Raw genomic sequence first — 132,439 nt, forward strand, 5'->3', positions numbered from 1 at the left:
TCTATGTAAATATATATTTAATGGCAATAAAGAACTTTCTTTATAAAGAGAATACTTCTTGTTATGACTTATCACATTGTTAGTGAACCTTTTCGGCACTGAGTGACGGAAACTGAAAGAACAGTTGCCTGGCACGCATGCACGTGCCAGGAAGATAATCTTCCGGGTTTCCAGCGCACACATGTGCACTGGCCATCTGGTCTTCCGGTTTCTGGCGCTTCAACCAGAGGTGGGTTTCAGCAGGTTCTGACCAGTTCTGGAGAACCGGTAGCAGACGTTTTGAGTAGTTTAGAGAACCAGTAGTAAAAATTCTGACTGGCCCCGCCCCCATCCATTCTCTGCCTCCCAAGTCCCAGCTGATCGGGAGGAAATGGGGATTTTGCAGTAACCTTCCCCTGGAGTGGGGTAGGAATGGAGATTTTACAGTATCCTTTGCCTGCCACTCTCACAAAGCCACGCCCACGAAGCCATGCCTCGCCAACCAAGCCATGCCCACAGAACCGGTAGTAAAAAAATTTGAAACCTACCACTGGCTTCAACACGTGTGAAGACCAGCTGGCTGGTGCGCTGGAACCTGGAAGAGCAACAGGTAATGGCTCGCGTGCCCAGAGAGTTGGCTCTGCATGCCACTTCCGGCACACATGCCATAGGTTCGCCATCACGAGCTTATCAGATGAAAAAGTGTGTGACACTACTGCTTCCTAGTCTTCTGGTAGAATACAGTATCAACCACACAGCAGTATCATTAATTTGAAGAGCAAGGTTATATTTTCCCCAATGCCATCCTAACTGAGACCCATTGTTATAGGAGGAAAGTATTTTTCCCAGTTTTATGAAAACTTCAGCAGGAGTATTCAGGTATGTTTGCACTGGTTTAAAAGATTAGCAAACTCTTCCACTGTGCAAGAACTGCCAGTATCCGGACAGCAACAATAGTACTTCAGTCTGAAGACTGGGACAAACTGTATCTCCTGAGTCAAAGTATGGGAGTTTGATGATACAGAGCTACATTAAGACCCTTGTAGATTCTCAGTCTATTTATCTTCATAAATTCTCACTGCTGTAATAATCCAAAACGTTAGGATTATAAAGGTATTTCCTGCACTTATATTTTCAATGAGTTACAGTGAGTGTTATTTTGTTGAAGTGTGCATGATGTTACAAAATTAAATTGCAATAAGTATACATGTGATGAAGCAATAGGTATATCTTAAATGTATTTAACTTGGACGGTGTACAAATTTTGATTTCCCTGTCATATTTTCAGGTGTTTTTTTTTAAACCTTGAAATACATTAATAAATTCCAAACATTCCATAAGCCCTAGGCCAGTGTTTCTCAACCTTGGCAACTTTAAGATGTGTGGATTTCAAGTCCCAGAATTCCCCAGCTAACATGCTGCCAAGGTTGAGAAACACAGCCCTGGGCACTATTAATAATATGAGCATACCACAGTAATATATTCGTATCCGCTGTTTTGATAAAAGTGTACAAGATAACTGAGGTTTATGATTGGATTGAATTGTACTGAAACCTGAAAACATATTAATCAAATGTGTGCTTTAAGGGTTAGCTGCAAGGTAATTCATATTATCTTATTAAGTCATGGTATGTTTAATCATAATTTACTGAAACAGTCACAAGTGGCTGGTTCGCATAATACGCTAAATGCCCAGCAAACCAATAATATGTAGTATGTATGTATGTATGTATGTATGTATGTATGTATGTATGTATAAAATCTCATCATGTGTAAACCTAGCTGTTACCAGATATCTTATATTTTTCTAGGACATATGGTTTGTTTAGGCTCATCATGATGTATGAACCTAGCCAATATGATTGCATTAACTACTCAACTGTGTCTTATTCATAAAATCAGGATGAAACAAAGCATGGTTTACAATCATATATAAATCTGTCCCACAGGCTCCAGCCAGAACTCTGATAACTGCCTTCTGGATGGCAGCTTTGGAGCTATCATTAAAGACACCGCCATCTAGAACACTTTATATTAATCTATCCTGGAAGTGATTAGGCAGGCCAGTTTCTCCAGAAATGGGCACAGCCGAAACGGAGACAGCATTCATGTCCCATGAAGTCAATTACTGAATTAACATGTTTTCTGAGCTTGCAAACACAGCATATGAAACCATCAACTAACCAAATATGCTAGTCTTGTACAACATACAAGATGAAAAGCAGTGACTTGGTTAAGTATATAGCATGACTACAGATACAAAGCTGTAGAAGGCAATAGTGGATTGTTTAGCAATAAGCTTCAGGCTGTAAAGTTGCTGCTTTAAGGATGAATGGAAATTCCCTCGCAGGGGGTGTAACTCTATTCTAAATTTTCAGAATACCCAACTCACTATAGCTCCATTTTCAATCAATTATTTCTTGGTTCAACTTGGCCTTACTGTGCAATATACTGCATGTACTGAGCCACCATCCTTCCCCAATACTACTGTTTGGGTAATAGGCAAAGTCATTTATTTGACTTGATCAACCACACATTGAGTAATAAAGGAAGGAAGAGTTCAACAAGAACAGCTCATGAAAATATTATGCTTTAAATATAATCGTCTTAAGGATTTGAGGAGGGAGGGAAAAAATCAAAGAACACCCCAAAAGTGGACTTCTCCAGCAACTCGATGGAACAGTGAATGTGTGTTTGTGGATATTTTAAAGAAATATTTTAATGTTATATATCGGTGACTTTGGAAACAAGTGTATCCAGAAAAGCAGAAATAAGTAAATAAATAAGTCAATTGCAACACATTGCTCACTTCAGTTGATCTTGGAATACAAGTTGGGTTAGATCAGGTTAATGTTTTCATAAGAGATTATCAAACAACTGCAAGGCTATAGGTTATACTAAGAAGTTGAAAAATAATCTGGGAAGAAATTTATAGCTAACTTTTCAATCCTGTTCGCGCAAACACTACACTGGTACAGCCATGTAATCACCAGAAGTCATGCTTGACACAAAGAAATCTTTGCCTTTCAGTGGTATATACAACCTCATCGTATATCGTTATAAAAAATTCCTAGCCACGTTGATAACAAAGTTTCTTATTTATCCATTTTACCTTCCTGCAGTAACTTATCACATCCTCACTAACTGGTAGCTCTGAAGAATAAGTCGGGCAGTATGAAATATCAATCTTACATTCATCCATTTAAATAAAGGCAGTTCTGAAACTGTAGGTCCAGAGAGATGTGTGTGAGCACACAAGCATGCACACATACAAACACACTCCTAGCAAAATAACAGAATAACAGAGTTGAAAGAGCTCTTGGAGGTCTCCTAGTCCAGGGGTCAGCAACCTGCAGCTCCAGAGCCACATGCGGCTCTTTGAGCCCTCTACTGTGGCTCCCTGTCAGGTGATCCCACCATTGGCAGGCCCCGCCCCGCCCCTCGCCCTCCCATCCCCGTTACCCCTCGCCTGGTATGAGAAGGTAAGGGCGATGGCGGGGGATGGAGAAGCGGCCAGGGCAGAGACAGAGAGATACAGAGAGAGGGGGAGGGAGGGAGGGAGGAGAGAGAGAGAGATGTCAAAAGGATTGTGTGGTTCCCGGTGTTTTTTAAACAACTGGTTCTCTGCCCTAATGACCGTCTGGGTAGGCATGGTTGGGGGGGGGGGTGTCATGTGACTTGTGGAAGTGAGTGACATCGAGTTGGCCATGCCCACCCAGGTTTTGTGGCTCCTGGTGTTTTTTTTTCTGTGGGAAACGGGTCCAAATGGCTCTTTGAGTATTTAAGGTTGCAGACCCCTGTCCTAGTCCAACCTTCCCTCCCCCACCCACCCACCCTCAGGCCGGAGACCCTGTCTATGTGCTATGTTAAATTACAGCTCCTTAAATCAGGATGGAGCATTGTAACTCCACAGATATTGCTCAACTACAACACCTACGCTCCCTACTCCTTGGCCATATTGGATGGGACTCCTGGGAGCTGTTAGTTCAGCAGCATCTGGGAACCCACCGACAGCTGTCCCGCGCTACTGCGAATTTAGGATCGCACCGACTACAACGGCACTCTAACTGCTTCAGGTAAACAAAACGCACGCGGGGAATAAAGGCGTCCCTTCCTGATCCCTATTTGGCACTGCAAGAAGAGGGGCGATGAACCTGCAACGTACAGGATCAAACCTTGTAGTCACTTACTCGCTGTGTTAGATGTATTGGGGGGGGGGGAAGCTGTCAACCAACATCTAATAAACCAACTTTTTTTTTTTTCCTGATAAACCGAGGCGGGGGGGGGAGCTGAAAATGCCATCCTTCAATCTATTCCTGGAAGGAAAATATTCCCCACCTCAGCTTCTTAAAGAAGGACGCCCTCATTCGGAAAGAGAGGGGGGAGGAGGGGAAAGGGAAAGATGAAAGATCACGAGTTTCTGAATTTCCCTCGGCTGGACTTTTTGAAAGCCATTCCGTCTTCGCCGAACTTCAGTCTCTGTCGGCTCGGGATTGGTCAATCGGAGCTGAAGCTCCACCCACCCTCTTTCCAAATCCCTCTCCCGTGTCCGTCGCTTGACTCGGCTCCTTTATGTCCGCGGTGAAGGGACGGCGACGAGGAAAAGAAGAAGAAAAAAAGGCGGGGAGGGGGGGGACAGAGGCTACGATTGAGGGACTTTTAACGTCACTGGCATTAAGAGCCCCTCCGCTGGCTGCGGTGCTAAAAGAGAGTTTTCAGAACTCCTGTTTTCTCTCCGGCAAGTTTTCTTTCGGTGGGGGAAAGGAAAAAAAAAAGACTTAAGAAAACTCAGAAAGGCGACAATCTGTGTGGTTTCCTCTCCACCCCCTCCGGGACAGGTAAATTCTAAAGATTAGAATTTAAAGTTTTTATACACTCGGCAAGTCGTGGGTGAATTTTAGTACGTCGTGCGGAGGAGTGTGGGAAAGGGAGAGGAGGAGGGAAAAGAAATTATGGGGTAGGGCTGGAAAGGTTGAAGAAGACATTGAAAGAGATGAAGGTAATGATGGTGATGGAGATGGGACAAGGAAATTAAGGGGAAAAGGCAAACGGTCCCATACATACATACATACATACATACATACATACATACATACATAATGCCTTCACCATTTTGGCTTGGGAATTATAGGAGACGTAATTCACCCCATCTGGATGGGGTGTTTGGAGCCCTGAGGAATTGTAAGAAATGGAATGCAGAAAGAGAAGGAGAGGAAGGGTAGGAGAATGAGGAAAAAAGAAAAGGTAGTAAAATGGAGAAATGGTTTGAGTCCAAGACAGATGTACCATGTGGAACAGCCAGGAAAAAAAAAAGAGTAACTGCTAAAGTAGAAATTGTGGTGGGTGGGTGTGTGTGGGTGGGTGGGATTGGTGGGATTTTATATCATACGCTTGAAGGAATAGGACTCCTTAACTTTTTCAAGCATAAAACAGAATTTCTTTTTAACTGTGGAGTGTGATCATGTGAATAGAACTAAGTACAGTAGTACTTTAAGATGCCAGACTCAAACATGAGCCTGTCTGGAAAAAAAGAGTATTCTATGTGATCCATACACACACACACACACACACACACACACACACCAGAAACCTCTCATGTTTCTGCTGTGGCTTATGAGTCTAATTTCTTAGGCCTGGAAGCAACTAGAGATCTTCCAGATGTTGGTAGTTCCATTTCTAGACAGCATTTTAATTTAGTGTCTAACTAAATAGCTTATGTTTTAATTGCTGACTTGCTAGGGAAAATTAGCAAGAAAGCAATCCTTCCAGCAAATATTTTGGATTTCAACTCAAAACTGGAATAAAGCAGGATTAGTTCCTTTTTCGGACAATCCAGAGTTAGCTCTTTCCACTTTTTATATTCCTACCTTTAGGGGTGGCTTGGATTACAGATATCCCAATCAAAGAGCCATCTGGATCTTTTCCTTCCATTTTTGTTCATTTGTTTGCTAGAACTCTTTTTTCAAAGTAATGTTTCTGGTTGAGCCTTTGAACTTGTAAACTGAAATGCATTCTGGTGCTAACAGGCTGTTCATGTTTTGTGTAACTATGACCGTCTGGATAACAGACAGGAATTTCCTAAAATAAAAGAAGATGTTGATCATGTTTTCTAATTTCACTCCCAATTGTTTTACGGTTCTTATATCAAGGCAAGACAGGAATAAAACAAACCTGTTGTTCAAGAATGCCTTTTAACTTGGAGAAATTAAAATAACTTTGCCCAATTCATCACCCTCCATATATGTTATGTTTTTTCCCCTTCATCTGTGGCTGGGTTAAGTAGGCATGGTGAAGATCATTGTCTGTTATATCTGGGGGTGGGGATTTGAATTGGACAAGGTCAGTTTGGACACTTGCAAAAGCAATAAAAGAGATGTAAAACGAAAGTGCTATTTAGAGTCACATTTGAAAGTAAACAGCATTAGATTAAGTAGTGAAGTAAACAATCTTATGAGAAGAAAGGGAAGGAAGGAAGGGGAGGGAAGAAAGGAAGGAAGGAAGGAAGGAAGGAAGGAAGGAAGGAAGGAAGGAAGGAAGGAAGGAAGGACCCCAAGGTAATTCTGAAATCAGGCAGCACTTAAATCAAATTAATTAATTAAATTAAAAGATGGATGGAGAGACAGACAGACAGACAGACAGACAGACAGATGCCAATGCAGCCATTGTTTATCTGTAGTTGTACATAAACTTTCCTTAAACAAAAGAATAACTAGATGTTGGGTTCCTGATAAATTCAAAGGAATGGGAAGAACCTTTGTTGATTATGTTGCTCCAGGGGAGCCGAGTTCGGGAGAGTCCCTGCAGTAGCAACTTAGGCTGGTTGGCAGGAAAAACAAGGAAAGGAGGAGCAAAACCAAAGATGGATGATAAGGAGGCATGTAAAGCTGTGGCTTTTGGAAGAAGCCAACGTTCTTTAGCAAGAGCAGGCTGAGGTGGCTGCTGGCAACAGGGCAGCAAATCCAAAAGAAAGCAACACTTTTGAGTTTCTGAAAGTTGTGTTGGTTAAATAAGAGTTTGTGTCGAGAAACAGAAAATAATCTTCTGCTTGGCCTGTCACAGCTTTCGAGCAGATTCCACCTACAAGTACTTTCCTCTGCTCTTTTGTTTCCTTCTTCTCCACCCCTATCTCCTATCAGTATTTTCATGATGATATTAGCGAGATCTGCTAGGCTTCAGTGAAAGGAGGGTGATGGAGGGTAACTGAGATGAGATAGAGAAAAGTCACAATTGCCATGAATTGTTTAGAGAAGGACAAAAACAAACAAACACCACCATAGCTTTTCCTACTAGCATGGGCAAATTTTAATCTCCCTTCTAGGAAAGAAAATGGATAGTTTTGGGTACTTTTCAGTAAAATACAAGTCTGATACTGTTCAGCAGGATCCAACTAGAACAGATTTTCGTGATCCATGTAATAGATTGGTTATCTAGTATACCATTGTAGAGGTTCATATATTTAGCCTTGTTGTTTCCCTTATACTCATCAGAAGAAAGGAGGACCTGTGACATCATTACTGACAAGGGACACAAGGGATGCTACCTACATCTCTCTCTTTGTGTGACATGTCCTGCAAAAATGTGCTATTTGATTGGGTGTAGGGAACCACCATGGACATAACTTGGAGAAGGCATCCAAAAACACCTTTAGAACAACAACAGGTACAGAAACATGTGTTATGCCCAAGAGGTGGGAGAGTTATTAGAAAAAGATTCACATTGGCATCCCTCTGACTTCCTGCAGTATAAGAGAGAGGGTAGTCCCAAAGATGCTATTTCAAGAGGCAACTGGACTTTCTGGTTTTTCTTTGAAGACATTTAGTTTCTTCAGCTCTGAGCTGAAGAAGCTTCTTGGATGAGAAGTGAAATATCTTCAAAGAAAAACCAGAAAATCCAGTTGCCTCTTGAAAAAGCACCTTTGGGACAACCATGACCTGGATGACTGAGAATCTCCATAGACAAGAGGGAGGGTAGGGAAAACACAGGCATCTATACTTCTATTAGTATAGATTATCTCAATAAAGTATAGTTCTAGCTTTCCTGGAAGTCAGTTCCTGTTCTGTTCTACCTCATAGGGATGACATTGGGTCACAGAGCCCCCATCCCCAAATATGCATGGGGATGAAATCCAGCAAGATGTCCCAATTACTCCTATCGCTTATAATATGTATGCAATCCTTTTATTATGTTTTGATATGCATGTTTCCTCCTGGGGAGGAAAGCTATGGCAAGGTTAGACAGCATATAAAAAGCAGAGACATCACCCTGCCAACAAAAATGTGTATAGTCAAGGCTATGGTTTTCCCAGTTGCAATGTATGGCTGTGAAAGTTGGACCATAAGGAAGGCTGAACGCCAAAGAATTGAGACCTTTGAACTATGGTGCTGGAGAAGACTCCTGCGAGTCCCTTGGATTGCAAGGCAATCAAACCAGTCAGTCCTGGAGGAGATCAACCCTGACTGCTCTTTGGAAAGCCAGATCCTGAAGATGAAACTCAAATACTTTGGCCACTTAATGAGAAGGAAGGACTCACTGGAGAAGAGCCTAATGCTGGGAACAATTGAGGGCAAAAAAAGAAGGGGACAGCAGAGAACGAGGTGGCTGGTTGGAGTCACTGAAGCAGTCGGCGTGAGCTTAAATGGTCTCCGGGGGATGGTAGAGGACAGGAAGGCCTGGAGGAAGGTTGTCCATGGGGTCGTGATAACAACAAATGCCTGTTTCCATCAGCAGAGGGGACCATTACTTTCTTTCCTTTCTGTGTATAGGCTAAGATTACAGGCTGCTAAAACACTGAACTGCTTCTTTGCAACCCAATCACATTCCTCTTAAAAAGCAGTTAGTATGTGCCATAAATTCCAACTGAAGTTACTCAGTTTTTTTTAAAAAATTTGCCAGTTTCTAAACCTAGTAGATAAGACTAACCCTGAATGAACAAATAGAGAGGGGGAAAAAAGGGAAAAACACACAGAGCTGGGACACCACTTAGTGATTCAGTAGCTATTCCTGCTCTGCCTTTCTGGCCTTTCCAAGGTGAGCCACAACATAGAAAACAAAGGAGACATTTGAAGAGATTTCTGGATATAGTTAAGTCAGCACAATGGGGGAGAGAACATTTTCCACTGAGAAAAGTGTATAAAGAAGCATTTCATTAAGCCAGTACATTAATAATGTGCAAATGCTAGTAATATTTCAAATATCTGGCACTTTAAAATGTTGGATATTGAGCAAAAACAGATGCATGTGGGTTCAAGTACATGCCAGTCAGTGTGTAGTATTGTATAGACTTTGGTTCACCAAAGCAGTATCTATGCAGGATTGTTTCCATGTTCAAAGAGTTAGTTTGTAAAATAGCTTTCCTATCTGATGCTCTCCAGATGTGACATTATAATTCCAATATTCCAGCAACCAATTACACTTATGGAAACGCTGAACATAAGTCACAAAGTCCTAACTGCTTGAAAGGATTGGATCAACTATAAGCACATCTGGCCATGGCATCTTCATTATTGAAATCAGGAACAGGAAAGAAGACGTTTGCTTTCCTCAACCAGATGTCCTTGGATGTATTTAACTACAACTTTTGTAATATTTGGCTGATAATGGCAAATAGCATGATGGTGACTGTACCATTGAGGGGAATGGCAGGTGGCAGTGCTGGGTTCCGAAGTTAATCACGGTCAGATGTGGTTTGTACTGGAAGGGAAGACAACTAGGAAATCTCAGGATTTTTTGGGAAGACTGAGGATTTTTAAAATATTATTTCATTATTTATTTATTTAGTGAATTTATTTGCTACCCATCTCTTAATGAAATGACTCTGGGAGGCTTCCAGCATTAAACCATTAAAATCCTGACAAATATCTCTAAAATAATAAAAATAGAAATCCCAATCAAGATAAAATTGTAGTTAAAAGATGGAGAGGGAGGCAGAGGTGGGTTTCAGCAGGTTCTGACCAGTTCTGGAGAACAGGTAAATACCTCTGACTGGCCCCGCCCCCATCTGTTCTCTGCCTCCCGAGTCCCAGCTGATCGGGAGGAAATGGGGATTTTGCAATAACCTTCCCCTGGAGTGTGGAGGGAATGGAGATTTTGCAGTTTCCTTCCCCTGCCACGCCCACCAAGCCACGCCCACAGAACCGGTAGTAAAAAAATTTGAAACCCACCACTGGAGGGAGGGAACAGGATGCTCAGTGGGGTGGGGGGATTTGCCTCTTAATTCAACAACCACTGTTCCTCCGTTTGGGCCCAAAGCCATCTGGCAGAGCCAGGACTTCAGGCTCTTACAGAAGGTCAGATGGGTGGGAGCCAATCTCATCTTAGGTTCTAGGATGTTCCAAAGGGCAGGAACCACGGCAGAGAAGGCTCTTTTCCTGGACCCCACCAGCTGGAATTCCTTGACTGAAGGGGCTCACAGCATGCCTCCTCTGCTGGTGTGAATAGTGAGTTCCACTGAGGTGAGATAATTTCTCAAATAACCTGGATTCACACTATGCAGGCTTTTTAAAGGTAATATCCATCACCTTGAATTGTAGCCAGAAGCAGACCAGCAGCCAGTGCAGCTCGCACTGTGGTGTAACATGGGTCATCCTAGGGACCCCAAGAATTGCCCACACCGCCATACTCTGCACCAGTTGAAAATATGCACTGGGAGAGTATCCTGGGAGAAAAAACAAGAACAAACTGTTCGGTAAGAAAACGGCATGGGTTGGATATGTCTGTGAGTCATCAAACGTTGACTTTGACTTGATGGTATCTTAGCTATTTTACTTTGCCCCAGAACCCCATGTTAGGAAAGGATCCTCTTAAGTCACATATAGCTAGGATAGAGATCTGAGGTTCTGCAGAAAAAGAGTTGGGAAATTCTTGCAAGATGATGCATCCCCAGCCAATCATTTGCCTCTGACCTGGAGGGTACAGACATAGAGATATAGTATATTGCAGCAAATTCTGCCATCAGGCTCTATTTCAAGCTAACAATAATTCCAGCCAACATTACAGAGGAGGCAAAGAAGAAAGTCATTTCACCTATTAATATGTAATCTCTCTAGAATTGTTTGATCAACTGCACTGTGTGTTAAATACAAATATAAACGTTGCAGACAGAGATGCAAACCATCCCTGCCACCTGGTGGAGGACTCTAGAAGGAATCTGCTCAATGTACCATGTAGCTTTTCTCTACCTAACCTTGTGCGTTGTACTTCCATCACAGATTGTTACTAGGCAGTGTCCACTTTCAAATTCATTGTTTTAAAATAGTTTGAGAACTTCAACTATGACTTTGTCTCTTTTATCTTCTCTAGGATGCTGTGTGGCAACAATCCAGGCTCGGGACATGAGATGTGAGACTCCCACTGTGGCCCGTTACTTGCTGCCCCCATGGTTTTGCTGGTTCTTACAAAAGAAATTGAGAAATTGAGAAAGAGAGATGGTGGAAGACGAATCAGCTCGATAATATTGATTTTCCAGCTTTGCACACATTGAGTCAGACAAGTGCAAACACTGTTTTAATGACCATTGCTGTTCAAAAAGAGAAACCAGGATGCTTACCCAAACCTTCAAGAAACAAATCAGATAAGTAGGTACATGAAAACTCTGAAAGGTCACTATCAAATTGGACTGGGGAGAACAGTGCAAATTAGGCACATTGTCCTGGAAGAAACCCAGAAGTTCCACAATAGACCTATTTTTTTATTCTTTGTTAAATAGTCTAGAAGGAAGAAGAACAGCGAAAGAAAACATAAACAATGGGGGGTGCAGGTGTGTGACCATCCTTAAGTTACATCCGTATACTTCCAGTATACATCAACTGTATACCTCCGTATACATCAACCTTTTCTGAAGGACACATTGAATTTCTGGGTCGGGTTTTTGTCAACTGGCTAGGAAATGAGTCTTGGAAAGCTACCCGTGATTGGCTGGGTATCTGGCTCACACAGCAAACGTCGATTCAAAACAGAATTGACCTCGGACATGATCAGCCCACCACTGGGGGACTTTCGTCACACCATGCATGTGGGACGTGGTGGTGATGTCTTTGGAGACACTTCTTTCCTTAGGAACCATGGTGGAGAGGAAGTCAAACCCCACAATTTCTTTGCTCGGACATTGTGGCACGTGAGGAGGAGCCCGCTAAGGAACCGGGGAAGCCGAAACAGGGATCAGGGCTCATCTGCACCTCCCGCCATCTCACCCATCATCAAGAATGCTGTGTCACTGCCTCAGCTCAATCAGAGCCACTATGACAGCGATGATCTTGGTATAGCATTTGCCTTCAAGAAACCCCCAACAAGCTTCTCTGACTATGGTAGGTGGCTTCTAAGGTAACTCATTTGAGACAAATGGGTTATCTTGTTTTAGATATTAATTCTTTCTGTGCTTTGGTTTATTTAGATCAATGTTTCTCGACTTCGACAACTTTAAGATGGATGGACTTCAATTCCCAGAATCCCCTTGCCAGCATGGTTGGCTAGAGAATTCTGGAAGTTGAAGTCCACCCATCTTAAAGTTTCCAAGGTTGAGGTACACTGATTTAGATACATGACAAAAACATTTCATAAGCACACTCAAATAGACATTTCAATAATATTTTTAGAAGTCTATACTTTTTGGATTGACAAGTGCCATACTGCAGTATGTGTTTAAGGGAAGTCTATCACACATTATCTTACATTACAATTTCTACGATTCTCTGCTGCAGTAATTTTCTTTTCTTGGTCTCCCATTCTTTTCTTGAAAACAGATCTGCAATATGTGATTACCAAATCATTATTTTGAATAACATACTGGCTCTTAAGTCGTAGCATTGTCTTAGTACATATTCAAATGATATCTTTGAAGAGTTTCTCAGAGGCTTTGCAACAAGAAGTTCCTATAAGTATATAAGTCTTTTTTTTTTTTAAGTATAAAATAAAAGACTGAAAATGGAGGGTTTCTAGCAGGAAATCACAATGTGGCTCATAGCTTTCAGATGTCCTTTTTTTGGCCTTTCAGCCAAGTGCCAGCAGGCATCTGAGAGTGCTTTAAAGTTTCATCAAATTTTTTTGTCCAATGGTTCTTCTGCTACATATTTTCAAGTCTCCACCAATTTTATAAGTCATATGTTTCCAGAATGCACTTGGTATTTTCCTGGAATGATAACGATAAGACCAGAAATAGCTACATGTATTTTCTGGTTTACCCAACAATCCATAGACAGCAGGAGATTAGAAATGGGAAGTGTGGTTATAAATGGAAAGGAAAGGGAAGAGGTGGGGTCATCTCAAATTGCAACTATGCGTGAGATTGGTGAGTACAACCAAAATGAAGCAAGTATGTTGTGAAGAGTCTAGAAACTGCAAAAATAATATTGTTAGAGCAATCTTAACTTTTGCTGCAGAATAAACACTAGTACAGATGGTCTCACATGCCAATTATTTCTTAATGCTTAATATGTCTTCAGTATCCTTGTTTATCTATTTGCTAATAACTTTTATTTTTATCTATTACTATATTGTTTATTCTAAATCAAAATCTTACCATCTGCAGTTGAGTAAACTACATCGGTGGTACATAAGCAAAATAAACTTTGGAAGAGTTAACTTGATAAAAAAATAGAACAGAAATAATTTGGAGCAATAAGATCTACCTGGAGGGAGGGGGCTATAAGTTGATAACATAACCTTAAATTTTAAAAATGAACAGAATATAAAAATATATTGCTAAGCTCTAAATAACCAGCAACTAAGAATTTTGCATATGTTGTAGCAATCAGAATAAATTGATATGTTCAACATGACATGAGAAATGCCTACCTGTGTATACAAATTCTACATCAGGAAGTCAGAATCCCTAGAAAAGACGGGCCTTCCAACTGTCATATAGAAATACATGGCTACAACCAGCCTATGTACTATATAAGTCAGACATTTCTCTGTGTGTAGGCCACGTCAACTTATGGTGAATATAAACAGAAGGATAGGACAAAAACAGAAGATGTGATCTCTCCACTTATAAAAACGCACATCACATACCTCCTGATTATAGCTTTTTAGACTTGTCTGCAACTGCATATAGACATCAATGTTGCAAAGGGGTTGATGGATAAGTGTGGGTTGCAGAAGGTTGCAGACCGGCTGATGCGCATATTTCCCAAATCTCAACTATATGTTGTGTTGAGATGTGCATTCTGCAGGCTGATTGACTGATCCAACTTCCTGTTGGCTTTGTTATTTGAGCGTCCTCTAGCTAGAACATTCAAATTCACAGAAGTATAAATGCAACAGCTATGCAACTATCTCCGGACAGACAGACATGTATGTTCCCCAACATGCAGCGACACTGACATCTACTCCAGGCTAATGGCTCTAATGCTGTAAATGTATCTGATTAGCATCATCTCAAATGAGATGCTTTATTCCACTGATTTCACCTGAACCACATTGGAATCCTTTACAGCTGAAATTGGTGTAACAATAAAATACTTTGAATCAATAAATAGATCATGACTTTGACATTGTGCTTACAGAAGTCGGACATTTCATTACTGTAAACACAGAATTAACTCTGGGTCTATGCTAATACATGCAATGACGTGTATCTATTTGGAGAGTTGATAAAATATGTCAAAAGAAGAGTTATATAGAGCAGTGGGGAAAAATCATCATCAAAGGTATTTTTTGGTACACTTGTTTTGGAAGTTAAATCTTAATGAGCAAATGCAAAGAGACATGCATCAGTGGAAACATATCTAGGATCAGGTTATAAATCTGTGCTGTTTTGCGAGGTTTGAGTAGATATATATGTAAGATGTTGGAAAGATTAGTGCTGGAAACATGGCCCGTGTCCAGCAAGGGAATCTGTATTCAGTACAGAATGCCAAGCAAGCAGCTGATAGGAAAAAGAAGAATCTGTATGTAAAGGAAGGAATTTATGAAACAGGAATATTTGGATCACGAGAGGAAACCAGAATGAAGTAGAACAGATCTCCTCCGGTGTCAGATGCTAAACCTGAATGTTGCTCAGATGTTTCCAGACAATCTTCTGTGCACCCACCTAATCAACATAGGAAGAAGTCTAGTCCAATTCTGATCTCAACTCAAAACAGTGGAACACATTCAGGTTTTACGCTGTTTAATTGGCGGTTGCTTTCTTTACCTCCTGTGGTGTCTGCATCTGCAGTAGAAAACTGCAGCATTTGCACTGAGGTGGGACCAGGAGAGTCACTCTGAGCAACTGCAGCTGTACAGTTATCTTTACCCACATTGCCAGTCTAGCCTTGTCGTTCTTTCCCCGGCTTTCTTCAAAAGAGACACGAGACAATGCTGCCCTCTGTTGTACATGATGAATTGTGCAGTTGTTGCAATAATCACATTCCGCTTTCCAGCTTTTTACATTTTATCATCCCTCCTGTAAATTCCAGCTTCAAGAGCAAAGTGCAGAAAAGATAAGGTTAACCAATCATTTAAAGAGAAAACTAGTTCCCCATTCTTTCTGCTTTTATCCATTCGATCTTCAGAGTGTAATCAGACCTGCAGTTCCATTGCTCCCAATGTATTTGCTCCCTAAATAAGCATGACCAATATTTCATTGCCCAAGCCAGCTGGCTCTGATGCATAATTCATACTGCTGTTAGAATTACATGTTTAGCAGCAGGCAGGAGAATATTCACAGAAGATCTTGACTAAGGCAGTGCCTATGTACCTAAGGCATCTTTATTCCAAAGATGAGAATGATTGAAATGTGCCTTGGAAAATTAAGTAATCATACTGAACTATCGTAAGATCATTTATTATGCTTTTTAAATAAAAAGGCAGGGTGTAATATTTTAAAATAAAATAAAGAGTCGATGTGATGGAATGTGTATCTGGAGAAGAGTTTTGGCAGCACAGGGCTTTCCTCGGGAGGAGGCAGTAAATTCCATCAGAGGCCCAAATTAAGAGACTGCATAGTCCTGAGCTGGATGGGGAGGGAGGGAGAGGTTCAGGGTAGCCACACCCTAGAATCTCTCAGGATATATCTAGCAGGTTATAGCTTTAGTTTGGCAAGATTCTGTCCATTAAGTATAAGCAAATAAAGAATTGAATTTGATTGGATTTCGGTGTTTGGCTCTGGGTTTGGACTTGACAGTCGACTAGATCTGTCTTTATCAACAATCTCTTTTCTCCACAGAGGCCACCCCAGAGTTTTATAGGATGTTGATAGACTTCCTTGGTTCCTCCTGGCACATGTTTCTCTGGCAACTGATATTCAAAACATAATGCTTCCCACAATATAAATAATACACAGCCTTGAAGGCACCAGGTTTGGAAAGACTGCTCTATGAAGATAATCTAGCACTATTTATATTTAATGGAAGATCTGTCACCTTATCCATTTCATTCTTTCTGCCAATATATGACATACAGTAATTCTGATTAAGGATAGGAGGATAAATGAGCCAGAATGTCACAAAATAGTCTACTTTGCATCTTTTAGATACGAGAATTCCCATTGTTCAGGAATCATAATCAGAACTCGCACAGCAGGTTGAACAGGGTTAAAATTAAAATGAATAATAAATCATAGTTTCTGGTTCAATATGTTATGATATTCTGCCAATGGGTTAGCACTTTGTAATATCAGGCGCAGGGACATTCCAGAGGGAGGGGCAGCAAATGACATCATGTATGTGTTCATATCAACCCACAACGGCCATAACTTACAAACTGATGTTAAATGGCATATAACAGAACTATTTTTGAGATGATGTTAATATGCCTGATTATGGACCCCATGGGTTTATATATTTTTAAGAATATGTTCTGTCTTCAGTTTTAGTCTAGAAATAGAATACATATATCCCATGTGGAAATAGACACAAGACGTATGTCATAAAATGGGAAAACAGACCCAGAAATGTAATATAACACTCTAATTCTGAACCTGTTTCTACATATTTCCTTTACTGGCTCTGGGAGCCCACTGTTGAAAGATGGCTACTAGGTTAACTCAGGGATGAAAAATTTGCTCTTGGCACCAAGCACAGTTCATTAGAAACAGCTCACAATCCCCTGAGCTGTGACTAATTTGCATATTTTAGCTGTATGCTATTAACACAAATGTGCATGAGGTGGCAAATGTGAATCAATGTTAGTCTGACATGGTGCACTCACTCCACAATAGTCTTATCCTGAAATGGTAATCTCTTGCAGAGAAGCGTTGACTAAGCACTAAGAGGAAGAAATAACTCACCTCTCTACCTTGCTCTCTCATCTCCTCCCCCTCCACCCAAAAAAACCTCCACATTTGTGGGCTTAAAGAAAAAAAGAACCATTTTGAAATCTGATCCTAGAAATCCCAGGTACAGTCAAATATATATGATTGGTTTTCATTTCCTTGATTATTTTGTTTTGCCTTTAATCCATTTGCTGTCACATTGTCAACCTTTTGTCCAGAAATTTGCAACATGAAAGCTGCAGTTATGAATAGGGTACATGTAGAACCTCTAGTTTCCCTAGAATTGGGAAATAACCCCGACCTGTCCTCATATTTCACATTCCACAAATATAGAATTGTCACCTTCTGCTATAACAGTTAATGCAGAGAAGTAGTTTTCTATTTTTTTCTTCTTCTTCTCATTATTGATTTCTTGGCCTTTCAGGATTAGAATCTGGATTCTGCACCATTCCACGTGTTCCCCGATCTGAGAAGCCTCCCGAGAGCTGCCATCCTGCTGAGTCGGCATTGCAGCGTTCAGATTCCTTGCTGTCTTTCCGCCTGGACCTTGGCCCCTCTCTCATGAGCGAACTTCTTCATGTCATCAGCTTCTCAGGAAGCAACAGCTCTGACTGCAAGGAAAAGAAAGAATGCGAAGAGAGTAAACCCCCAAGCAGCAGCGAGCCTCACCCTTCCCTTCACATCAAGAGCAACTGGTCAGAGGATTCACTACCTGGGAAGTCAGAATCTCATCATGGTAATGGTGAAGAAAGCCAAAACGTATCAAGCCTTTTGGATTACTCCAAGCTTAGATCACCCTTGGGACATTTGGCCTATGCCAATGGAGATTCTCATTCTATAGAGATGTCTGAGGAAGGATCTCCCTGTTTGAGAAGCCGGAGTTCTAGTTCTGAACTGGAGGCAGTGCCAGAAGAGACCTATTGGCAAAAAGGGTACCACAAGGACTGTAATATGGAAGCAAGAGAATTCAACCATGCTGCCCGTGTCTTAGCATGCCATTATGGGGCAGGAAGCACCTACTGCAGTCCATCTCCCCAAGAAGATCCAAGGAGACAAGCCTCATGGGAAAGCCCAATTACCAACTCATGGCACTTGAAAGTAGGTGCACCTGAGCAACAGGAATATTCTACCAGGTGGCGACAAAGAGGAGAAAATGAGGAGGAGGAAGAGGAGGAGGAAGAAGAAGAGGAGGAGGACCACAACAAGTCTGACAGTGATGAAGAAACCATTGTTAGAGAGGGACACAGTGATTCCTTTGAATACGTTGATGAAGAGGATGATGATGAAGTTAAGGTTTGAACGGACATGTATATGTTCTCTTGTGGGCTCTTAGGAGATATCAGAGCAAAATGAAACAATGTAAAGCTATCTGGCATTCTGGATAGGTGCAGATTAACAAGGTTAGCTTTCTTTCCAGATGACTACTGTATGTCAGTGCTTCCTAAACTGGTGTTTTCGGGCACCAGTTTGAATTCCCATAGAGTAATAAATTCTATCACACATACAGAGTGCCAGGCTAGGAAAGGCAGATGGAGGACAGAACTCATTTCGCTACCTTGGTCTCTCTCCTCCTCCCTGTTTTGTGGGTTTACAAAAAGAAATAGAAAAAAGGAAGAATTTAGAGCAAACAAAAAAGTATTAGTTGCTGTTTTGTGGCAGCTGACAGTTAGAGATGTTTATGACTTCACAAGCTCCTTCCTTCCCACTGGCTGATAGATTTCATCATGACAGATTATACCATTATTTTTCCATTCCCTAGAAATAAAAACATTTATACTTAAGAATAGAGACCACTGAGACCTTTCATATATCTATCAAATAACCTGATTTTTCCTGATTTTTCTATCAGGAAAAATGCCACTTAAAAAAGAACAGTCTAGAAAAGGGAAGAGAAACCGTACCTCCATTGGGACAATATTCTCCTAACAGCCTTGTGCTGAAAATAAAGATCAACTCAACTGTTTTTCCAATCCAAGATACTGGAACACCAGCGAGGCAGGATGGTTCCTCTCCTCTTTTTACAAGAAACACTAAATTTGGATTGGATCTGAAATCAGTTCCTCAGCACACTGTCCATTTTTCCTGCACCAGAACTCTGATCGAGATGGGATTATTTGTTGTTTATTATACACCCTCAGAAGGAAATGTAATCCAAGTCTTCCAACTGATATCATTCCAGGGAATCTGTATGTTAAGCTTGTTGTTTTTTTTATATACTTCCAGAGAGTGCACAGAATTCAATTTATGTTAAGGATCTAGTTTACTGACATGAAGGGCTGAAATATAACTTTCCATCCTGTATCTCCTAATTCAGGCATTGGCAATGCAAAAACCTAAGAAACAATTTGTTTCTAGCCCTTACAGCTTTGCATAGCTACTGCAGCAGCTTATCCACAGTGCTTGTTCAGGAAGAAAAGGAAAATTATTTCTCAAGGTAAAATCAGATTCTGAAACAGGGCTGCTTTTCATGCTTCCATGTTCCAAGAGGACAGTTTACACGTTGTCTTTGGAAGCCTTCCAGGTATAGCCCCTGGATTTGCTGCTAGTGCCATATACAAGGCTGTTGCTTAGCTGAGAAAGAGGCCGAGTACAGCACAATCCCTGCCATGATTCCATTTTACAATTATGATATATAGCGTGGCTTAAACAGGGAGGACAGCATGCATAAAGTCACCCTTGTGCAATTCCCTTTTCATTTAAACCTCATGTGTTTGCCGCCCTGCACAACTGCATACTCTTGGAAGCAACTCTTCTCCATACCAGGGAAAGACGTTCAATGAAGTCTAAAAATGCAGCCTTGCATGTCTTTGGCCACGTACTCTACCAACATACTTCTGCCCACTGGTAGAAATAATTTTCATTGGTTAGGCAATACTCCCCCTTCCCCCTTTGTCTCAAAGACCATTCAGACAACCATAAATTATATACCCTCCTTAAGAGAAGCAGTATCTTTGAAAGTATCCTTGAGGGGAAGATCAGACTGCTTAATCTGAAAGTATCTCGGTATGTACTTTATTCTCACAGCAACAGTTGACCACCCCCAAAAGGAGAAAAAAATGGGTAAAAAATTTCTCTCTGGCTAATTATAGCAATGACCATTTTTTGCACAGAGATTTTTGGAAGCATTGCTAGTTGAGATAAGTCAGTCTGAATCATGTCTTTGTGCTCATGTTGGCTGGGAAAGAAGGGTTGTCTTGTCCTAGACATGGAAGAACATGAGAATTAGGCTCCTCACTCCCCCTTCCCCTACATATTTTCAGAAGATACTCATACATTGCCCTCTTCCAGCTCCCACCCATCTGCCTGCATTTTTCCCTGACCAAATCACTCTCTCAAGGAACTATTCTGCTGAGAAACCAAAGGGGAAGAAGTGGATGTCATACATCAAACTCTTCAGCGGATTAGCAGCTATGAAAAAGAAATGTTGCCAAAGGATCTAACATGCGTGACAGTTTTAACATTCCTCCTTCCCTCAAAAAGGTTCCCTGAAGTTGTTCGTTTGGGTTGGTTTTAGCTAAGCAAACCAAAGCAATCATAGTAAATGGAGATTCAAACCTCCATGATAATTGATAATTAAGATAAGGTGATAATTAAGATTTTTTTTCCTTCTTTACCAATGTCTGTATTACCGGTAGGGTATCTTTTTGCAGCCAAAGACTGTAGCTACTTGGGGATAATTGAGGGGGCACATAGACAAGGGTAAAGAAATAATTAGTGGGATCCAAACCCCCAAAAAGATATATACATTTATTCTGTCTCTGACACTCATTGCCAGTTTTTGGTTTACTTGCTAACACCTTTCCCACTGTCTTCCAAGTAACAGGCCATAGATAAAGGAATATCTCTGTTAACCAGAGGTTTGAACAAAACCCTTACATCAAGCGTGTCAAACGTGCATCGTCACGGCAGTGTCACATGACATATTGGGACTTTTTTCCCCTTCACTAAACCGGGCGTGGGTGTGGCCAGTGCATGATGCATCCAGCCCGCAAATTTGACAGCCCTGACTTACACCCTGTGATAGGAATACAAACTACCTACCTCGGTTATAAAGTCTTTGTGCAAGGGGGTCAAACTCAATTTCATTGAGGGCTGCATCAGGGTTGTGTTTGACCTCGGGGGGCTGGGGTGAGCGTGGCCGGGGTGAGTGTGACCAGCTTGACATCACTCGTGTCAGGGGCGCCTTTGGTGGCCCAAGCACTCTGCCAGTGAAAACAGGCTCCCAAGCTCCGTTTTTGGCTACAATGGCCTCCCGCAACCCTCTGCCAGTGAAAATGGAGCTCAGGAGGGCCGCACGTGGCCCTCCAGAGCTCCATTTTCACTGGCAGAGGCACCACGGGCCAGTCCTTTGCTGTTTCTAGGGTGGCCCTGTGGGCCAGATTTAACTACCCTCTGGGCCAAATCCAGCCCCCAGGCCTTGAGTTTGACACCTCTGTCCTAGTTTTAGGTAACCCTCATTTAGCAATCCCAACAATTCACAGTTGCAACAGTAATGAAAAAGAAACAGTTGTGACCAATCTTCCCATTAATGACCTTTGCGGGTCTATAAAGCAAAAGAAAGCTGAAGTAAAATCATAGACACCATCAGGGATTCACTTAATGACCATTTCATTTAACAACTGTGGTTGTTAAGCGAGTATTACTCTGTATAGAACTCTATTCTTCAGAACCATTTTATTCCATAGTCCTGTCTTGTGAGGTATACTATTTATATATTCTGGCATTTTTTCAGGAATTTGAATGAGTAAAAGTGCTTTTCTACAGGCTTATTCTTGGCTTGTCTTCCTGAGATTTGGAATCACTGGAGCATTAGATGACAGTCTCCAACTACATATGGGGTGCCCTCTGACAACATGGATTCTTTGGAATGAACAAGTTCTTTCCCTATTCACAGAATAATTTTTTTTCCTATTTTTTTTTTCCTTGTGGCAAGCAGAGATGTCTGGGAGATGAGGTCACCAAAATGTCCCTCACAGCATCGTGATTGTTCACAAGTTGGCAGCAGCTGGAGGAAGCCTAATCCTGCAGTAAGCTGTACGTGGCAGGAGGAGGGAGAAAAAGCAGGACGAAAGAGAATATAGTCAATAGGCAGTATGTGGCGACATCCAGCTAACTGATTTTCTGTGGTGGATGGCTTATAACAGGCTCACTTCAACCACATTGCCTAAGCAACAGAAAGGATTGTAAGCATCTTTAAACAACACATCACTAGTGATTTGGCATTTAGCTGGTATTCCTGATGGCTAGAGATGGATTTTAGGAAGGGTTGGCTTAAACACTGAACAAGGTGGGATGTTAAGTACTTCTTTGCAAACAAGTGCACATTTTTTTAATAAAAATCAATTGGCTATATAGAGAGCTAAGCCATAGGCTTATCTAGTACTGATATTTTCACTGGCTAACATTGATTCAACAGGCGCTTTTCACAGCCCTATCTGGAAAGATTGAGAATTGAAACTGGAAATCTAGTATATAAAGCTGATTGCATCCCACAAAATAATACTATTAATAGAAGCTTTTTCTCCCTATATATAAAGGAGGTTCCCCTTCCCCAGTCACTGTTATTTCAGTGATTTTCACACGAATAAATATCAACAGCTGCTTGTGATTTTTTTTAAAGTGTGCATTTTAAACCATTAGAGAACATTTCACTGAGGCAGCCTTCGGCGGCGCCATCTTGAAGATTCTGCAAATGCAGATGGTATTGAACATTATGTCTAGCATGACCCTAACAGCTTGAAAATCTGTAGAAAAAATACCATATTTATATTGCTTGCCCATTTTTCCAATGCTACCCTCAGCAATTTGGAAATCTTAGCAAACATCCTTCTGTCTGCTCTGGGTTATCTGATCAGCTTCCAAGTTCAGATTCCGTCCTTTTCTTCTATATATTCCTGGCACTTGTTACCGTTCTTACTATCACAATTTTTATATGTAAATCTGTATATATAGACTTTTTGGTGTCCTTGTGGTTCTTTGGATTTCAACTTCCAAGTATATTCCAATTCCCCTGAGGCAGCTTTAGGAGTCAAGAATACACAAGCTTGTACTAGCCCACACTTATTTGTGCCATTTACATTTTGCTTCTCAACAACTCAATATAATTTTTCTATAGAATAAAAACATTCTGTTTGGGTTGAGATGAAAGCATGACTAATCACTGTACCAGGCTCCTAAGAAGAACCTCATCTAATCAAGAAGCATGTTATTATAACTCTGACTAATCCTTGATACATCAGAAAGTTTAGTAATGCAAATAATCAAAGGAAGGATTCTTTTTTTCTGCAAACACATAGAATTCCTTCTAGTTATTTTTCTTTAACAAATCCAAGTTACTAATGCATTTGTCTGAAAGTCCTCACATAAGCTCACATTTGACAAAAAATGTATCACATGAATCAAACAAGTCCAAAGCAATCATAATCCCATTTTGATTCAACACCATTGCAATTTACAAAGGGTTCAATGCCCTATCATTAATGCTGTTGTTTTTTAATTTTGAAGAAATATCCTATGTCCACCATTCCAATACGTTCAAGTGCATATTTACTCTTAGGCCGCATTATGTTAAACCAGATTGTATAATCTTATATACAGTATCAGATTTGTACAAACATGGTTTATAAGACAGAACTGGCTAGATTCACACTAAGTTACAACCAAACAAAACACATCATACAAAGCATGCTATGTAAAGCAGATTTTCATGATCAGTAATTCATCCCAGATAAGGAAAACATGCTGAAATGATGTGAAAATTTAAAACCTACTTTAATGGATTTGAGTTAAGAATTCTCTAAAGCCAGATCCCAGGTTCATCAGAACTTCACTAGATTTTATTTTATTTTTTTGTAGCAGATAGCATGTGTCTTTCATGCAGGTATCAGAAGCTTTATTCGCCCAACAATTATCTGCCTCTCCTTCCCACAGCTGGAATAAGATAAGCCTTGGCAAGAGTTAATTGCTAACTATCTGGAATTTCCCATAAAGATAATGACAGGGAGAGATAACAAAGGCAAATGGAGGAAGATGCTTTCCTTTTAATATATTGGAAGCACTTTTAACACCTGGTGGCTTGTTTCTCCAAACGGCAAGGCCAGATACCAAGATGAGACTGTTGATACACAAGACAAACAACCATCTTTGGCTGACTAGTCAGGAAGCGCTGCTGCAATATGATGTCAGCTGCAGAATGCAGATTGAGCTGTTGCTTTCTAAAGCAGCTTTCTTCAACCTTTGCAGCAATACAGCAGGAATCTTTGCTAAAGCAGAAGCTTAATAGATGCAATAGCCTTGAGAAGTAGGGACAAAAAAGCAAATATAAATAGTAGGGGCCATTTCAAATCTTTGCTGCTGCTTACAAATGTGCTGCACCCTGGAATTAGGACTTTTACCTTCAGGTAAAGGGGATTGCCATTTTTTTTCACCTGTTCATGGAAGCAATAGCCCAATAATACAAATCTACAAACAGATTTGCAGACTTTAATTCCCAGAATTCCCCAGTCAGCACAAAATTCATACATCTTAAAATTGCTAAGGTTGAGAAACACTGGTCCAATCCAGGGATGGGTTCTACTTACCTTTACTACTGGTTCGCAACGGGAGCACACGCACGCATGCACAGATCATCAATTATGACATCCGGGTGGGTGGGCAGAGCCTTCCGCCACTTTTACTACCGGTTCTAAAGAACCGGACAGAACCGGGAGCAACCCACCACTGGCCCAATCCAAACTTCTCCAGCCTAGGCCCTAGCACATGCATTGTGCTAAAGCTAACTTGAATGATGGGGGTTGTAGCCAAAACATGTACAAGGTACTTGACGGCTGAAAGCAGTTCTATCAGCCAGATGCATCATCAAAAAGGTGTTTGGGGACCCATAGGATTGGTTCACATAATATACGCAATCATGGTTTGTTCCAATTGTTTTGATAAATTAATCACAATTGTTACATTCACACATTATAATAGCAATAGTTTACAAACTGCAGTAATAGGATTTGCAAAATGGGTTAAACAAAAATCATATGAACTTCACTGAAATATGTAAATTTAATGGGACTTTTCCTCACAACCATCTTAACATGCTATTTTTTTAGTTCTTGTACTAGCAGAAAATACGCTACCATAAATTGCCCTGCCCCATATTCCAACAGCAGTTGGTACTTTCCAGTAGTGAGTTTCAATTTTGGTCGCCACCGGTTCACTGGCAGGCGCGCGGGTACTCAGACGCCCGCGCGCAACTCTTCTGTGCATGCGCAGAAGCTTCTGCACATGCACAGAGACATCCAGGTGGGTGGGCAGAGCCTCCCGCCACCGCCACTACTGGTTCACCCGATCTGGGGTGAACCGGTAGCAACCCACCACTGGTACTTTCTTATAGTTTTAATGCAGGACAAGTTAAGGAATGTTACCCCCCTCCAAAAAAAATCAATTTAGTCCTAGGCTGCATTAACAGAGGAATTGTATCAAGATCACATGAAGAATTAGTACTGCTATATACTGCCTATATACTGCCACACCTGGAATACTGCATCCAGTTCTGATTATCACAATACAAAAAAGATCTTGAGACTCAGAGTGTAGAGAAGCACAAAAAAGATGATTAGGGGTCTGGAGGCTAAAACAGAGAATGAACAGTCACAGGAACTGGTATGTCTAGACCAGTGGTGAAATCCACTTACCTTCGCTACTGATTCGGGAACGGGAGCGCGCATGCCTCTTCTGCGCATGCGCAGAGGGTCAAAAACAGGATGTAATGATTTGCCGGCAGGTGGGCAGAGTCTCCCACCGCCGGCACTACCGATTCGCATGAGCCGGATAGATCCGGCCGGATTTCACTGCTGGTCTAGACCAGGGGTGTCAAACTCCCAGGCCAGATGCATCACGTGCTGGCCATGCCCACCCCCAGTTTAGCAAAGAGGGGGGGAAGTCATGATATGTCACATAATGTAACAACGTGATACCCCTAGTCTAGAATAACAATGAGAAGGACTAGAGTGACCTGACCAGTTTTCAGACATTTGAGAGGCTGTCACAAAGAAGAGGGGGGGTAATCTATTTACCAAAGCACCTGAGGATAAGACAAGAAGTAATGGATGAAAACTTATCCAACCTAGAACTAAGGAGAAATTTCCTGACAGTGGGAACAATTAATCAGAGGAACAGCTTGCCTTCAGAAGTTGTGGGTGCTCCTTCACTGTAGGTTTTTAAGAAGAGATTAGACAGCCATTTGTCTGGAATGGTATAGCATCTGCTGCTTGGGCAGGGGGTTGAACTAGAAGGCCTCCAAGGTCCCTTGCAACTATTATTCTGTATTCTGTACCCTAATTAGTAGATTCTCCTGCCTTCATTTCCTTCATCACCATCTTCTCATTGTGGGAAAATGACAAACACTTGAGGGGGAGGGGGAGTAACAGGTTTGGGCAAATGTAGATGAATGCCCAAGATAGAGGGCTTAGCAATTTCTCAAGTTGTCCAAGTAATAATTTATCTGTGACCTATCAGTCACGGTATTTCTGAATATAAGACTGACTCTCTTTTGAAAGAGCATTGTGTCCTAAAACAGTTTTGGTAGAAGAGTGTGAATGAAGTGGGATGGATGATTTCACAGGAGCCCCTCCTCCTGACTTGCAATGGGTCAGCCTGCTGAGATTTTGCAACTCCTAGAGAGTTCCTATGGCAGTAGGACCTCTCTGTGGTGGGAGAAGAGTGAAGGCACTGATGGGATTCTTATTGGTAGGAGAAGTCAGGATGGCACTTAGGTAAGAACGAAGCAACTGAACTTGATGCCCTGAGGCAGGAATGGCCAGGAATTCCTCCAAGAAATCTCTTGTCCATGGTTCCTGTTGGCTACAGAGAGGATCTGGCTGTGCTATCAAGAGAAGGCGGCTTCCCACCTCCTCCAAAGTGATTGCTGTCACAATAGCAGACATGTGTACCTCCCACTACTTCTGCTTACTTTGGCCTGTATTGCTACTCAACTGGGGTATCATTGATCCTTTAGCAGCTAGATCGAGAAGGAAGCCCAATCTGGTATAGGGTTGAAATAAGAAAAACAATAAGAAGATATTATAATCCTGAGTATACCAATTTGTTTTAAAACGAATGGCATTTGCCTTTGATTTAAATCAACTTGCAATCTGAAAAAACAGATTTTGCTGCCTCTGTGGGCTGAAGCCCTTCACACAGAAGTATTACTTCTATTGTAAGCTTGCAGCAGCCAAGTCAGTTTTTACATATGATTAAACCAACTAATACCACCACTGGGATTTATTATTTTTAAATTATTGTTACTGCTGATTTTATTAAAATGGCCCCTGTAGTAGTCCACTGATCAGCTCTAGAAGATGTGGTTGATGAGTTTCCAGATTCTCCTAAAACAAAAAGCAGAATAGTGGCAGAGGAATATGGGGACTAAATAGAAGGGGGCACATCTACAATGCTAAGTACCCAAAAGGTCTACAATGCCAAGGACCCAAAAGGAATTGGAAAGATCCGACTCTGATCTCATCATTAACCATATTTTCAGGCAAGCATCACAGTTCATGTTCATAGCAAAAGCTATGTTGGGAAAAGAGGAAAATGCTATTCTAAAATGAACAGTTAAAAACTACTTTAAACTTCTTCTGCTATGGGCTGAAAATGAGATGAAAGCAACAATATTTAAACATTACTTTAAAAGGGTTAGCAGACATATTAGAGGGATATGATAATGAGCCCAAAGGAAAAATATCAGGGAGAGGGACAAGAACTTGTCAGCCCTTAGAGGTAGTCCAGACAAGCACCAACCATTAGTACTAACACTACCTTTATTGTAAGGCTAAAGAACAGCATCTGAAAGTACAGCTCTATGTCTTCGCTTTTACTGTCGAAGAAAGTAGAGGCTCCTTCCTGAGACATTTGCTACGCCTCCCCATTTCTATTACAGGCTAAGCTGCCTCTTATCTGACCATTGCCTGGGAGGCTGCTGCTGCTCCTTCTCCTGTCTCCCAAGGACATTCTCACAGACCATCAGAATCATTATAATGCAGAACAGTATTTCCTTTTCTACTACATCCAATAGGTTCCTTGGCTTACATTCCTCCTTTTGGAAAATTCAGGCTCTCTTGCTTCCTTTTTACAGTATATAACACTTGTTTTTGCTTATGATGTTATGTTAGCTTCTTTTTTATTCTATCCACTTCCTTTAACTGAGCTGGATTCTTGTGTTTCTTTGGATTATCCCATATCTGTGCCCAGAACTGCACTGACGGATGCAGTGCAGTCCCTCCATTGATTATTGTTATTTCTGATTCTGGATGTTGTTCTTTCCAGAATTGATACATTCGCTTCAAAAATCCTCTTCTTGTTGAATTGATCTGTTAGTAATAGATCGTTATTTCTTTGTTTTCAATCTCTAGGTATTTGTGATGAGTAAATACTTTTTCTTCCAGCAGTTCTGTAGCTGCTGGCCCTGGTTGTTCAGCTAACAGTCCTGACTCCTGCAGCTCATTTTTCACCAGATATCCAGGAACTCCAACACCTAGCATGGTCTTGGTTGCCTAGGGTGACAATCAAGCCAGTCTGTGTTTCTGTAGTTTACGTCTCACCATATATTTTTTATGGGAGAAACACTCTTAGTCTGACTCCTCTGGTGAGACATGTCAAGTATGGCTGAACCTCTAGCATAACTCTCATCTTCCTCAGAGCACACAAGCCCCACAACCAAGTAAAAGTTATTATCATGGTTCATCACACAGTTAGCCAGATGTTCAGACTGAATTTGGCGTTTTTGTCCACCTTTGCAAGGACCTGGAATAGGAAGATGTGGACGTTTGATGGTCTTAAAGCTATTGTCACAAAGGATATAAGCTATTCCAAGCAAAACTGTCTTTTGTCATTGACTGATAAGAGATGTTGTCAATGCCAGTGGTGTTCAAGTCACGTTCCAGTTGTTTTAGGATTGCATCCAAGGCAGCTTGGTAGTACCATAGTACTACCTTTGCTCTTTTTTTGCCACAAACATTCTACAGAATTTCTATTTGCAGGTCTTTGAATTTTGTTATTTTCTCCATTATCCAGACATTTTTGTCTTTCCTATCGACAGTTGTTAAGTCTGGGGAATTATGTGACAAGTGCCTGTCTGTTTGAATTCTAAAGCTCCAAAGCACTTTAGTTTCCTCATTTTTTATTACTTTCACTGTTTTATGGTCCTATCAGTTCTTGTTTGCAAACAAATAATATTTCTTGTAGACCTTCCAATGTAACACTGTTGCTACTTTGTCATGCCCTTGCTTGCAGTCAGTCTGTGCAATCTTCTTGTAGCAGCTAACCAGGTGATCCATTGTTTCTTCAGCTGTTGCTGTCTTCTCAATTCTGGTTTTGTATCAGGGGTGAAATCCAGCAGGTTCTGGAGAAGCGGTAGAGGAAATTTTGAGTAGTTCGGAGCAGCAGTAGCATAAATTTTGAGTAGTTTAGAGAACCAGCAAATACCACCTCTGGCTAGCCAGAGAATGGGAATGGGATTTTGCAATATCCCTCCCCCAGCAGTGGGGAGGGAATGGGGATTTTGCAGTATCCTTCCCCTGGAGTGGGGTGGGAATGGAGATTTTGCAGTATCCTTTCCCTGCCACTCCCACCAAGACACCACACCCAAGCCATGCCCACAGAACTAGTAGTAAAAAAATTTGGATTTCACCACTGTTTTGGATGCATTATTATTATTATTGTTATTATTGTTCGTTGCACAGTCAGTCAAATGTTCAGACTGGGTTGGGCATTTTGGTCTACCTATCAAGTCCTTTCCAAGGCCCTGGGATAGGCAGATTTGGATGTTTGATGGTGTTACAGATATCATCACAGGATGGAAACTGTTCTGAGTAAAGCTGCCTTTTGCAATTATTATTATTATTATTATTATTATTATTATTATTATTATTTATTGTTGTTGTTGAATAGGTATCATGGGATGTGTAAGTTTGGGGACTAGAAAGAAACAATATGAGAAGAGAGGTTGGAAATGTTAATGGAACATGAAGAGAAAAACCTTGCTATTATGCCTTCGTTATAGATTAGCATATGTTCCTTTTTATACAGGATGATCATATATTCAAAGGGGACTCAGAGAACAGCCTTTCCTTTGAATGCATTTTCAGTTCAGCATTTCATTAGTTGTGAGTGAAATATTAAATACAAACTAAACTACAATATAGCAGTAATTGGTTCCACAATGTATATATTACAGTTAGCTCTTTTTCATGTTTTAAAAACAGCCTTTGTTCTTCAGAGCTCGCCATATATTTTGGGCTATAATTCCAATCTTCCCCAAACAGAATTAATTAGTGTTCTGATTAGATTTGATTGGACAAATAATCCAACACAACTGAAGACGGCAGAAAGGTTACTCCTAGCAAGAGTCATGCATTGGTTAAGAAATCCCATGTGCAAGTTTCAGGAACATTTATTTACTTGTTTATGCTACACAGAGGGAAAATAATGTTTAAAAGATCCTTACTGTGTGTACCAAGCTACAAATTCCTAGAATTAAGTAAATATCAGGGAGTCTTTTGCAAGAACGCCTGTATAAATGATTGCATTTTTGGCTCATCTAGGACAATAAATGGCACACAAAGCATCCATAAAAATTGTGAAATGAAGTCATAAATTGTGCAAACAAATAATGATGTTTTCAGGTATAAACTTTTAAGTGTTATAAGTCAGGTATAAACTTTAAAGAACTTTTATGTGATTTGAAAATGTGTATTCATTGCTCTGCATAAAGACATATATTTTCAGATCCTTCTGGAGAAGCTCTGGGGGAAAATGGTAATGCAAATTTCTAGTCTTTCAGATATAATGGATGCCTATTACTAGCTCCTCATTTCCATATCAATCACTACATCAGTAGTGACAATGTTTTTAAAATAGCCTACAGTCTAAAGGTTCCTTAAATATTAACAAATTTGTTGTGGAAGATATTACAGACAATAATGCATTTGTTATGGAGAATACTCTTCTTCCACCTCTCTTAATTCCAAAAAAGTACATTTTATCTAGGAATGTATTTAATAAGGATTCAGCACAAAATAGTGCATTCAACCTTTCTGAATCCAATTGGGATTTAATCACTGGGGAATAACAAAGGCTTGGCTGGATAGTCTAAAAAACATCCCAGAAAAAAACAGTAGTAAATACTTCCATATTATGACTAAGATAATGGCAGAAATGTGTTCATGAAATCAGCCAAAGTCAAGGCTAAACTTGACTCTCCTTTTTTTTAATGTATTTATAATTGCAGTATACAGTATTCCATTTCAACATTTTTAAATATATGTTTTAATAATGTGCTTGGTAATCTTTACTTTGGTAACTGGTAATCTAACACAGCGGTGTACTAATGATACAGGAATGGCATCAATGAACGCATCAGATACTTTGACTGTGAACATCACAATAAGCAGAAATTGGTGTTACTTCTAACCTGTACAATAAAAATTCAATCTGTACTTTGTAAACTGAGAGCACAAAAATGTGTTCTATGCAGGAATAATATTGAATAGATGAATGGATGGGAGAGTAAAAATGAAAATGTCCTCCATGGGGCCTGGATAACATAACTTCATCTTCTAAGGCTTCATCTTCTAAAATTATCTGAGGTTCTCTGGGAAATTGCCGGAAGTTTCTTCACAAAAGTCGGCCACGCTCAGCATCTTGCAAAGATAACAGCTTTAAAAAGTCATATTCGACAGTTGAATATCAAACTAGAAACCACATGTCTGAAATACATTAAATAGAACATGTTCTTTTTGATTGCCTTTGCAATAATGCAAAGCTGGAATAGGAGAGTGGAGACTGAAGTGAAAAAGCTGCTACTTAGTGGAGGGAGGGAAACAGAGAGATTGAGACAGTGAAGTGGAGGGTGGGGGGAGACAATTTGAAACTCCCCAATAAATGGCCTGCTGCAGGAACCTGGCTTCTAACTTCAGACAGCTGAAAGAGAACTAAGAAAAGTAAAAGAGAACAAAATGAAAACAGCCTGAGTAGAACTCTTTAGAACAAATAAATGAGAGGACTCTGACAAAAATACCAAGAGAGAAAGGACTAAATATAGTATACGCAGTGGGTAGGAAGAACTCCCCCCCAAAAACCCCAAAGTCTTGTACCATTATTGATGGGTTGTGGCTTGTTCTAAACCAACAACATATTTGAAAAACTAAATGTCTCTATTGGAAAAGAAAAATTATGTTATCTTAATCATAAGTTCTCTCAAGATGCACTCCTTTCCCCCATTCTTGTGCAAGAATAGGCATATTTTTCATTTAATTCAGTAAGGCAGGCAGCCCCAATGAAGAAGATCTTTTAGTGGTGGTATCCTGTTTATGGAACAACCTTTTGAAGGAAGCTTTTGGGGCCAAGCCTAAAAGATACTTTATCCCTTTATCCAGCTGGCTTTGTGCCTAAGGCAGGACTACAATTCATGGTCTCTCGATTTCAACCTGATATCTTTAACCACTCCACAATCTGGCTCTCTATTGCCTCTTAAAATGAGGCTAAAGCTGCAGTTGATTTTATGCTGGCTGTTCTAGATTTATATAAAGGGTTAATATTGGATATTATTACAGTGTTCACATTTTAATACATTTCCAATGTATTGCTTCAAGTATACCCATAATTATTCAGCTTGATTTAAACATTCATAGTTTTATTAACCACACCCAGAGAATTTGATTGATAGGCAGTACAACTATCAGAAATAAATAAATGAAAAGATAAACAAACATACAAATTGATTGACACCGAGTCATATTTGTCCAAATATGACCACAAACTGGTTCAAGTTATTTTTTCCCCCAGCTCTACCAATATTATCCCATTTGCTCAACACATAAAGGGCAATAAGAAGTTGCAACTCTTTCTGGCCAATTGGCACAGCTTTCCCAATGACACTGTAGAGTTAATTATCCATAGATACTTCCAGTTAAGAATTTACTCATACAACTCAGTCATTGATTTCCCAGGTTTTTTTTCCTACTACAGTTCTCTGTATCCCAGAATGTGCCTTTTTTTCTTCCTGTTTTCCATATCTTGTTAAAATAGATAGATAGAGAATGCCAAAATTTATCCAGACTTCTTTTTCTCATAACACCCACTGCTAAGTCTTTCTTCCTAGATACACCAGGGTGTATTTTTTCAGAGCAACTGTGATCTTACGACTGTACAACTTACACAACAGATTTCCTAAAGTAAACATGTGACATCCTACACAGACATGCAAAGAGGAACCTCTAAATATGGGTCAAAACTGGGTAGTTGGAAGAAATGTCATACAAATTGGTGTAGGAGAATATTATATGCATCAGTCTTCCCCAAACTGTTAATCTCCAGAGGCATGAAAATTATAAATCTCAAAATTCCCATTAGGAAGAGAATTCAAGATAGATCTGAAGCAGACTAAACAAGTTTGGCTGTGTATTTGTTGGCCAAAAAGAGTTATTTCTCAATCAAAAACATGGGGGGGGGTGGAATCTGATAAAGTCACATTCAGCCAGGAGAAGATACCACTAACAATGTAATCTACAAAATAGCTCTCGTGGAGGGAGAGAGATATTTTTTATCTGCTGCACTGTCAAAATGCAAAGTGCACTACAATTTAAAACAATATAGTGGAAACATACAGAAACAAGGTGGAGTGCATACCCAGTACAGTTACTTGAGTACATAATGTTTATTTTATTTTAGTTGAATTTATTAGCTGCTGATTCCAACGTGAGCATATTCCGGTGCCAGACTTCGCAACCTGGCCATTGCATTCTGTGTAGGGCAGCTCCACATCCAGTTTAATACAGTAGTATGTGAATCTATTCTTTACGTGAACAATTGCAGCCACCCTGCCCAGGAAAGGGTAGAGTTGATAGGCCAACCAAAGCTGGCAGCAGCCAGGCCTTGCCATATCCAGCTATATATACATATACAAGTCCCAACTGTGGCTGCTAAATAAGGACTATCTGTAGTCATTTCGATCTCCAATGAAAATGATAACTATCTGAGCAACTCCACAACAGTGTTCCAATATCTAAAGGACTGCCACAAAGAACACAGGGTCAACCTATTCTCCAAAGCATCTGAAGCAGGGCAAGAATAAATAATCAAGGAGAGTGTCAACCTAGAACTAAGGAGAAATTTCCTGACAGTGAGAACAATTAATCAGTGGAACGACTTGCCTCCAGAAGTTGTAAGTGCTCCAATACTGGAGGTTTTTAAGAAGACATTGGACAATCATTTGTCTGGAATGGTATAGGGTTTCCTGCTTGAGCAGGGGGTTGGACTAGAAGGCCTCCAAGGACCCTTCCAACTCTGTTATTCCAAATTATGAATCTTTTTTTCTGAAGGAATCACAATTCCTATACTTGGGAATTATTGACCATCATGTTTTGATTTATCCCATAGAGATCTGCAGGATACGTAGGAAGTCACAAAAAAGAAAGATTGTGACATGACAATATTTCTGACCTCCTTGCTTGTATCCAACATCAGAACACAAGAACAACACAGACATGATAGTGTCTGTCATGTGTCATGACAGTGCAACACACATTTCATCATAGATTATCATCATGGTTTATATTAGTTTAGTTTAGTTTAGTTTAGTTTAGTTTATTGGATTTATATACCACCTTACTCCCGAAGGACTCAGAGCAGTGAACAGCCACAAAGTAAAATACATATATACAAAATTTAAAAGCTGAATAAAACCGAATTAAACAGTTTGGCCCCAGACAGAATTAAAACACCCCAGTAATTTAAAAACAAATTAAAATTTACATTTTAAAAGGAAAAGGGGAGAAAATGAAGATTAGGCCAGGCCAGCTTAATGGAATAAAAAGGTCTTGAGGGCGCGGCGGAAGGTGCGTAGGTCCGGGATCCTCCGTATCTCCGGGGGGAGCTCGTTCCAGATAGTAGGTGCCCCCACAGAGAAGGCCCTCCCCCTAGGGGCCGCCAGTCGACACTGTTTGGCCGATGGCACCCGGAGGAGCCCCTCTCTATGAGAGTGTACCGGTCAGTGGGAGGCTATTGGTGGTAGCAGGCGGTCCCGTAAGTAACCAGGTCCTAAGCCATGGAGCGCTCTAAAGGTGGTAACCAAAAACTTGAAGCGCACCCGGAAGACCACCGGGAATCAGTGCAGCTCACGCAGGAGAGGTGTTACCTGGGAGCGCCATGTCGCTCCCATAACCACCCGCGTGGCCACACGCTGCGCCATTTGGAGCCTCTGGGTGCTCTTCAAGGGGAGCCCCATGTAGAGAGCATTACAATAGTCCAGGCGGGACTATTAGATATTAGATATTAGATGTTTATTATTCAACTTCAGTTAATTGTCCTTCATTCATCCCATCATTACATTAGAAACCAGTTCAGGACATGTTCAACATCTCCTAATTAGGATGTTATTAAGCTGAGTGTCAGAATACTGGTGATATTTTATCCCTACACTTCTCACGGCCACTAGCAGTGCCTTCAAATAGAAGTTAAACAGCCCTGGAGATTTCTGGCACCCTGCAGCATAGCTGTTAATCTACAAAATTATAGTCATCCTCTCTCTGAGATCATTCCCACAAGGAGTGGAACTGCCACAGCACAATATCCCAATTCACAGAGAAAATCTAGGAGAACAACAGTTTCAACACTGATAAAACCCTATCAACAGTTATATCTTTACTGTTTGCTTTCTGTACAAGGTGATCCATCAGGACTGATTCAGTTCCCAAATCAGACTTGAACTCAGAGTTAAAATAGTTGAGATAGTGTTTTCAAAGAATGTCTATAGTTATCCAACTCTGAGTGCCAGCCAAAAATTACAGAAATGCAGTCAAGTAACTGCATAATCCTGCATTTTTCTCAAGTTATATAATGAATTATACTGAGATTTAATTTATTTGGTCCCAGGAAAAAGAGAAATTGAAAAATCTTTTTTATTATTATTTCTTTTCTTAAGTTATGGTGCCAAAGTCAATAGAAAGTTGCTCAATACCCATGAGTCCTTTCTCACAATAAATATGCAGAAAGAAAAAATAATAATCAGGTAAAAGAACAGGTAATTCCAGAAAAATAGGAATTAACAATGTTCAGAGCAATGAGCAAATAGTTCTAACAGGAGTCACCATGGGAATTATCAATGATATAGAGACTTTGGCTGGATTCATGGTTTCTATTTATTTAAAAAAAAATAACTAAACTATTGTTAAGAAATATACTAGAGTACATAGAAACTTTGGTATATAAGAGGTACAAAAACCCTTGTGTTCAAGCTGACCTCTTTTTGGTAGAAGTAGCAAGAAGGATTTCTTCTAAGGCTAAATTATTCCATTCCTAGTTATTTCAGGGATATCTCGGTTACCTTCTTCTAGAAAAGTGGTTAATTACCACACAAAACTAGGTGTAGAGAAGACTAATAGGCTGATTTGAAATAGCAATCACCCAAAAAGTGGCTGTCTTTAAATTTCACATAATCGGCTTCTCTACATTTGATTGAGTGTGCTGCATGGTTCCAATCACTGGATTCATAAAATAAAATTAAGGGCAGGGAACAATAGCAAAAAGATTGGTGTGTTGTAATAAGGAAGCAGGAACGTGGCTGTTATAGGGCATATTAAACTACTCAATACAAAATCTGACAACATGGTTTTTCACTTCTGTACACTAATACACAGAATATGAAAAATAGATGCAATTCAACGCTTCATAACAAAATGCAAACATGATTTTAAAGATATAACAAATGAGATGATTGCCAGAAGAGCAACTGAAGACCATTTTTTTTCCCAAAAGAACTGGATGCAATATGAGAGGACAATTTTCACAATATCTTAAAAGTGCAAACATCTGCTCAGAAAAGTGAAATGGATTGGACAATAAAATTTGGAACATCTAAATTAGAGTGAGTGGAGAAATGAATTAAGCTACATTACTGTTGATATCTATTTACTCAGCCAAAGAAATGCCAGTTATTTTTAAAGCATATAAATCTTTCAAAGAGACAAACAGTGAATTTTATTAACATTGATTGGGAGTCAAATTCTGCCAAGCTTGGTTCTTCCGAGAAATTCTTGATTGTTTTGCTGAGTAAAGAATTGCATTGATTCATTAGATTTTCCCCAAGTAATCTTCCCCAACCTGGACACATTCAGATGTGTTGAACCCTCTTGATTTGCACAGGTGTTCGGACAATCTCCAAAATCAATTCCATTCATTTCCACGTATGCTATATGCTTACATGTTTTCAGTTAGCAATGTACATGTTTTCAGTACTGCAGTACATTTTTTCTCTCTCCTGTATGAATTCGAACATATTGAATGTGAACATATCTTTGCTTAATTGGACAGCACTCTGAGCATATTTGATCTTTTGTCTCTCTTAAAGGTTCTTCTGTTTGGGGATATTGCCATCATTGGTCAAATTCTTGGCTTGCTCCCTTTATGTGTGGCAGTTTGGCTCCCTCTACCTGTCACAGTCATATAGGCATTCTCATAGACACAATTCAATTGATGGGAAGTGGCATTGTTTGAGGTGTCTCTGGGAAAACAAATGCTATTTTAGTAATTTATTAGGCAGTGTTGCTACCAGCCAATATAAACCCAGGATATGGCACTTTCTTTGGATTTTATCACACTGTATAAATTTTTATGAGAGCCAATTTGCCACTCAACAGCAAGTATTGCCAAAGACTGTTCTGAATAGTATGTGGATGTTTAAAATCTGCACTATCACTCCCTCAACGTTGCTTGCATATCAAATGTCATTAGTGAAAATGGTATACTGTACATACATGTATATTTGGCAACTGGGAAATATATTTGGCAATTGGGAAGCAAAGCAGAAATCTTAAAAGGGCATGACATTGACCTGCTACATCCAGATGCTAAATCCTTAGCACATGTCTTCACTTCAAAATTCATACAGGGAATATTTCTATGTTCTCACTTTATGTCCCAATAAATATTTTCCTAATATTTGTACAGACAGACCTAGGGATGTTAGATTATGTTATCCATTATCTTAAGGCTTTTCAGTCTTGCTTCTTCTCTAGCAATCATACGCAGTCTTGTATGCTATAATTGACCAGATCAAATCTGGATGGGCTTTAGAAATATCAATATTGCTATAACAATTGATCGGCATTCTTCTTCATCACATTCAAGTCAATGAGATTCTTGGAGCACCCTATCCCTCAGCCCTCACCTTCACAGTACGATGTGCAAGTCATCAAGTAGAGGACTCTGCACTTGTCAAGCTGACAACTTCTCCAAGCATTAAATTAAAAGTACTGTACAGAGTTAACATGCTATATTGCTACAAAACTACTGGAGCAGATAGAAGACAAGCTATTATTATTAACTATCATAATTGCAGCCAGGATAACTTACTGAAGAAGCAAGGACAAAAGGACAAATGGTATTTAATTATCTACATAGAGAGCTTATTTTTTTACAGCCATTAATAAAGATATCAACAATATCATCTAGTTTGGAAGCTAATGGATAATTTTGCCAAGAAAATGAGTCAACACATCAGAGTTATGTTATCAACACCATTCTTTAAAATGTCACTTATTATAACACTGCATAAATGTAAATTAATGTATGTCTGTGGTAAACAACTTAATGTTAGACTCACACATTGCACTAAGCAATGGTTGGTTTGTTATGAGTGTGGATACCCTCAATAAATCAGAAAGAGGCAATTTGGTTTAGACCAGAAAACAGGAAACAGTGATTTCTAGTCCTGCATTAGGATCAAAACCAGCTCGGTGACAATGGCCCAATTACTCTCTTAGCCCTAGGAATCAGGCAACAGGAAACCAGTTCTGAAATTCGCCAAGAAAACTACAGGGGCCAACCACCAGGAGTCAACACTGACTTGAAGGCATCTAAAGAAATGTCAGGACATCACATCTATCTTCTAGTTATTGGGATTCAGACATTATGAATTGGTGTCATTTAGGTTGTAAGAGTTCATTCCATTGAATAGCAATAATGGTAAACCAGAGTGGAATATGGAGGAACCCAAGAATGAATGGAAGTATCGGTAGTAACTGTTTGGCGAATAATGTATCCATTATGGTTTGGAATACATACTGTAGCTTATGCAGAAGACCATTCATACATACAAACATCAAAATAAAGAAAATAAATCCAAAAGTATGAATTATTTTATTATGCTAAAAGTTGAAAAAAAATTACTAATGAGAAGTTCTGAATGTGGAATAGCCTATTTCATGGTAGCATCTGAACAGATCTTGAGAACATAAACATGAGAGGAAGGAAGGTAGTTGTGTTTTAACAAGGAAAATGGAATGAATGATTCCAAATTATACAAAAGGGGAAAATTAGAACAATTAAATGAATTTCTGCATTTTAGTAGAATATTTATTATGGATGGGAAAATGTATAGAGATGTTAAGGTGCAAATGTTTATAGAAAGGATGCCAGAGTATTGATGATTTCAAAACAGCTGAGGATCCCATGGAAAGCTAAGAAAACAAGCAAATGGATCACTGAACAAATCAACTCAGAGTTCTCACATGGGGCCAAAATAGCCAAGCTCATATTATATGTTGGATATATTATGCAAAGACCTAACTCTCAGAGAAGGTTCTGATGCTGGGAAAGGTGGAAGGAAAGTGAAGAGGAAGACCAGCAGCAAGGTGGACAAATTCAGTTACAGTGGCAATGGGTGCACCATTAGAAGAACTGAAGGACCATGTTAGGGACAAACCATCATGCAAAAAAATCTATGTGGCCACTGACTTTCGAGGAAGAAACATTGAACCCAAGATGGCTCTACTAAAAGCACAGCCAATAACCATGGTGGAAAGAAAAGCCAGCTAGTAGACTGGGTTTTCGTAATTCCTCTCCTGGCAAGGAGATGGCCTGAGATTGTACACATATGCTCCGAACAGTTGGTCCTCATAAGACCACAAGACAGCAGTCTTCGGCAGATTTAGAACTCTGAGAAACAAGGGAATAGCCTATTTCTCAAACTACAGTCTTTAGGACACTGGGCACACATACTTCTTTTTCTAATGACTTTAGAAATTGCTTGTTATGCTTTTCAGCTATTAGGAACTTTTGGATCAACAAGTTTTATAGCACCAGGTGAGTCCTTTCATCCTTAGCGACAGAAATTTTAAAACAAATTTAAGGACTTTTAAAAATTATTTTGGAACAAATAGCAGAAAGATGATTAGAGCTTTGATTTTGGAAAGTTACAAATGAACTAAGGATCCAGATGGATCTGAAGTAAGGTTTTAAAATTAATTATAAGAATCCCCGTGGAAAAATTGTTTCGAATTCTATTTGAAAAATATGATAGGATCAGACTTTGAAGGTTGGACACTAGAGGGACCAGGAGGAATTAAGGATTACAATTAAGGGAGAAATCTATAACCATTCTAAGATACTGAGATTTCTTCAACTCCCCAACCAATTTTAGGAACTAGCTCCTTCACTTGATTGCTTTTGGAATTTTCTTAGAGAGTATAGTAGGAGAGTGACAACACCTTCCTTAAATTTGCCTTACTCATACAGAATGAAGCAAAATATTTTAACATTGGACTTATTAAAGGTTTTTTTAAGAAGCGTTTTCCTGAAGTGCTAAAAATGGACATCTGTATTAAAAGCATTTCATTATTTATGGAAAGTTCTTACTTTAATACCTTTGGTATGTTTCTTAATTTTTCTTTATATTTGATGCAACTACTGTTGTCTATGTTTTTACTTTATAAGCCACTTTGGTTGAAGTGGCAAACTGCAACTGTCACATGAATAAATAAACAGATTGTAATACTAAATCATTTCTACTAAGCTACCCAGAATGGGAATAAGACGACTACCTGTAAAAATAAGCAAAGAACAATTCAAAGGAAGCATAGTTTCAAGTTTAATTTGATATAGAGGACCTATTGACTAGAGCTACTGGGATTTGTTTATTTGCAACTAGTTATCATATACTTCAGATTCAGTGTCCAGAAAATGTTTTAATGCACATTGGTACACAAAAATCTCAAGATGTGCAGTTTCTATTGGCTGATTAGAACCACACAAGGCTGTCAACTCTATTTGGGGGAGAAGGTTGTTGAAGCATTCAGCCTCTACAAGAACTTAAGACTATTGTCCTTTAACCCTGAAAACTTTATAGAGAAAAAAACCAAATTCTTCACACACACACACACACACACACAAACACAGAGTTCCTTTAACCCTGAAAACTTTATAGAGAAAAAAACCAAAATTCTTCACACACACACACACACAAAAACACAGAGTTCCTTTACTCCCAAAGAGGAAAAGGAAAGGAAAGGAAAGGGGAAGCTGTACTTCTTCCACCTCTGATCTATAGAAAAACATTAGAAGAGCACATATAAATACCCTTCCTCCATGAACTGTACTGGGTACCACTTTGCTTCCAAATCCAATTCAAGATGTTGGTCATCACTTATAAAGCCCTACATGGCATAGGACCAGGTTACCTACAGAACCAGCTTCACCCAATCTCATCAGCCTGTCTCTATCAGGCAGGGAAGGTAGCTGCAGACCCGTCAGTCAAAGAATTCTCACTGACAAGCTCTAGGAAGAAAGCCTTCTCTGCTGCTACTGCTCCTTTGCGGCACATCCTGCCTCCAGAAATGAAGAAAGCCCCTAAATCTCTTGGCCTTCAGCAAAGGGGTCAAAACTTGGCTCTGCAACCTTGCATGGGGGAGTGGCAGGCACAGAGGACCACCAACCATGAGGTGGTTAGTTAGTCCCTTGAGAGCCCCCCCCCCATCCAACATTAAATGGCCATCTAAGGATTTTTCCTCCTGTTGTTTGTCATTTTATAATTTTTAAAAAAATTAACTAACTTTTAATTTTGTTTTACTTATCGGTTATACTATATTGTACATGGCCCAGAGTCCATCTTTGAGGGAGACGGGTGGTTTAGAAATATGAAATATTAACCACAATGAAGAATATTTGTAGTGCAGGGTTGAAATGAGGGGTCCTTGGTGCTCTCCGAGCTTATTTTCTTGCAGACGTTTCATTACCCCAACTAGGCAACATCATCAGCGCTAGTAAGGAGTGCTGTACTTACTAGGTCAGGGGTGGGCAACTGTGGCCCTTTTACAACCTGTGGACTTCAACTCCCAGAATTCCTGAGACAGCTTGGCTGCCTCAGGAATTCTGGGAGTTGAAGTCCACAGGTTGTAAAAGGGCCACAGTTGCCCACCCCTGTACTAGGTGTAAGTACTAGGCGTAAGTACTTACTAGGTATAAGTACTTACTAGGTGTGACTTGGTGGCTAGGTGGCTAAGACACTGAGTTTGTCGAAAGGTCGGCAGTTCGAATCCCTAGTGCAGGTCTCCTCCCTCAGTAGAGGGTTGGACTAGATGACCGCCAAGATCCCTTCCAACTCTGTTACTCTTAACCCCTCAGATAACCACAGTGTTGCTTATTTCGCTTTGGCTTCACAAATGGATACCGCTTCAGTTGTGATTTGTTTACTAACCCAGAAATAAACAACCAAAGGTATCTGCAGGTGGATAAATCTGGTCTTCAACGCCTGACCTCCACTAGCACGCTTCGACACTTAGCGCTCTGACCCAGCCGCCTCCGTTAACGGACAAGCAGCCCAAAGCCGCCCAAAGCCACCCAAGCCCAGCTGCGCTGGCAGAAAAACCGTTGTCAATCTCGGAACACGCTTAACGAAATGTTTTGCTAGGAATTGTGGGTTTGGTAGTCCAACCCATATCAAAAATACTGAGGTCGGGAAAAAAATGGAGCGCGCCTCTCCTGACCGCTCCCCACCCCACACGTCTGGCTTTGACCAATGGCACCACAGTTCCCAGAATGCACTGCGAAAGGGCTTGTTTTCATAAAGCATGACTATGGCAACACTTTTCAACCAGGGACGGCAGTTATAGCGCTTTCCGGTCTAGTCGCCAGAGAAGTCTGACGCAGGCAATCCGAAGATAGAGTGAGACGTTCTAGCGTACTCCAATGTCGTTCTCTATGACATTCTGTCAAAAGCTTCCGCTCTATTTACTCGCTGTAATATCATAGAGATAGAAAGAGCACAATAAACTTGTACGACTGCACTCAAATTTTCTTTCTCTAAGTACATCTCTCCCCGTTCCTTTCTTTGGCCCTGAGGTCTTGAAGGGTCTGCCTTCAGATAGAAAACCCGCTGTCCCGCCTCAGTAGAACTTCCCTTCGGCCCTGTCATCACTCTCTAGGCAAAACCTGTCCATCTCAGTGATATCGGAGGAGGAAGTTGGGAAGCAAGTTTCGCACCGCTCCCAGAGGGCGTTCCGGCTATAACTTCCGAAGCTCTATTGTTTCCAGAAGGGCCCTCTCGACGGTTTCTTCTCTATGGCTCCGGGCTGCCGGAGCCGGAGGCTGGCAGGAATACTGAGCCTTTGAACTGGACTGGGCGGGGGGCGGGGCAACCGAGCGGGAACCGATGGAGCCCGAGATGGAGGCAGAGACGTTGGAGTCCAAGATCAGTAAGTTGGGGGAAGACCGGCCGGGTTTATCCCTAGCGACGGCAGGTGCTTCGGGCCTGCTTGGAAGAGGGCTCGTCGTCTTCTTCTTCTTCTTCTTCTTCGCGTGACCCGCTCGCCATCACATGCTCTGCGGTTCCCCTTTTTCACCCAGGGGGTCCACGGATTGCTAGGAAGGCGTTGCCACGTTTTGCCTCTTTGCTGGGCCATCCCAGCGAGGAAGAGACTTGCCCTCCATCCCCTCCTTTAGTCCTGGAGGCTTCCCCCCCCCGCCCCCCTTGTCTGGCCCAAACTAAGTTTCCCACTCACCCACTGCCAAAGGTTATTGGGGGGGGGGTGTCTTGTTATTGTGCCCAGGAGTGAAGCTTGTAACCTGGCTTAGCCGAACGAAGTGAAATCTTCGGTGAAATCCCCAGAAAGTGTCACTGGATTAATCACATAATATGGACAAGTAAATAAATATATTGCTGGTACCGAATAACATTGGGGTTTTTTTTAAAAAAGGGGGGGAATTCTGAATATTTATTTATTTATTTATTTATTTATTTATTTATTTATTAACTAATTAATTAGTTCGATTTATATGCCGCCCTTTTCCAGAGACTCAGGGTGGCTTACAATGCATTAAGCAATAGCCTTCATACTTTTGTATATACCTGCTTAGTAGGGCTTTTGCCCCCCCCCCAAAAGCGGTGTTCTTTTTATACAAAGTCAGCTTATTGCCCCCACAATCCGGGTCCTCATTTTACCTACCTCAGAAGGATGGAAGGCTGAGTAAACCTTGAGCCTGGTGAGATTTGAACTCGCAGTAATTGCAATCAGCAAAGTGATTTTTTTAAAAAATACCTTTATATCTGGTGAAAGGAACTTTGGCCCACAAAGATTTTTGTGCAGCGTTTTAACTTTTAAGGTATAGCAGATTCTGTATGCTATTTGTAGAAGGTCTTGCGGCCTCTTTCGTAGCTCTTCGTGGTGTGATATTGTTTCCCCTCTTTTTTGACTTGACAGCATTCTGTTTTTAATTAAGTTTGACGTGAGCAGAAGAGATGACTGTTGTAAATTCCTCTGCTTTGTAGGAATAGAAGCTGTAGCAAGTTTTTTGGCTGCAGTGCAGATGACAACAATATTGATTTTGAGGTTACATTATTGTAAGGGTGGATTATGTTGAGAAAACTTTGATTTGCATTTTTTTTTAAATAAACACTTGCTACTCAGTAGCATAGACCATTAAGACTTGAGTTTGGTATTTTCTTAAGGAATAATGTGCACAATTTGATCCCCCCCCCCTTATAACATCATGTTCCAATTTCCATTTGTAGAGCTACCTTAGGTTGAGCCAGATGTTTCATTCAGTTTGTTGAGCGCTGTCAACTCATTTAGTAATACTTGCACTTGCTAAGTAGATAACTTATTGTGGCAAGAAAAAAGATATTGACGATTAAACCTGGGACCTTTGTTGGATAAGCACATGCTTTACCACTAACAATGGCGTCTCCCTGTTGTGTCATTCCTATTGTGTCTGATGCCTGCATTGCAACAATATTTTTAGAACTTCCCTTTTTGTATAATATGAATGATAAATCGTCTCTGATCATTATTCTGATTGCAAGTAAAAAAAAATTTAAAGAAAACATTATTTTTCTCTCTTTCAATTCAGATAGAGCTACAAATCCTTTAAATAAGGACTTGGAATGGGACAACATCAATGCTTTTTGTGACCAGCTGAACAAAGAATTAGAGGGGTTAGTACACCTGGTCTCATATTTGACTGTCTGGGGTTTATCTATGCTAAAAACATCATAATAACGAAAGAAAGCATTCCAAAGAAGCACTCCAAATAAATTTATGGCTATATCTGCATCCCTTCGTGTTTTTCTAATGTTCAAAGCTTTTTACTTAGCTGTAGTTACTAAATTAACCCACTATTCTGGGTTTGCATAATCCATTTTGCCATGCGGTCCTGATCATATGCGGCTGGATAAATCCACCAGCAGCTGATTTGTGAGGTTGGGATGCTGTCCAGCAAAGCAGATAGCCTCTTTTGCATTACAGGTAGTCCTTGACGTACAACAGTTCATTTAGTGACGGTTCAAATTTACAACAGCACTGAAAAAAGTGACTTATGACCATTTTTCACACTTACAGCTGTTGCAGCATCCCCAGTGGTCACATGATTGAAATTCAGATGCTTGGCAATTGACTCATATTTATGACGGTTGCAGTGTCCCAGGGTCCTGTGATCATCTTTTGTGACCTTCAGACAAGCAAAATTAATGGGGAAGCCAGATTCACTTAACAACCATGTTATTAACTTAACATCTGCAGTGATTCACTTAATAACTGTGGCAAGCAAGTTTGTAAAATGGGAGAAAACTCATTTAACAAATGTCTCACTTAGCAACAAATTTTGGGCTCAATTAGGGTCGTAACTCTGGGACTACCTGCACTGTACCCATCTCTACCATTCTATAGATCTGAAGCAAATATCCACAGTGGATCCCATCTGCGTATATGGCAAAATAGCTTTTCCCATTTACTAGGCAGCTCACCAATTCTGCCAGTGAACTATCTAGCAAGCTTCCTTTGACACCAGCTTTAGTGCTCATTTAGAATTGCAGGATTTTTATTTTTGATTTGATTTTACTTCAGTGCCACATGACTCCAAACTAACTCCGTGTAGTTTTTTTGAGAGAGCCAGTTTACCGTCTTACAGTACATGCTGAGCTACCCTAAGTTTTGATAGGTATAACATCTTTACCTCTAAGGAAAAAATATATAAGAATAGCAGTGGAGAATTCCTTATATTCCAAGGGAAGTCGCAGGCTTCCAGAAGCCTGAAATAGCCAATGGATGCCAAGCTCTTCCTACCTCCTGGGTATTATCTGACAAAATAGTAAATCACAACAGGTTTTACTCACTTGGCCATTGCTGTGGATTGCTGCTGACTTAAGGGGGAAAACGCTACTTTAAAGTTAGGACAGTTAAATGCAACATAAGCCTGTCTTACTCATAGGCTAAGGACAGTTTGAAAATATTGTCATAGGGACATAACAAGAACAAGAACTTACTAGAGCATGTTTATAACATAGTTAAATGCCAATACTGAAATATCCTATGTATGAAAAGTGGGAGTTCTGGAAAGTTAGAAAAAATAGTAAAAGCAATTAGTTAAGACTTTAGATTGGTGTATATATAAATCAGACACCTAAAACACACTACAATTAGTAGATAGAATGATGTAAAATTGCATAAAGGATAGTTGGTTTAAATTGATGACTTTTGAAGAGGATCATCATTTAACAGGATGTTAAAAGAAATTTTCAAAATGGTGCTTATATACTCTCTTTATTGATAGGGCAGCACAGGTTTTCTGGATTACTTGCAGATTTCACTAAGATATTAAAAAATAGGAGATATTTTTAGGAAATGGTCATAATCAAATTTTGACTACAAAAGTGATTATCTCTTAGAAGTCAACTTCAATTAGTCTCTTAGTATCAGTTAGCAATTTACTAAATTGCCTTATTCATAATGTTTGCTGCAAATGAAGTATAATACCTTTAAAAAAGGGTACAAAGTATTTGCAGAGTTTAAGAACCTTTGAGATTTTCTTGAAGCCAGCTAATAGAAAGTAAAAAAATGTGAAGATTACATCAGGGAAAAGTGGAGTTTCAGACTCGTATAGCAATAGGCAGCATCTCGCCAACACATCTGCTCCATTTCAGAAAATGTGTCAGCCTCAAGATGATCTGAAGGTGACTTGAAAAGAATAGCCTCTGGATTGACAGCTCTTATTCCAGTGAATGGCAGCTTGTATGTTATGAATGTATAAAGATTAAAATAAAATGGGGATTAGCGAGATCCAGTTTACTACTTCATTAACTGTTTCTGTGACTCCACTCACTGTTTCTATGTCTCACTCATAGCCCACCCCTAGCAACCCGGCTCCTAGCCCACAAGATCCAGTCTCCACAAGAATGGGAAGCCATGCAAGCTCTCACGGTAAGATGCCAATGAACTATAATCTGCTTGATTTACTACAAATTGGAAGGAAACAAAGCTTCTTGGGAACTACCTGAATGAGAGCTGGTACAACTTAAGCAATTTTGGGGTTATGTTAGAATATGTTGGAAGAAGAGTAGCGATATAATCAGGACTAAATGTGAAATGTCAGGATGATTATTATCTCTCCCATCCCACTCTGCACTCTGATTTCAAGTGCCACACCTTTGACAGATACAGACATTCTTCTTTTCATGGGATGCCAAGTATTTCAGAAGTGAGACCATAGCTTCACTGTTTTCGGGTTTCAACAAAACTGCAGTTCTGTTGGTTGTTTATTTGGAGCCACAATTTGCCTTGACTATAACTATTTTTATTATTATGGCTTAATTGAAAGGATCTTTTCAGCATTGGGGTGTCAGCTGAGACATTGCCCTTTCTAGAAAAGACCATCTGACATCCTTTTATGGTCTCTTCCATTTCCAGTGAAAATTACATTTCCTACGCTTTTCAAATTTTTAGCTTTAAAATACTTCTCTTTGGAGTCTTGCACTGGTTCTGTTTTACTTTGATTTTATTCTCCTGCAGTCTTAGGTTACTTTAGATTGTTATAACATTCTTGTGTATGACTTGGTTTTCAACTTTTAAAGTATGCAAACTTTTGCTCATGGCAATATAGTAAATTAATAAATATATTCCCCATTCATGTGAAACAATTGGTCTACACATAGAGAACTATAATCACAGCAGTGGTGATAATACATGAACTCTAAAAGCTAATCCTATCTGATGCCTAATGAATTAATTCTAAGGTAATGGAAAAGATCCTGCTGCAAGCTGCTATTCCCATTCTCACAAATTGTGACCATAACCTCTCTGTATGACTTTACATGCAATCTATTTCTAGCAAGAGTAAATACTATCTGTATCTAATCACTTGGGAAAGAGGAAATTCTCATCTGACTACAAGTCTACTGACATTTGAGATTTTGGATCAGGTGTCTAATAAGGACACTCCTGCTTTGCTCTCAGCTCGGTGTTTCCAATGATTCCTTATCATCTGTGCCTGCCACAAAATGAGAAATGAGAGATCTCTGAGTTTCTGGGAGCAACTGACACTTTTTTCCTGGCATTTATATCATATTTAGCTTATATTTTATAGAATGAATTGTAGGTTCACATTCATGTACATGCATGTGTTATTTGTCTGAATAAGGCATTCTTGGGCTGAATACTGGAAGCCATCATATAGGCTGTTTATTTTTGGCTTAGCATATTGTTATTACAAGGCAATGCTCTGTCAATAGCCCATGGTGGCTAATTCTGAACTGAGCCATGGTGGGATTGCTTTTAATTATCTCCATACTTAAGAGCCAAGGAAGGTAATGTGCACAAAATATGTCGCTTTAAGTGCAACCAGTATTTTCAAGTCTGAGGTTATAATTTGTGATTTTTGGCAGACTTTTTTTATTATCTTCCCAACATGGAGCTTTCCAGATGTAGGAAAACTTCTAGAAATTATAGTCCACTCTCTAGGAGGCACTATTGAGGAAGACTGGTTTATATTGTTTTTGTGGTTTATCAGTAGAGAGAAAAAAAGTATGAAAGCTTCAGAGCAGGGGTGAAATGCTACCGGTTTGCTCCGGTTCGGGCAAACCGATAGTGATAAAAACTACCGGTTTGGGCAAACCGGTAGTAAAAAAAGCTACTGGATCGGTTGAACCAGCAGTTTAAAAAGCTACCGGTTCCTCCTAACCGATATTTCCGACGATCAGCTGTGCAGTGGGGTTTAGCTTTGCTAGAAAGCAGGAAACCCTGCATTCTAGCGAAGCTAAATGGCACACCACAGCTGATCTCCCCCCCCCCCCGCTTCTACTTAACCTTCCCAAGCCTCCTTTTGGTGCACAGTGTGCATGCACATGTAGTGCACGTATGGTGTGCAGTGCGCATGCACGGGCAGCGAACCGGTAGCAAAGCGGTTCGGATTTCACCACTGCTCCAGAGGGCATACTTTTTTAAAATAACATTCTTCTCGGTCCTTATCCCCATCCCCCCGATTTCATTGCATTATGAAGAGAATGGGGAATCCTGGCATGTGGACTTTTAGGATCACTTCCTGCTCTATTTTGCAGGTGCTAGAAGCCTGTATGAAAAACTGTGGCAAGCGCTTTCATGATGAAGTCGGCAAGTTTAGATTCCTTAACGAGCTCATCAAGGTTGTGTCACCAAAGGTGAGTGCTCATTACTCTATGGCCCAAGGGCTAATCAATAAAGTAAACTAAACTAAATTAACATTACAAGTGGGCCAGGTTCGAAGTGTAACAAGTAGAAGTGACAGAGAGCAATTTCATATTTCAACATGTTGAATAAAAAGTAATATTATTGGCTTCATTAAGAAAACCTTGTATTTTGAGTCATTTTCTTTCCAGTCCTGTACTAGTACAGTGTAAATGAAAAGTGAAGAATTGCTGATGGTAGTTTATTTCATTAATGTCTGATATTGTCAGGATTGCAACAGTTGGAATTGTCTTCATCTTCAGTATAGAACCGAACACATGATGCTTCATCTCATGCTTGGTACAGAACACCCTGGAAGCAATCTCTTGTGTTTTTCTTTAACCCCTTCATGTTAAATATGAGTTGTGATTTGTTTCTTCCTCAGTATCTAGGAAACAGAACTCCAGAAAAAGTGAAATCAAAAATCTTAGAATTGATGTATAGCTGGACGTTGGGTCTGCCTGAGGAAGTGAAAATTACAGAAGCATATCAGATGTTAAAAAAACAAGGTGGGATATACTTTTCAATGCTCAGAGGTTTTCACATCATTGTACAAGAATGAGGACATTCCTTCCGAACTTGGATTAATACCTTGGGGTTTTATATTCTGAGCTACAGAAATAATGAAGGGGTAGAGTAAAGAACTGGGCATTTTTTCAGCTTTAACTCATCTGTTTGCAAAATCATGCATACAAATTAAGAAACGATACGGAGGATGGTTCAATATGGTTAAAGCAGGTTAACTTTTGCTTCATATCTTAGTTACAATGTTAGGTAGAAGTAATAATAGGAGATGTGCATCCCTCTTTCTGCCAGTAATAGTCATCAAAGTAGCTATTTGATTCTTAAAGATGCAATTAATTAGCACTATAGTTAGGTTAAATTTTTATTACGGGTGTTGTGTCTGTATATTTTTAACTTTTAAGCAGTGTATATAGTTTGCACAGCAAGTATTGAAATGAAAATATAAATATATGTACCTTGCAGCATTCAACCTTCTCAGCATTATACATTTCTCAAGTGAGTCCGGTATTACCAATATATAATAATTTGAATCTGGTCAATTAGGCTTGCTGTGAGAACTCTTGATTATTTATTAACTTGCTAACCAGAATATTCTGAGGTACTTTGTCAAATTCATTTCTAAAAGTAAGTCATATTATAGCCATTGCATTCCCACAATGTATTAATTTTTTCCAGGGATTGTAAAATGTGACCCCAAGTTGCCAGATGATGCACCTTTCGCTCTACCTCCTCCTAGACCAAAGAATGCGATCTTTGACGATGAAGAGAAATCCAAGGTAAAAAATAATTCATTGGCTAGATACTTTACAGTAATTGCTTTGCTTTTTCTAAGGTTTGAAACGCTTAGCTTTTCAAGGTACCGCATCACCTGAAAAGGTTTTGGGTGGAAAGTAAACTATTTAAGGGTTGCAGTGAACAGGCACCAGCAAGTTTTAATAAGTTTGGATAGGACTAGGATTGGATGAGGCAACCTTTAAACCTCTATTTTTTGCTCCTCAGTTCTCATCATTTTTGTTTTGGGCTTTTGGGGGGGCGGCTGGTAGATTTGTAATCAGACAGCTAGAGTGACCAGATTGCCCTGCTCTGGGTTAAAAGATTAAATTGTCTTAGTACCTCACAGTTTATGCTAGCCTGCTCTACAGAGAAACCAGAAAGTATTAAATTTATCCTTACTCTATTGTTGATTATTATAGTACTTTCTGGACTGTTTTAGGTCTCTTATCAAAGTATATAAGGCTGAGATTTCTAAAGGTCTGATTGATTTAAAAGGATAACATTATGTGGAAAGTAACGCTCTTAAATTATCCTGCTCTATATCTCATATCTATTTTTTCAGATACCCTTCTATTGTAAGCTTTTCACAGACACTTATTTTTTCTGATCTCTGTGTCTTTGCAGATGCTGGCCCGCCTGCTCAAAAGTTCCCATCCCGAAGATCTCCGAGCCGCCAATAAACTCATCAAAGAGATGGTTCAAGAGGCAAGCTTTGCTTCCACCTCCATATATTTATCAATTGGCATTGTTTGATAATCTTGTCTTTGAAGTTTTCATGCTAGGGCTTTTCCTCACCACAACTTATTTCACAGGGATTTTTCCTGTGCACATGGAAGGTAGAGGAAATAAAATATGGTCTTGAAATACATGTCCGGTGAGCTATAAAAGCTTTCTGTGGCATATTTTAATGTCTGGGGTTGCTTACGATACTTAGTTAGCTGCAGTATCTTAGCGTTCAGTGATCTCGATAGAATAATACTGGGATAGCATCAGCTGAGGCTGTCTTCAAAGTCATTACGATAATAGGATTGCCATGTTTTACATTTTCTAATCTTCTAAAGAGTAGGAAGAGGTGGTAAACCTTCTCTTCTTCCAGGACCAAAAGCGAATGGAGAAGATTTCCAAGCGAGTGCATGCCATTGAAGAAGTAAATAACAATGTGAAACTGCTGACTGACATGGTGACTAACTATAGCAATGGAGAGATGACAGAGAGCAGCGAAGATCTCATGAAAGTGAGGAGATAATCCACATTTTGCATTTTGTTTTGCAACAAGTCCTAATGGAGGATTTGAGATTCTTAACTATGAATACATGCGGAGTTCTTACATCATAAGCGGCAAATGTCCCATTTATGTTTGCATGAAGAATCTAAAATTGTTAGTCCAATATGTCCTTACAAGGCATCATTGCAAATCCTTGGTTACACAATTTAGTGTAACAAAGATGCTCACAAAGATTGATCTTCTAAGTATCTCCCCAATTTTCCTTGAGGCTCAGCTGCCTGATTATTTTTTCATTCAGCCAATGCCTGCTTTACATTTATGTGTCTGTTGCTTAAGCCGCATTGTAAATGAGTAAATCAGTCACCTGAATACAACTAAGATTTGCAAACATTGGTGAGTGACTGTGCTAATAATTGTATATATTTAGCGAATATACACATTCAGCAAATTTACTTTTATTTTTAAATATTATTATCTAAATTGTTTATAATACTTCCACTTCATTTACTGTTAAGTTGAACAGGTTCCATATCATAGGTTCCAAATCACATTACACCGTATTACATTTTGGCATAATGTTTTGTGCACTACAGCCTACTTCATCAGAAATTTCCATACATCTGCTGACATGGACTTTAGTCTACAGAAAATGTATATGTTGATACGTGTTAATCTTTAAGCTGCCTTAAGTCTGTTTATCTGTTGCATCAAAGATATGCTAAACTTTATTAGCATGTTTTTTTTGCCTGTCATGTATAATACTTTGTAACACCCTTTCCTAGAGTTTCTAGACTGGTCATGATGTTGAGAATTCTGATAGTCTAATACTCCAGAGTTGGAGGGGAAAGACTGATAGAATCAGAAACCAATTAGAAGATTAATCTGACAATCCTCCAGAAGGGGGCAGAACATGCTTTTTGCTTTTTGATTCTAAAAATTAGCCACAATAAACAAAGCAGTATCTGGACTCACATGTGGGATGACTAACCCATTGTGATACTTGGCTTGATTTGGCCATGCACTGACTGAATCCCTGAATTCCTGCCTTATTTCAAAAAGCATACTTAAGCTATAATTCAATGCGTTATGTGCACCCAACTATTGAATTTAGCCTTTAAACCTGAAATTTAGTAAGTGACGTCAATTAATGATTGGAAAGGTGTTAATGTTTCAGAAATAGCTCAGTGAAAGAAATTATAACTTTTTGTCTTATTGAAACAATCACTTATAGAGCAAACACTGGCTGCTCCTTTCAGAAGTTGTGAATCCATGAATAAAATGAGGAATTACCAAACTGGAATTGGGACAAGCACCTCACTCAGGCATGCTCCTCATAATCTTGACTTATATTTAGGCATAAAAACACTCACCTCTGACTGCACATTTAATTGCAAATGGATGAGCATGGATGAAAAGAGGCCAGTCTATTTAGATCTGTTGCTTCAAGGTCATTCAGATCCAAGAAATCTGTTGTCCTGAGCCACTTGTTCCTGTAATTAGGACTGAAGGATTCATGTTCTGGAGTGCTTCTGAGGGAGGCTTCCCACGTTGTCTTTCTTTTCTACTTTTTTCCCTTTTGCTCCTTTTCAAATGAATCAATTTTATAATTTCATATAGGTTCACACAGATATAATCAGTAAAATAAAACCACCCCACTTACTTGACTATGTATTTTTATGCCTAAGAGTGCACTTAATTATGCTGAACTTTAATATTCGTCATTATAGGAGCTGTATCAGCGCTGTGAACGCATGAGGCCCATGCTTTTCAGGCTTGCTAGTGACACAGAGGACAATGATGAAGCACTGGGTAAGTTACCTTTGAGCAAATATTCAGTTACACATTAGAATAATTTCAAGTAAACCCTAAAATATCAATAGACTTCTTCACATACCATTATAAGTTACTCTAAACACGAGTTTCTGGATTAAAAGTGCACCCAAAATTACCTTGTAGACCTTGTGACCTTTCACTTCTGACATCTCTGTTGTCATCCCTTGGTGAGCATCTTTGTGTCTGTGTTGTTCTAACCAGGTTAGATAATTGAATGGAAGCAAAATTGCTTATCAATGTATATATTTGTTCAGTGGTGAAATTCAATTTTTTTTACTACTGGTTGTATGGGCGTGGCTTGGTGGGCATGGCGTGGCAGGGGAAGGATACTGCAAAATCCCCATTCCCACCCCACTCCTGGGCAGAAGGATATTGCAAAATCTCCATTCCCATGCAACGCGGGGGCCAGCCAGAGGTAGTATTTGCTGGTTCTCTGAACTACTCAAAATTTCCGCTATCGGTTCTCCAGAACCTGTTAGAACCTGCTGGATTTCACCCCTGGGCTTGTTGCATTATGTTAGTATATTATGAGTAACAACTAAATGTCAATGTGACTTTCAGCTGAAGGTTTTAAACCTACTAACAATGTAAGCTGAAAACATTTGTATTTTCGATTGTAGAAAAGTTAATGCTAGCCTTTATCTCTATTGTGGAACATTTGATTTACCTTCTGAGCCTTCATTTCTATCCTGTTGGTCTTGTTGCAGCTGAAATTTTGCAAGCGAATGACAACTTAACACAAGTGATCAATTTGTACAAGCAGATTGTGAAAGGGGAGGAGATCAATGGTGAAACAACGGCAGGTTCTCTCCGAGGTAAGGAGGCTGGATAATAAGCTGCTGACCTAGGAGAAGAGGGCTCAGAGTCTTGCCTAAAATAGGAATCTGAATATGATATCCAACTTTAGGATTCAAAAAGTGATCTTATGTGACTAGCTCACTCTCATTTAGTCCATCTCTAGGACTGAAAAAAATAAAACAGTAATTGGGGAATGAAGGCTGAGGGGAGTTGAGGTAGGGTAAGGATTTTCGCAGAGCAATCTCTTGATTGACAAGGCAGTGATTGCTAAGAGCTGTGTTTGTTGCTATTCTGTTCTTCTTGGTATAGACTTTGTTTCTTTGTTTAGGCAGCACTTCTGCACTTCTGGATCTGTCAGGACTGGACATGCCACCTGCCTACCCAGCCGTACCAACTTTCTCAGGCAGTAGCTCAGCAACTGTGCCAGAGCAAAGCAGCTCAGTCTCTCTATTGGATGATGAGCTCATGTCACTAGGTAAATCCATGGTTCTGCAGGACAGAAGATGACCGTTCTAAAAGTGGTGTTTGAGCAGAATAGAATTAGGGCCAGATGGCCACTTTTTAAAAATGAAATTTGAGAAGAATTTAACTCATTTCTTAATCTCTTCTTTTGCTTAAACAAAATTCTGTGTTTTGTGGAAATAGGTCTTGCAGGATTATTGTTGTTTGGCAAATGTTGAGCAGATCTTTATTGTTATTTGCTCTGACCATAGTTTTTCTTCTATAATAGCAATAGCACTTAGACTTACATGCCACTTCACAGTGCTTTAGAGCCCACTCTTAAGCTATGAGATCCACATACAATTTGTGAATAAATTCTGCATTTGCAAGATGAGTTAATTATGAATTCCTCTAAATCAAGAATTGGCAATTTGGAAAGGATTTAAGCTCATTCGTACAATAATATATGGACTTAAAACATACCCAACATTACTTAAAGCCTTGCTTAATGGCTGTGATCTTGCAGGATTGCTATATTATTAAACCTTATTCTTTCTTGTTTGGAACATCCTTGTTATAGTAAGAGCTGTAGTGGCACAATGGTTAGAATGCAGTATTGCAGTCTAATTCTGCTGACTGCCAAGACTTTGATCCTCACTGGCTCAAGGTTGACTCAGCCTTCCATCCTTCCGAGGTTGGTAAAATGAAGACCCAGATTGTTGCGGGCAATATGCTAAAACCATAATTAATTGAAGTTATTGTGTATTGGGGGCGTTTTATGGCTATTAGTTAATTTACTGTTTTAATCGTTTTAGATGTTTTAATGTGTTTTCCATATTATACTGAGTTACTAGATTGCAGAGTAATACTACTGTAGTTTGGCTCCTCACTTTTAAATTAAGTGGATCTCCTTTCTCATATCTGTTCTTTCTGATCCCCTATCTAGGACTTACTGATCAAGCAACTTCTTCAGCTCAAGGCTCAGACAACAGTGGGTGGAACAGTTTCCAGGTAAGGGTCTTGGTTATCAGAAAGCAGAAAGGACATCATTGGTTGATAAATCCTACAACTTTGGAACTAGAAGTCAATGGAATAATAAAGCTGTGACAACAGATTCTTCTCTACGATTTATATTGTAATATTTATATTATATTATTTTTATATTTTATAAATTTTTATATTTTTATTTAAAAATTATATTTTATATTATGAATATAATTTATATTATATTATACAATGTATCTCTACGATTTATATTGTTTTATTTTTTCTTAGTATGATTTGATTGTTTATTAGTAACCTATGACTATCACTAAGTGTTGTATCTTATGATTCTTGATGAATGTATTTTTTTTCTATTATGTACACTGAGAGCATATGCACCAAAGACAAATTCCTTGTGTGTCCAATCACACTTGGTCAATAAAGAATTCTATTCTATTCAAGCTAATCTACCATATTGTACTCTTAAAGAAGCTTTAATCAAAATGTATCCAGATTATCCAGTGGAACTCTAACTGGAGATTATTTTAGTTGACTGTTTAGGTCTATAAAGGTGCCCTTGCATGTTGAAATGTTTCTATAGCAGGTATGTGAGCAAGGTTGTGTGCAGAAGTAACTTTTATGAAGGAAATCCTCTCAATATGAGTTGCTTAGTTACTGGATCTGCTTTAATTTGAGATTGTTAGATCTTGAATTGAGAAGAAAATCAGAATCTTATTTCAGAAAAACAGACGCAACCAAAGTGTGAATCAGGCCTCTTGTTCTCTTTTTTTCCCCAGCTATCTTTCTGTAAAACAAGGGAGACCTTACTTTCTTGAGAGGGATATCCGAAGACCAGCCCACTTGAGCCTCCCCTTTTTCAGACAAAAATTATGTTAGGAAGCTTAATGAAAAGGCGCACAGAATAGAGATGACCACAAATAAGTAATTAAATCCACGTCATCCCTTGAATTATGTAGACCTTGTAGATTCTGCACAAATCTGATCTCCTGTGCAGAAAATGGTAGACTTTTCTAATCGTATCTGGGAGGACTGCAGTTATTTGAAATTGCTATCAATGTGTGTGAAAGAAACCCAAGGGGTTTTTCTGTGCTTTGTATTGCATGTAATATACTCTTCTTTATTTAAGGCAGGGGTGTCAAACTTGATTTTATTGAGGGCCGCATCAGGGTTGTGTTTGACCTTGGGGGAGGGGCGTGGCCAGGGTGGGAGTGACCAGCTCAATGTCACTTGTGTTGGGGGCGCCTGTGGTGGCCTGAGCACTCTGTGGAAAACAGTGCAGCCCTCCCGAGCTCCGTTTTCACTGGCGGAGGGTTGCAGGACGCTGTGGCAGCCAAAAACGGAGCTCGGGAGCCCATTTTCGCTGGCAGAAGCACTGCAGGGTGGTCCTTTGCTGTTTCCAGGGTGGCCCCGCAGGCCAGATCGAAGTACTCCGTGGGCCGAATCCATCCCCCAGGCCTTCAGTTTGACACCCCTGATCTAAGGATTGTACTTAAGCTGTTCAGTTTGGCTGTGCTTTTGTGGGGAGCTGTATCAAATTTTCTTCTTCTTCTTCTTTTTTTTAAAGTCATCTGAGAGCCCAGAAGTCGGAGTCCCTTCAGGACTACCGGCTCCAATTGGGAAAGCTGAAGCTGGACAGCCTGCATCTCCTGCTGCCATTAGTGGTATGGATGACCTGGATCTGCTAGGCAAAACTCTGTTACAGCAGTCTCTTCCCCCAGAGTCTCTTCAAGTCAGATGGTAGGAGGCAAAGAGGGGAAGGGCAGAGGGTGTTTCTGAAAAGGGAATAGCATCTGCTGAGGGGAAACCTGTTCTTGGCCCTTCTCTTGAAACTCTCACTCTCTTTTCACACTTTGCAGGGAGAAACAGCCACCGCCTCGATTAACTTTGCGTGATCTCCAAAACAAAAGCACTTCCAGCCCATCTCTGAGCACCAATAGCACTGCGTCCGTCTTCCCAAATCTCTCTTCAAACCCTTCTGTCACCCTGCCCTTGGAAAAAACAGCCCCTGTTTTGGCCCCTCAAGGGTCGCCGACTCTTTCTGGAAGTGCAAGCCTTCCAGCAGGTCTCCCAGCTTCCACACAGCCCTTGGAATTCTCACTGACGAATGTCACTGTGCCTCTGGAATCTATCAAGCCAAGTGAGTTTGAGCAAAGTTTTGGAGAATGGTCTTATCCCAAAGCATCTGGCTTAGCTCATTTATTGTGGTGGAATCGCCAGCTTTGGGGGGGGGTGAGGGGAAGAAGTGGAAAAACTGGTGAGCTTGGAGTCCTTGAAAGGGGGGGAAGCGATGGAGGCCAGGAAATCCCCCCCCCCATAGAATTCCTGACAACCTTTAACTTTCTGTTCCCAAAATAATATCAGTTTGATGAGATTCTTGTAAATTGACAGACAACAGTAACAGTAAAGAATGATCACCTCACAATATCGCTCTGTTTCCTTGTGTCAGACATTAATGGAAGTTGGAAAACTTGGAAAAAAGTTTGTGGTTTGGGCAAAGAATTCTTCTTGATTTACATTTACGAGATACCTCCATTGCCTCAAGCTGGCTTTTCAAAGACAAAGGAAAGAGGTTGAGGAAAGTTAAAATGTGGGGTTCCCACTAGTTGAAACATACCAAGCTAAGACAGGTAGAATTTGTGGGAGGTAGGGGTTGGCCATTCTAGTCTTATGTTTTATGCCTCTCCTGGTGGTACTTATTCTAGGCAGCATCCTCCCAGTGACTGTGTATGACCAGCATGGTTTCCGTGTCCTCTTCCACTTTGCCAAGGACTCTCTGCCTGACCGACCTGATGTACTAGTGGTGGTCATCTCAATGCTAAGCACAGCCCCTCTGCCCATTAGGAACATCATCTTTCAGTCTGCTGTCCCCAAGGTAATATTTTTATGGAAATGAAAATTTCATGTACACCTATAGTATATCACAGAAGTGAGTGCACCCCCTCACATTTTGTAAATATTTAAGTATATTTTTTCATGTGACAACACTTAAAAAATGACACTTGGCTACAATGTAAAGTAGTGAGTATACAGCTTATATAACTGTAATAACAGTGTGTTATTTTGAGGGGACAGCACATTTACATTGTTATGCAAGCTGTATACTCACTACTTTACATTGTAGCCAAGTGTCATTTCTTCAGTTTTGTCACATGAAAAGATATACTTAAATATTTACAAAATGTGAGGGGGTGTACTCACTTCTGTGATATATTGTATTTTAATTGTTCACCATTCATCCTCAAATTACTTAGCCTAAGTAAGCACTTATCTATCTAGTACTTACTTTGCCTATAATTTCTGCTGATTATTTTCCAACTGAGTTAAGGAGAAGTCATAACTTACTAGTGAAATGCATGACTGTCAGTCCTGGAAGCCATCTTTTACTTTGGATCTTCAGGGCTGCCATATTTAGTGCTGTGGGAAACTGGGAGGAGGGATTGTATGGAGTTAGAGAGATATCTAGCCATAATGACATTCTTTTCTCTGAGAGTCAAGGACATCCTGCCCTGCACCTGGAGTGGTGTGACTGGGAGGCATCTTCAGTTGGGACGGTGCATTGATTGGACCATGTGATAGACATGTGGGTGCAGGGGCAGGGACTTGGACTTTCTTTTGGGTGGGGAAAACCTGGAAGCTTTCAGATTCAGGTTTCCCCAGATGTGCCAATATGACATCTCTAATAAAATGGAACTTTGAGAAACTTCTAGCCTCGGAGTCTTCTTTCATTGGGACCCTGACAATGACTAGGTTTCATTCCTTATTTTCTCTTACCCGAAAAGCTATTGCTGATTAATAGTTTAAAATGTAACATTTGTTAAAAATCTGAGGCTTTGGAGAACCACTACCAGTTACAGTAGAATAATTCCGCTTTCTTGCTTGGGGTTAAGGTTTCACTTCCATACATTCATGTTGATCTGGAGGGAGCAAGTCCCATGGATGATCAATATGTTGATAGACTTCCATGCTGCCCTTGGCACTGATTGCAATGGCCTGTTCCTTGAAATAATTTTGTTTAGCTAGTTAAAGAATTTAAAAAACCATTGCTTTCGTATTTCCCATTGTCTTTTCATTGAAAGAAAAGAAATGTAATATTCATAAAGGCTGTAAAACAAGCTTGAATTGGAATTATGAACTAAAAGAACTAAAAGTCTCATGATTACATTAATCAGACTTCTGATGGATGTGGTTTAATTTATCAGTCCAATTCTTCCAGAGGGTAGATACCAAGCCTTTTTGATTAGGTAATGCCATTATTTGGCTGTATGGAGACAACTCTTGTTCTTCAGTGGTTAAATCATAGAGTTACATTGATGTGCTTTTATTTGTACAGGTGATGAAAGTGAAACTGCAGCCACCTTCAGGGACAGAGCTCCCACCATTCAACCCGATAGTGCCCCCTACAGCAATCACCCAGGTCCTCCTGCTTGCAAATCCACAAAAGGTAACCTTACCTCCTTCAAGGAAATAAGTGGGGCTGTGTTCTTGATCTAGAGTTGTCTTCCTCAGAAGTCCTACCCTGTTTCTCCCAAAATAAGACATCCCCTGATAATAAGCCCAATTGGGCTTTTGAATGCATGGCAATAAGGCCAAGCGCTTATTTCAGGATTCAAAAAAATATAAGTCAGGGTCTTATTTTCGGGAGAACACGATAGTTTCTCTACTCCACTCCTTACCCCACATTTGCAAATCTCAGCCATCATTCCCGAGTCCTTTTCTTCATTGTTACACATCTTTTTCTCTGTCTAGGAGAAAGTAAGACTACGATACAAGCTGACCTTCACCATGGCAGATCAGACTTACAACGAAATGGGAGATGTGGACCAGTTCCCCCCTCCAGAATCATGGGGAAATCTCTAGTGCCACAGCCAATGTGCTGGGTCATGTTTCTAAAGATTCTGCCTCACTTAGGACCAGAGCCTTCCCAGGATTGGCTGCTGTTTGGACTCTGCTTTCAGACTGCAAAGGCAGACGCAGGAGGATGAGAGGCAGAGAAGAACAAGAGGGAATGTCTGTCTTGGGGTCGGAGGGACAAGAATGATTGAGTTGCTCTCTGTTCTTTGATTTCTGTTCTTATTTGATTTGTCCTTTACCCTCATCTTCTTGTCTCACTTTTTGCTTTTCCTTCAGCAGAACAATATCAGCACAGATGAGCTTTGAAGAGACACTTTAGACCTTCTTCTGTACAGCTTTCCCATCCGCTGAAGTAGTATCGGATCTTACACTTTCCCATTAATACCACTTCTGCACAAGCAACCCTGACATGTTCAGGTCAATAGATCAGTTCTGGGGTTTTTTGCTGCAACACAAAAGATGGGGCAAGTACCCAGTACTTTGTCACAGGAGAACTAGCTGTCCCATTTAAAACTTTGTGAATTAAACATCTTTAGGACTACAGGGTAGTTTTTTTCTGTTTTGCTCATGAGCCTTCATTCTCCCAAAGGCTAGACAAGGGGAGGAGCATTGATCTAATTCTCAACATATTAACACTCCAGGAGTCAGAACCAGACCGAGTTAACAGGATGGGCAACAAAGTTTATAAAGGAAGTTTGAAAACTGTTTTGCTCCATGATTTGCTTTTCTAGGAATACACTACCAATATGCTGTGTGCAGAAAGTTGCAAGACCCATCTTCAGAGCCACATTGTTCTATGCAAAGCTCCTAGCTCCATTTTACGTAATCCAGTCTTTGAAACCCACTAGAATACCATGGAGGACATCGTTGAAAGAGAAAGATTCCCCTAATATGTTTCCCTTCAACCCATTAGCAGCTATAGCTCCCCTTTTCATTTCCATAAATGGAAAGAGATGACCAGACTTGGAAATATGCAGTCTGTGGGGCTGCTCAATTTATTTTCATGAGCAAAATGTCCATGGAAGTGTTAGGAGTTCTCAACTGGTTTTATAAGAAATTGCACTAAGAGGGATGAAATTAAGCATTGTCAGCAAAAAGTAAATGGGATTGAGAAGTGAATGACATTTTTACCCAATGGAGTTGCATACTTTCTTCGGTCAAATTGACAGGTTTTGATGGGAAATATTTCTGGTTAGGTTCTGCTATGACTGGATACTTTTAATTTCTAGTATCTTTTTTCAGGTTTATCTTTGCCCCTTGCTTTTTTTAGACTTGGTTTCATTTAAGTTTTGACGTCTCTATGTTTTTGTGTGCGTGTATCTACACACACACACACACACACACACACACACATTCTGCACATAGAGAAGGAGCCCTAAAATAGACAGTGTGAAGTCTGCGGTATTAATGAGAAATATTTTTCCCAAAAGTGCATTCTAAGATCTGGGACCTCCTGAAATAGCATGAGGATCCTATATAGAATTGTAGTCTTGCAAGTCTCTTGTTTTTCTCCTACTGGTAATTTATAAACTTCATTTTGAACTTGAATGGTTTGCAGTCACTCTGTTTTTGGTGGAAAAGGGTAGTGGCTCTTCATATCATGACTTACATGGAACTCTGCCTGTATCATCTCTATTTTGGGCCAAATCCATACTATGTACAGTATAATCTGCACTTTTAAAAAGATGTACTGAGAAACTGAATGTATTATGCAAATATCTCATCCTTTTGTAACACTTTATGGTGTTTCTACCAGTTAACTGAAATTTTGCCTTTGTGATTTGGTGACATTGCTGGCGCAGTCTTTTAATGCAGTCTGATAGGCAACAAATGTAAGGGATAAGATTCTCAGAATGCAAAAAGCATCATTGATTCCTTTTTTTTTCTGGATTTCTGTAACATATTTGGGATATTACGGGTATTCATGTCTGCTTTAAAAACTGTCCTGGAGGTTAGCCCTGACAAACACTTGATAATCCACAAATACTAAGCATTTTTATAAAAAATATTAATGCGTTTTTTTAAAAAAGCAATTTACTGATATTTTATGCAGATCACTTGACTTAGTTGAGGGATAAGTGTAGGAGCAGCCATTTCCAGTCATAATGAGTTATGTTCCACAGTCTCAATTCCTGTTTTAGTGCAGTAACTTCCAATATAACTAAGATATGACCGTATCGACCACAGTTGCCTCCATATTCCATGCAAGGTAGTGTTTGTATAGTGATCTGTAGAGCAATTACAAAGCAACATTATTTGGCAGAAAGCAAGAGATGGCTGCAAATGCTAAGCATAGTTTTTAACTCTAGGAAACCTTGCCGACCGTTCTTCCTACTCCTGTTCTAGGCAGGGTTATTGTAACCTCAAACTGTATAACATAGTTTGTGGCCAAATCTGCTCTGCATATATTAATAGCTCTCACTTCCTCTTCCTGCTGCTTTTTGCAGGGCCTCTTCAGCAGTAATTTCTGCTATGTGATAGCTGGACTCGGTGGGAAAGGGAGGAAATGCATACTTGCATTTGAGATATAGCAGTAAGTACAGGTGGAGATTGATGCCTTATTTGGGGCTTGATACTGCTACTGTCTACAAATTTCCGTCACACACAACTTCTCAGATTGCTACGTTATTTTGTGAATTTGCTTCCTTTCTATTTTTGGTGGACATTATTGTACTATAACTAACTGTTTGAATCTTCGGTGGTAATCTTCGTAGCTTAGTTAATTAAGTTGATTGGATTTTAGAAAGGAAGCTGAAAGCGATCTGTACAAAGGAAGAATAATTATATTAGATTATAGCACTATACAGCAGTGATAGATTAATAAACTTTAACAGAAAAGCCATAATTATTCCACACAATAAGAGCAACTGGATGCTTCGTTTTTGCAGGTTGTGAGATGGTGACTGCAACCTCCCAGAAATGATTTTTTTTTTCATATTCCTTTAATCTGTGCAAGAAAACCAGTGAGCTCTTTTTTAACCTCGGTGAAACTGAAATTTAATGTCTTAATAAATACCTTAATTTAAGTAAGCAAGGAACCAAAAAGAATACCATCCCTATTTTAACACACCTGCGGAGTATCCTGGATCAGACATTTTCCTCCTCATGTCGCTACTGACGGTGCTAGCGACCGTTTGAAATAAACCGCTTACAGCAACTAAGACTTGGCAGGCAACATTGATTTATTATGTGCCATCACCTTGGTGTTGGCCACAAAGCTAGGCCCAAGTGAGCAGTCATTCAGATTTTCCAACAGGGCATCCACTTCTGTTGTGATCATTTCCATCCATTTCATTGCTGGCCATTCTCTTTTAGATTTGTCAAGAGTGTTAGGTCTTCACATACCTTCAAACATAATTTGAGTCTGGGCATCAATGCCTTGAATGAGAACTCCGGATTGATTCATTGTATGATCCACTTGGCTATCTCTGGTATTATTGGGAGCCTTTTGCCACACCAACATTCTAATTTTTTTTTCCTATCCTGCTTCTTCAGAATCCAACTTCTGCTTCCATAGAGTAACAGAAAAAAGTATTGCCTCCACAGTTCTGGTCTTTGTAGATACAAACATTTCACACTATATATGTATCTTTTCCAACGTCTTCAGCTGCGATCCTACCAAGTGCTAATCTGCAACATATTTCTTCACTGCTTCACTGTCAATTCTGAAAGGTAGAAACGGTCTACCACTTCAGTATATTTATTTGTCAGTTTTAAGGCAATGGTTGTATCTCTTGTCATTAGTTTGGTCATCTTTATATTTAATCTTGGTCTTGATTTTTCCATTGGTTCTCCTTTGATTTCATTACTAGAGCTTGCATATCATTTGCATTTTCAGTTATCAGAGTAGTGTCATCAACATACTGCAGATTTGTGATGTTTCTGCCTCGAATTTTAATTCTATATTGTTTTCCAATCCAGCCTTTCTCAGTATATATCCAGCATATAAATAGAATGAATTGGGAGAGAGCACACAACCTTGTCTCGTCTTTTACTGACTGAAGTCAGTTTGTTTAACCATGTTGTGCTCAGACTGTGGCTTCCTCTTCTGTTTTGCATAAGATCCATGAGATACTCTGAGATTCCTGTTTTCCTAGGGACATTACTGTACATAATTTGACATGCTCAACAAAATCCAAGGCTTTTCTATAGTTCTGAAGTAAGTACTGATTTCACTGGGGTATTTTTGGCTTTCTCACTTATCCAGCGCATGTCAATAATAATGTTTCTTGTTCCTCAGTGTTTTCTAAAACCAGCTTCAACATCAGCATTTTCCTTTCCTTGTACATCTCTAATTTACATTGTATGATCCTAAATATTGTTTTGCTGGTACGAGAGATTAAGAATATTGTACAATAGTTTGGACATTTTGCTAATTTTTCTTTTCTTTTTGTATTGGGATACAGATCTCTTCCAGTCTGTAGTCTACTGTACCGTTCTCCTAATTTGCAGGCATAGTTTGATTATGTCGGCTGTTTGAGGTAACCCAGACAAGAAGCTCAATAGGTAGTATTAGTTCTACCTTTATTGTAAAGTTAAATTAACAAAATATTACAAGACTGAAAATTTTTGGCCATCCTCCCTTTTTTTCTCTCCGAAATGCATTTCCTTCTGAAATGCTTCTCATGTTTCCTTCCCTTCCATGGACCAAGATATATTTTAGATGTCAGTTGTCCAGTCTGAAGTTCTTTCTCCTGTCTTCCACATACCATTAACAGATTAGAACCTTTATTAATTCTTCTATCGCTTGCATAGTCCTGCAGATATTCCATTCTTAAAAGACCTCTGACTTGCTAATGTTGGCCTGTTTTTTTCTACTACTAGTGGTGCTCAAAAATAGGGAATATCTTTAAAGGTATCTTGCTATAATTATCTCTACTGTACAGTATTTCAGCTTACTCTTTCCATCTTATTTGAGCTTCTTGGAGTCAATTACTAGCTGTACTACCATCTCACTGACATCGTTTGATATATCAGTTTGAGGTTGGAACATCTAAGTTCACAGATTTTTTTGGAAAATGTGAGGGTGGGTGTTATACCTGTTTTCATTTGTAATGTGTTAACATTGCCTCTGCTTCTTGTCTCATTCAATTGTTCTCTGAAACTTATGGTAATTTTTTTCCTGAGATTTTTGTTTTTAACTTCTCTTCTCTTGGCTATTTACCCACTTTCTTCTGCCATCCATTTTACTTTCTTCTGTTTCTTGATCTTTGGCAATCTTTTTTCACATTAATGCTTCTTTGATTATTAGAATTAAATTCACAATTCTTCTAGTTCCCTATTAACGAGGTTTAAGATTTCAAAAAAAATTGTGATCTTGAAAATGGTTAGCACGTACTCAAAGATCATATAATGGAAGCTCATCGCCTTTCTTTTTCTGCTTTAGCTTGATTTCAATCTTGCAAATATGTACTTCAGGGCTATTACACAGCCAGCCTCATCTTTGCTGTTACAACCGAGCTCTTCCACTGCCTTGTATCAATAATATAGTCAGTCTGATTTTTGTGCACCCTATCTGGTGATGTCCAGTTATACAGGTGTCATTTGGTTGTTTAAAGAATGTTAGCAATAAAAAAGTATTACTGGATTAGCAAAAACAGACTATTCTGCTTCATTTCTGTTTCTTAGACCATAGGTCCAACTGTCCTTTCAACCTTAAAACTATTTCCTACTTTGGCATTCTAGTTCCCAGCCACAATCTTACATGTTCTGCGAATTTCACATTAAACTTGAGCCTAAAACAGGATACAAATATGTAACCATCATATTAACATGTCTGCAAAGTCTAATATTCAGTCATTGAGTGCACCATTTCTAATTATTCTGCTTGCTACAGTATCTCCTTGACTATGAAAGCAACACTGTTCTTCCTTTGTTCTTCCCTTTGTTCTGAATAATAAACATGATCTTCTGATTGAAAGAGTCCAATGCCAGAACATTTCAGTTCACTGATGCCTAAGAAGTTAATGTGTTATTGGTTCATTTCAACTTTAACTGTGTTGAGCATCCCATGTTCATATTTCTTATGGTCTGTGCTCTCACTGTAATTCTGCCTTTGGAGGTCCAGCATTTCTTTTCATACACGGCAATATCAACTAGCAACTAGCCATTCCAGGGTCGTTAATCTGATTGCATTGTAAATACCATTAACACTCCAAAAGAACCTCAGCTTTTTCTCAGGAGAACATATGCCATCTGACCCAAAGGGCCCATCTTCTGGCACTATATTGCCAGTCACTTTATACTACCTTTCTAAGTGGCTTTCTTGCTAAAATAGAGGAATACTTTAGCATTGCTTTCTGCATGGTATGAAATGATGCCTTTGCCATTGTCACGAAACCTATCATCCACCTCCAGCATTTCCTTTATCACTGATGCCTACTTGCTTTAATTAACTGAGATTATCTTCATAGCTGGGTATATCATCATCACCATCATCATCAGTTTAGCCATTGTCTATCCACTGCAGGATGAATGCCTCTTCTGCATGTTTCCAACAGATACAGTCCTGAGTTTTCTTTTGCCAATTGGGCCCGCAATACTTGCTGATGTTGTCGATTTATCTTGTTTTAGATGGATCGACAACTCATCACTTCCAGAGACACCACTACCACTACAATCAACTAATGTAGCAGAATTGCTTCAGCAGAATTATTATATAATGGTTTTTTCTAAGTTGGAAGTCTGCTAAATGTGTTATATTTGAGTTCCCATAATTCCTGGTATTAGAGAGATTGCAGTCCGATGGATGACTGCTACAAATAGAAAAGTGACTAGAGTGGTTGTTTATGCTATTTTGAGCTGAGAAGAATACCCTGCTCTTACTTCCTTATGCAATTTACAAGAATTGAGCTCTGTCCATCCAGTGGATCAAGGCTTTAGTTTAAACATTTCACTGCTATACTGTATGTTATAAAGTGCATATCATCTCACATGCAACACGTTTATGAGGAATTCTAAGAAAGAAATGTATTTATTTAGACACTTTAACCCTGACTCTTGGAAATCCAATCCTAAATATTTCAGAATTAAATAAAACCCATTATAGATGGTAAATTCAAAGTAATCCATTTTATGCTTACTTTATTCACTTGTCTTTTAGGAATTTTTACAAAACTTGAGTTATGCAGAATTATCTGACCAGTGCACTGAAAAACTCTGATTCTGACCACTTATCCCTAGAAATTTTTTTAAAAAATTATATTTGCAATCAACCTTTATCACCACTATTCATTTTACAGATACAGTCAAGCAACAATAATTTAATATTTTTCCCCATAGCCTATGAATCAAAAGTCTTGCTTCCACTGAATTGAATGAATACTACTATAATCTACTTTCTCATAATAATATTCATTTGCATTACACCCCCTTACTCTGTACTTTTGCAAGATAGTACTTGGCTAATCTTGTTAAGTTAAAAAGGGTTGGAACATGTTTAGGATTTAGATAGAAGACCTACATAAAATTCCAGGCCTCAGAAGCAAATGCAACAATTGCTCAATAATTTCAGTTACATATACAAACCAGAACGTGTGTAGCAGCTCTAATTCAATTCCTTGAATATCTAGAGAATATTGTAGGTGCTGAGATATATCGTTCATATTTTTTCTCATCTACAACTATAGGTAGTTCTTGCTTAGCAACCACAAACTCAATTGTTTAAGCAGTCGCTGTGCAATTATGACTGCTTATGATCCTATTTCAGTTTGCTATATAAATTTGCAAAGATCATAAGTGTGAACATCATAAAGATTAGTTGTAAAATTACTTTTTCATCACTGTTGTAATTGCAAATAGTCACAAAACATGGACTACTTGTATAGAACTGATTTCTTCTCAACTGGACTATGACTGCTTTCCTGCCTTGTCCTTCAGGTTTCCTACTTCTCAGACCATAATTTGAATCAAATTCTTAATTACAGGTCAAAATCCCAGACAAAATCTATAGAAAACAGCTACAAAACTAATTAAAGCATACACCAAATAAAACATGGATAATTATGCTTGCACTAGTTGCTATCAGCTAAATATGAGTTTTATACGCCACAGGAACAAAGTTTCCATCTGCTAGTAAAAAGTAAACATAGATTTCTTCAATTGGGACAACTATGATCTGGATGACACAGAATCTCCATTAGCATTTACACTACAATAATATGCATTTGTTTCAATCTTTATGAGGGCAGAGCCTTTCTCCATATACATCAAGTGAATGGCACCAAGCAGTTAATATGGGGATTACCTATATATGAAGAGGAAATTTGGAGAAGGAAGCAAGCGGTCAGCAGTCAGGAAAGTAGTTACACCTGTTAGAAGAAAAACAAAGATATGTGTGTTTTCTGTAATCATACAATAAGGTTCTTGTTTGACTCTCAGCTGAACATGTGAATGACCTCCAGTTAACATAGCTCAGTGGTCCTATCAGATAAGACATTTTGTTGGAAGCAGAGGTGGTATTCAGCAGGTTCTGACCAGTTCTGGAGAACCAGTAGCAGAAATTTTGAGTAGTTCAGAGAACCGATAAATACCACCTCTGACTGGCCCAGCCCTCATCTATTCTCTGCCTCCCGAGTCCCAGCTGATCGGGAAGAAATGGGGATTTTGCAGTAACCTTCCCCTGGAGTGGGGTGGGAATGGAGATTTTACAGATTTTCCTTCCCCTGCCATGCCCACCAAGCCACGCCCACAGAACCAGTAGTAAAAAAAAATTGAAACCCACCACTAGTTGGAAGTATATAAACTGTTATGGTTGTTCTCAGTTATAAAAGCAGAATTTAGGGATGGGAAGCAGCTGAATGATGCAAGTCTTAACTGTTTCCTGAAGTTATTTCCAGTAGCACCAAGACAACCGTTTGTGGAAGGGCTCAACCAGGATATGAAGGAGATCACTGTCCAGAGCTGTTCATCACCAGGATGTACTTCAGACCTACCTGAAAATCCATTTTGCATTGTAAATGATTGCTGCTAATAAACTAAACCTTCAAAAATGTTCTTAACTTTTTTAAAAAAAAATACTGGCCACAATCATATCCTGTAATACTGAATTTCGTAACCTAACCATATGATATGAAATGAACATCTTTTATCAGTTGTGAATCTGTTACTATAATCAACATGTGGGTATGTGGACATGTATGTATACATTTCAATACATTGCCTATACTATGCAAATATTAAGGCATCATCCATCAACATTATGATTCAGTATTTGGAAGTGGTTATTTCTGGGGGGGAAATGGTATTTACAACAAAGTAACTAAAAGGATCCAAACTTGCATTTTTCACATTCACTGATTTCTTAGTTTGAAGCTGTAAAAAGTAAGATTAATCAGTATTCACCTTTGTTTCAGCTTCTGTTCATTTAGGGATGCCTTGAAACATACAGCTTGGGGTTGCCTAAATTTTCGCATACTGATTTCACATATTTTTACATCTGTATCTTATTTCTGTATTCCTGTTGAAAACTGACAGGTAAACTCATGTTTAAATACCTGCCTGAACTAGACAAAAGAAGAAAAATGTAATGACAGAAACATTAGAAAGATTTTAAATTTGGTCCATGTGACTTCGTATTCATAGGAATGGAGGGAATTTTTTTTTTAAAAGCATGAAAAGATAAAAGTTGAAAAAACATGCATTACAAAGTTGTATAATTTACCTACTTCCACAAGTATCAAGGAGGCCAGCATGGCATATTCATGGTTTCATTATGGGGGCTTTGCTTTTTAAAAAAAAAAAAAAACCACAATTTTAACTGTCATAGTTGAGAAGGTGTTGGTAACAGCATTAAATCTCCAGAACTAGAGATGATGAAGAATAAATCAGTGGGCATGAGTGTAATGTTCGGATGTTTATTTTCTTTCGGCATCAAAGGTTAATCTGTAGTGCTGGTGCAGGATGTAGCTGAAAATTTCCCGAAAGGCAGAATCTTATCATTTATTATTATGGATATTTTGTATTTGTGGCCACAACTAAACAGTTGGTATCACTGCACATTATCAACTTTCCTTTTTTTTTTTTTTATTGAAAAGTTTTAAAATGTTTTACAAACAAATTCCCCCCCTTTCCCCCACCCATTCCCCTCTCCCTCCCCCCCCCCCGACTTCCCAGAGCAAAATACAGGGTATTTAACAAACATAATCTAACATAAGCAAACTAACTATAAACTCTTAACTTCCCCTTACTCTTTAACTCTGCCATAGGTACTAAAATATCAAAGTAAAAAAAAATCATCTAAATATTTCATTCATAAGCTATTGCAACTTTTAGTCCCATATTTGTTTTGTATATAGTCAATCCATATTCTCCATTCCAGTACATATTTTTCATTCGAATGGTCCTTCAAATATGCAGAAATTTTAGCCATCTCCACCAAATTAGCTACTTTTAATGTTCATTCTTCAATAGTAGGTATTTCTTCCTTCTTCCAATATTGCGCCACCAAAAGTCTGGCTGCCGTTATTAAATTCAAAATCAAATTAGTCCCTCTAACTGTACATCCTTCAATTATACCCAATAAAAACAACTGTGGAATAAATTTTATCTTCCTTTTAAGAATATTTTGTATAATCCACCATATCTTAATCCAAAATGCCTTAATTTTCTTACATGTCCACCATACATGAAAATACGTTGCATCATCACATTTACATCTCCAATATGTAGGTTGTAAATTCGGGTACATACAGGCTAATTTTTGGGGATTTAAGTGCCATCTATAAAACATTTTGTGAAAATTTTCTCTTAGATTTTGGACTTGAGCAAACTTTCTCCCATACATCCATAGATATTGATTCCCCAAAGTTTTGTGCCCATCAACTTTCCTTGAGGACGTCCAAACCTTTGAAAAACCCATTTGTCTTTGCCTAGCGGTAACACTGATCAATTCTATCTGCGATCCTGTCTGGGAATACTTATAAATCAGATATACATGATTTTGTATTTTACAGCTAGTTTTCCTCTGGCTCATTCACACAGGTTGCTAAGCCATAAGGAAGCTTGTTCAGCCTTAATACAGCTTTTTGAGTGAACCTCAATAAGTAGTAACAACATTGTACAAAACAATATTAAATATGTTTTAAAAAGTAGTAAAAACATTGTACCACTGTAACAACATTGCCAAAATGTCTCTTAAGAATTGTTAACTTAATCTTGTGTAGCTTCTTCTCTGGTAATACTGTACTGCTAACTAGAGCGTACAAAACATTTGCTAGACCAATTCTCGAATACAGCCTATCTGCTGGATAGGAACCCGCACTGCATATCAGACATTAATACAACTGAACGAGTCCAGAGATATTTCACGAGAAGAGTCCTCCACTCCTTGACTTCACAACAGAATACTTTATGCCACCAGGCTTGAAATTTTGGGCTTAGACAATTTAGAACTATGCTGTCTTCAGTCTGACCTAAGTGTAGTACATAAAATTATCTGCTACAGTGTTCTATTTGTCAATGACTACTTCAGCTTCAACCACAACAATACCCAAGCACACATAGATACAAACTTAAGGTAAACTGCTCCAAACTTGATTGTAGAAAATACGACTTCCACAACAGAGTGGTCAATGCCTGGAATGCACTACCTGACTGTGGTTTCTTCCCCAATCTCCCATAATTTTAACCTTAGACTGTCTACTGTTGACCTCACCCCATTCCTAAGAGGTCTGTAAGGGCTGTGCATAAGTGCACCAGTGTGCCTACCGTCCCTGTCCTACCATCCTCATTTATTCGTATCCATTTCATGTATTCATAATCATGTTTATACTTATATCTGTAATCTTATATATGCTTGACAAATAAATAAATAAACCTAGATATGATGGCTTATTTCATAAATCATGACTCAGATAAGATGTGGGCTCATTTTGCCACCTATTCTAATCAACGGGCTGTCGTCTTTGCACAAACCTTTATGCTAATGTGTCAAACATACACTATTAAGCCCTGGAGAGAGAAAAGCAGAAAGAAAGTAGGAAGTGCTACCACATGAGCCTTGTAGATCAGCTTGTTCTGCCTTGTTTCATGTTTGCTGTAATCATATTTCCCCTTTAAGACTTGGCTGAAGTTATTTGTGTGGTTTTTTTTTTAAGGGGTGGTGACAGGAACTCAGAGAAACCACCACAGATTTTACCTGACAAGCACAAGGAAAGGTTGTGTTAAGAGGCTAGAAGGAGCAAGAGAATTAGGAAGCTGGAAAGTTTGCCAAAAAAAAAAAAAAAGTAAAGCAGCACCCAGAAAAAGATGAGTAAAGCTCATTAGTGGAAGGGGAAACCATGAGAAGGAAGTAGACTTGGGAGGAGAGGCGTAAAGACACAAAGGGAGGATAGGTGGAGAAGAAAAAGGAGGTCAAACTAGAAGATGACAAGGAAGTGACAGGAAGAAGCCTGCAGTGAAGGCGGGGAGAGAGAGAGCAACGGATGGCAGCAAGTGCAGCTGGCTTGTATTGAGGAGGCACTAAAGCCTCTGGCTTGTTTTCCTGCTTTGGTGGTACTATTTCAGCTGGGCCCACAGGATGATGAAGAAGCAGTTTAACTGGATGCGGCAACAGCTCAGTTACCCAAGTGGACGGTAAGGACTACTTGTTTGGCTGCATTGCTAGACTCTTTATACAGTTTGGGGTGCTAGAACTTTGTGTTTAAAAGTTCAGGTGGATTTAGATTTTGTATCTCTAGCTGGAGGGTAGCTACTTTAAAAACTCTCACAGGGTAGCTCTCGATGGAGGTACCCTGCCTCCAAAGTCTAATACGGAGAAACTCTACTTTTTTCCTTCTGTGGGATTATTTAATTACAGTTTATTAATGGTTTACAGATCACCTTCCTATGCCCCCACCATGTTCACTCAGCAGACTTCTAAAAAGCTTCCATGGTGATTATTTTCTCACAACGGAATAGCCCTTGTTTCTGCAAACCTGTTAAGACTTCAACACCCAGATTTTGCAATCAAAAGGGGAAAGAGTTCTGATTCCCAATTGTTTAACAAGAACAAAATGTCCTCTTCACTCTTATCATAGCTTGTTGCTGACCCTGATGTTGTTGACCTCACTATTAAAATTAAGAAAGCCAATGTGGTATTGTGGTTAAGGTGCTGGAGTAGGAGTGTGGACGCTCAGATTCTCCTTCTCCCTTGGCTGCAGAAACCAGTTTGATAACTTTGAGCCAATCAATCCCCCTCCTCAACCATTATCAGCATCAGGCTCTGCAACAAGCTAGATTCTAAGCAATTCATCCTCACTGCATCATGCATGGTTAGATTCACCTGTAAGTGATGCAAGGCAAAACAAGCAAGCAGAGCCTTAGCAGGAGAAGTGCTAAGAACAGCAACTGTTGAAATGAAAATAGTGGGGCTAATCATAAATTGATTTCAGGGTAGAAAATGTGGAATCCATCTATTATTCCTATCAGATAATGAGAAAGGGCTTTTGAATTATATATACCTTTTGTGTATATAGTTCAACCGATGGTCTCTGGAATTAGTGAAACAAAAACTGGATTCTGCAGAATTGAAAGCTGCCTTTCCCTGTTGTAATTAAAACAGAAATCTTTGTGTGTGTGTGTGTGAGAGAGAGAGAGAGAGAGAGAGAGAATAACCACATGCTTTGAAACCTCATCTACAGAGCAGTGGTGGGTTTCAAATTTTTTTATTATGGGTTCTGTGGGTGTGGCTTGATGGGAGTGGCATGGCTTGGTGGGCGTGGCAGGGGAAGGATACTGTAAAATCTCCATTCCCACCCCAATCCAGGAGAAGGTTACTGCAAAATCCCCATTTCCTCCCGATCAGCTGGGATTCGGGAGGCAGAGAATAGATGGGGGTGGGGCCAGTCAGAATTTTTACTACCGGTTCTCCGAACTACTCAAAATTTCCGCTACCGGTTCTCCAGAACTGGTCAGAACCTGCTGAAACCCACCTCTGCTACAGAGGCATAGACACTTTTGCTCTTTCCTAAAATAAAAGCGGAGGTTTTCAGATAGCAGAATCTGTACAATATTTTACTTGTAGGCGATGAGATTGCTACAATTAAAGCCCATGGGAGGTATGTATGTATATATCCTGAGTCATATCAATTTCATGTTTAGTCACTTTCTTGAGCAGTTAAAATAGCAGCTATCAATCAAAGGCTTACACTGGTGATCTTACGTATCCCTGAAATAATAACTGGAGATTGGTAAACTTCTAAAGATGCGAGCGATAAGTTATAACTGGCAAGATAGGAAGAATTATGGCATTTACAAGAATTCTGGCGAATCATAGGATCCCCGTTCCTGAATTACAAATAAAAAAAAGGCCAAAGGTCATGTTTCTATTAGGTTATGTTACCAACCTAGGTGTTACTAATCCTGCATCTCAATCATGTCATGCTTAATGTGGTGCATTTAGTCCAATATGCCTGAAAAGTACCAGGTTAAAAACTTTTTCTTGCCAAATATGAGCAAGAGGATGAGCAGCATCTTTGCTCCAAGAGAAGGCAGTGTTGATTGGCCGGAGGACAGATAACTTTATTGTTTGTTTTATTTTATTTATTTGTTTGTTAGATTTATTTGCCGCCTATCTAACTGTGGGGCTATTCTTGTTGTTATTGTTAGAATAACTCTGAAATATTATTGCCCTTCAGAGATTTAAATCAAAATTCAATTATCTCTGAGGAAGATGGGCAGTTAAAAAAAAACTAGGAAGTATAAATAAAATAAATCTGATTCCTGATGATTCTTGTATTTCTGGGCTGCTCTGCAACCATTCAGCACATCTATCGATGGATAGGATTTTACTTTTGGTCTCCCAGTGGCAAACCCATTTCACTAGCCCAACGATAAACAATTTAGTGCAGGGGTGTCAAACTCAAGGCTCACAGGCCAGATCCAACCCATGGGGTACTTAGGCTGCCCTTGAAACAGTGAAAGACTGGCCTGCAGTGCCTCTGCCAATGAAAATGGAACTTGGGAAGTGGCGACGGCTTCCTGCAACCATCTGCCAGCGTGCGGCCTCCCAAGCTCCATTTTTGGTGGCGGAGGGTTGCAGGAGACCGTCACAGCCTCCCCAGCTCCGTTTTGGCTGGCAGAGCGCTCGGGCCCCCACAGGCGCCCCTAACATGAGTGACGTCAAGCTGGCCACGCCCACCCTGGCCACACCCATCCGGCCCCCAAGGTCAAAGACAACCCTGATGCGGCCCTCAATGAAATCGAGTTTGACACCCCTGATTTAGTGCCTTTCAAATATTTTGATTACAATTCCTGTAATCTCTGGCTCTTGGTCATGCTGAATGGGGATTTTGAAATTCTTCTCCAAGACATAAGTGACACCTGGTTGCCTATCCCTGCACTAAACAGTCACAAGGGAGATTCCACGGAGGTTGGATGAGGAGGTCTCTTCATAATTTTTGTTCCTGTCATTTTTTTAAGCCGGAAGTGCAAGAGAAATTTGAGTGCTTACCATACATTTAAAAACGCAGGAATGACATCAGTAGAGTTAGGGCAGGGTTCTCCTCCTGGGAGTCCTGAAGCTGCTTTTCCTGTCTTCCCTGTCTAGTTGTTGTGAAGTTACTCATCCCATTCCAAGATGGGGGTGGTGAAGAGGATCTTTGCAGACTTGCTCACCTAGGCTAATTGCACAAAAGGACACCTAAGTATTGCTGTTGTTGCATAAAACAAGCGGCCGTGTTTAATAACATGTTTTTTAGGTTTAACTATTGTTTGTTTGCAACTTTCATTAAAATGCCATTGGGATCAGTCACAACACATTTTTTTAAAAAAGCAGGGAGAAGAATTCATCATCTCCCCAGGATGGTTGGGGCTATAACGTTGTGAACATTATTTCAACAATGCAGCAGCAATTAAGTACCAAACTATTAACATTATGATACTTGTGTTTTAGCAGAGCATTTATTTAAAATGGGATTTCCCCCTCCGCCATAAGATAATGTTACACCCAGTTATAACAGTAATTTTCAGCTCATGAGCAACTGGTGAATGGATCCATAGCTATTGGAGTCATCTTAGCCATAAGCTTGTGCATTGCCACCTTTCCCTTTTTTCAGAGAATAGGGGCTAAAAGTTGAAATGTAAGAATCCATTTCTTGAGTCGGCAGAGCACTATTGAAATATAAAAACTGCTGTTCACAAAGCCCAATCCTAGACTGAAGTACAGGCAATCCTCAATTTAACCAGAGTTCCTTTTAATGATTTTTCAGAGTTACAGCAGCACTGAAAAAAAAATAACTTATGACCTGTTCTCCCGCTTATGACTGTTGCAGCATCTCCACGGTCATGTGATCAAACCTTGGGTGCTTGGCAACCAGCATGTATTCACAATGGTTGCAGCATCCCAGGATCCTGGGATTGTCATTTGCAACCTTACTAGGGTGCTTCTGACATTAAGCAAAGACAATGGAGGAAGCCAGATTTGCTTAACAACCAACCACATGGTTCACTTAATAACTGCAATCATTCCTTTAACAATCATGGCACTGTTGGAAGAAAAATCCAGTTCCAGTTCCAATCCAGGAATAAAATGGAGGCTGACTGGAAGGAGAGTTGGTTTATTGATGAGCAGAACCACCAACAGCATGTGATTCTGGGACAGCTGACAAAATGGAATTGAGAGTGGGTGGGTTTTTACATCTTCTTTGGGTTTTGTATTTGAGCTTCCTGTTCCTGTGCAAAAACATATCCTTTAATATTCTAATGGATGTTGTCAGATTCCTATGCAAATCCTAGGTGTTGTCTGAGTTAATCTTGTCAATCTAATTGCTTATCTGGAGTTTCTGTCTGGCCCAGTCTTTCTGAATGGATTACCAAATCTGCATTTCTAAAAGCTGGCCTCCTCAGTTTCTGCTTGGGGCAGGGAGATTGGTGCTGGTTTCTGCCTCCCTTAAGATTTTTTTTTTCATTTCTCCTTTAGGGGAAATATTATATTCTAGCTTTTTAATACTCCCCAAAATATTTCATTTTCTAGGCAGGTGGGTGGGTGCTGACTTTCTACAGCACAAAATGTTGTAAAATGGGGCATGGCTCTCTTAACATCTGCCTCCTTAGCAATGGAAATTTTGGGCTCAGTTGTGGTTGTAAATCAAGGACTACTTGTGTTGCTTCTGTATAGGACATGTTATGCAAATCAACTGGATAAACACTCTGATTCTCTTCCTTTCTGAATATTACCAACTAGTGGAAATAGTTGTAAAATTATCCATCAATCTCAATAGCAAAGGAGAGAGGATAGAGCTTGGGGAGGTGGGTAACAAATTTTGATAAATGCCACAACCCACATCTCCTGCTTTATTGTACACAGGGAAACTCATTGCAAATTCCGCAAGCCTTTAGCCCTTGATCTTTTTCATGGGTTCTGAGCAGATTTGAAAAGGTGCAAAGTTTTGAAATAAGTACAAGGGTTTTTTTTTTTTTTCAACTTGCATTGCACATGGAGGCTACAGATTTTGAAAGAGTCCTTTCCTGAAGACTGTCCTGCCTTCCTGCACATAATCTGGAAAGCATGGCACTTTCAAAATATGGTGCCACCACCAGCCTATTCCTCAGCACTTTCTGCAGGGAGATGGAAGAAAACTAAGTGAAGGTGGGTGCCCAGGATTAAAAGGAAGTGCCCACACCAGTCTGAAATGACATATCGATGCGGAGCTGGTCCCATCCACTCTCTATGTTCATTTTACTGGGCAATGGAAAAAGCAGTTGACAAACTGCATCGGATTATATATTTCTTTAAACTGCTACAGGTTGTTTTTCAAGTGGAAAACATGGTTTAGGTCAGGGGTCAGCAACCTGCGGCTCTGGAGCTGCATGCGGCTCTTTTACCCCTCTGCTGTGGCTCCCTCACTCAAAATATGCGTCACAACACCAATGTGTGACACCCACCAACATGCAATTTATTGAGCTTTTCAACCCCCGCTAGGCCAACCATGGATAAATCCAAGAAAAGTAAAGTTTCTGAAGAAAACAGAATGTTTAATTCAACTACTTATGCTAGTTTTGTGGCCGCTCAAGAAATAGTCAGGCATGGGAAGGGTTTTGTGGGTCCCGATGTTTTCTTTGGGAAATGGGTCTAAATGACTCTTTGAGTGTTTAAGGTTGCAGACCCCTGGTTTAGGTAAAGTCAAAAGAAAGATATATTATACCTAGTTAGGTACAAGATGAAGGCAACATCTTGGAGACCCAGCAGAAAGAAGATACTGCCAACACATGTTTCCCATGATATATACCAGTGTTTCTCAATATTGATAACTTTAAGAGATGTGGACCTTAACTCCCAGAATTCCCAAACCAATCCCAATTCTGGGAATTGAATCCTCGTTGCTAAGGTTGAGAAAAAACTGATGTACAGAAATAGGGAAAGGCTTTTAACATCTTTGATTTCCTGATTTGTGTTCATTTCCGTTTGCTGTGAAATTCAAACTAAGCATGTCAAGGTAACTAAAATCCCATGTATTTCCTCTAGATCAGTGTTTGAAATGTGTTTCTAACTGAAAACAGACATCAAAAACAAAAGGAGAAGGATGATATTGTCAGGCATAGGGCTAAGAATAAGAAAGCGACAATATTTCAGGAAAGGCCATTTCCCAGACTGTGAGAAAGTGTCCTCTATGTTTTTTTGGAAGATGCCCTAGTGATTATTTGACCAAGAATCGGGGGTGGGGGGAGAGAATTTGACCAAAACATCCATTGTAATCTTTTGAGTGAGATGTGTTCCAGTTTTTTGTCAGTCCATTTTGCCCCAATCTCTGGAAAGAATTCCAGAACATCTTTTGAGTTCAGAAAACTCAATATGGATGTTCTGGTAATATTTTGAGCTTTGGACATCTGGGCCTCATCTAATAGTGGGCCTCATCTAATGGGCCTCATAGATGGGCCTCATCTAATGGTAACAGTTGACTGATTCTGTATGGATAGGAGCTGGGATAGGAGATCACCAGAAATGTTATGGCAGAAGGCTAGTCTGGAATAGCAGTCGTCTGGGAGTAGGTAAGAATGGCAAAAGGGCAGGTTTCAAAACCCATCTCTACCGATTCACTTGTGGGCTTCCATACATTTGTGTGTGCGTGCACTGCTTCTGCGCGTGTGCGGAACCTCCCGCCGCCGCCTCTGTTACCGGTTTACCCAAACCGGAGCAAACCGGTAGCAACCCACCACTGAATGGCAATCCATCTCTGCAATCAAGAAAATTCCAAAACAATTATATCCATATAGTCAAATGGAGCCAAGTTTGAACGGAGGGCATCTTTACTATTTTGTTTATCAATGGCAAGAATGTGTTGCAGAATCTGAGAAGCATTTCAATTTTCCACAAAATAGCATTGTGCTGTTGAAATAGCAGTTTTCAGGCTCCATTTCCAGAGTACTGGAAACAATTATTTTCAAAAGGAACCATGGGTAGATTTGCTGTTTCCTCATGCTGCCATTTATAGGCCTTGAACCTACATTCAACTTCAGGTTGGATTGTGAGAATTAAACGCCAGCTAACATTTGAACATTCTAAGCCTGCATTCGCCTGACACGTTGCAGCTGCCCAAGAATCCTTCCACTGTGTACCGACATGTCTGAATAACTGTGTGGACAACTGTCCCCATTGCTATCCATGTTTTATGTTTTTTTCTGAATGCTAACCAGGCATATTGTTAGTGACAACTATGAGCCTGGGAAGTTCTGATTCTGTTCTTCTTTCCCGGGGGTAAATCAATCTGTCTTACAAACAACCCTACCATTTTCCTGAAAGTATAATGCTGATCTAATATGCAAGGCAATAGTGGGTTTCAGTTTGGTCACTAGCGCTACGTTTCTGCGCATGTACAGAAGCTTCTGTGCATGCACAGAGATGTCCAGGCGGGTGGGCAGAGCCTCCCGCCGCCACCATTACCTGTTCGCACGAACCGAGACGAACCAGTAGAAACCCACCACTGATGCAAGAAAGTGGCTTATAGACATTATTGAAATAATATAAAGTTAATGTACAAGTATGTTGGTGACCTCTTTCTTCCATTGCTGCTCCTCCTTTTCCAGAGCCCAAGAAACAGCGGATTACTTGACTGAAGACTTACTCCAGGTGAGGCACTGGGTTTCATCTGTGGGCATGTGCTTACCTGCAGCCCTGTGCTGGCAGAGAAGGCATCATTTGTCTTAGAGAGCAGTTTGTTTTCTCTCTGTGTCTGAGTCACAAGACAATCTTGGACTAGAATCATCCTCTCCCGATACAATCCAGGTCTACTAGTTAGCTGTGTCGTGCAAGCTGAGTACAATAAGACTCCACTGGGGGGGGGAGAGAGAACACGCCAGAAGCTTTGCTGGCTGAGGAACTCTGGGAGTTGAAGTCCACAAGTCCACAAGTCTTAAAGTTGCCAAGGTTGGAGACTCCTGCCCCAGAAGATGCAGAGTAGCAAAACTTTAGAACATACAAAGCTGCAGATGTACTGTGAATGGGGTCTCTGTCCTTAAATTAATGGAGTTTTGAAAGGCAGTGAAGTGACTCATCAAATGGATGAGTCTTAGTGCCATCACTCATAAGGCATCCTAAAGTTATTGGGCCTTTGTTAACTTAACTGGGTTTTTCTTTCTGGCGTAAAAAGCTTAGAAAGAAAAAAAGACCATAATATTTGAATTTGACGTAAAATTCTGACAATGAGAAGCAATATGGGGCTTCTCTTGGGGCTCCCCTTGAAGAGCACTCAGAAGCTCCACTGGTCCAGAATGCGGCCACGCGGGTGGTTATGGGTACGACTCGTTGCGCCCATGTGACACCTCTCCTGCACGAGCTGCACTGGCTCCCAGTGGTCTTCCGGGTGCGATTCAAGGTGTTGGTTGCCACCTTTAAAGCGCTTCATGGCTCAGGACCTGGATACCTTCGAGACCGACTTCTGCCACCAGTAGCCTCCCACCAGCCAATTCGCTCCCACAGACAGGGACTCCTCAGGGTGCCATCAGCCAAGTTATGCCGGCTGGCGACACCCAGGGGAAGAGCCTTCTCTATAGGAGCTCCTGCCCTGTGGAACGAACTGCCCCCGGAAATTCGCAAGATCTTTCGCTGTGCCCTTAAGACCCTGCTGTTCCGTCAGGCAGGGCTATCTATGTAAATGATTTTTAAATTGGTGTTTTAAATTTTGGGTTTTAAATTCTGGCCGAAATTGTTTAATACTTTTAACTATTTTAAAACTGTTGTATTTTGTGTTTTTAATTGGCTGTACACCACGCCGAGTCCTTCTGGAGGGGGGCGGTATATAAATTAAATTATAAATAAATAAAATAAATAGCACTTAGACTTATATATCGCTTCATAGTGCTTTACAGTCCTCTCTAAGCAGCCTATTGCCCCCCAACAATCTGAATCTTCATTTTACCCACCTCAGGTAGTTACATAAATACAAATGATGACTGGAAGTGCCACAGGTGAATGTAATGTATATATTTTAGTCACAATCTCCAAAAGGAGAAGAGGATCGGACTATTCTGGGTACGCTTTCAAAAGTGGCTGCATTTTTTAACTCCTGCTGTGTCATTTTAATGACAGGACAATACGTTTTAAGCACTGCAGGAGTCCATGAACAAATGTTTATATTTTATCAATGTGTATGTTACCCAACTCCTAACAACTGAATGTCTCAGTATAAAATGAGATTACAACAATAGCCAGTTAACAATGATTTAAACAAACAAAATTGTGAGTGACTGACTGGCCAAGATGAAGGAAAGGATGTGTGTGTGTGTGTATACACACACACACACACACACACACACACACTTAACAGTATGTATGGGGAACCACGATGGATGCATAGAAAATGAATTTCTCCTTATTTCTTCTCTGCTAACTGTTCCACTTTCTTTTTTTAGGTTGAACATAGAATTGAACCAGTCAAACGGGCAGCACACAATGTGCACAAGAGGCTTGTGGCTTGCCTCCAGGGGCAATACGGGGCGGAACTGGACAAACGGGTGGTAAATCTCATTTTTCCTTTTTTGGGGGGGGGGGTTCTGGAATGGTGACTCAGTGGCTAAGATGCTGAGCTTGTCGATCAGAAAGGTCAGCAGCTCGGCAGTTCAAATCCCTAGTGCCGTCTAATGGAGTGAGCTCCCGCTACTTGTCCCAGCTTCTGCCAACCTAGCAGTTTGAAAGCATGTAAAAATGCAAGTAGAAAAATAGGGACCACCTTTGGTGGGAAGGTAACAGCGTTCCGTGCACCTTCGACGTTTAGTCATGCCGGCCACATGACCACAGAATTGTTATCGGACAGCGCTGGTTCTTCGGCTTTGAAATGGAGATGAGCACCACCCCCTAGAGTCGGGAACAACTAGCACGTATGTGCAAGGGGAACTTTTACCTTTACCTTTTTCTGGATCTCAGTTCACAATATGGGGAGCACATTTTTGGTGCTTCATGCTAGTTCTCAATTATAAAACATCTTTCTTTCCCCACCTCACCTTTTTTAGAAGCTGATACTATTCGACACTGAGAAAACAACTGCAATGGGTACACAGTAATTTATGCCTAGAATTTTTCCTTTCCATGGCTCTGGCTTTGGGTGCTGATCTAGATTATAATACAGAGTTTTATCTCCTGCTTTGCTACTGTATAGCTTTTACGCAGATCTCCAAGATATTAAAGAAACGTGGGAATTAAATTTGTCTAATATATAAAGCCCTAGTAAGGCCGCACCTAGATTACTGCATCCAGTTTTGGTCACCATACTATAAAAAAGATGTTAAGACTCTAGAAAGAGTACAGAGAAGAGCAACAAAGATTATTAGGGGACTGGAGGCTAAAACATATGAAGAACGGTTGCAAGAACTGGGCATGGCTAGTCTAGTGAAGAGAAGGAACTGGGGAGACATTAGCAATGTTTCAATATTTGAGAGACTGTTACAGAGAGGAGGGGGTCAACCTATTTTCCAAAGCACCTGAAGATCAGACAAGGAATAATGGATGGAAACTGATGGAGAGATTCAATCTAGAAAGAAGAAATTTTTTCTGACAGTGATAACAGTGAACCAATGGAACAGTTGGCCTTCAGAAATTGTGGGAGCTTCATCACTGGAAGCTTTCTAGAAGAGATTGCCATCTGTCAGAAATGGTGTAGGGTCTCCTGCTTGAGCAGGGGATTGGACTAGATGACCTACAAGGTCCCTTCCAACTCAGTTGTTCTATTAATATTAATCCCCAGTTCTAGCTGTAACATTTATCCTAGGATTTGGGAGATTTGAGTTCCTTTGCCTTTGCAGATAGGGAGATTTCTAAGATAGTCTTCTAGTTTTTGTTTTATTTTGTTTTTTGTTTTAACATATGGCACGTGTTAGCCAGGGATCACTGACGTGGCTGGCTGTGTCTGTGAAAGAATTTTTTTCAGGCAGTGTTATTTTTACCAGTGGGACGCCTGAATGCCGGTAGGCAATCGGGGAATGCTCCTTTCTTGTCCCTTCCGCGGTTTATTCGTTCACAGTAATCGAACCGCCAAGCTGTTGACCACAGCGGTGCGCAGGTCCAGCGTCTTACCACGTGAGCCACCGCGGCCTCCAGTATGATATCTTCTGGATACATTGAATCTTCAGCCAATATTGTCATTGGACATGCTGGCTAAAAATTATGCAAGCCATGTTCTCATTTATCTATTGTATGAAAAGTCCATTCTAAGATATCAGAGGAAGAAGTAGGAAAGGCATCCTGGAAATTAACATGACCTGTGGATCATAATCCGTATTCAAAGGAATATGACATTGAACAGAATTATTGGATTTTGCCCATGGAGAAATACAACTAGGTGATACAATATATTTATTTATATCCATACATATTTTACAATCAGTTTTGGAATCAAATACAGGAAAAATCCAAATATCTTATTATTTTTCTTCAGTACTTCATTTTTGCTTCTGTGTATAAATATGTATGGAAGGGAAGAAAGAAGTACACTATCCAATTACCCTTTTCAGACTAATATATGGTACTATACAGAACTTTTCTGATAATATAAAAAAAAAAGAGAGAGAATAATAACAGACTACCTGCATTCCTTCCAGGAATGGTAAAATAAAAATTATAAAAAAGCAAGACAATTCATTAATCAAGCTTTATAACTCTTTCATTACTATACTTTAACTACTTGTCTACTTTAGTAATACTTTAGTAATACTTTTGTCCTTCATAGCCTTTAGAAATGTTTTGTTTTCATCTTCTTTCTTCTAGCTAGAAAAAAACCAGAGGATGAAGTAATTAATCTTTTTCAGTTTACTCTTATTTTACATCTCTAACTTCTGAGTGAATACAGTAAATCCAGAGTACTAATCGCTAAGTTCAACTAGCCAAGCTGTGGACATTTTTTAGCAGCATACGCCCCCTCATGGGTGCAGCCAGTGGGAGAATACATATTTGCCATCCAGCCAGATACAGACTTTAGAATAAGGTAGAAATTGGCCCACCACAGCAGCAATAATGGTTTGTCTTAAAATCCATGGTATATTTACCCATGTCTGTGGCTTATTATGCAACCACCAACAATATTTTAAGGTGCTAATCTTAAACTTTAAATCAGTTATGCCAAATCATGTATTTTCCTGCCTAACCTATTTCATTTTATAAAATATATGTGTCAGTTGAGAAAACCAATATAATTATTTAAAGAAAAGGCCTGTAGCTCTGTTATATTCGCATAGTTAATGAACTACCATACGTACCTCCATCATACTTACCTACATACTTACCACATTGTTCCCTTTTGGGGTAAATTATGCATAGTTCAGAAAAGGAGTAATAAAAACCCAAAGAAATTAAAGAATGGGTTCAGAAAAAGAAACATAGCTAAATCTGGTTTACAGTTCATTGCACATCTCCCTACTTTTCTGTCCTTGCAAATTATCCTTGTTTCCATATTGAGTTGGTGCATATTTCTAAACTGAGTTGGTCTTGCTTTGCGTGACAAAGATTCATTCCTCACAACAAACCATATAGTGTCTACCCTTTTCTACCACCATTTGCTTTCATAAAATTTCTCCACTTGATTTCTCATCTTTAAATAACAATTGTACCAAAATACAAAAATCCATCTGTTTGCTCTTGTTTTTCACCATTTATTTATAATGTACAATCTTTCACTCAGGTTTCATTGCTGAACACATCTACCCTGGTCTTTACATATTAATCTTCTGATCTATATTCATCAGTACAGACAATCTAGTTAGGATTCTTTGATGTTCTCTGAGCTTGGTTGCTTGCTTGGAGACATTTTGTTTCTAGAATTCAGTGCTAGAAGAGAGTGAAGTTAGTAGCTTGCCCTGTTAGTGTTGATGGGGCTGCTGTTTTCTCCTGGTACTTCCTTGATTAGGGTATTATTTACTGTTTATTTGTTTTGTTTGGCTGGTGTTAATTTCTGCTTATGGGTGTATGCTGATAAGAGGTGTTCTTTTCTTTATTTCCATCTTAGCTTTTTTTGTAGTCTCTTTTAAATGGTGTGAAAATTTTATGTGCCTGTTGATGGCTTATTTGTCTGAGTGCCAAAAATCCAGGAATTCCCTAGTGTTTTTGGATTTAGCTTGGTCTAGGACAAACAAGCAGTAAACAACAGTTTATCTTCTAGTACTGAAGATGTTATACCTAGTCTGGTAATGAAATATTTGCAAGCAAACAACCAAACTCAGAGAGCACCAAGGACTGGTCAGTTCAATTCTGGGCTACAAAAATTCTTATCTCCAATCAATGTCTAATATCATTCCAATATTCCTTATATATTTGCCATAAATATATTTCACCACCAAATAGTATCTTTTTCTAAGCAGGTACTCAATAGGGACCATACTAATTTATTCCTGGGTCTTCAATGGCCCAATCACATTTTTCCCCAGACTTTTCTATACTATTCAAGTCACTTGGGTGAATATTTTTCTCCCTTTAGATAAAATGAATGTAGAATGTATCACTGGTTCCTCCATTATTGCCATTTATTGGAGTCTAACATAAAACTATCACAAGCCCCTGGACCTTTATATTCCATGCAACTACCCAGCATAAATGACGCTAATTCACACTCTCTGATCTATATCTTGGCCTTTTCATTCATAAGGTAGAATCCTTAATTTAGACATTGCCTGAAAACCAAAATACTGTTACCCACATTTTACTAACTAGGAGATATACCCAGTATACGGATACAAACTGTCCACAGGATTCAATGAATTATCATTGCCAAAAAAAATCAAACATCACATTAAGATAAGGTGTTGATGGTGAGAAACAGTTATTATTACCTGTTAAGTCAATAGTAAAGAAACAGGAAAGTTATATCACTATAAGAACCCATAATGTAGGCAAGGAGTTAGAGATTTAATAATTGCAATTACCAAATGTTAGCTGGTATAGGTATTTTCCTTGTCTGTTCATTGTCTTATTTTCTCACTTTTTTCCACAGAAAAAGTTACCTTTGATGGCATTATCAGTCACTATGGCTGAAAGTTTTAAGGAATTAGACACGGATTCCAGTCTCGGGTAAGAATTCTTACATTTTATGAGAGAAAGACCACATAGTGTTATTCATAACTGAGGAACATATAGTCTAGTTCGTTATCTCTGAGGCTTCCATAAAGTTCATCCCCTCTACGGATGGCAAAATCATATTTTCTTTCTCAATTTGGAAATGGTCTTTGCATTAGTATCCTGACTGAACTGGTATTGTTCGTTTTCTGAAAACATAAAAATATTGATTTCTAGAGCAGTATTCTTTCCAGCATCTGGGTAATTAATATTAACCTTAAAATCCACTCGTACAGAAATATATGGCAAGTTGAGTCTCCTCTGTTTGCCTTGTCTGTTTTCCTCCACCAATGCTTTTCCTGTTGGCCATTGTATTTTAAGAACCATGCCAACTATGAAATCTGCATTAGGCTATATTTTGTACTCCTGGGATAACTTTCTGTCCAGCAATAGGGTGGTACATGAGAAAGCAGTAGAAACACAGAGTGGGTCTAGTTTTCACTAGGTGAAATCCAAGCTGCAGTTCTGTTGTGGGTGGGTATTGGTTGGGGGCAGGGGTGGGTTCTACTTACCTTTACTACCGGTTCGCAACAGGTTTGTGCGCATGCCCACGCTTTGCTTGCGCACGCACCTTGCTTCTGCACATGCGCAGACGCTTCTGAGCATGTGCAGATTACTTCTGATGATGTCAGGGTCAGTGGGCAGAGCCTCCCACAGGTTTTATTACCGGTTCTATAGAACTGGTCTGAACCGGAGGCAACCCACCACTGGTTGGGGGGTGAGGGGTTGGGGCAAGTTTTTATGGCTGGTTTTGACTCCTAGTGATTACTTGGACAAGTCCCTGAAGTTTTCTTGCCAAGATTTCAGAAGTGGGTGCCATTGCCTGCTTCCTAGGGCTAAGAGTGTCTGACTCTTAAAGTCGACTAGTTTGCTTCATGCCTAAAGTGGACTAGAACCCATGATCTCCTGGTTTCTAATCTATTGCCTTAATCAGTACACCAAATTGGTTCTTACACTTCTATTAGCAGAAGCCATTTCTGGGTGTTGAGTTGGGAGGAAGACCATTTCCCTTTCCCCTTGCACAGGCTTCCACATGCCTTCAAATCTGTTTCAGAAAAACTCTTATTCTTCCAGAGCAATTGTAAGAACACACAGGAGTGACATGAAGAAGAGAAAGTCTTGTCACCCAAGTGCAAATCTGCTAGTGCAGCCTTAAATTCTGTTGCTCATCACTTAATAGGCACTATTTGTCCTGCTAGTATTCCCTTGACTTCCTCTATGCAGTGTCAGAAAAGAGCAAAGGGCAGACTTTTTTTTCAGTAACAGATACACCAAATCACAAAAAACAAAGTATTTTCTTTACAGGCGATCACACAAGTAATATATGGATGTTGCATTATCAACTGAAGCTGAGCCACAATGACCTGAAATTGCAGAACAGTCTTTGGGGTTTATCAGTGTCAAGTACATGCGTCTGCTACTCAACAAGCATTTTATTTAGAAAATGAATATGGGGAATGAAGTTACTGTCTTGTATCTCCAATCATGCAAGTAATTCCAAATTCTGGAGAGTATTTCTTTGGGAATTGTGCTCAGGTTTCCACCTTTCATCCTTTTCAATTGGAATGAGTTGTGATTTTTATCCCTTTTAAACTAGATTTTTCAACTGCTTATTTTTACTTTTAGTGGCCCTATATATCCTCTGGGCAAAAAGATGGGATACATATAGAGAAATTAAAGCATGCCTAGTAATAATCACAGAAGTTAGAATTGTGGCAACCTAATTGAAAAAAATAGTTTTCCCAATTTGATGCTCTCGATTCCCATTGCACATGACTTGCAATGCAATATACGGTATCTAGAAAATGCTGGATATGAGAAGCAGCAGCTGTTGAAGGATCCAAACCAGGAAGCAAAAGAAAAAAAAATAGAATAGATTTTTTTATTGGCCAAGTGTGATTGGACACACAGGGAATTTGTCTTGTATTATATGTTAATCCCCAGAGGTGTTATGGTAGATTGATACTCTTCACCTTCCAAGTCAGGTTTTCAACTCTTTCTTTCTTCTTTGCTTTCAGGAAAGCTCTAGAAATGAGTTGCTGCATTCAAAGCATGCTGGCCAGGATCCTTGCAGAGTTTGAAATTACTCTCGAACAAGATGTCCTACAACCCCTGAATAAACTGAGTGAGGTATCTTTAGTCTCAAATCAAATCAAAACTTTGCTATAGTCAGAAACCAGCATAATCTTTCATCTTTTTTCTCTTCACTCCTATTTCCATGTTTACTTAACCCCCAGCATTTTCACAATTTGTCCAGCCACAGTGCAATTCATGCAGTAAACTATGGTTAAACAATTGCTGATGGAAACCCAGCCACATAGTCCTTCCTAACAAATGGGCAAAAGCTGCTGTAATTTAGGAGCTATGGGAACTTTGATTGTAATGTTCATTTAGAACAAAATCAAAAGGTTGCTTACGTTTTGTAAGGCTGCTCACAGCTATAGTTAAGGATCAATATGCACTGGAAATAACTACTTTGTCATGCTTGACTTTCTAACGTAAGCAAAATCAGGAAACAGGCATTTCCTGTCAGGGTGCCAGAAGAAAGATCACTAACTGCTTCTGCTGTTCAAATGTAAGAAAAGCATAGTAGAGTAAGAATCCACCCAAGGCCTCAGGAGAGCCAAACCCATTCTCAGTCATTGGAAGCTCATTGAATGCCTTTATATACCAATCACTGTTTCTCAACTCAACATTCCTCATGGAACGATTGTTGTAAGAAAAATTGGAGGAAAGACTGCTAGGTATGCTCCCTTGATCTCCTGGAGGAAAGATAGGATATAAATCTAGCAAATAAATAGCAAATCTGGCTAAGGTGAAAATTCTCATACAGAGTCCTTGCAAGGGCCATCTTAACATTAATGTCAGAAAAAGAATAAAATTCTGGAAACGTAAGAAATAGGCTGTTTTATGTGGATTACAAACAAACAAGATCCACTATCCAGACTTTTTTTGTCTTTCTTATCAACAGTTGTTAAATCTGAGGCATTATATGGCAGGTGCTTGTCTGTTTGAATTTTAAAATACCAGAACACTTTAGCTTCTTCGTTTTCTATTTGTCTATTTTGTGATCCCACCAGTTCTTGCTTGCAGGCAAATGATATTTCTTGAAGATATTCCAAAGTATCTTTGTTACTGCTGTGTCTGGCCATTGTAGCTTATTATTATTATTATGGTTGCTTGCATAATAATATAACAGTCAAATGTTTAGACTGTATTTGACATTTTTATGATTATATTAGTATTATTACTGTATATTTAGGTGTATCTAAAGACCATTTAAACATTAGTTAAAAATTATTGATGAGGATGGTGCTTTATGGGAGCCAATTATAGTGTGAACCGGCCCTAACTCCTTCATCCCAATCTCTTCTAGGAGGAGCTGCCTGTCATCCTGAAACACAAAAAGAACCTTCAGAAACTTATTCTGGATTGGAACACCATCAAAAGCCGGTACTGGGGGGTGTGATATAATGAAATAGGAAAATGGGGAGGGCTCATTGAAACCTTTGAAAGGAGTGATGAGGAAAAGTTTCTTTAAGATTTAGTTCATGTTCTGCCAGGGCTGGTTGTGTTTTTGATAACATTACCTTGGCAACAAGATCTCTGCCATCCAAAGCCTTAAAGTACCAACTAATTTAACATTCTGAATTACAATTTCCTTGGATTTGAGGTTTAGGGTTTGTGTGAGCTAGCCACAATGCCTTATGATATAATGCAATCACTGCAGAGGTGGGTTTCAGCAGGTTCTGACCAGTTCTGGGGAACCGGTAGTGGAAATTTTGAGTAGTTCGGAGAACCGGTAAATACCACCTCTGACTGGCCCTGCCCCCATCTATCCTCTGCCTCCCGAGTCCCAGCTGATTGGGAGGAAATGGGGATTTTGCAGTAACCTTACCCTGGATTGGTGAAGGAATGGAGTTTTTACAGTATCCTTCCCTTGCCATGCCCAAGCCATGCCCACCAAGCCATACCATGCCACGCTCACCAAGCCACACCCACAGAACTGGTAGTAAAAATTTTTGAAACTCACCACTGAATTACTGCCAACTGAAAGAAGTTATGTTTGAACAAAACACAGTTTAGCACTTCAAAACTACTTCAAATCTTTAGCATATCATTTTTCTAATCTATTACCAGATGTACTGTAATTCCTATTACTCACAGTCAGCATGGCCAGTGGCATATTATAGTCCTCACTTAACCGCTGCCATTGGGACCACTAACTCCATCACTAAATGGCATGGTCATAAAATGAAATGTCATGTGAGCATACTGACTTACAGCAGTTAGAAGCTGCAGTTGTTATGTGAATCATCCTCAATCATTAAGCATGATGTCACATGTTAACCAGCAGTCATTAAGTAAGGATTGCCTGTATTTAAGAGATGCCAGGTTGGGGAAAGCTGCACAGATGCATGATCCCCCACATGCCTGTTCAATTGTATGTCAATTCGGGAATCCCACTTTCCATATGTCTTACATTACTATTTGTTTTCTGTGCTGACTTGCAGAAATTATTTAACGTTTCTAAGCAAATGCATAGGTTAAGGAGAAGTGATTGCTCAGTGGTGGAACTCCTACTTTGCATCTTAGCATCAATACTTGCCATGTCTGAATTAGACAAGAAAAACAGCTGCCAGAGTTGGATAACTGCCATCAATCCATGGCAGTAGTAGGAAACAAAATTCTCAAGGTTGTTAGAAGTGGCTTTCATGTTTTTAAGATGTCTTTTCAGTTAGAAACTGCTTGCTATCATATTCACATCAATAAAGTGTTTCACTACTATGCTTGCTAACTGAAAAAATAAACCTCATATTCATATATATATATATATATATATATATATATATATATATATATATATATATATATATGAGGTTTATTCATAGTAGGCCCTTATATAGTCTTATATAAGGGCCTACCTGGTTACAGCCTCCATAAATCCATAAAGTACTTTAGGTATCATAATTACAAAATATTACTTTAATGTTTAGATTTGTGTTCTGCCTCTTTCAAGGAAAAAGTAATTTTATGTATTTGTTATTTCTAGAAGTCCACTGTCAGTGCAAAGTAATGTCCATAAAGAGTTATGTTTATACACACAAATGTTACAGAGAGTGTAGCATTGTTTCTCTTTCAGGTTTGCCGATTACTAAATTAATTTTTATGGAAAGACCTTCCGTGTAACATTTTAATCTGTGTGTTCAAGTGGATACATGTACTGTTTTTTTGGTACATAAGAATTGTATGGATATACATATGGATATTGTAATTTGAGTGGTATAAATATAAAGTCACTCTCCTGCTTCATTGTTATCAGTTCTAATACTGCATTGGGATGAACTAAGGAATAATTAAGTATTACTGAGCATTAGAAATAATACTGACTAGTTGCAACTTTCCATCTGTAGATAAGTCTAATTCACATTTCATTTACTTAAAAGTATTGGTAAGTGACTGTCCATCAATGCCCATAGTGCTCTTATGCTATCCATGTTATGCCAAAGGCTAAAAGGGAAAGTTGTTGCCAACTTAATGGCTTGACTTGGAATAATATTATATTCATATGATATGAAGGAATCTTTTAAGTGTCCCAATCTTGACTCATTTTTATCCTGCCTTATTTATAAACAATCAAAAGAATCAGACAGATTTCTTCCCTTCTCCCCTTTTATTCTCACAACAGTGTGAAATAATTTAGAGTAAAATAAAATAACCACTCAGTAAACTTGGACAATATTTTTTGGGATTAGGATTTGTATCCAAGTGTTACAAGAATGTGATAGTGATGTTACTAGAAGAGGTGGGACTGAAATTCTTGGCTTGTTTTATGTCTTGGGGGAAATAATTTACCCCTTTTATTTTTAACATCTAAATTTGTACCATCTAAATTTGGTGATTTATCTTGAAATTTAGATTGTGTGAAATTGCCAAATTGTGCAGAATAAATAAACTGGGTGTTATTGGTTGTTTACCTGTGCAATACATTTTCACAATGAGACAAATTTTGAACTCAAGCCTCCCTAGTTCTAGTCTGGCAAAATTTGCACTAAAACTGCTGTTAAAACAGTTTGGGCTTCCCACTCCACAGAAAATATAGCATCACCTGGGTGTTTGCATCCAGAGTGTCAATCTTAGGCCTCACAATAACAGCTCAAACCCTGATTATTAAGAAAATTTTTCATATCAAACATATCCTGTTTCCTAATTTTGAAATACCATCAAATCTACCTGTTTCTTTTTTTTTTCCTTTAATGCAGTCTAAATCAAGCTGCCAAGAATTCCAATAACACTGTCAGTGCTGTCACAACTTCAGGAGCCTCGTCGGCTGCCTTGAAGTTGGAGAATCTGAAGGAGGAAGAAGAGGAGATGAAAAGGAAGGTGGAGCAGAGCAAGGTACTTAAACATAGAAATAGCTTGATCAAGAATTTATTGATTAATCTTAGTCCACTCTTCAATTCTGGTATAAATAAACATGCTTGTGTAAGAAATTCATCAAGTACAGGAGAGCTGAGAAATAGTTAAAAAAATAAACTAGAAAGAATGAAGTATTGATGTAGTTTCTTTTCATCTGATTGGATGTGTGTAGATTGTCTAGTGATGGAATCAGTCTCTACTATCAATTCTATTGTGTATTGGGTAGCTTCCACAAGTGAAGCATAAGAATTTGTTGGTTTCCATTAGTTGCATATATGTATCCTCAGAGCCATACAGTTACATTCAAGAAGTACACTACAAGTATACTCCCTATCTGTATTAAGAATTTATTGATGCTGTAATGCAGTTTCCCAACCTTGGCAATTTTAAGATGCATGGACTTCAACTCCCAGAATTCTCCAGCCAGCCATGGGAAATTCTGGGAGTTGAAGGCCACATGTGAATGCCGCCTAGGTTGGGAAACTCTGCTGTAATGAATGAATGTCAATAAATATAGTGATAAAATTTTGTTTAATTTTTCACGAGTGTATCAAGGAATAATACTTCCCAATACTGTTCCAGGATGAATATATGGCTGATTTGTATCATTTTTCAACCAAGGAAGACAGCTATGCTAAGTACTTTATCAAAGTAAGATTTAATTCCTTTTGTTAACTACTCTACTTATATTTTATTTATATTATATTTTAAAAATCATGTAACTTCCGAAAATTTCATCTCTCCATAGACAAGACTTGTAGGAAAAATACTAATTAGAATTACAATTCTATTTGCTTGTTTCTCTGTGACAGTTGTTGGAAATCCAGGCAGAATATCACCAGAAGTCTCTGGAATCTCTAAATTCCAGCTTGGCAGAGCTAATGAGTTCTCACAACCAAACAGGTACAACTTAAGATGCATTTTTTGGTATGAGCAAATACAGTAGTGAAATCCAATTTTTTTTACTACCAGTTCTGTGGGGGTGGCTTGGGCGTGGTTTGGGCATGGTGTGGCTTGGTGGGCATGGCAGAGGAAGGATACTGCAAAATCTCCATTCCCGACCCACTCCAGGGGAAGGATATTACAAAATTTCCATTCCCACCCCACTCTGGGGCCAGCCAGAGGTGGTATTTGCTGGTTCTCCGACCTACTCAAAATTTCCGCTACCCGTTCTCCAGAACCTGTCAGAACCTGCTGGATTTCACCCCTGAGCAAATACCAAAGCAAATACATTAGCAATAAATAAATTGTTATTATTCAGCCAGAACTTTGAGAATATTAAACAGAAAGGGCTGCAAATGCAATATGTGGGAACTGAACATTAACACTTTTGGTAGGGTCATTCTCTGGTCATCTGCTTAGATGTGGTCCTTTTTAATTGATGTTTGCATTAACTGTTATTTGCATTAAATTGTGGTAGTCAGCTAGAAATGGCTTCAGCTTTTTGTTCTGTGTACATCAAAAAACCTGATATTAGCCCAGAAGAGGAGACAGGAGATAACTCTGGAAATTAATAGACAAACATTATTTAATCTTTGTCCTTTCTCCTCCTCCTTCCTTATTTAGATGCCCCTTTTCCATTACATGCATCTGTACCAAGGGTGTATGGCATGCCATTAGAGACTCACCTAAAGGCTGCTGGGCGAGAGATTGCACTTCCCATTGAAGCCTGTGTTATGATGCTGTTGACCACAGGTATGCAGGAAGAGGTAGGTGCCACCCTCTGTCCAGCTATTCATTTGCCACGGACCTCCTGGCTTCTCTCTTATTTTTGTTTCTTCTTTTAGGGGCTCTTCCGGCTGGCAGCTGGAGCTTCTGTGCTGAAGAAACTAAAATACTGTCTTGACAGTGGCTCAAATATTCAGGAAGAATTCTACGTAGACCCTCATGCTGTGGCAGGTAGGTGATCAGCAGTACTAAGAGATCTTGTCTGAGACACTACACATCCTGTTCACGACCTGCTTTCCTTGTTACCTTCTGGGAGGAGGCTTTGCCGTTTCCGAAGCAGAACATCCAGATTCGGTTGCAGTTTTGTTCCATATAGTATTAACCATGTGAACTTTCAAACTTCCTCTTTCTGATATGTATTCAAGATGGACAGTGATTAATATATGCATGTATGGGTGTAGGTCTGTGTGTGTGTGTATGTATGTATGTATGTGTGTATGTATGTATGTATGTATGTATCAGTGGTGAAATTCAATTTTTTTTACTACCAGTTCTGTGGGTGTGGCTTGGTGGGCGTGGTGTGGCTTGGTGTGGCTTGGTGGACATGGCAGAGGAAGGATACTGCAAAATCACTATTCCCACCCCACTCCAGGGGAAAGAATATTGCAAAATTTCCATTCCCACTCCACTCTGGGGCCAGCCAGAGGTGGTATTTGCTGGTTCTCCGAACTACTCAAAATTTCCACTACCGGTTTTCCAGAACCTGTCAGAACCTGCTGGATTTCACCCCTGGTGTGTATGTTATGTATGTGTACACTTTTGAGATCAGGAAACAGAATTTCATTTTTAATGCATGCCAGTGTGCCCACAGTAAAACATGGCAATAAAGGTTATCTATCTATATCTATATCTACCTACCTACCTACCTACCTACCTATCATTTCTTGTCAAAGAGGCTTTTCAGTGAAATTTGAGTAGAGCAAAACAGAAGCAAAGCACACTTTTGCCACACCTTCAAGCATCTAAGGAACCTTCTCTTGCTGCTTCACAGGAAAATATTTATTTTGAACCTCATTAAATGTGGCAAGTTTACACAGCATAATTCCATCTTTCTCTCAGACAGAAGTAACCAACTTAAGGTTCTTTAGACAGTTTGGAAAACAGTGCCCAAACTCTGCTGATTGGCTACAATACTGGTTCTCATAATATTGAAACATTCGACACATGCCAGGCAATTTACATCTTGTTTACAGCTAGGCAGTCATACTGTGTCAGAAACATACTTTTTTGCTTCCAGGTGCACTAAAATGTTACCTACGAGAATTGCCACAGCCATTGATGACCTCTGAACTCTATGATGATTGGCTGAAAGCTGCCAGGTGAGTTGGAAATAGAAAGATGGGCTTAAGCACACTATAATTCTTTCAGTCTTTGATTGAGTTTTATTTATCTGATAAACTAATACTTACCGCCTTGTTTATATTGGAAAAATAGTTATAAAAACTATTTTCTCCCCAGATATACAGTGGATATAAAAAGTCTACACATTCCTGTTTAAAATACCATGTTTTTAAAATATGAAAAAATCAGATCAAGATAAACACTTCAAAGTTTCTTGCACCCTGATTTATCTTCATCTGATTTTTATTTACATCTCAAAAACCTAGCATTTCAATGGATGTGTAGAGTTCTTACAGTATATCCACTGTATATGCTGGCACAGGTCAGGCTGCACAAGCATTAAGAAAGTGCAGATATCCTCATCTCAAATTAATAAAGACATTAAAAACCTAAAAGAAAATTCTATATTTCAGCAGATACCTTTAAAAAAAAACTCTCAGAAATATATCCAATTTTGTTTCTATCTCAGATTATTCTTAGACTACTAATTCAGCCTAGTTCTAGTCCTATTCAATTTCCCATAGGCAGATAGTTAGAACAATAACAACCCAATAACAAGCCAGAAAGACCTCCTACTGTTTGTGTGTAATTGTTAATCTCTGGATAAATATTCATAGTATTGGTGATTAATTTTTTTTTCTTAGAAACTGACAAAAAATGTTCCTTTCCTAATACATGATAGTGCAGAAGAAAAACGTATAATATATTCTGACCCGTAAAATATAGAGACAACCAGTGGTTGGAATTTAGAATAAACTGTGGAAATCTGAGATTGAATCTCAGCTCAAGCAATTAACTCTGACAATCAAATCTACTTTCAAGTCAAGGTTCAAGGTTCCTTTGCATTGAACTTGACTCCTGATAATTTCATGGACATTTCATGTAATTTCTTGGCAACAACATGAAATGGTTGCCACTGTCGTCTTTCCATTAAAACAAACAGTCAAGAAATTAACCTTAGTATTCCCAGATGACAGTATTCCCAGTATTCTCCTTGCAAATATTAACCAGACCCACCCAACTTGTTTGGCTTCTACCCTCAGAGAAGCTTGGCCAGGTGCTCCCACCAACTGAGAGCTAAAGACAGCTGTGGTGGCGCAGTGGTTAGAATGCAGTATTGCAGGCTAATTCTGCCAATTGCCAGCAGTTCGATTCTGACTGGTTGACTCAGCCTTTCATCCTTCCAAGGTCGGTAAAATGAAGACGCAGATTGTTGGGGGCAATATGATGATTCTGTAAACCACTTTGTAAAGCACTATGAAGTGGTATTTAAGTCTAAGTGCTATTGCTATTGCCAGAGAGGATTGCTCCATCCATATCTGAAAAACCTTAGAGGATGTAAATGAAAAGAAATACAGCCAGAATCTGATTACATTGTCCTTGACTATTAGGCAATACGAAATAACTTGAGAAATTCTCACAAGCGCTATTATCCTTTTTATTTTCAAGTTGTTCTGGTCTTCCTTTTCTGCCTCAAAAAAAAAAAATCACATCCTTTTTTTTCTGCACTTTTCTTTTTCAGTGCCAAAGAACCAGAAATTAAACTAGAGTGCCTCAAGGATGTTTGTAATCTTCTTCCCAAGGACAACTACAACAACCTGAGGTGTGACATAGCTATAAATTTTTAAAACTTTCAAGGATCAATTTTAAGTTTTATTATAATGTATAATAATATTCTTGAATGTTTGCATTTTTATGTTTACTGCCTTAATTCAGAAAGTTGGTTTATGGACTTACTTAAATGAAGATGTAAAGCTTTTCTCCTCCTTGCCTTTCTGTGATAGGTCAAAATTCAATAGGAAAAACATGAGAATCCTAAGAAAATCAAGGCACTGAGTTTTGCTTTTACAAATCACTCTTTCTTTGTAGGTACCTGATTCGTTTTTTAGCCAAGCTGGCTGAACAACAGGAAGTGAATAAAATGTCCCCAAGCAACATTGCCATTGTCCTAGGACCCAACCTACTGTGGCCCCAGGAGAATGAAAGGTATGTCCCAGAAGACAATATACTGGGGGTTTCATATAGTATATACTTATTCAGTAATGAATTATTGAGAAATACCTCTCTTATTTCACACATTCTCTCTATCTATGTAATATGTTGTACCAAAAATGATATATCTTATTCTCTTCCAATTTTGGAACTGCCCATCAGATGAATTAAACTATAATGCTCATTATTCCCCAGCCAATAGCATTACTGTTGGGAATTTTAGCATAAATCAACTGGGGACCCACAGAATGGATAAAGGAAAATCATCCAGGGCAAATTCTTTTAAAACTGGGAAACATTTGGAAAGTGCATCTTTTTTTCATCACTGCAACAAAGTGATTACAGCAGTTTAATTTTTATGATTTCAACATTCCTCATTCAAAGACCTTCTTGAGAACTTTTTCTTTATTTGTAATATAGAGAGGAAAATCTTAATTTCTTTTTCAGCCATGCCAAACCAATCAAGTAAGTGGCAGGTAGTTTAAGCAGATACATAAAAAGATCCCAACTCCTTTGCATAGGTTCAACTATCCAAGAATTAGATATAAAGTAAAAAAAAAAAATCTGTAAATAACTTCATAAATAAATAACTTCATCTCTCCAATCACAGCTCCAAAACAGCTCTCTTTTACTGTCATACTTTCAACTATCTTCAATATTTTTTGTCGCTGCCAGTTCTACTAACGTGGGAAAGTGTGTATGTGCTTGTGTGTGAAAAGTTTATTTCAGTCTATATAGCATTTAGCAGTCTATATAGCATATATAGCATTTTTATATAGCATTTCTCAAACTTTTCAAGAAATGAAAGAAACTGAATGGGCATTCACTGCCAAAATGAAGGAGGGGCGAATCCAATTGCTTCCCCTCTTAAATCTGTTCTTAATGCCTTCAAATTAGGTTTTAAATAGTTCTCCAGAAAACCCATACGAACAGCAGTGCTTTCAACCTAATATTCTGTTCATGAAGTAACCAACCAGAAACAGATGGGAATCCTGGTGAAAGACAAGGCTGCACACTTTCCTACACATTTTCAAGAGCAACCAATATTGAGATATGTTTTCTCTTTTCAGTGAATTAATATATATCAATATATCTTTTAACAATAATAGCCTTATCTTACCATCTCCTGTTTAGTACCACATAAATATAAAAAGCATTCACCCTGGAATGGAGGAAAAGGGGGGGGGAAGGGGGGAACAAAGGAAGACTAAATAATGAGTAAATTAGGTGGAGAAATATAGAAATAAATGGGAAGAAAATAAAAATTGTGGATAGGAAATTAGGTACATGTTTATGTCAAATGTAAATAAAATAATTAGAATAATAGAATATATTATAATGGTATATATATGATATATTAAAAATATATGTATAAAAGATATATTAAGATAAGAAAGAGCAAATGTATAAATATGGATTACTGATGCAAAATGTTGAAAAGAAGATGTAAATATCTGTTTTTGTTTGTTTTTAAAAAAACTGTTTAATAAAAAATATTTTTTAAAAAAAAACATTCACCCTGGGATGAGAGGATAATATTGTTGATGGAGAGGAAGGTATTGTTAAATTATTTATGTGCACTTGTTATAATCAGGTTAAATCTTATTAGATGTTCAGAGATCAAGTATCAGGATAGTTTAATATTTATATGTTGACATGTGGGTGAAGCATACCTGTAAAGGTGAGCAAGAGAGATTAGGACAAATGAATTATATAGGTTGTTGCTTCAGAATCTGTTCAGCGTTTTTTCTTGGCTTCTTTCTCCCAGGTCCCAAGTGCAGCTAGACATAGCTTCTGTATCCTCCATCCAAGTTGTGGGAGTTGTGGAGCCTCTCATACAAAATGCTGAGATCCTCTTTCCAGGAGGTAACTCAAATTCTTTTTTCTCAGGGCAAATTGGATTCTTCCACAAAGCTTGTAAGCAGACACATGTAATTGGTACCCAGTTGAAAAGGACAGCTTAGGGAGACCGGAAAATGGAATTAATAAATGATTCTGTGAATTTTCACTATGAAAAAGAAATTTCTATGTGCCTTATGGAGTAACTATACATTGCAATAATATCACTCATGTGCTATATTTCTTTCTTTGTCATGCAAGTTTCAATAGCAAGATTTTTGTTATCCAGGGTTAGAATAAGAGTTGCAAAGTGTGTGTGTGTGTATTTGTGTGTGTGTAGGGGCTCTCAACTTATGTGTTTCTTTGGAGCAAAGAAAATATATAATTTATATTAATAATGTTTAGTATTTAAAAGCAAGGTACTGTATAAAGGTGGCTAACAAATGGCTTTAAAAATGCTTCATACTTTTAAAGATATGGCGGTAAAAACTGAGTATATATGAACCATTCTTGAGGAGAACTCAAATCAGTGGCAGATGCAGAAGCTGCATATGGATGATTTAATTAAGTATGATTTATATGCAGTTACCAATATTTCTGAAAGGAATGTCTAAGGCACTTCATTAAATTATGCGTTGAATGCCATCATGGTATTCCAGCCAAATGTATTACCTTTCTCTAGGGCTAAACCCTAAACCTAGATCCTAGATGGGAGGTGCTTTCTTAATCAAAAAGTAGATAAATGAACAGATAATGTCTTTTAGCAATTTAAACATCCAGGTTGTGGCATTAGCTTTTAAGGGCTTTAGAGGGAAGAGTCACAGGTTTCTGACTTTTAGTCAGGCTGCCCCTTCTTGATTTTGCATGAATTGACTATTCTTTATTAAAGCACTGATAAATCTTATGAAACAGAGAGGTGGAAGGAATCAACAATGAACCTTCTGCTGCTAGAGAGAACTGCAGAACATTACAATAGCTTTTAGACACTCAGACTCTCTCATTCATTTATTTTTCTTTTTTCCCCTCAAGATATTGACTTCAATGTCTCCAGTTTGTTCACTCCTCCTCCATTAGACATCAAAAATCAAAACATCCCCACAACAGAAGAATCTACAGCAGTGTTTCTGCCTTCGGAATCTAATACCCCTATGCCTGAAGAAAGGTATACATAGACAAATATAACCTTCAGCTATGCTTTTAATTTTAGTTTTACAAAGAAGGCTGAGAATAAAAAGGCCATGAAAGTATCCATCTTAATTAGCATAAATATACATATAAAGCATGTGGTCACAGTTACTCTAATATGAATTTAATACATTATATTTTTTTGTTATATCAGTTCCTCAAAAAATTGTAGCGATACATTTCAATTACATAATCTTTTTTTTTTTTTAAATTTGATTTATATGCCACCCTTCTCCGGAGACTCAGGGCGGCTTACAATGCGTTAAGCAATAGCCTTAATACTTTTGTATATTTTATACAAAGTCAGCTTATTGCCCCCACAATCTGGGTCCTCATTTTACCTACCTTAGAAAGGATGGAAGGCTGAGTCAACCTTGAGCCTGGTGAGATTTGAACTTGCAGTAATTGCAGGCAGCTGATGTTAATAACAGTGCTTTAGTCTGCTGCGCTACCAGGTCTCTTCTGTTCTCCACTTTTTATTCAGATACAATTTTTCTTTTTGGTGATGTGCCCATGTACCTATCACAACAGGATACTGTTGTGTTGTTTATTTAATACACTAGTTTCAAATAGACAGGATACCAGTCTAAGCCTGGCTTAATAAAACATTTGTAAAAATAATAAAGGAGTAATCAAATAAATAATCACTATACCTACAGTAACATGTATATGTAAGCAAATAAATTGTCTTACAGCTTAACACAATGATCTGGTTTATATCCTAATCTAAGACAATGACTTGGTTTCTAATAAAGACTACCTAACCAATCACAAGTTACTCTATCTTACTTTAATCTGGTGTGTGCTGCTGTGCAGCAGACATATTGTTGATGCTTACAGTAAAAAAAACTCCAGAGAAGAAGACTTTCCCCAACCATCATTATGAGATAGGATATAATTTAAACCATTTTAACCTGATCTTGTAATACCAATAGTCAGTAGCGTATAAAATGCAGGACTAATGGTCCCTCCCTCAAACTTACATTAAAAAATAATCCAAAGAAAAACAGATTTAGCAAAAGAGAAAAGGAGAAAACACAATTTGGGAATCAGTTTTTAAAACTTATTCTTCTTCGGGATGCACAAAGCAACCTTCACCTGTTCTTCACTAGTCAGTGAATGGAGTAAAAACTTCACTGTAACCTTCCCAAAATACAGGTTAGTGGTTTGTGGTTGATATCCAGGATTAAGAATGGAAATATTTATGGGATTTCTCTGTATACTAATTGTTTTTGGAAGCCTACAAATGAGAATTTGTAAGACTTTTCCACATTGGCAGGAAAAATGCTGAGGTTATTCCAGAAACAGTGTCCTCAAAAGTGACCCAGTCATCTACTGAAACAACAATCTGCCCACCTACCTCTGTTTCTGCTGATGAGACTTCACGAAAAAGTAAGTTTCATAGTACAACCATAGTAATCATTTTACCTCTCTTGTTGACACAAGTGGCCAATGTTCCCACATCATTGAAGAACTCTTCAAATGGGATTGTAAGCAAGATACTTGCATTAAGTACAAGAAGGCAGTGGTACTATTTTGTATTCTGAAAACATAGCTTGTAGCTTGGAAGATTCAAAAGGTTTTAGTGGTGCAATCAGCGTTCCTCTGAATTTTATAGAGACCTGTTGATAACATCTTATATTGATACTGTGCCTACTTCTTATATTTTTTTAGCAAAAGAAAAATCAGCTAAATAAGGAGTAATGGAATAGTGGCACAATATATTTTGATTGACAGAATTGGAAGCTGTCTGGCAATATGCAATGCCATACTACCGGGGTGAAATGCTATTGGTTCGCTCCAGTTCGGATGAACCGGTAGTGATAAAAACTACTGGTTCGGGCAAACTAGTAGTTTAAAAAAGCTACCAGTTCGGTTGAATCAGTAGTTAGTTTCCAGTTCGGTTGAACCAGTAGTTTAAAAGTTTTTAAAAAGCTACCAGTTCCTCTGAACTGGTATTTCTGATGATCAGTTGTGCTGCGCAGTTTAGGAAATCCTGCTTTCTTGCGAAGCTAAATCGCACGGCACAGCTGATCCCCCCCTCGCTGTTCTACCTACCTTCCCAAGCCTCTTTTTGATGTGTACTGCACATGTGTATGCATGCATGTGCAGCACGCATTTGGTGGACACTGCGCATGCTCATGCAGCATGTGTTTGGTGTGCATGAGCACATGGTGGCGCATAGCACAGCCAGCGAACTGGTAGGAAACCGGTTCAGATTTCACCACTGCATACTACCTGTTTTATTCTATTTACCTCCCTACCATTCTGCTATTCTTTTGTTTTACGGTCCTGTTCAGAAAATCCATAGCATCATCAAGGTTGACTGACTAGCGCATAGTTCTGTATGTACTTTGAAATGACAAGACTAGATAAAATAGAGGGAAACACAGGTAGTAAATTCATACTGCAGTTTGATAATGTTGGATATAATCTGGTATAATCTGTTTTAAATATAGATTTCAGATTTCAGTTTAATCCACAATTCTGGTATTGTTAGGAACCACCTTATGCAGTTAAGCACATATATAAATATAAATAATATATGAAAAGTCAGTACTTTTAGAAATAATTTTCAGTTTTGAAAAAACAGATACAAAGAAAATACATAGAAATAAAATAATTAAGAGAGACTTTTATATCAACTGTGACAGCATTTTTCTGGATTTCTGCAGAACTGAGTCACCGGTGATAGAATAAAAAAATGTCTAAAATATTGGATTTTATTTCTCTTTCTTTCATTCTCCTTGACAGCAAAGCGAGTGGCTCCACCCAGACCTACCATGCCTCCACCCCATCCTACGCTACCTGTTCACCGTCACATGCCTCCTCCTCCTCCTCCTCCTCCAGAGTCTTCCTCCATCCCTAAAGCCTTACCTCGAAGAACAGTAGGGGGACCAGCACGAGCTCCAGTCGTGCCACCACCACTTCCTCCCCAGCCTGCCAGACGGCAGAGTCACAAAGCTCCGCCATCCCCCAGGCCTCCTTCAGAAGCTACGAACAATAAGGCAGCTGCAGCTGAAGAGGATTCTACTAATGTCTGCAGTAGAGAAACGCCCAAAGATCCCGTCCATGTGAAGAAAGAAGCCGATGAAGGAAAGAACAGCTCTCCGTCTGCTGCTGCTCAGAAAGTAGAAACTCTGGAGAATGTCTGAGAGGAAGAATTTCACTGGCTTTGCTTTTGCCTATCCAATTTGTTGCAATTCTTTTCTGCCTGGTATTTTGTTAAGATGTTCTCCAAATGCATCAAGGTGCAAGGGTCATCTCCCTTGGGACCCTTATGTATGGTCATCTATTTAAATCAAACACGCACACCCCACACACAAAATAAATAGAAAATCCCCCTTCCTATTTACAAACATTAAAGCATCACTTAGTATAGGTTGTCCTTCATGTAATATTTTAATCCAAGCCCTGTACATAAGCAGCAATTTGATACAACACACTTCACATTCCTACTATTTTGTTGTCAGTCTATAAAGCACAAAATAGCTTTTCATTAACAGTGCTCTGCTTTTTTATTATTTTTGACAAGACATTTGTGGAAGCTTCTGAATAAATGTTAAAAGAAGATAGACTATGTTGTCTTTTCTTTACTGCAGTTATACCATACATCTTGCATTAATCCTATCTGTGAGAATTATATTTACCCTTTTAAAAAGTGGTTAGTTATTTTGCTGGGGTAACATTTTATCTATAACTCAACTTTAAGAATGTATCTAGTTCATCTGAGATGATCCAAACAGTTCATACAGGCAAAAGGCAAATCAAAGAAACTGCGTATCAGTTTTGCCTGTATCAAAGATAAATACAGCTCTTGTTTTATTGAGATCAAAGGTGTTTTGTAACATTATAAAGTCTAATAAATACATTGCCGATGAATATCCTTTTATCAATTTTCACTTTTAGGTACTGCTTCAGGAAAAGCAAATGAGAGGAATAGGTAAATAAAATAAAATTGCAATTGAAAGACACTTCTCCCCATAAAATCAAAAGTGTAGGCAATATATAACTTTTGGTAAATAAACAAATACACTGTAATAGACAAGAGCATCATAAAAATTCTGGGTCCTATATGACACATAGACACAAAAAAAATTGAAACAAATGAAGCAAGGCAGGGGTTTCAAACTCGCATCATCATGTGACGTATCGTGACTTTTTCCCCCTTCACTAAACCAGGCATGGGCGTGGCCAGCACATGACACATCTGGCCCACGAGTTTGACAGCCCTGCAGCAAGGCATTCATGCTGACACAATATAAAAGTGGCCCATCAGAAGCAGCTGAAGAGTTCAAATCCCTAGCCTTTCCTGGAGAGCCAGATTTATTCTGCATGTTTTTGCATGGCTACTAGAATGTGCTTTCAAGAATGTGCTTTATTTCCCAACCTTGTACCTGTGCCAGGCACAAAAAACCAGGTCCACAAAGGTCCAATTCAACAGCTTTATTTCTAAACAGCCTATGCACAGAAATCATCTCAACTAATGGTGAGCATCTCCTTGGAGTTAAATAAGGCTTCATGGAATTCAAGGGAATTTGGACTTAGTCCATTTGTGACTAAATTGAGACTCTAGGCCAGCAGAGACTCTCTGCAACCTTAAACATTCAAAGAGCCATTTGGACCACTTTACCACAGAAAAGAAAACACTGGGAGGCACAAAACCCTTCCCATGCCTGACTATTTCTTGAGTGGCCACAAAACTAGCATATGTAATTGAATTAAATGTTCTGTTTTCTTCTGAAACTTTTGTTTTCTCTGATTACCGGGGGTTGAAAAGCTCAATAAATCGTGTGCTGGTGGTTGTGATGCATATTTTGAGTGACAAGGAGCCGCAGCAGAAGGGTGAAAGAGCCACAAGTGGCTCCAGAGCTGCAGGTTGCTTTAGGCTGATTCTTATTTAACTCCACCCCCAGGTTCTGCCACTCCTTTTCCTACGCACTGTCGCCTTGTTTTTATTCTTTTCACAGAGGAAAAAGTAGGAAAACAAGAAGTGATAGTAGTATCTCAGGCGATTCTCTTAATTTCTATAGCAACTATCTGGCGTTTATCCTCAACCAGCTTCTTGAAGACAGTTTACCAACAGGGTTTTTTTTTAAGGTAGCAAGAATATCTTCCAGGAAAAAAAACATGGAATCAGTATTTTGGATGACTTGAACAGGTGTACTATTTTAATAAAAAGCCATGGTGGTGCAGCGGTTAGAATGCAATATTGCAAGGTTAATTCTGTTAGACTGCCAGCACTTCGATCCTGCTCAGCTCAAGGTTGACTCAGCCTTCCATCCTTCCGAGGTCTGTAAATGAGGACCCAGATTGTTGAGGGGAGGGGAGGAAATGCTGACTCTGTAAACCGTGAAGCAATATATAAGCCTAAGTGCTATTGCTATTTTGTTCAGCATAGGAGTCATATATGAGACCAGCACTATTTAAATCAGATGATGATGATGAAGAGAGATGATAGAGAGATGAGACAGACAGACAGACAGACAGAGATAGAGATATGATGTAGTTAAGTAGGTAGGTCTAGGATATAATCTCCTAGGCCAGGACAGTTGTCTCCAACCTTGGCAACTTTAAGCCTGGGGGACTTCAACTCCCAGAATTCCCCAGCCAGCTTTGCTGGGGAAAGCTGGCTGGGGAATTCTGGGAGTTGAAGTCCCCCAGGCTTAAAGTTGCCAAGGTTGGAGACAACTGTCCTAGAAGGTAATATCCCTCTGTACTCCGCTTTTTTTCCCCACGGTCCCTAAGGTGAGTTTTTCAAACGCTCCTTTGCATGAAGAGCCCGTCGAGCTTTTATCCTTCGAGCTAACAGGTGTACAACACGTGCCACTTTATTTTGACCCGCCTCTTCCTTCTTTCCTTCCACCAATAGGATAAAGCTACAGGGGCGGAGGAAGACTACCTTACCCTTCTCCGCTGCTCAGTTAGAAAGGAAGACGAGCGCCCCCTTGCGGGTCTTGCTCAGAACGCCTTCTTTGCAGTTTCTTTCTCCCACCCCTATACCCCACTCCCCCACCCCGCCTCGGGCACAGCTCCTCACGCAGCCCGCCCCGCTTTCATCACTCCCTGCCTTCCCCTTTTAATTGCTTTCATCGCGCCAGCAACCCGCGATTGGACGACGGACGGACCCCCCCCCCTCACTCCCTCCGATCTCCCACCCCTCCCCGTGTCGTTCTAAGCGGGTCGAGCCCCCGGCTCTTCAGGCATCTGATTGGTACCGTTTCCTAAGCCCGTCAAGGGAACGGCGCGCTTCTGATTGGCTGCGTCTCCGCGAGGAGGACGGGAGGGGGTCGTGGGGTGGGGTGGGGGGAGGCGAGTGCGGTTCCAGCATGGCGGGCTGCAGGCGGTTGAGCGGCGCTTGTCTGCGCGAAGTGCTGGGCGAGTCGCAGGGGCTGCTCTTCGACTGCGACGGGGTCCTGTGGACCGGAGAGCGGGCGGTTCCCGGGGCGCCGGAGCTGCTGGAGCGCCTGAACCAGAACGGGAAGACCACCCTGTTCGTGTCCAACAACAGCCGCCGCTCCGTGGCCGAGCTGGAGTGTCGTTTCTGCCGCCTCGGCTTCCGCGGCATCCGCGGCGAGCAGGTGTTCAGCTCCGCTCTCTGCTCCGCTCTCTACCTCCGCCAGCGCCTTCTGGGCGGGGAAGCCGGAGCCGGAGACTCGGCCGCCTCGACCCCGGGCCGGGTCTTCGTGCTGGGCGGGGAAGGGCTGCGCGGGGAGCTGCGCGACGCGGGGCTCCGCCTGACCGGAGAAGAAGGAGACGGCGACGAAGAGCCCCTCCCGGTGCGCGCTGTCGTCGTCGGCTACGACGACCAGTTCACCTTCGCTAAGCTCTCGGAGGCCTGCGCCTATTTGCGCGACCCCCGGTGCCTGCTGGTAGCCACCGATCCAGACCCCTGGCACCCGCTTAGCAGTGGGCAGCGCACCCCGGGTGAGTGAGGGCGGCGGGCCGGAGGGGGCCAGGCTCTGGAGCCCCCTTGCCAGCTCCGGCTGGGCGTCGAGGCCCATTTGCGTCGGCCGGCCCTGGGCCTGTTAGCTCTGTACAGCAGAGGACACCGGCCGGGTTTAATCCTGCCTTTACACAAGCTAAGAAAAAAGGTTGAGAGAAAAAGCGGACAGCCATCCAAAGGGTTCATAGGATCTGGGTAGGCTTAAGGCTGAGGAATGGATTTTCTCTTGTTATATCATCTACTCTGGTCTTCGATATCTTGCTTTCTGTACAGTTTAATAAATGCCCCATAATGAGATTCAAACCGACTAATATTTCATTCAGATAATGACATACAGTATAGAAGGACACACACCATAATTTATTCGAAGAATCCTGAGGCGCTGAGCAAAGCTTTGACCAGAATAAAAGTAGTATGAACTGAAGGGATGTTCTCAAAGTCAAGTGTGCCTTTTCCTAAAACGCTGAACAGTTTAGCCTTTATGTCACTTTTTTTCATATTTTACTAGCAATCATTGTTGGAAGAACACTTGGTGTTCTTCGCTGCCAGTGATCAAATAACCTTGTCGAGGTTCTTGTGTGTTGCTAAGATATGAGCCTGGAACAGTTTCTATATTCAAGGTGGTTGTTACTTTGATAGCTCCTTTTGCATGGTTGTTAACCAGCAATTCCAATAAGATGACTTTTAGTAAAGTGATTTGCAAGTAGAAAGTAAATGTCTATTAGTCAGCTGCTGCATAGTTCTTCAAATAAGATGAGTCAGCATCTGTTTCCCCTGGACCATTGCAAGCAACTCCTTTTAGAGCTTTGAGTTTTAAGTTGTTTTTGTGGAATTTAGAAATATCCCTGCACTGAATGGGACATTCTGTATGATTGGCAAGAGAACTGGGACAAAAATCTCAATCTCTATTGATAAAGATATATCTATGAATCATACATCCTACTCTTGCCCTCATAAAATGGTTATCTGTTCCCCACTTTTTTAAAAAAAACTTTACTCCAAAGTTGACTGGTTGATCTTGCTATTAGCAATACTATTTAAAGTGTATACTGTGTGTATATATATATATATGGTAATATATACTTATACAGAGTAATAAAATGTATCCATTTATATCTAATTCTAGCCTTGAAATGTTAAATACTCAAGTGTATCTGTTTCTGAACAACTGGGAAGCTTGTATTGATAAGTCCTTGGAATTCATTCCAAGATTTTTCAACTGGGATCCCAACTGAGCTGATAGAATTTCTTGGATTATAATGTTACTTGTTTTAAAATCTTTAAAACCATGTGAATCTGTTTCACATAAATAGTAAAATTAGATACAAGCTTTCCATTTAAATGAAAGTTAAGTTTACTTTGTCTCACTAGTTTGAACTCAAAATGACCCATTTCACTCATCCTTTATTGGGTCAGTCAATTTGGATTACGTAAATATGTCAGGCAGTGCCTGGATTACTGCTGCTAACGGAGGTCACTCTTGATTGGTGGTTGTTTTGTCTCTTCTCTTTCAGGGACAGGGAGCCTCACTGCTGCAGTTGAAACAGCCTCTGGTCGCAAAGCAACAGTCATTGGAAAACCAAACACATACATGTTTGAATGCATTGTAGAGCGCTTTGGTGTAGATCCATCCCGCATGCTTATGGTGGGTGATCGGCTGGAGACGGATATACTGTTTGGCAAGAACTGTGGCCTTGATACTGTCTTGACCCTGACAGGTGTCTCTCATTTAGAGGAGGCACAGGCTTACATGGCCAGTGACAGCCCTTCAGCTAAGGACCTGGTGCCTCACTACTATGTGGACAGCATTGCAGACTTGATACCAGGCCTGGATGAATGAGGGGAGAAGTGGGTGGGTAACAGTCCTGTTTCCATTCCAGACTGCCAACCTTTCCTCCTCCTGTCTCCCCTCTTGAATCTGGGCTCATCACATTCCAGTGTTTCTTCAAGAATGAAGAGAGTGGGACTAATTCCCCTCTCATTCTTTAAGCTTAATCGGTTTTATTTTAGACACAGTAGGGGAGCAGGAAATCTAATGTGAAAAAAGTAGGTTGTTTACAGGCCAAACTAGTATTTATTACTATTTTTCATCATAGTAACTATTTATTTAAGTTATTGTTTTATTGTAGCCAATAGTGGTCTTCTTACTGTTGGCCTTTGCTTTACTTTGAAGCATAATGATGTGCTTGATGTGCTTTTATAGTGTGTCCCCAGGCTTAAATATAACCACTGCCATTCCATGCCCATTTTGGAGTTCTTCTCCAAGAACTTATGCTGTGAAAAGGAAACATCAGGTACATATTCAGAAAATATGACATTGAGCCTCCACAAAATGGTCCTTTGGTTTTATTCCTGTGGATGTTTATGTTTATGAAGTTCATTCAAACAGTTGAGCTGATCCAGGAGTCGTAAGAACTAAGGCCATTTTTTTTAAATTGAAGCTAAATACAGGACCCATTCTAACAGAATTGAGTAAATTCCTCCACAGAATTTGTTCCAAAGTGCTTTGTTTTGTGCAGGAAAGAAAATGACAGCTGTCAAAAGGAACTCAATATTCAGAGTATATATTAATGAATTAAAAATTTAGTATCCTTTTTCTGTCTTGACTTATCAAGTTAAATGTTTCTTTAATCTATCCAATATCATTTTGGTATATGGAATTGCTACTGCTGCATCAAACTAAGTTGCATACAATAATTTTTGTGCCACAGTGTTCAGCACTGACTCACTTTATCTTGGTAATTCTCCAGTGGTCACAACCTCCAAATATTCTTGCCTAAGCAAAACCAAGAACTTGATATTTTTTTCCTCCCCCCCACCCAACTGGGCAAACTGATAAATTTTCATCAGTAAATATTTTAGCTCCTGTCTGTGCCTGATGCAATACACCACTGTTCTAGAGGAGGGGTTGAATGTGTGTTCTCTCCCTGCCCTGTCATGGTGTGCTTGACTTGTGGGATAATGTTGGCATTGCCAGTGGTGTCTGTGTACCACGGTATCCCCAAATCAGTCCTTGCTATTCTTCTAATGGTTTATCATGTATTTATTAGTGTGTTTGTATAAATTATGCTGATCAATTGTGCCAAAGTGGTATGTTGCCTCTGGGCCTACTCACTAACTGTACCTCCATGATGTTGTGCTTTTTCTGACACTTGCTGTCATTCTGCATATAATAAATTGCAGGCACCAGATGGAATTGGATTGTATTTATTTAACTACTTTGTGAGATTGCTCTATGATAATTTCTAATTTCATAATTTCTTTTCATTAGGAATGTGCAGAAATCATTGATAGGGGAACAGAAAGTTCCAGAGAACTCCAGAATGTTCCATTTCTCTTAGGATTGTGTTGAACTTTCTTCTGGACCATGTCTTTCTGAGATGGTTTGTCAATTTTCAGAAGTAAATTATCCAAGCCAGAAGAGGTTTAATGTATTTTAAGAGTGATCTTTTATTACAGTCATTGACCAACAAACATAACATAACACATTCTATAAACAGCAAAAAATTAACGTGATCCATAGATTCACAATAGCTTATTCATCTTCACCATTTTTTTTTAAACAGAGAAGGGACAACTTGGGGATGAGTACTTTCAAAGTGTTCCCCAAAATGTTAATATTTTAAAAAACTATTAAGTAAACACTAAAAAAAAGTATTTTAATACTTTAGGTTCTATTCCTGCTCAAACCTTCTCATGCTTTGTAAAAAGCTTTTTTAACAGGAAGAAATTTGGCATAATTCACAAACAGAACACTCTAGCATTCTTAGGAATGTTTTTTTCACTTTTTGACAGGTATTATATATTATTTTCATCCTAGCCACACAAATCCTATTGGATAGAATACAGGGCAAGGGAAATGATACTGGATTAATAGTCCTCACACAAACCCAGGATGATTTTTGTTAAATTATTAATAGCCTCTATTGTCTTTATTTTTAAAGAAAAAAATCAGCCTGCTGGCATCATTGAGACTAAATATAGGTCAACACAATGCTACAATATTTATTTTGTTCCATTCATAAAGTTTAAGGTGCCAGGGCTAAAGCAGTCTAATAAATAATGTGAATTAAACAGAACTGTAATGATATACTGAGAAGCTATTAAATGCCCTTGCATTTAAAAAGAGAAAAAAAACGTCATGCTACAAGCCTTGGGACCAGGTTACCTGTTTATTCATTGTGTGTAAAAATTGGTTTGACTAATCAATCTGCTTCAGATAAATCCTGTAAAACCTGGGTTAAAATTTTTAAAGCTGGGTCAAAGAAAAAGAGAAAATTTTACAGGCATGAGAGCGGGCCAGAATTAAGGACTGCAAATGCATGCGAAGATTAAGTGTAAAAGAAAACCTGCTAGAGATCAGTATGTTTGGAAAAAATATAATTGATCATTATTCACAAGTGTCCAATATTACCTGTGTATATAGTGCCAGAAGAAATAGTATACTGTCTTAAAGTATTCTGTTCGGTAGTAACAATCCCTGCTTCCTCCCCTGAGATTCTTTTTCCAAAACTGCTTCAGGGCGAGACATAGATGTGGTTATTGAATACGCCTGTACATGTCATCTTTGCCACACCTTTCCCACAAGCATAATTTAAATTCAATTAAGCACTTGGGGCTGGAGGCACATTAATAATCTGGCGAGCAGACATGGTGGTCCTGGCAAGCCTCCAAACATCCATTTATCAGGGTCAAAACCAATAAATTTACTCCACCGTTGGATGCCCTCAATCCAACCCTTCCACTCCCAGCTTACTGTTATCATCTATTATCATTCGCTTTCAAATAAAGGGCTCACCCTTTTTCATTCTTTCAAAGTGTCTTCTGGACCTATATGAATTCCAGAAGTATTCTTGGAAACAAAAGGCAATACAAGTGGCTGGCACGCTGAAGTATGTTCATTTCTAATCTTTTTTTTTTTAATTCAAAAAATATTTTTAAAGTTCATAGAGCAGAAATTGATCAGAAAGCCTTCCTCTGATTTAGGCATATTTTTTTTAACGAGAATGCTCTTGGTACAAAAGTTTCTTGTGAGTTGTACTATTTGCATGCTATAGCGCAGAAGTCCCCAACACTCCTACCTGCCCCATCTGTGGATCTGCATCGATCCGTGGCGTGGCAGAAACTGGGCCACGCAAACAAGTGAAGCCCCATCCGTGGGATGCAGGCAGCACATGAAACCATGCACCCTCCAGTCTGCAGAAAAACCCTGTCCAAGGAACCGGTCCCTAGTGCCCAAAAAGCTGGGAGCTGCTGCTATTTTATAGCTTCTCTTTCCAACTTGCTGTGAATTTTACAGTGTGAGATGATGTCCTGCACTGGGATGAACAGCACCAAGCAGGAGGCAATTAGCAAGTTTCTAATGCTTTTGATCATAAGTCACTTAATGATTCATGCTATAATTACAGGATGTAAATTATGCAAAGAAAACCAAGAAAAATACACAGAAAAAGTACTGTATATTTTGCCTCCTGATTCATAGCTATAGCTTAATACAGCAAAAAACATAAAGGGAACATAAAGATCAATTTGAAGAGTAAAGAATCGGGAGACCAAGAATGAGACCAGAGGAACACAGGTCTCATAATGGAAAATTGTTTTCAATGTAGGGAAGGCATCTTGGGAGTGCTCTTAAATAGTAGGAATTCAGGACCTTCCCTAATTAGAAGAACAGATGCGCTCTGCTCTCAAGGAGACAGGCCACTCCTTAGCTGACTATATGTTTTAAGATTGGGTACTCTCCCAAATTCTGGATTTGACCCCTTGTTCTGTGAATCAGCAATCATCTATACTGGGTCTGAATTGTTGATTTGCTCCCCATCTACAGGTTCTCCAGCTTTAAAACTAGGCAAATCCATAACAACAACTAAATGGGAAGCTCCATTGTCCTGCTTGAGTAGGATCTCACTCAGAATTTTATTGCATAGAATATTTGTCTTACATCTCAAAGATTGAAGATTAAAGGCTTAACTCTATTATTTCAAGGGTAAGAAAGAAAACACCTGATTATAGATTTGGAAAAGGTCATCAAGCCAAGCTGGTGATTTAATTCCAAGAATTCAAGCAAGAATTAAAAAGCCAGTCAAGGAGAGTTAATCATTTCTTTTAATTATTGAGCCTACTGCCCTACTGAAGTTTTCTTAATATACAACAGGAATCTTTCTTGGTTGCAAATTATTATTCTGTATAACGAGTAAATAGGCATTGACCTGTGGGGTATCATCTGTTCATATTCTTGAAAAGTGCTATATTTCTACCTCCTTTTGTAAGGCTAAATATTACAGATAACACAGTTCTCCAACAGGATGGATCATTCTGAAATAGACTCAAACCTGATTAATCCCTGGTCTCCTAGCCATGGTTGCCACCTGCTCTTTGAACAGGACCTGTGAATCTAAGGAGGACCTTTGGATTGAACAGTGGGTCTGTCTGAGGTAGTGCAACCCTGGCCAGAGGTCGAAAAAAACTTTGACACTAGAAGGCCCAAGTACAGAGGTTTCTGTACAGCAGATTCTGACCAGTTCTGGAGAACCGGTAATGGAAATTTTGAATAGTTCTGAGAACCGGTAAATACCACCTCTTGACTGGCCCCACCCCCATCTATTCTCTGCCTCCTGAGTCCCAGCTGATCAGAAGGAAATGGGGATTTTGCAGTAACCTTCCCCTGGAGTGGGGTGGGAATGGAGATTTTACAGATTTTCCTTCCCCTGCCATGCCCACCAAGCCACGCCCACAGAACCGGTAGTAAAAAATTTTGAATTCCACAGGCAGGGAGAGGACCCACTCTTAGTCCAACACTTTAATCACATTACTGCACTGACTATAAATATAGAAGGGTAATTATTTTGTAAGGCAGGATACTGTAGTGTTATATATTTCAGCTGTCTTTACAAAATGTCCTGTAGTTTATTAGAGAAGGACAAGTAATAATAACAAGGAATGCATTTTCCCAATAAAGTTATATTAGATCAAGTTTTAGAACACCTCAATTGCTTAAATAGAAAAGAAACTTAAATAGAAAAGTTTCCTTGAAAAGAAACTACTGAATCCCACACAATATAAAAGGGATCTCTTTATTATTTGTTAATGTTCTTCAGTTTGCCAATTGGCCTTGAAAGCTGCTGGAAAATACAAACTTTTCAATAAGGGATTTCAGCAGTAGAGGGTGCTCTAATGCAATAAGTGTTAAAATACTTATTTTGCAAAATTGCAAAATAACTATACTACAGTATTGATGTAGAAATCCATTGTAAGCAAAACAAGTATTTTTATTTTAATAGAGCGAAGTGGAAAATACAATTTTTAACATTTAAATATATTCCTAGCATAAAATTATTTGTTGGGCTTTCTAGTAAGTGTGATGTAATGGCTTCCTCTCTCTTTTAGGGAATCCCAAAAACAATCGAAGCAGGCTAGGAAAAATATAATAACAATTACTTAGGATAATAAAGGGAGTAATTATCAGGGTACAATTTTGTTTTATTTGCCTTTCAAGTGATCTGTTAGACTGGAAGCATTTTGATACTTGGGTCTCCAAATAGTATTCTAAAGAAAAAAATAAATGCCAAGTAAAATAAATAATAGTAAAATTAACCACAGCAAAAATAGGTTTAGATAAAAGTATGAATCACAAGCAAAACAAGAAACAAAGAGAATCCAAACTTCTGATTCATTGGGAGTATTAATTGTTTTAAATCCTTGATTATTCACTCTTTCCTCAGAGAAGTTGAGTTGCAGTCTTTTCCATAATCAAGGCATGCTTTTGAGTAGTTCCATATGCTGTAATCCTTGAGTAATAGTGGTATTAGTGATGAGGATAGTAGCTTTGCTAATTAATTGTGGAATAGTGAATAACATGAATTTATTTTTCCAGGATCCTATCATTTCAAATTTCTATTTCAAATTAACTCACAGACAAAGCAATTTCTTTTACTCACCCTCTCCCCCCAAATCTGAGGAAGAGAGTTTATTTCTCTGTTATTATTTCTCAGGCTGATTCTTTACAGAACATAATATTTTTCACTTTCACAACATAATCCAGCAATCTCAAATTTCTTACTGTTAGTTATGTTTTGTTCGCATTATCACTGGAAGCATCTTACCAGAACCAAGCTTTTTCACAAAGCTGTCTAATTATAAAAACGCGACATTCCCTTTCCCTTTTAAAAAATAATGTTGATAATATAAAATAAGAAATCTGTGAACTGTACATTTCTTTGAATAAAACGTGAAATTAACACCGGTGTTACTCATGTCAGCAGTTCGGACCTATGCTGTAACTGGGCAGCAGAATTATTGCCCACATCTTTCACTATAAAGCTAGACTTCCAAAAAATGAAGGGAAGTGACATTAGTTCAGGAATAAATCCATCTACTGAAAACCTGTGATTTAAGATATAAATATATAAATATACAAAAAAGGATGAAGGCTATTGCTGAGCACATTGTAAGCCGCCCTGAGTCTTCGGAGAAGGGCGGCATATAAATCAAATTAAAAAAAAAAAAAGATGTAAACTCCAGATAATGGATCTCAAATTTAAAAAGTTCTGACAACTGAATATACAGTACATCATTGGGTCAGGCATATGCTTGTCCAGCTGTCTACCAAATGCTCTTGTTTATATTCTGACCTTGTGCAATACAGAATAGTTGTATCAGTCCCTGGTATTATTTTTCTCTAATCATTGAACTTGATATCCCCAAGGCAAATTTTCTTATTTAAATATGGCAGAGAATAATATGGAAATCTTCCAGCTTTCCCCCTCTTTTTAGTGAAAGGTTTGGCCACTGTATGCCCTTCTGCTCTTTTCAGTTAGAAAAAAGGTTGCATTTTTTATTTATTTACTTTACTTTTTGTTGGTATTGGTGTTTGTGAAGACCATGGCTAGTCGAGGAGCAGAGATGAGAAATGAAACGTGTGAGAGAGAAAGTTCATGTCCAGAATTTCTTCTTTGCTCCCTACTATGAGTTCTGACACTGGAGAAGTAACACCCACCAAGTCCTCCGAAACAGATTAAGATTCTGAGGTAGAAATTTACAGAAATCTTTTTGTACCTTTTCAGGTACAAAAGACTGAAGACAACAAAGACAATTTCAGATCTTGATCCAGAGTTTAGAAGCTCTTATATTACCAGCCTTTTGATTTGGCCGATAATGATACTTTCATTAGTATAAAAAACATTTATATTTCTGATGATATTGATGCCACCAATAAATACTATTATACTGCAGTCTGTTATAGTTATTGCAGGCTCATTCATTAGTACAGAGGAGTATTGTTCAGTTTATTAACTTTGTTTTAAACATACCTAGTTTCTTCAAACTATCCTCATAGAACTTAGTTTCTAGTTTTTTTGAGTACAATTCTTGAGCCAGCTATATATCTACTTAATTATCATGCCATCCAGCGGGCACGTAACTAGCTAATCAACATGTTATTTGGTACATTGACAAAAGTCAAGTTTTGTTATGCCTACAGTATTCCCACACTTTATTAAGGAAGTTATCAGATTTTAAAAAGGAGATACATTTATCTTAGCACTTGATAAATCCATCCTTATTTCATGTAATTGCTGCATTGTTTTTGAAGGCGCTTACAAAGTGATCTCTTCATGATCTGTTCTAACCCAACTACTGATGTCAGACGGACTGGTCTGTAGTTTGCTGGATTCTTCTTTTTCTACTTTTTGAAGATAGGATCACATTTGTTATCCTCCAGTCATCTGGTGTTTCACCAGTTCCCCAATATGTTTAAAATATAATAAGGGTTCAGTCATATAATCAGCTAATTTCTTCAGTACCCGAGAAATGGAATTAAACTGGCCTGAAGGTCAGGCTCATTCAGGGAATCCAATTATTTAGATAAGCAGAGTCCGAAGGCATGTTCACTGCACCTGTCAATGCCTCTTTAAAGAAGCTACACCTTTTCCTGCGGCCTCAAATGCATATTTTTCTGGGATCACACATCTAAGTAAAGAATATTTAATCCTTTTATATCTCCCTCCACCCTCTGAAGAAGAAAGTAGTTAGCAAACAAGTTGGGAATTTCCGGCCAAAATTATGCTTAAAGGAGTTTGTCTACCAAAAAATTTTGTTTGAATGTATCTAGCCTTTGGAACAAAGGGTCAAGGAGGTAGACATCATTCTCTCTCTAACCTGGTTCTTCCTAGAGCCAATCCTATACTTTAAACACACGACCAAAGTGGATACAACAGATGCTAGAATAATTAAAGTCTCCCATCACTACAAAGTCAACTTTCCTTTTTGAAGACATCATCCACATCTTCTTCTCTGTTGAGAAGTCAATAATAAATGCTGACAATAGTATTTCTTTATTACCTGAAATCAAATGCTGCTTATAGCATTCATTTGGATTTTTAAGCAAGAATGGATTTTTTTCATGTAACTCCTCTTCCATTCTTAAAAATAATAACTTTTCAATTGCTGTATTCTAATCAGAGGGGCTCTCATATATATTAAATCATATCTGTCCTGCGCTAAAGCTGAAGCTCATCCTTTTGTTTGTTTGTCTGGATCAGTGTATTATAGACAATGGAACCATGAGATTTATAATCCTGTTCTTATCTCCAATAAATCAATTCTTCTTCTTCTTGTGCCATATCCATCATTGGATGTTGGCGATCATGTTGGCGATCCTATTTTTGTCAACCTCCGCATGAAAAAGTGCTGCTGAGTTTTGTCCAAACCAGTCCCTTAGGTTTTGAAGCCATGATGTTCTTCTTCTGCCTGGACCTCGTTTGCCTTCAATCTTTCCTTGGAGGATTAAGTGAAGGATGCCATATTTTTCTGGATGTCACATCACATGACCAAAATATTCTAACTCTTACTTTTTTAATGATTTTGATGATTTCCCTTGGCTTTCCCAGGCGGCTTATTGCCTCCTTATTTCTGATTTTGTCAACCCAACTTATTCGTAAGAGCCACCTGTCAATCCACATATCAAATGTTTCTAGTCTCTTCAAGTGGCTGTCAGAGACCAACTCTCCGCTGATGCCTCTCATGAACAAAATAAAATTCTGTAATTGGGAAAGAAGACCGGAGACCATTTTTTACAGATTACATTGTATGAGTTTGAATTTTATTGCCCAGTGATGAATATATATTTGGAAGCCAAAAAGCTACATTTAATGATTATTTTCAGTGTCGCCCACTCACACGAGTAATAGACACAATTCAGCCAATTTCCTATATGGCTTGCCCTGCGTGTGTGTCTTTTGGAATTCCAGTTGTGTGCCACAACTATAAGCTTGAGAAAAAATATGCTGCTTGAGTTCCAGGGAAGAGGGAATCAGGAATGCTTCCAAAGCCAGTTTGATGTAGTGGTTAAGCCATCAGGCTAGAAACCAGGAAATCAGGAATTCTAATCCCACATTAGCTACAAAACCAGCTATGTGACCTTTAACTATTCACTTTCTCTCCACCCTAGGAAGGAGGCAATGATAAACCACTTCTGAAAAACCTTGCCAAGAAAACTGCAGGGACTTACCCAGGTAGTGTTTGAGAGTCAGACATGATTGAAGGGAAGAAAAAAAAATAACAGTAATATTCAATTACTGTCTTTTTTTTTAAGCCAGACAACTGGTGACAACACTGAAATAATGCAGGTGACAAGCAGTGATGCAATTCTTAGCAATAAAATTATCTCTTATTGTTACTACATTCAGGCCACAATAATTCCTTGTTGGCAGGTAGCTGCCAAACAAGCTTTCAAATACAGGTGTCTTTTTCCTACTGTCTGCCCAAAATGAAACTATAGGTTTGTGTATCACAATAAAAGGTGTGGTAGTAAATATTTCCCACACTTCTCACACGTCCGACAACTTTTCAGCCACAGTTCTAAAATCTTGCTCCAATGGAAGCCAACTTTGAGGAGAAGGAAAACTCCTGATTCACAATACAGGTAGTTCTCGACTTACAACTATTCATTTAGTGACCATTTGAAGTTACAATGCACTGAAAAAAGTGACTTATGACAACTTTTCACACTTATGACTATTGCAACTTCCCCATGGTCACATGATCAAAAGTCGGGCATTTGGCAACTGCTCTGTATTTATAACAGTTGAACATGTCCCAGGATTACGTGTTGACCATTTTTAAACTTCCCAGCTGGCTTCCAACAAGCAAAGTCAATGGAAGAAGCCAGATTCATTTAACGACCACATGATTCACTTAACAACTGCAGCAATTCGCTTAATAACTGTTACAAAAAAGATTTAAAATAGGGCACAACTCACTTAACTGTCTTCCTTAACAATGGATATTTCAGGTTCAATTGTGGTTGTAAGTTGAGGACTGCCTATATTTAACTCCTTTAACTGAGAAGATAATGGCTCTTTAGACCCAACCTTCAGTGTTAGGCAGGTTAAAAGAAACATCCAGAAAGCAAATCCTTTGCTCTTGAGTCTATAAAAGAGCAGGAAAATTTCACTTCCAGATTGCTTTTTCTCTGTATTTTTGTGTGTGTGTGTGTGTGTGTGTGTGTAAACCATATTAGCATGGTTTGAATTGATTTATGATTTATTTTACAAAATTACAGTAAGGTAGAATGCATCTCTGCAAGACTGTTAGTCCCCAAGCTCTTTTCCATTGGCAGGATTGCACATGCTTCTCAACAAAGCCAGAATTCAAAGAGCTGTATCAGGTGCCTAAACATGTGGGAGTCTTCATTTATTTTGATCAGCAGATTCTTGGGTCAGAATCACAAGCTATTATGAGAAATCCCCTTGGTTTCAAAAGCAGTTGCAGTTTGTAACAACCACATTGTGGGCAGGAAGCTAAGTGTGATTTCATTAAAGATTTTGATAAATTGTTTATGATAATGGTAATTTAATTTTAGGAAGGAAGGAAGGAAATGTATATAGAATTATTTTCTGTATCATTCTTTTTATTATTAGTTAAGCCAACTTTCTGGTGAGCCAGTTCAGCCTCTATGCATGTGAAATCAGATTCTTTTTATAGCCCAATGTGCACCGATTTTCATTTGCTTCCATTGGACCATAATTGCTATTTAATGTGCGTCCCTGCAGATCTTTTCAAAGTTCTTAGTATCTCTTTTTGTTTTTGACTGCTACCCTAAATAAAGTAATGGCTTCAATGTATATACATCTGCATTTTATTGCTCCAGATCATTTAGGAACAACTGAAAACATTGCCCATTACAAATTCTTTGTGGCATCTTGTTATTTATATCCATCCATTGTGACATGAGCATAAGTTATTGAATAACTTATTCAATAAGTTATTAGGTCATACATTGGCGCCCTCCAATACCTTTCTACCTCTGTGATGTCCTTTTGAAACTGGAACAAAAACTGCATATAGTACAATGTTTCAGATTTTCTATACACTTGTCCCTTGGTTGGTCACAGTTTATTTCCTAATATTTGGAAGCATTGAATTTTTTTTTTACTGTTGCTTCATATTCTGAGTAACTAGGTATGACTTTTTGTAGCAATTCTGGACTTTTCAGAAAATGTCCTACTAATGTTCTCACAGAATTAATGTTGCATTCAAAAAAAATTATTTCCAAATACATATGCACAACAACCCCAACCTTAAGGTTTATCTCAAAAGAGAGCATAGAAACACCATGAGAAGCAAAAGAACTTTCTTTTCTTTTCTTTCTTTTCTTAGATTTATATACCGCCCTACTCCCGAAGGACTCAGGCAGGGCGGTGAACAGGTACAAAAATAAAATACATAAATACAAAAATTTAAAAGCAAAAATAAAACCAGATTAAACAATTTAACCCGAGACAAATTTAAAACATCCCAATAATTTAAAAACAGATTTAAAATTTTCAATTTAAAAGAAAAGGGGGGGAAAGTTAGGCCAGGCCAGATTGCTGGAATAGGAAGGTCTTAAGAGCGCGGCGGAAAGTGCGCAGATCTGGGATCCTCCGTATCTCCGGGGGGAGCTCGTTCCAGATAGTGGGTGCCCCCACAGAGAAGGCCCTCCCCCGGGGGCCGTCAGTCGACACTGTTTGGCCGATGGCACCTGGAGGAGCCCCTCTCTATGAGAGCGTACCGGGCGGTGGGAGGCTATTTGTGGTAGTAGGCGGTCCCGTAAGTAGCCAGGTCCTAAGCCATGGAGCGCTCTAAAGGTGGTAACCAAAACCTTGAAGCGCACCCAGAAGACCACCAGGAGCCAGTGCAGCTCGTGCAGGAGAGGTGTTTCATGGGAGCGCCATGTCGCTCCCATAACCACACGCGCGGCCGCACTATGCATCAGTTGGAGTCTCCGAGTGCTCCTCAAGGGGCGCCCCATGTAGAGAGCGTTGCAATAGTCCAGGCAGGAAGTGACGAGGGCATGAGTGACTGTGTAAGGAGTCCCGATCCAGAAAGGGACGCAACTGGCGAATCAGGCGAACCTGATGAAAAACCGTCACGGCCGTCAAATGCTCTTCTAAAGACAGCCGTGAATCCAGGAGGATTCTCATACATAGCTAGCAGTTCTCATGTAAGTGGAAATATGTCTAGAGCAGGGGTGTCAAACAAGACCTGCCGACCGCATCTGGCCCATGAGGTACTTAGATCTGTGGGCCACTCTGGAAACAGTGAAGGACCGTCCCATGGTGCCTCTGCCAGCGAAAATGGGCTCCCGACCTCCATTTCCGTCTGCGACAGCCTCCTGCAACCCTCTGCCAGCGAAAACGGGCTCCTGAGCTCCGTTTCTGGCTGCGACAACCTCCTTCAACCCTCTGCCGCGAAAATGGCATTTTCGCTGGCAGAGGGTTGCAGGAGGCCATCGCAGCCGGAAACGGAGCTCGGGAGCCTATTTACACTGGGAGAGCACTCGGGCTGCCACAGACATCCCTGACAAGCAGGCTACACCCACTCTGGCCACACACACCCTTCCCCCCCCCCCGAGGTCAAACACAACCCTGATGCGGCCCTCAATAAAATCGAGTTTGACACCCCTGGTCTAGAGAGTACGGATTATAGAGCAGAGTAAAGATTTAGGGTGCCCAGACTGAGTCCAATGATATTTCTAAACAGAAGCAGGAGACACTGCTTTATTCTTGAGAAATCACCTTTACTCCTTCATTCATATTATTGGAGGATGAAGGGAGTTCAACTGATTATTTGAAACACTGTGGTTTACCCACCGTTTTTTTCCATCTTTTGTCCTTACCACAAGAATGAGAAACACAAATGGAAACACAAGAATCCATGACAAACAACCTCCGACAAAGGGCCATCCAGCTGCCTCTGAGACAGATCCACTGGCAGGCAGGAAGCTCATTACTTCACTGGGTAATTGCTTCCACTGTTGAAATGCACTCTGAAATGAGGGAAAATGAGTATTTTAAAGAGGCACGAAAAGGGGAAGAACTGCTGAGCGGAGGGCTAGGAATGGTTTGCCTGCTGCCACTCCAGAAGGCTATTTTCAGAGGCCTTCTTATAAACTGTATAAAATGCTCAGCCTGGTTATTAGTTCATGTATCCATTTTTATGTGAAGATTCAAAACAGTATTCAAATAATAAACTAGAACCTTATTTTTTAATATCTTCTCACCACAAAAAAGCCTGCTTAGGATAATTTCCTTTCACTTAACTTCTTTCCTAGGAAAGACTCTCTTTCCAAGTTAAATGAAAATTATTTCCAAACACAATCAACCTTTGCTACAGAACATGCTCCAGGGTTACACAGAAAGAATGCAAAGTCTCAGTAGTGGTAATTATAAATGTTTCCTTATTCTTGGATACACTTTGTTGCATTGAATTGAATTTTTTTTTTTAAATGTAAAGATCTTGTAAGAAAATACAAAAAGCACATTTAAATCCATTGCTGTATCCTACTGGCTGTAGAAATACTGCTGCTTAATTATGGAACTCACTGCCACAAAGTGTAGCAGTGTCCTTTAATGTAGATGGCATTAAAGGAAATTAGAGGAATTATGGAGGATAGACTGTCAGTAACTGTAGTAGCTATACAGTAGCTTCATCGGAGGTGAGTACATTGTGGTCTTGTAGATACTGCTGAATATCATTCTCAGAAGCACAGACAATGGCCAAAGTGAGGAATATTGACAAAAGTCAATAGTTAGAGAGCTTTCTTATTCCTTCTGAACTCCTGTTTCTGAAGGGACAGCAGCAAGTAAATACCTCCAGGGCTGGTCTTTGACTAGATAGATTGACAAGCTGCCTCAAACCCCCAAAACTTTAACCTTAGACTGTCTCTGTAGACCTCACCCCATTCCTAAGAGATCTTTAAGGGGCGTGCACTGTGCCTACCGTCCCAGTCCTAATGTTCCCTGTTATTCGTATCCATTCCATGTATTCATAACCATGTTTACACTTGCTTGATGAAAATAAATAAATAAATAAATAAATATAAAATAATTTGGTAGGATACCTAGACTAGATACCTAGACTAGAAGAATGCTTCTCTGTTTTAGTACATCATACGTGAATAAGAAATTGGAACAGGTGATGGGAAAGTTGCATCTCCTCTCCCTCATCATTGAACTTGGCACCAGACATGGCATCATGGTAGCCATTGTTGGTGAACAAACAAAAGCTATTAACATACATGCATAGTAAAAGTACAAAGATGGCAGAGAGGGTGGTAGGTGTGCAGTGTTTACATGCTTAGTATTTCTCTTGTATGCAAACAGGTTGGAAGGGAGGTCCAGTAGGATTCTCAGTGTGGAAGCTTGAGAATCTAGAATATGTGTGGATTTGCCAAACCATAGGTAAGATAATTACAAGCACATCAACTTGGGAGAAGATGGGGCTTTCCATGTTACATTGGACTAATAGTATCAGTCATTACGTAGCAATAAAAAGCATAGCCTATTACTCTGAGAAGGTTTCACTACTAAAGACAGAGATAGTACTCTTTATACATCAGCATGGATATTTGATGGTGGATTCTCCTGGACATAGCCATGGAGGCATTTTCCTGTTGAACCTTCTAGTGAATGCAACAAATGGGCCTTTTTAATTCATTGTTTTAAAATCTGTTCAACTGACATCTCTTTCTGAGTTATTAGGCAACAGAATCTCCTTACCACAACTCCAGAATGACCTCACGCTGTCATTTATTAACTTATTGTTAATACTGTTCTTATTTTTTTGATGGATCACTTCCCCAGCCAGGTACCCTCCACATATGTTGGGACTTCAACTTCACAATGCTCAGGCAGCATTGGTCAGCTAATCTATTTACTCACTCCTGCCCACATTTTTCTCCCCCTATTCTTACTTGGAGAGGTGTAACTTCCTGCTAGCACATCAACTTGGGAGAAGATGGGGCCTTCCATGTTACACAGTCATTACGTAGCAATAAAAAGCATAGCCTATTACTCTGAGAAGGTTTCACTATTAAAGACAGAGATAGTACTCTTTATACATCAGCATGGATATTTGATGGTGGATTCTCCTGGACATAGCCATGGAGGCATTTTCCTGTTGAACCTTCTAGTGAATGCAACAAATGGGCCTTTTTAATTCATTGTTTTAAAATCTGTTCAACTGACATCTCTTTCTGAGTTATTAGGCAACAGAATCTCCTTACCACAATTCCAGAATGACCTCACACTGTTATTTATTAACTTATTATTAATACTGTTCTTATTTTTTTGATGGATCACTTCCCCAGCCAGGTACCCTCCACATACGTTGGGACTTCAACTTCACAATGCTCAGGCAGCATTGGTCAGGTAATCTATTTACTCACTCCTGCCCACATTTTTCTCCCCACTTTTCTTACTTCTAGAGGTGTAACTTCCTGCTAGCTCTGATAGGTTTTTGTTTTGTTTTTTTACTAAAAATACAAACCTCCATGAACATTGATGTCTTTGAACATCTGGGGGGGGGGAAAGAAAGCAAGACAGTCGTTAAATGAGTTTTGCCCCATTTTACGACCTTTTTGCCACAGTTGTTAAGTAAATCACTGAAGTTAAGTTAGTATCATGGTTGTTAAGTGAATCTGGCTTCCCTATTGACTTTGCTTGCCAGGTTGCAAAAGATGATCATATGACCCTGGGACACTGCAACCCTCATAAATGTGAGTCAGTTGCCAAGCGCCTATATCAGAGGTCTTCAAACTTGGCAGCTTTAAGACTTGTGGACTTCAACTCCCAGAATTCTCCAGCCAGCATAACATAACTGGCTGGAGAATTCTGGGAGTTGAAGTCCACAAGTCTTAAAGCTGCCAAGTTTGAAGATCTCTGGCCTATATAAAGGAAAGTGTTCAAACTGAGCTTCGGTAGTTTAGTAAAAATACTGAGGTAGTTTGCCAATGTCTTTTCTTGGAATGATTTTTCAGCTTCCCAGTTTAGTTTACAAACATATTTATCTGGAGACTTTCAATCCAGTTAATAACTAGGCTGCCTGCTCAACTTCTGAGTTTAAACGAAGTCAGGGATTGCCATCCGTTGAGACTCATGTTAATATCACCACCTTGAATTGGGTCAGAAAACAAACTGGCAGCCAGATCAGATAATAGGGAGGAGTTAGCTGATGTAGTCCCTTTCTCACAATATCCTGCCTTACCTGGGGTTATCATACGAGGTTATCATACAGGGAGAGAAACACTTTTGGCAGAAGTTTAATTTTACAATTATTTTTTTACATTCAGAGCAGGAAGGGTTAACTTGTAGTTCTAAGTACATAGGCAGACTCCATTTTAATTTCCAAGATCCATGTTCTTCAGTTCAAAAGCCCTATACTGTGCAAGTGATCAATTCAATATCTAATAAAAGTTATTTTACTCTTCTCTGGCAGCTTTCAACGGGTAGCTGTAAGTGGGGGGGGGGGGCTTGGAAAGTGATAGAAAAGCAAAGGAGAATTTTGAGTTTTGATTTCATCAGCAGTCTTCATGTAGCCCTCTGCAAATTCTCCTGACTGGGCAATTTGGTCATAGTCATAGTCCACCAGAGCAGGAGTATTGATCCTGCATTAAGGAAACCAAAATGCTTTTTTTTGAAAACAGAATGGACTCCCCCAGGGTTATTTCTCATAATGGTGCCTTTTTGCCAATAATTCCGTCAACATGCATGGCTGCTGCAAAATCTAGTGATAATTTCCATATATGAATGGTCTATGCCAGGCCAGATTGCACAGATAGCAGAGATTATTCAAGGTGCAGCTGGACTCATTTTATACTTTGGGCGATGGGGGTAGAGGGAGGTGGAATAGTGCAGCTAGGTTCTGTGCAGTTGGGAATATGGGGTTTAATTTTTTTAAAAAATGTGGAAATATGTGAGCAAAAATCAACAAAATGGAAATGTCATATTGTCAGACCTGCCAGCACTTAAACCTCTAAATAGAAATGATCCTTGGATCCATTTATAGAGAAAGGTATAATTTTATTAGAAATCAAGTAGATTGCAGTAATGCACAACCAGAACTGAGAATTGCGCACCAAAATCCCTAGGTTCAACTTTTCCCTCCCTTAACTTCCTCCCATCACTAATCCCTCATGACTAATCAGGTTCAAGCAAGATGTTTTCAGACTTCTTCTCCCAGCCAGGTGACCTTGAAGCAGCATCTCGGGGAGGTCCAGAAATTCTTTTGCTTTCCCCCAAGCATTCCCCCCTTCCATCCCCTGACTTCATGGCAGGCTATCACCACATGGTAACAAAGCACATAAGCAAGCGTAAGGAGGGAGATGACACATATTTTCTAGTTCATTATCAGTTTAATATCTCATTGTTATGCATTTTTAATTAGAAAATATTTGGAAGGTGACTGTGGAATATATAGTGAATGGCAGTCAACTTTATTAACAGTATAGACTTGCTAATATATTCCTTTTTCAGAAAAGAGCCTGATATTGCCAGATGCTTTAGGACCAATTTATACAGATGAATCATCCAAGGAGTGGCAGCCTGTAGGCTAACTAGCACCAGATTCTAGTACATTTGCAATCTGATGCAATTTCGACTATAGGCAAAATGTCTTTCTTTGTGGAATGGAACTAATTACTATTTGCACCAAGGAGTAAGTTTTAATCTATTTTAGTTCTTGCTCAGTTTCTCCCTGTTCCTAACCAGGTGGATTCCACAATTTCTTGCCTGTTAAATCCAGCTTTAGTGGAGCTGAGGACAAGAATAGTTTATAGCAAAGATGTATGTGCAACTCTAAGAGTGTCTCTTGGTCCCAAACAGTTATATATACAGCTTCATAGTCAGAACAGATATGTTACTTATTTAGACTATGGCTGGGGAGGATGTAGTTTGAGATTACCAACCAACAAATCAGTGCTTTGCTGTACAGATCTGACTTTCTGTTTCCCAGTTGTTTAACTAAGCCAAAAGTGCTTTCTCTCCATTCCTAAATTATAGTGTCAAGCTGGAAGAAAGCTTTGAATGAAAAACAGGAGTGCTTTTTATAAGTGCCTAAACTGTGAGTTTTGGTATGGGAATACATTCCAATCTGAATGTGTGTTCAGAGGCATAGTCATTCCTCAATGGTAAGGTCAAGATTTCTCAAGCCACTATTTTGTACCTGATTTTTGTGGTTAAAGAAAAAAATGAAATTATACCTTGCAAGCTTGGAGTCTCTGCATCCCCAGCTCATGCTGGCCTAAACGCCAAGTTTTTGCCTTACCTGGTCTCCCTGCCTTTCCGTCTACTGGGCTAATTGATTTAATATTTCATAATTTTAGTTCTTTGGCAAGATATTTCTTGAGTCCTCTCATTTTAAACTAATTGGAGTTTCCAGCCTGGTTCTTCCATATATCTTAGGTATGCAGCTCCCAGAATCCCAAGTTAGACTGTGACAGCAGGCATTATATACAAACTTTCAGTAGAGCTTTCTATTCTTCACAAACATTTTGCCATACATACCTGTTAACTATAATTGGAAGATTCCAAACTGTCTTGTTTTGAATCTGCTAGAATTGAAAGAACCTGCATGGATGTTCCTGTGTGTATTCCTGAACAGATAAGGGAAATAACACAAAATTGCTGCTCATGCTTGGCTATGATCTACTGATCCCTCCAAAGTATTTCTATCATCTTTCTACCATTATAAATGGTGTGTGTAGGACAGAAAAATTGGTTAAATCAGGAAACTTTTACTTTCCTTTGCTTAATTCATGGGTAGGCATAGTTTTTGCCTGGAGAACTGTGTTGGTTGATGGTAGCATTGCCAGAGGGAATCCAGCCTCAATTTTCAAGTCTGAGAGATAGGAATTAGGATTGCTTAAAAAGAAACAAAAAACTAAAACAAACTTATTGAAAGGTTAACACCCCTCTGTTCCTGTACGTTTGCACCAGAGGGGAGAAGGAAAAAAGGGGAGGACATTAAAATCACATCTGGTGAGTTTGGAGGACTACAGGAAAGCATGCTGATGCTTCTCTGAAGATGGGGTAATTACTACTGGAGTAATTAAACATCTGCAAGGAAACAACCAAGCTTAGAGAGCACTAAGGATGCCGCAGGATTACAGAAAAGTAGCTATCCAAGCAATAAAGTATAGGAAATAAAGGCCAGCAGCTATCTATCCCTCCATCATACATTATATTTATAAGGGCTAGGTCAGGATTAATATCCTGGAAATGGATAAATGTTTTTGTTGCTGAAAAGTGCTCGAGAGAGAAGATACTTTCTATATCCAGCAGTCACCTTCTGCAACTGTCTCTTATATCTTTGCACTTATTATATCATCGATGCATTAAATTCCAGAGTTCCATGCGAATGCTAATATGGGATCCATTAATACTATAATAAGCAAGCATAAGCTAGTACAGTAGAGCAAAGGAGAAGCGTTTGTTCTGAAACTCTTGGAAGGACTTCAGCTGCCTTGAGCTGAAAATACTAGCAAAACCACAAACCACAGAAATAGACGTTTTGCCTCTGGCTTTCTTTTTTCTTTACTCTGCAGATTTAATTCTTCAGAGAACTTATTCTCCCCACCCCCTATCCTCCACTTGAAAAAGTCCTTTTTTGGTGCCATGACTCACAATTGGCATGATACAATAAAGTTCATTCTCATTCTGCAGAAATTGCTGAAAAGTCTTTGCCTCTGTACTAAATTCTTCTCTTAATTCCATCTGAAACCAGTTCGATTATCACCAAGGGATTAGATTGGATCTGAAAGTTGGCCACTTGCCTAAATAATTCAAGGCATCTCAATTTAATGAGCTTCCCACCTTGCCTTTTGGCAGTATTGGACCAAACCTGAGCTCTTATCAGGTGACTTTACAGTGGAACAATTAATTTTTTTTTTAAAGTTGTAGAAACCAGGATGGATGACTACTAAAGTGACAAAGCCAACACAATGATTTTACTCACTGCTAGGTAATATGGCTTGTTTGAAAAGAAGAGAATATTTGTAGCTCAGGATTGAACTGTGGAGAGCTTGTTGCTCTCTTAGATTGGTTATTTGTTTGCAGGCTTTTTATTACCCAACTATGTTACAGCCTCAGTGCGAGTGAGTATGGGTTTACTGCTTGTTTTAATTGGTTTTATATACTACATAATATATCTTTTTTGGGGGGGGCTATATGTTATATTGTACCTCTTTCAATGTGAACATCCATTCATGGCTCCCTCTCCCTCTGGCTTTCATAAACCATTAGCCACAGTGGCGCAGTGGTTAGAGTGCAGTATTGCAGGCTACTTCTGCTGACTGCTGGCTGCCTGCAATTTGGCAGTTCAACTCTCATCAGGCTCAAGGTTGACTCAGCCTTCCATCCTTCCGAGGTGGGTAAAATGAGGACCCAAATTGTTGGGGGCAATAGGCTGACTCTGTAAACTGCTTAGAGGGGGCTGTGAAGCATTGTGAAGCGATATATCAGTCTAAGTGCTATTGCTATTAAACGTTGATGAAAAGTTTCAATGCTCATTTTGTCACAGTGATGCCTAGAACATCCTTATAGCTTGCAAAGATGGGAGCAATGTTTTGAAGTGCTGGCAGCTAATGTCATGGAGAAAAAAAATAGAGGTCTAAATAAAGGAATCTAGGTACAGTTCTTAACTCTAACCCAGGAGTATGAAACTCAAGGCCTGCGGGCCGCATCTGGTCTGCGATGTGGTCAGATCCAGCCCGCGGGGCTGTCCTGGAAAATGTAAGGGGCCAGCCCGC

General features: G+C 39.4%; 4 protein-coding genes and 1 long non-coding RNA gene across 6 annotated transcripts; all 5 read left to right on the plus strand.

Moving 5' to 3' along the window:
- Nucleotides 1-3,973: 3,973 nt before the first annotated feature.
- On the plus strand, nucleotides 3,974-23,124 carry CDC42EP1 (CDC42 effector protein 1). Of its 2 annotated transcripts, none has more exons than XM_060694553.2 (3): nucleotides 3,974-4,055; nucleotides 11,278-12,281; nucleotides 17,595-23,124. In XM_060694553.2, the coding sequence occupies exons 2-3, from the start codon at nucleotides 11,864-11,866 to the stop codon at nucleotides 18,467-18,469; spliced, it is 1,293 nt and encodes a 430-aa protein (XP_060550536.2). In that variant the 5' UTR covers nucleotides 3,974-4,055; nucleotides 11,278-11,863; the 3' UTR covers nucleotides 18,470-23,124. The 2 variants fall into 2 exon arrangements, with proteins under 2 accessions (XP_060550536.2, XP_034259621.2); XM_034403730.3 differs by lacking the exon at nucleotides 3,974-4,055 and adding an exon at nucleotides 4,335-4,817.
- Nucleotides 23,125-43,034: 19,910 nt separating this feature from the next.
- GGA1 (golgi associated, gamma adaptin ear containing, ARF binding protein 1) lies at nucleotides 43,035-62,962 on the plus strand. Its single transcript, XM_034403041.3, has 17 exons — nucleotides 43,035-43,686; nucleotides 45,341-45,425; nucleotides 47,610-47,685; nucleotides 49,818-49,916; nucleotides 50,348-50,471; nucleotides 51,163-51,263; nucleotides 51,886-51,966; nucleotides 52,358-52,495; nucleotides 54,214-54,295; nucleotides 55,027-55,134; nucleotides 55,446-55,592; nucleotides 56,505-56,569; nucleotides 58,128-58,300; nucleotides 58,420-58,700; nucleotides 59,266-59,435; nucleotides 60,894-61,004; nucleotides 61,310-62,962. The coding sequence occupies exons 1-17, from the start codon at nucleotides 43,644-43,646 to the stop codon at nucleotides 61,418-61,420; spliced, it is 1,995 nt and encodes a 664-aa protein (XP_034258932.2). The 5' UTR covers nucleotides 43,035-43,643; the 3' UTR covers nucleotides 61,421-62,962.
- An 868-nt stretch (nucleotides 62,963-63,830) lies between these two features.
- On the plus strand, nucleotides 63,831-68,477 carry LOC148112788 (uncharacterized). Its single transcript, XR_015728882.1, has 2 exons — nucleotides 63,831-63,947; nucleotides 67,988-68,477. It is a non-coding gene; the product is annotated as an uncharacterized LOC148112788 (long non-coding RNA).
- Nucleotides 68,478-73,527: 5,050 nt separating this feature from the next.
- On the plus strand, nucleotides 73,528-106,003 carry SH3BP1 (SH3 domain binding protein 1). The gene is made up of 18 exons (XM_087873860.1): nucleotides 73,528-73,987; nucleotides 81,416-81,458; nucleotides 83,240-83,344; nucleotides 87,802-87,878; nucleotides 89,942-90,053; nucleotides 91,300-91,376; nucleotides 94,187-94,322; nucleotides 94,926-94,994; nucleotides 95,156-95,246; nucleotides 95,910-96,052; nucleotides 96,131-96,242; nucleotides 97,309-97,390; nucleotides 98,935-99,015; nucleotides 99,282-99,398; nucleotides 101,173-101,270; nucleotides 102,273-102,405; nucleotides 103,708-103,820; nucleotides 105,183-106,003. Exons 1-18 carry the CDS (start codon nucleotides 73,932-73,934, stop codon nucleotides 105,581-105,583), a joined length of 2,046 nt encoding a protein of 681 aa, XP_087729986.1. The 5' UTR covers nucleotides 73,528-73,931; the 3' UTR covers nucleotides 105,584-106,003.
- Nucleotides 106,004-108,635: 2,632 nt separating this feature from the next.
- Nucleotides 108,636-112,570, plus strand: PDXP (pyridoxal phosphatase). Its single transcript, XM_087873861.1, has 2 exons — nucleotides 108,636-109,355; nucleotides 110,889-112,570. Exons 1-2 carry the CDS (start codon nucleotides 108,758-108,760, stop codon nucleotides 111,212-111,214), a joined length of 924 nt encoding a protein of 307 aa, XP_087729987.1. The 5' UTR covers nucleotides 108,636-108,757; the 3' UTR covers nucleotides 111,215-112,570.
- Nucleotides 112,571-132,439: the final 19,869 nt, after the last annotated feature.

The sequence above is a fragment of the Pantherophis guttatus genome, chromosome 7 (genome assembly GCF_059756535.1).
Source record: "Pantherophis guttatus breed Tessera chromosome 7, ASM5975653v1, whole genome shotgun sequence".
NCBI classification, from domain to species: Eukaryota; Metazoa; Chordata; class Lepidosauria; order Squamata; family Colubridae; genus Pantherophis; species Pantherophis guttatus.

Excerpts from the sequence above, each read along its gene's own strand:
- GGA1 (XM_034403041.3), top strand. The coding sequence starts at position 43,644 with ATGGAGCCCGAGATGGAGGCAGAGACGTTGGAGTCCAAGATCA. Across the intron at positions 51,967-52,357 it reads TCAAAGAGATGGTTCAAGAG|GACCAAAAGCGAATGGAGAA; the intron begins GCAAGCTTTGCT and ends CTCTTCTTCCAG. Across the intron at positions 55,135-55,445 it reads AACGGCAGGTTCTCTCCGAG|GCAGCACTTCTGCACTTCTG; the intron begins GTAAGGAGGCTG and ends TTCTTTGTTTAG.
- CDC42EP1 (XM_060694553.2), top strand. The coding sequence starts at position 11,864 with ATGAGTCTTGGAAAGCTACCCGTGATTGGCTGGGTATCTGGCTCACAC. Across the intron at positions 12,282-17,594 it reads AACAAGCTTCTCTGACTATG|GATTAGAATCTGGATTCTGC; the intron begins GTAGGTGGCTTC and ends TTGGCCTTTCAG.
- SH3BP1 (XM_087873860.1), top strand. The coding sequence starts at position 73,932 with ATGATGAAGAAGCAGTTTAACTGGATGCGGCAACAGCTCAGTTACCCA. Across the intron at positions 73,988-81,415 it reads CTCAGTTACCCAAGTGGACG|AGCCCAAGAAACAGCGGATT; the intron begins GTAAGGACTACT and ends CTCCTTTTCCAG. Across the intron at positions 102,406-103,707 it reads ACCCCTATGCCTGAAGAAAG|GAAAAATGCTGAGGTTATTC; the intron begins GTATACATAGAC and ends CCACATTGGCAG.
- PDXP (XM_087873861.1), top strand. The coding sequence starts at position 108,758 with ATGGCGGGCTGCAGGCGGTTGAGCGGCGCTTGTCTGCGCGAAGTGCTG. Across the intron at positions 109,356-110,888 it reads CAGTGGGCAGCGCACCCCGG|GGACAGGGAGCCTCACTGCT; the intron begins GTGAGTGAGGGC and ends CTTCTCTTTCAG.